This window comes from Nuphar pumila, chromosome 16 (genome assembly GCF_984573655.1).
Source record: "Nuphar pumila chromosome 16, dmNupPumi1.hap1.1, whole genome shotgun sequence".
Classification (NCBI taxonomy): Eukaryota; Viridiplantae; Streptophyta; class Magnoliopsida; order Nymphaeales; family Nymphaeaceae; genus Nuphar; species Nuphar pumila.
In genome coordinates, this window is record NC_143264.1 from 69,134,232 (window position 1) to 69,278,410 (window position 144,179).

The 144,179-nt window shown below is 37.9% G+C and overlaps 2 protein-coding genes across 4 annotated transcripts in view; both read right to left on the reverse strand.

The window, feature by feature from the left end:
* The window catches only part of LOC149813443 (serine carboxypeptidase-like), a 9,338-nt gene extending 2,531 nt beyond the window's left edge, over window positions 1–6,807 (reverse strand). Inside the window, exons 1-5 of the mRNA XM_089991128.1 lie at window positions 6,437–6,807; window positions 5,912–6,080; window positions 5,092–5,211; window positions 2,644–2,787; window positions 2,422–2,572 (exon numbers count right to left, since the gene is read on the reverse strand). Coding sequence (XP_089847254.1) covers window positions 2,422–2,572; window positions 2,644–2,787; window positions 5,092–5,211; window positions 5,912–6,080; window positions 6,437–6,807 — 955 coding nt within the window. The remainder of the gene's footprint in view (window positions 1–2,421; window positions 2,573–2,643; window positions 2,788–5,091; window positions 5,212–5,911; window positions 6,081–6,436) is intronic.
* A 19,083-nt stretch (window positions 6,808–25,890) lies between these two features.
* PDE194 (formyltransferase) lies at window positions 25,891–115,033 on the reverse strand. 3 transcript variants are annotated; one of them, XR_016428197.1, is made up of 11 exons: window positions 114,880–115,033; window positions 114,729–114,791; window positions 114,379–114,513; window positions 104,839–104,941; window positions 77,573–77,643; window positions 77,361–77,465; window positions 70,104–70,137; window positions 28,004–28,104; window positions 26,489–26,548; window positions 26,212–26,405; window positions 25,891–26,124 (listed from the first exon to the last, which is right to left on the reverse strand). XR_016428197.1 is itself a non-coding variant. In XM_089990708.1 (11 exons), the coding sequence occupies exons 1-11, from the start codon at window positions 115,003–115,005 to the stop codon at window positions 26,032–26,034; spliced, it is 1,101 nt and encodes a 366-aa protein (XP_089846834.1). In that variant the 5' UTR covers window positions 115,006–115,033; the 3' UTR covers window positions 25,891–26,031. The 3 variants fall into 3 exon arrangements, 2 of the variants coding, with proteins under 2 accessions (XP_089846834.1, XP_089846835.1); XM_089990708.1 differs by having other exon boundaries at window positions 26,212–26,421; XM_089990709.1 differs by lacking the exon at window positions 77,361–77,465 and having other exon boundaries at window positions 26,212–26,421.
* Between the last annotated feature and the right edge of the window lie 29,146 nt (window positions 115,034–144,179).

Sequence of the window (144,179 nt, forward strand, 5' to 3'; positions counted from 1 at the left end):
ATCTATTCTTCTTATATGTTATCTTACTCAACTTTTCATGTTTTTTATGTGTTTTCTCCAGAGTTGTCAGTTGAGGAAGCGGGAGCGGGAAGCGATACAGGAAGCGGGAGTGGGAAGCGAGGCACTTTCAAAAATGTAGGAAGCGGGGAAGCGTGGGATCACTTAGAAGAAAATTACGAATCGTCTCGGAAGCGACCTAGGAAGTGAACCGGAAGCGAGGGGAAAGCGAAAAAAATGAAAAAATGGGGAAGCGAGGGGGAAGCGCGCTTCCCAAAAAAGGGGGACGCTTCCCCTCATGCTTCGGAAGCGCGATGTTTCGCGCTTCCCCTTTACCCTAGGCGCTTTCGGTAACTCTGGTTTTCTCTCTCTTCTCACTCACGTTCATGTGCTTTCTCTAAATTGGTAGTCATTATTTTTAGATTTTGTTAAAAATTTAATTCTTACACTAAAAAATCATGAAATTAATATTAGTTGAAGGTTGTTTGATATCCATTTTATCTTTAATTCCATCTCGTAGAAACAATGTTACATTTGATTGATGCAGACACTAGCCATATAATAGTAGCAACGGCAATAAAATTTAGACTATACATATATATTTTACTCCTCACTTCCTGCTTCCTATACATTTTAAAATGCATCACTTCTCGCTTCCTATATCGTTTCCCGCTTTTGCTTCTTAGCCTGGCAACCTTGGGTAGAACTAATAAACTCAAATTGCAAAGAAACTTTCAACCCTGTAGTTAAGATTGTTATAGTCTAAATTTTACTGTCGTTCCTACTATTATATGGCTAGTGTCTGCCAAATGTAACATTGTTTCTACGAGATGGAATCAAAGACAAAATGGATAGCAAACAGCCTTCAAATTTCACCAAACTAATCCATGAAAACGTGTGTGATTTGAAGAAATGTGGTTTAAGGCAAGGTTCAAGGACTTGGCTTAAGGTTTTAACAATGAACGGAGAATGAAATTTTTCAAATCAAAGAAGATCATCCTCTTTTCATAAGCAAGGATAATATTAGTGTTATTATCCTATTTCGTGTGAAGCTTTCACATAATTTTCAAATGAAATACTTGCAATGGACAAGATGCACCTTGAGAACTGAGGCAGATGCAACAAGTATATAAAGCTCTCATAACGCGATGATATATTGGAAAAATGTAACACAATAAACACTAGATCGCAGATATTTCATTTGCAAGAAGAAAAATTAATTGGAAAACCAAAGAAATACAGAAGCACAACAGGGTCCTACAGTAGTTAACTCCCACTACGCCAAGAACCAAAAAGGTCAGTTTGTTCATGCCCCAATGATTGCACATAATAGAAGCTTCAGAAAATTTTGAGGTTCTTGATGGGCATACTAGACAATGTTATCATGTACCACAGGAATAGCCTTGAACAGTGCAAATAGAATTGATTATTGGCTTTCTAGATGTGCACTCAGATAGAGACTAAGATTTCCGGATGTTAATTTCAAGTGATTGTGTTTTCTTGAAAAGAAATTTAATCTTATGGAAAAACAAGAAACAGAAAAACCATTGCAAAGTCTATTACCGACACTAAGTGTGAATATGAAGTCTCATGATTATCCTAGGGCTGAAAGTTCATTGTTCAAGAGTATGTTGTGATAACATAAGAGCCCTTCCTTTAGCTGTCAACTCTATCTCTAGTGATAGGCCAAAGCATATGTAGATATCTTACCATTTTGTGCAAATAATAAAGCCAAAGCAAAAGAAAATAGATGTTAGATTCATCAGTATAGAACATCAAACAACAAACATGTTTACAAGGGGGCTGTTAAAGAAGCAGCAGACAAAACTGAAGAACAAGCTCTACATGCTGAAGAACTATGTACAATGTGGGAAGTGTCAGTGTGGCAGGCACTATTGTACGTTAAAGGTATTACTGGATTTAAGTAAAGATCACTTAGCAATAGAATGTATGTTAACGTTGCAAAGATTTAATAATTGGTTGCACTATCACCCTAATAGTTTTACTATTAATTCAATCGTATATGTGGAACCCTACAAAGAGAAGTGTTGATGGATAAGTCCTCGCCAGTTTCTCTCTCACTTCTTGTTTCTTGTCCAAGTTCATCAAGGTTTTCAAAAGGATTGAAACAAGAACACATTATTTTTATTGATAGTGAATTTGTGCATGAGTAGGCTGCAAGAATTATCAAATATGTCCAAGGGAGCATAGAGGTTGGAAGCAAATTCTTCAATAGCGTTCCACAATGAATACTAATATTTATCATCCTAAGCTAAAAACCAGTCAATCTTTCTTCCTTCATCAGTAAAAACCACTTTGCCACATGCAAAGGAAATAAAAATGTAGCAAATGAAAGCGACCAACAGAACCATTGTTTCAGAAATAGATAAAATTTAAGATTAAAGAAAAATGATGAAGAGTTACCACAAAGCTTTATTGCCAATTCACAGGCTGGTAAATATCTGTTGATTCTTTTGTAATCAGACTCCTGAATTATTCCCATTTCTAGTGCATAATCTGTGTATGCCCTGTATTGAATTGCTGGATCTGTAAGTCCATTGCCAATAGCAAAGCCCTGTCATGGAGTTCATAAGGTTAGAAGATGATTAAAAAAGAAAAACACTAGACCATTTGCAGCATACAAACCTTCAAATTTATATGAATGCCTTCTTTTGCATTGTTTCCTTCATGAACACGACTTGCAAATGCAGGAATATAATGTCCAGCATATGATTCTCCAGTAATATAGAAGTCATTTTTTGCAAACTCGGGGTGTTCCTTAAAAAATTCCTGCAAGTAAATTTCAAATCTACTTAGTCCTCATGCTTCCATTAGAAGGTTTTATCTTTACAGGTAAGGCATAGAAAAGCAGAAAATAAAGATTCATTTCAACAGATGGAAAATTCTGAAATAAGCAATACTGAAAAGAAGTTTTTGTTCAAGAAAAAACTTTAAAAAGTTCAGACCATGACCTTGACTTTAAGCTGCCGTGTGTCTTAATTATACAATGAAACTCTAGTGCGAGAAAATCAAGAACCATAAAAACATATAGATAGCGTAGGCTCAGATATACTCCACCGCGGAGGATCTATTCTTTCCACAACCCACAATTTGAATTCACACACCTGTACCTCCAAAATTCCTTGGTTTCTCTTCTCATACACCAAGCACAAACGCCCAGACACAAACCACACAGCCCTTGACTTTGTTCATATTACCCTTGGGGGAATTACTCAGTCCCCTTGTGGTTAAAGAATTTCAATCTATTCTTTACCGTCCACCTGGTTTGTATTCTAAATCTAATCTCCTAGGAACCATGAGCCGAACTAAAGCTTGAATCCATTCTGCCGTACACACACTAGTCACTTCCTTTGGTCTAGTCAAGTATTCACTAGAAACCAAGACTGGAATGGAAACCATGGAACCCGTATTGGGTTTGTTCTATCTCTCTTATCATCATGACAAATCCAACCTTAACCAGCACCCAGCACTCCTCAGTCACTAAGGTCATAGTTGGCAAACTCGTGACTCGGATCCGGATTGCCTGACCCTTGACTCGTGAGTCAGCGGGTTGACTCGGTAACTCAGATGAGTTAGGACATGATTTTTTTAGTGTTAAGACATGGTAAAAATCAAACTCCAAACTGTATAATCATTAAATTTAGCGCATGACATCAATGATTAAGCTATATAAATATTCAACTGTACATAATTGTTGATATTATGATTTAAAAATAGATGATTCTTTATAAAAATTATAATTTTATAAGAATTATGCATTAAAACCACAAAATGCATGACAAAAGACATATAAGTAGCATGTGGGGTCTGATTCAGATCGACTCGGGCGATTCCCGAGTCAACTCGCCGGGTTTGCCAACTATGACTAAGGTTATAATGATGTTAACCTTCAGTCCATTGACTATGATAATCTCCTGGAAAAACAACCATGACCGCACTTGACTCATCCATGTCAACTTAAATTGAGATATTTGGCAATATCAAAAGTACTGGAAATTTAAACTTTCAAATTGCTAGCTGAGTTCCAAGTCTCATTGTTGGGACTTCAAAACATTGTTCAAAAATGAAATTATTCAATGTGCATATATGCATGTTCACATGCACATATATGGAAACGATGTGCCTTTGCATGTGTGAAATATTCAGATGGATCCAGATAAGCATGTCTGCATGCCTAACACAAGACTGATGATAGAACTAAGAACATCAGCAAAAAACAAACCAAAATAATCAATGATGTAAATAGAAACCATAATGTTTAGAAGTTTCCTTGTAAACTTCATAAAGGAAGCCTCACACTGAAGTTACCTAGTGAAAAGTGAAAACAATAGGTAATGTGAGCAAAGGTTGTTCTCCCAAGACTCAATGTTACACTTAGGCAGGTCCTTACAGATGTTCATGATCCCTTCATTTCTTAGGAAGATTATCCCATTTAAATTACTACAGCATAAAATTGGAGCAACCTTGGATAGCTCATTTTGTGTGATCGTCAGGATGCCTGGTCCCACCTTTGAGAGGCTCAATTAGCATGCAGAGTGATATTTAAAGGTGAAAAAGCTATAAATAATTTGACTGTAACAAAGGCTTTTATTAAGATCAACTTTTAGTACAAAAAGCCATTTTGTTTTTACTATGACATTGATATATTGATCCATTCTCTATGATCTCACATTTTTGAATTTTCCTACCATGAACGAAAGCCTACTGGTTAGGAGATACCACAAAATTATTATCTGGTACTCTGCGTTACATACCTACTCCACCTTTCCTTCTCTACATATAAAAAATGTACTATCGTTAAAGTATGCAGAAACAGTCATATCGAATATTCCATAGTCAATATAATGTATGCTTTAATACAAAACTATACAAAAATAACCATGTCCATTATCATATGCTTTAACCTATGCAACATAGCTTACCAACCTAACATTTATCCATTAAAAAAGCTCAAAAAATTGTACCATTAAAACTCAGAATGTTTTATACCCCTACAATGTCCCATAGAATCACCTAATAACTATTCGTGTCAAGTGCATAAAAATAGATTAAAAAAAAGAACAGATTTTCCACCTGCAAGAAGTCGTAAAGATCATCGCTGACACCTTTCTCATTGTGACGAATGTCCCTTTTGTCTGTAGTGTAGCTAAAACCGGTTCCCGTAGGCTGGTCAACATATATAAGGTTGGATACCTGCAACAGTACATTAGTAAACCATGATAAGATATTTAACGTAGTAAAAGATTATATGTTCCCGTTGTGCATGGTGAGCATTATCGCTTGAAATTAAAGCCTGAACAGTTGCGTAAGCACACCAAGTAGGAACGAGAATTTTAGTGGAAACAAACCCATATATTCTAAACTAGTAGAAACCCAAGTAGGAATTTGAGCAAAAATCAGGGAGAGAATCATTTATTCTCACTATGCATTGTGCAGAAATTGGAGTTGGGTCAAAATCCTTTAGCAACGGTCGTTTCGGACAAAGGCATTGAGGAGGGATTTGTGGAGTTGAGAAGGTAGCTAAGCATTTACTCCTTTGTATTTGCACAAAGCAAAATTGGCAAATACCAGCGACCAATTCCAAATGCTAGAGGGCTTTCCCCAATGCCTAGTTCAGCTCCTCTTGCATTTGATCGGCAAGAAAGAACTAGCAGAAACTAGATGGATTGTGACAAATAAACCAAAGAGCTGGAAAGGAAGATATCTCGCAGACAGACAGACCGACGGGAATTCTTTTCTTTAAGCAGGAGAAGATGCAGCTACTCGAGTTTGAAAGTTTGCACCCAAGCTATTGAATTAAAATAGTACAAATACATGGCAGCAATCAAGGGTAACCACCATGCGTGGGGAAAGGGCATTCAAATGGCTTAAGAGGTAGAACCAAAAGCTTTACCTTATCCCAGCCGTACTCATTCCACACCAGCGATATGTTATCGGCTATGGTAAACGGTCCATTCTCATAAAAAAGCGCCAATTCACTGCTGCAGCCAGGGCCTCCCGTCAACCAGATGACAACTGGGTCGTCCTTGCTCCCACGAGATTCAAAGAAGAAATAGAACATTCTACACGAAAAAAGCAATTCGAGGCGATCAAAAGCAACTTCTCGAATGAATTGAATGAAAAACAATCAGAATTTTCTCTAACATAGTATCCGGCTCTGCACAAACATGATCTAAATACATTTAGATATGTACGTCAAGAACGAAGAGAATGCGAATATCGCTGAATGGTAAAATTTCTCTTTGCGAAGGAGATGTTGCGGATTCTATTCCGACCATCCGGCCAATGGTGGAGCAACGTAATACGATATACGATCCGGTATAGTTGATATAAACCAAACGAAAACCTCTCATCTTAATCCCTGATTCGACGTTCGTTTACGGGAAACAGAGAAAGGAATGAAACAGAGGGAGCTAACCTGGCGCCATGAGTATGCGGCAAACTGTAGTATCCAGCGTGGTGACCCAAATCCTCCGCGGAGGGGTCGGAGCCGGCAATGTTGGGGAACCTGAACCTCCTCTCGACGAGAAGCGTATGTTTGAGGTCGCCCTCGCCCTCCGGCTCCCGCTGCTGCTGCTGCTTCAGATGGGTACCCGGGAAAAGGTTGAGTTGGCGGATGAGGTTCTCCGCCTGCCCGTAGGGAAATCCCGATCTCAGAGAAAGATGGTCACCACCATCAACATCACCGCGAGAAAACGGCGACGACGAAGAAGAAGCAGAGACAATAAGCAAGCACGAACACAATAAGATGAACGATGAGGAGAAAGGGAAGAGGCCTGCACCGGCCATTTTCTTGTTCTGCTTTCTGTTCTTCCTCCTCACAGAGAAAGAGAAGGATGCTTTTCACCACCGAGGAAGAGGGCTGGGTTTGTTCTATATAAGCGTCGCGAGGAACTTGACTGTCAAGGCGGAGAAAAGAAGGCGGTTGAGTGCGGTTCGGAACGGTTTTTTGTCAACTGAAACTGATGCGTCCAAGCTACCCACCTCAGCCCTCCATCTCATTTGCCCTGTACACGTTTCAACCATACACGCATGGCATCGAGAGAGACCGCCTGGCACGTTTGGAAGAGAAACCTCTTTACTAAGAGACGAGGGAGGTGGAAGAATGTTTCTTATCAAAAGAAAATTTAATTTTACACTTTCCATCACTTATTTCATCATCAGATCATCATTTATCTCATCACCATTCACCATCTAGGGGTGGTAGTGGACCTGGGGAAAGCTGGGCCCCGCCTCGCACCGTTTGGACCGGGGATGAAGGGTATGAAACGGGGATGGAGGCGGGGACGAAGGTTAAAATCCATCCCCGTCCGGGGGTGGAGGCGGGAATGGACGTGCACTTTTCCCCGCCCTGCCACGATCCCCGCCCCGACCACTTTTCCCCGCAATATCCCCGCCTCATCCCCGTTTGAATCGGGAATGGAGGATAAAATTCATTCCCCGCCGGGGATGGAGGCAGGGGTGGAGGATAAAATCTTGAGGTGGGGCGGGGGTGGAGACCTTGTCCCCCACCCCGCCCCACTGCCATCCCTATCACCATCTCACCGTCACCAACCACCAAAATAGTTCAAAAACTTTCTTTTGGAAAAACTTCTCGTTTCAAAAATTCTCATAGACAAAACTTTTTTTTTCTACTAATTTTATTCCAAACATGGTTCCTTTCCCTTTTTTTCTTTGATTTAAGAAAAAAAAAAAACAGGACTGGTTGGTGATAGAGCAGATAAACCAGCCCAACAAATCTAACAGGGGTGTTAAAGCTTGACTCATTCTTGTGACGAGTTCAGCAGTGCTCGAACTTGCCCTTAAAGTTAAATGAGCTAAAATCGGTTCGTTGATTATAAAAAATTAGTAACTTTTAAAAATACAAATAATAAAAATGGCCATTGACAGATGAGATGACAATAATTTTTGGCACAATACTATATGCGCAGTAAACCAGAAAATATAGCCGATTTTTTTAGACTATGACACTTTTTCTCTTTACAGTTTTGTCTTTGTTAAGGTGTTTTGATTTTTTTCAGGCGCCAACTTACATGGTGCCTGAATTTTTCAGGTCACAACTTAGAAATTAAGCGCCTAAATTTTCAAACGATAAAAAGAAAACTGTTCAAGAAAAAATTTCAATTGTCCAGATTTGATATATTATTTAATTCTCAGGCAATCTCGGCATTATGAAACGCTGGGTGAGATTTGTAATTTCATCCAGCTTTTACAACCACAAAACCCGCCCCCACTGTGGGACCCACATAAATTGCTAATCTCACCTAGCATTTTACAGGATATGCTCTGGCCCAGAAACTAGTGCCATGCCATCTACCTTTGTCAGTAATAAAAATTGAAATCTACGCCCATTACATCAAGCTCAAACCGGTTCATTTGCGAAATGTACACATTGTTTCAAAAGTGTAAGCAGTAGTGTTTGAAATTTAAACTGTTGCTTGCAAGCCAAACACTTCAACCATTTACACTATGATATATTCTATTACATCAAGCTCAAACCGGTTCATTTGCAAAATGTATACATTGTTTCAAAAGTGTAAGCAGCAGTGTTTGAAATTTAAATTTGTTGCTTGCAAGCCAAAACACTTCAACCATTTACAATCTATGATATACTATATACTGAAATTTGAATTTGTTTCTTGCAAGCCAAAACACTTCAATCATTTACAATCTATGTTATAATATATCCTAAAGCATAAAGTTTAAATCTAAATCAGATTTATTTATACATTGCTTCAAAGTTGTAAGCAATATCATTTGATATCTAAATTTGTACTGCAAGCCAAACACTTCAACCATCTGCCTTGCATGATATCCTATGCATATGTAATATATACCTATTACTAGTTAACAATATGGACCGAGCTGAGCTGAAGATTCATCGTTCATATTTGACTTCCAAGCCTATTTCATGATGTTAAACCTTTATGAGCCTCACGAGAGCAGATGGTCTCATTTTTTAGCCCTAATTGATAGTATTGACATAAACAGGTTAGATTCCATGCCAATATGACCGTTCTATATGAAAAAAAAAATTGGTGTTTTCTTAAAAACTCTATAATTTGCTAAAATCCACCCGATGACCAAAATCACAAATAGTCAACTTCGTTAGGATCTTTTTACCCTTCTCATGTGTGAAACTTACAAAGTTCACATGATATATCCTTTTGCTCGTCAGATATTCCAAACCCCCACTGAAAAAGAGTTTCATATTTTTCTTTTTTTTTGGACCTCATGAAGTGCGCAAAAAATTGTTATTTATGTAGACTTCTCTGGTAATTGTAAAATCACAAAATTCTTAATAAAATCATATATTTTATGCCAAAGACGTGAGAAACTATGTGAACCTCCTTTTCTTTTCTTTAACCCTCACCTAAATGTATATTCATACATTTTTTTGTGGTATTCACCAAGCATTCATAAACAAGCTTTTTGAACCTTCTTATGATAGTAACGTCGCAAAAATCTTAGAAAAATTATATATATTTGGTAAGTCATTAGTATATTTGTGAATCGCTTGTGCACTATTTGTGAAGTTCACAAATAATGAGTTTTTCGGTAAACTATAACAGTAATAGAGGCATTGCAAATTTTCTTTTTCTTCTCTCTTATGTTTCTTAGTGTTGTGTATAATGTTGAGTTTGCAGAGTTTGACACAATATGGCGACTGAGAAGTCTGTGTCTAAAGGGCCAACACCCACATCGTCTACTAGTGTTAGAGCACAGGAAGAAATGCCAAAGAAGAAAAACTATATATTGGGTCATCCTATCCACTGTGATGTATTTAATAAGCTTGGCACATAGATAGAGAGGGAGTATGCTCTATGGCCAAAATATTGGTTGTTCGACATTTACCACAAAAAATGCACTCAAATATGAATCACCCTTAAAAGAGCAGTACAAAACACCTAAAATATTTGTCAAATTGCAGTTAACAACTTTTGAGTGGCGCAAAACTAAAATAGACTATGCAAAAAAGAATGAAGAGTTTGCAAACATAATCATGTTTCCCATCTTGAAAGTATCTAAGAAGGGAGAGGTGGAGGGGAATTCAGTGAACAAGAAATTTGACTCATGCACTCACTCTAAGGTTATTGCTAATCTCATTAACCGAATAGATAAAATTGGAGACACAATCACGAAGAATGTGGATGATAGAGGGATAAAAGCGGCACCTCATTAAGAGAAATGGGAGAAGGCACCTCGGCAAGGGGAGGAGGCATCTCAGCAAGGAGAGGTGAAACTCTACAAAAAAGGGAACGAGGCACCTCAGAAAAAGAAGGATGTGAAGAAGAAAGTGTAAGCTTAGATGAAGACATTGAATGGGGGAAGAAGGTCTGGTACTCCTGGACAAGTACTTTGGTCATTTGTTATTTTATATATAAATGTTTATAAGATATTTGCAATCATTTTTCATCTTATATATAATCATTTATTTATTAAATTGTTATATATAGTGTAGGAGTCACAAGGCAGAGAGAGTAATCATGCATGCCACATGCACCAATTCTACTGGTTCCAAGCATACCAATGGTTCTTATCTTTATCAGAGGATGCGAAGGACAGACTTGATCGTATGCATTTCTGAAAATTCTTGGAGATCACACCATGAAGCATCAATCACTCACTTATTGGGGTCATTGTGCAGTTCTGGAATATGGCAACCAATACATTTCAGTTCAAAGATATTGAGATGACCATTATGTTGAAGGATGTGACACGAATCACCAAATTTAAGTATCATGGGATCCAATTAATCAACATAGGTGGAGAGATTTGAAACACATGTGCGATATTTATTTAAAAGCCAAGGATGATGCATTTCTAGAAGAAAGGCTAAAGTTATCATGGTTGAGGAGTCACTTTGACCCTAGCAGAGCGAGGAGAATGAAGGAAAAGCTATCGTGTGTTAGAGTAAAAGTCGGTACCAGTAATATATTAGATAAGGAACTAAGAGCATTCTTTTTCTACTTCTTTAACACATGTGTATTCATCGACCGTGGGGGAAAGTTGATCCATAGTTCATATATTGAACTAGTAATAGACTTTATCGCATCAAACAATACGCATGGGGAGCTGCCACACTTGTACACCTTTATGCAAGTATAAGTAACGTGAGAATTGCAAGAATGAACATCACTAGCATGTTGGTGTTGTTTGAGGTAGTTATTTTTTTATTTGTACCTAAATTATTGATTTAAATTAAAGTATTATTTAATATTTTTTATATAATATTCTGTGTATTAATATGTGTTAGTCCTTGTATAAATCTTTATAGGTTTGGATATGAGAGCACATATCCATTGAAAAGCCTCTGAGATGTCACATTCTCTCTAAATTTTCATGTGTTGCATGCAATGTGGATCCGATCAAATAATGAAGAGGAGACCGATCCAAGAGTGTATGGTCATCACATGGATAGAGGCAATTACTTAAAATTATTGTGAACAATGACCAGGAAAAATCTATGTATAATTTATAATATTTATTTATAAGTAATGCAATATAATAGTAACCATGAATGAATGTTCATTATGTATCACATCTAATTATCATTTCTGAAAGCCAAGGTTCATTTGAATCGTATATACATTCATTACTGCAGAATATTGCATGGCATAAAAGAGAAAATATGAAATAACAACTTTAAATGAAATCACAATATAATTCAAAATAACTATAATACTAACCAGAGTAAATAACTCAAACCACAAGGATAAATTTAAGTTTCTCTTTTTAGCTCGCTTTGTGGGTATGCACAGGCTTAGACATCGTAGCAGACTAAGACCACACGAGGGTTTGTTATTAATATCCTATGTGACTAGTTGTACGGGTACCCAAAGGGGACGGTGTGCAACTGAGAGAGCACTCCCCAATGGCATAAACTAGAAATATGATGCATTCTTAAAACTTTTGTAGAAGACGTGGATCTAATACCTAGGATACATTACTAGTCCTAGCCTTCTAACTTTGAAGATTGTGGACCTGGTGCGACACCTCGCTCTTACAAAAACATATATGTCTCACAAACTTTGTACCATCTACCCTCTCCAAGGTAGACCATAGGTTTGATAACATACATCGTCTTTCATGTATACCCAAAACCCCAAAAAAATGGTAACATATACCATCTTTCAAGTATGCCTAGAATCCCACAACTTAAGGTAGTCCGGTAACACATACCATCTTTTAGGTATACCCAGTGCCCTGTATCTTAGGTTATGAGTGTGATTATTAATTTGTTTCTTAGTGCAATTCATAGTACCTCAAAGGTTAAATCATAAAACCCAACCCGCATTCGGGTGATCGAGTAATGTGCACTATCTCAAACTGATGCGCATAAAGAACCTTTGTGCTTTGCTTGTATGATAACTGAATAGTTAATGGTTGAATTGTAGTTGTATTAGCAAGGGTAAGAAGCTCATTCCAGTATCTATTTGTTGAAACTCTTAAAATGGAAATATATGAAAGTTGTAACAAATTGCACTTGATCTTTAATCAAACTTTAGCTTCTAGTACAAGGCTCTCAACTAACTTTAACATAATGCCAACCTTTTTATCTCCCCCAAAGAAAAGAAACTAGAAAAAACTAGTGACCAACCAATATGGCCTTTCTCGTGGGCTCTATCACTCAATATTGGAAAAGAACAAGTTAACAAGAACTTATGTCACACGAACACTCCATTTTGGTCGGTGTAGCATTTCCCTTTTTATACTAATCATATTTAAAACTTCATAAAAATGGTTGCATCCATGTATCCACTATTATATTCATGTGACATGAAAAAGAACATATTCTACATATCTCACAGATGACTGCTATGGTAAGTGCATTCCTTGAAACCTACATCATCTATAGGGTCTCCCACATGTGGAAAAAGACAAGGACCATATTCATACTCACCACTTTGCTCACCAGAGAGCAATTCACATGGTGGTGGTGTTACATCGCTTGATAAACCTTGGATGTCAGTGTAGTTCCATGGTGCATGTTGTGTCTTTGTATAAGCCATGGTGATTGTGACATTAGAAATGCATATTCCAGTGAGTGGCGCATCCTAGATTTCAAATAATTTTTTGACAGCGGTGACATTGTCGGCGACGATGTTGCTGTAATTGATCCCATGCACAACAGGAAGAGCATTCAAATCAAAGTTTGAATTAGGGTGTTGTCCATAAGCTCCTGTCATCCCAAACACCCACTTCATAGTTTGCATGGCCATTCCTCTGACATAGATTCTCTTGATGAATCTGCCTCGGCCCATTGTAGTTTTGATCCTGACCCCTGTTTCTGAATTGATAGCTACTATATCTTCAGAACGCAGAGCAGGAGAAGGAGAGTCAGGATATAGTTGTGTAATCAAAGACCATCGCAAGGATGAAAATTTTGTAACGACCCCAACTTATAACCAAGAAAAAGTGCAAAATTTTTTTATTTTTTTTAAACCATTATGGAAATCTTCCCAGAGACTTGGGGTCTTTAATGTTCCAACACAACTAGAAAACTTAAAGAACTACAACGGATCTTACACTCATCTTTCAAACCAAAGCAAACCAACTTTATTAATTAAAAAATAATATAGTCATGAGACAATTATAAAATATCACAATACATAAAAATCAAATGAAAAGAAAAGAGTCATGTTGTCCAAAGGATCTGTCAAGCAGTTATGTAATTCTCTCATAACTCCTCTCATGAACAAGTCACCTCACTGGGCATCTGATGTAACGCCCCGAAATTTTTACCCAAATTTAAGAGGAAAAAAAAATTATTTTTTTTTAACAGCAGAAACAAGAAAGAATATAGGGTTAAGTATTTCGAGACATTACGGTGGAGAGAAAACCCAACACATTTATTTCATTTCAATATCAATGAAAATAATCAGAGTTCAAATCATAAAAGGAACCAAAGCGATCTCTGGAACAATAAATCCAAAAATCTCGATCCGATGCCTCATCCCGCAGCCGCTCATAAACCCTATTCTTTACCTGAAAAATAGTAAATTGATTGGAATTAGACTACCACGTCTAAGTAGAGAAACTGTATTCTTAATGCAGGTAAACCATGAGTCCAGTATGAGATGTGGGTGTCATGGGTGATTTTCAACATATATATAAGCAAGTAAGCAATAACAGAAATCAACAATCATATACAAACTGAGCAGGTAAACAATTACGCAATAACAATAACTGAGCAGGTAAGGCATAATATGCAACATTAATAAGCAAGTGAGGTAGGCGATGCAACAGCAATAACAATAACATGCATAACTTTCACGTAATAGTTCAATCACCTCGTATTTACCCATTTTAGGATTTCAGATCATTACAATTTCACAATATAAAGCATGCTAAAAAAAAGTATGCAAATGTCTCTCTAATGATTCCACTCACTGTGATACCTGACTGTTCTAAAAAAAATGATTATTTTATCTTATCTTATCCCGTGGGTACACACGGGCCAAGGCAACCATCACAGAAGAGAACGTTCGGGGGTATATTATTCCGAGTTGTTTTATTAACCCAAACATTCTAACTGTGACTGAAATCCCAAGGGAGCGGCCAGTGACCGAGAGAACCTCCCAAAGGCCAAAACCAAAACAGGATGCATCCCTAACTTCTGCAGAAGAACAAAGAGCTACCACCTAGGACATATTGGTAGTCCGGGTCCCCTCAACTCCGAGGACTGGGGACCATCGAGTCACTTTAGCTCGAAACAGTAAAACACATGCCCCCGGAGTTTTGTACCACCTACCCTCTCCAAGGTAAGCCCGAATCTGAGTGGGTTAATCTTTTCATTTAGTTATTTTCCCGAAGTATGGGGCATTTCCCCAACTTCCTTCTGCTATCATAGCAGTAGAATTCCCAACCTTAATCATTTTACCAAGGTGTATAAACCATCCAAATCCTTTTTCCATATTGATTGCTTAAACCCACTCAAAGTGCTCCGGTGCCTTTAAACCAGTCAAGCACGAATTACATTTAAGTTTCTTATCAGTATTATGATCATTATTCTAAATGCCTTGGTACTTTTAAACCAATCAGACACAAATGCCTCGGGATCTTTCACCCAGTCAGGCCCTCAGAAATTAACCTTTAATTTTTCTCACCAATGTTGTTAACATTAAGTACATGCTCATTAACCAAAGTACCTACATCAGGTACCCAATCCATATTGCCCAATTAGGCAAGGTTTTCCAAGCAACCCCCTTGCGGGAAGGCACATATCCATATGTCACTACGTGCACCATCATATATTTGAACTGAATGTAACAACCGTAAGCATATGCAGACTTCTATATACGTTCAACAATGGTATATGTGGTCAGTTATCACAATTCATCTTGAAATTTTGCCATAAAGCAGAAAATTGGGAAAAAGTAAAACGATGCATAGATATCAATTTCATAGGCAGCTGGATAGTAACCCGAACGTCCTCATAATAGGCAAAAAAAAGAAAAACATTAAGTATCAGTTGATGTGTAGCTTTCTATGAAACTGAATGTCATCGTAATGGGCAGCTAACTATGTAGTGAGCATCAGATTAGTGTGAATTGAATGAAGTAGAGTATCCTCATAACAGGCACCATTTTGCTAACATAATCTAAAGTACGCATGTCATATTTCACAGACTTGGTTAAAATACACAGACAATAATAGTAACATAATTAGGTACCCTATGCCTAAAAGAAATACATGAATTTCCATTTCAGTTCGGCCGCCACACAGCCTACATTAAGCATGCTCTGTTTCACAAAAATAACAGGCACTATTCAGCAACCATAATTTCAAATAAGTATGTTGTATTTCTCAGACTCATGCCAAAATACACAGTCAAAAATAAAACATGATCAGATACACCATGCCTAAAAGAATTAAATGTATTTCAATTGCAGTTCGGCTACCACACGTCCTACATTAAGCAGGCTCTGTTTCACAAATTACACATACGCAGGCCAGAATAACTCACAAGAAAGGGACTACTGAACAAATGCAATCAAGGAATGGGACCCTTCCCCAGCTTATTCAGCTAAATAAAAGAAAACAAAAACTAAATGCAATCACATAATTAAAAAATGGATCTGCTGGCAATTTAAATTTTCATTGAACCCGACTCAAGCAATGTATCATGAATCGTGCAAAAAAAATGATACAGATTCTCCCCTCCCTTTTATCCTAATTTTGTCCCTAAGCACACACTGAACCGACCTAAATCTCTTTCGATTTGGCCAGTGGCATCGAATCTGATCACATCAGTGAAGCAGTGATCAAAGATTCTTATAAATAATCAAACTGTTCTTTAAAAACCTATAGTTTTTCCCATGCTTTCTTCTTTCTTATGTTCTAACCTAATCTTCCAATTGAATAAACCTAACTATTAAGAACCCATATCCTTAATCAGCACAAGCAATCCACGGTCTACTAATCTCGTTAAGAGCCACTGTCCTTACTCTGCAAAAATGGAAATTGAGGTACTAAATGTGAAGGGTCATACTGTACACCCTCCCCTAACAAGACTCGGCAAGAATTCTGTCACATTCAAAGTCCCATCATTTTATTTCACGAACCCCCCCCCCCTTTTTGAGGTAGGTGTTCCCGTGTGATTTCGGGGCTGCATAACAGCCGACATCACCCCCACATTGCAGAGCTCGAAGGGGAAACCCCCAAATTGCAGAGCTCGAAGGGAAAACCCCTTGCCAATCGACCGATTTGGGTTTTTGGAAAACCCACACCCCACCAAGCCCATGACTGACCTGAAAAAAAAATTACAGACCCTACCATTTTCCGGCGAAGGAGTTGCGGCAGCCACGCAAGGTCGGTCGGCGTCACCCGGCAAAGCTTCGAGCAGCAGTCCTAAAACTCGGAGGGCGATCCGAAAGTTAGAGAGAGATAGAGAGAGAGAGAAAGAAGGGGATAGCGAGAGAAAGGAGAAAGGGGTTCGGGGGTCCCTCTTTGTAGGAGGGAGGCCACCCGAAAAGAAAGGAAAACCTACCTTCCCGGCGGCTGCGTGTGCTCCCCCACCTCCCCATCTCCTTATGTGTTAGGGTTCGGTTGAACCCTAACACCCGATGTCTCGGGGGAGAGGGTTTCCCCCTTTCAAAAATCTTTTATCGGGCAACCCATATCGGGTTGCCCTTTTTAACCCCTCTTTTCTTTTAACAGGGTGTGGGTCGAGTCCGGGTCCGAACCACGACCCGTGATGCCGGATCCAATTGCGGTTTGGATCCGGGTCGCATGGATAGCAGTGGATCCAGGAGTTGGATCCACTTGGGTCCAACAGTGGTTTTAAAAAAAATTTATTATTACTTATTTATTTATATAGTATTACTAAAATACTCAAATATGCACATTTTTCTTTTGGATCCAATAACGGATCCCAGGCCCAAATCCACATAATTCTTTAAGTTTTAGTGTAAAATTTGTGGTTGTTACATCCTTTCCTCCTAAAAAAAAATTCGTCCTCGAAATTTACCTGTGGTGTTTACTCGAACAGCTTGGGGTATTTTTCTCGCATTTTAGCCTCCGGTTCCCACGTGCTTTCATCGATGCCATGGTGTTGCCATCTCACCTTAACGAGAGGAATGGTCTTTGATCTCAAGACTCGCTCACTTCGTTCCAATATCTCCACTGGTTTTTCTTCCATTGTTAGGTCTTCCCTTATATCTACGTCCTCATATTGGATGACATGCGACGGATCTTGAAGATATTTTCTTAACATAGATACATGGAATACGTTATGTATCTGAGCATACTGAGGAGGTAGGGCTATACGATAGGCTGTTTCTCCAACCCGTTCCAAAATCTCAAAAGGTCCGACATATCTGGGACTCAATTTTCCTTTCTTACTAAAACGAAACACACTTTTGGTGGGTGATACTTTCACAAAAACCCTATCCCCCACATCAAAAGTGAGTTCTTTGCGCCTTTAATCTGCATAACTCTTTTGTCGACTCTGGACTGTGAGCAGTCTATCTCTTATCATCTTGATCTGTCGGGTGTAATGTTCTAACACGATTGGTGATTCTATCGATCGTTCTCCAATTTCGTCCCAATACACCGGCGATCTACAGGGTCTTCCGTACAGAGCTTCGAAAGGAGCCATGCCGATACTCGCATGGTAACTATTATTGTAGGCATATTCGGCTAAAACAACATGTTTGTCCCACTCACCTTTCCAATCCAGCATACATGCTCGCAGCATATCTTCTAGTGTCTGGATAGTCCTCTCTGATTGTCCGTCAGTCTGGGGATGAAAAGCGGTACTCAGCTTCAGTTTCGTACCCAAGGCCTGTTGCAACTGGCCCCAAAACCGAGAAGTAAATCGAGGATCTCGATATGATATAATAGAGACGGGTACTCCATGCAGTCGAACAACCTCTCTGATGTATAAGTCTGCTAAGCTCTCGAGGGATTGATTTATTCGTATGGGTAGAAAATGAGCCGATTTAGTCAGTCGATCCACTATTACCCATATCGCGTCATGTTGTTTCCGTGTTTTCGGCAAACCCACCACGAAGTCCATGGTGATTTCTTCTCATTTCCACTGTGGAATTTCCATTTGCTGCATCATTCCACCAGGCTTCTGATGTTCCACCTTGACTTGCTGACAAGTCAAACACTTCGAGACATAACTTGTGACCTCACGCTTCATTCCATTCCACCAATACCCTCGTTGTAAATCTTTAAACATTTTTGTGCCTCCTGGGTGTATGGTGTATTTGGACCTATGTGCTTCACCCAATAGTTCTTCCTTCAACTTGGGATCACTAGGGACCCAAAGTCGCTTTTTCATCCAAATACTGTCATCTTCTTTGAGTGAAAAGTGTGAATTTTCTTGTTGGGCTAATGACTTCAGTTTCTCATACTGGGGATCATCTTTCTGACCTTTAATAATCCTTGTAAGGATCTCCGAATGGGCAGATAAATTAGATAACCTGATTCTTCCCATGATATCTAAAAACGGTTTCCAATCAATGAATTCCTCCACCAAATTCCACCCTTTTGTCAAAAGACTAGACAATGCTGCGAAAAACACAAAAGTAGGGGTGTCAGAAATTCAAAGAATTTTGTGTACGAATCACTCTAATTAAACAAATAAGCATAAGAATAATAGATAAGATTTATGCAATAATTTAGATGGAAACTGCTAGAACAATTTTCAGAATTTCATTTAAGCAGTAAAGATATTTAGCATGCAACAGGACACAATATTATAATATCAAGTGTATCATAAGGAAACAAGTAAATATGTATGATCTAATGCATAACAGAAAAATGCATGATGTCAGTGCACATACATGGATAAATTATTATTTTTATCAAGTCCTCTTATTATATGCATGTCTCTATTATGATGCACATATTTAAGTTTCTCTTTTTATTATTGTTGATCGCGGATACACCAAACGCGTAAGAATTCTCGAGGTCAAGTAGGGTTCGCAAGGTAACTTAGCACACAAGTTATATTTTATTACTAGATTTCAAATTTAGTCTTCGATCGAATCAACCTTTGAAACATTAGACCTCCACATTTAATGTCAGGACACTAAGGACCTTCACATCCAATAGTGGCACTTTCTTGGTATACTAAAACAACAGTTGTTTCTACACACCAAACCCAGGTAAAGTGGTGGATTCTCCCTAAAACTGTAGCCAGTAGAAAGAACCTCAATATCGGGTTCAAGAGTAACAATAATGCACACAAAGTTTTTGTATTCTCACGGTTTCCCAAAAACCGCAAATCTAAGAGTCACATTCTAACGACGGGATATCTCAGAACGTATATTATATTGTTCTCTTTCTTTTTCTTATTATTAATGGCGCATTTATTAATTTATAATTCAGCATGCAAGATCAATAACATCATTTCGCATATCCCTATACGAGACTCATCATTAGACCACAACCCACAAAAAATATAAAACAGTGCAATACAATGAAACAATATCAATGTAACTTGTAAAGAAGAAGCAATCCAACTCAAGGCTCACTAGGCCTACGATGATCCATTTCGATCATCGATGCATCATATATAAAAATCATAACAACATGCTATATATGCAATGATGTCAACATGCTTTCTAGTGCACATTCGTATATTCTAATCTAAAAATGTGCATGAATTATAATATTCATATGCATGTGTCCACACTATTCATGTGCATGTGTTTGTGTAATCATGCCACACATATGCTTTCATTCAGGAATCATCTCAATTAGAATAAGTGAATATTCATGCATTTATGTGCATATAAACACGCATCAATTTCATGTATGCGCATGCACCTGAAACAACTTTAAAATAACATATTGCTCAAGCAAGTCATATCAAGTCAAAGCATATGAAAAATTCCCTTCATCACTTGTATTAGAATCAAAATGCATGCTCATAACAAAATCTGACATACATATGCATTTCGAATTCCAGATTCAAACAGCACCAAGTGTTAAATACATTTTTTTTAAACCCACCTGCCCAGCTGAGCCCACTCGGTTGAGCCTAAAAGACCTGATAGGCCTGCCAACACCTATTTGGGTGTTGCCCAGGTCTGGCCAGACTACCATCAATTTTTTTTTTAAAGGTACCAGTCGACCTGATCGACTGGGCTCGGCTCCAGCCCAACTGAGTTCAGTCAACTAGGCTTGGCAGCCAACACACAAGCCCATACCAGATCTGTGCATTCAACCAATGATTGGCAGTCAGCCGAGCACCCTCGGTTGGCTGCCAGTCAGCCCTAAAAGTGAAAAAAAATAAAAAGAACCCTCCTTTTTTTTAAAAAGGGATGGCTCAACAGGCCATGCTAGGTCGGCTGGACTCAGTCCAGCCAGACCTGGCAGGCCTATCAAGGTACTGCCAGACCCAACCAGCCGAGCACAATCGGTTCTCCTTTTTTTTCTCTTTCCTTCTTTTTTTTTTAGTTTAAATAGACCAAGAGGTGGGTGACGCATCCCCCTTTCTCTGGCCTTTTCTAGATAGGCAGGAGATTGGGAGTTTCCTCATTTGAGGACTCTCTCTCTCTCACCCTTTCCAAAATTTTAAAAATTTCTTTTTAAGTTGTTTTTTCAAAGTTTTCAATTTTTAAAAGTATTTCCTCAAACCTTCTTAAGTCTCTTTAGGTATGTATAAGGACTCTATTTAAAAGTACTGAACAACCATAAAAATAAAATTTTGAATAAAAAAATAATTAATTAATTATTAGATAATAAATAAATATTCAGAAGCTTTCAAAATTTGTTAAATTAACTTGGAAAGCTTATCAACACTAATTAACTCTAATTTAAAGCTAGAAAATTATTGGGCATGAATTTAGATCTGGATCCGGATCTAAGATCCAAATCTATCTTCAAAAATCCAAAATAGTTTTGGACTAGACCAAATCCAGATTAAATGGGTCTAGGATAGAGTCCAGATCCAAATCAATTTTGATTAAATCCATTGGATCCAATCCGATCCAAATCTGAATCTGAATCGGCAAACTGCTGCTTTTTTGAAAAAATATGATTTTCGGGCCAACCGAAACTCAAATTCTAAAAAGTAACATATTGTTGTGCTCAGCATTCCGAGATGCATCCAACGATATATCACATGATTATAAATTTTAAATTTTGCCTAAAATTAACCAAAAATTTACTCAAATTTTGCTTGAATTTAAATATCAAAAATAAAACTCTTTCTTACATTTTAAGTGGATTGTTTAGACCTAGTTGATGAGACCTGGGCCAAGCTTAGACTCAAAAGCATCGGCCTAATATCAAGGTTCAAACAATTTTCCTTCTATACTTAGCCAATGTTTTGAAAAATCTCAAAACGACCAAGTATGAAAAAAATGTGATATTACATATTTGGTTGCACAATAGGTATGAATTTGTTCATTTTTAAATGAATGAAATGAATAAGCAAGTTTATTTTGAATGAATGAAATAATGAAAATGTTCAATTCGAATGAATGAAATAAATGAATATATGAACTGGTTCATTTTTAAATGAATGAATGAATGCAATGAATGGGCAAATTCATATTTTGAATGAATGGATGGATGCATATAAAAGCATAATGAATGAATAAATGAAATGAATGTAATTAAGATTAGAATGCATGAAATGAAATGAATAAGCAGAATAAATGTATGTAAGAGCATAATAAATAAATAAAATTAATGAGCAAAATAAATGAATTGAAATAAGCAGAATGAATGAACAAAATGAATTAGAAGAATTGCGATTTTTGAAAAATCTGCAATAAATTATTGTGAATAATGACAAATATATGTGATGCAAAAGAAATTTGGGATATTCACAATAAAAATTAGTTTTTCCTCACTCATGACTTTTGAAAATGGTTTTGCGAACTTATAAAAGTGCGATTTTTTGGAAAAATCACAATAAATTATTGCAAACAATGACGAAATATGAGATGTAAAAGAAATTCAAAACATTTGAAACAAACACTAAGCATTTTCCTCATTCACAACTCTTAAAAACAGTTTTGCAAACTTATGGAATTGTGATTTTTGAAAAATTTGTAATAAATTATTGTGAACAATGATGAATATATGTGATGTAAAAGAAATTAAGGACATTCACAACAAAAATAAGTGGTTCTCCTCATTCGCGACTTTCGTAAAAAGGCTTTGTGAACTTATGAAAGTGAGATTTTTGAGAGATCTATAATAAATTATTGGGAACGATAATGAATATATGTGATGTAAAAGAAATTTGGGACATTCGAAACAAAAAAGTAAGTATTTTTTTCTCATTTGTGACTTTCGAAATCAATTTTGCTGACTTATGAAATTATGATTTTTGGGAAATACGTAATAAATTATTATAAACAATGACAAATATATGCAACGTAAAAGAAATTTGGAACATTTGCAACAAAAAATAAGTGTTTTTCCTCATTCGGGACTTTCAAAAAAGGTTTTGTGAACTTATGAAAGTGTGATTTTTGAGAAATCTATAATAAATTATTACGAACAATGACGAGTATATATATGATGCAAAAGAAATTTGGGACATTCACAACAAAAAATAAGTGATTTTCTCACTCATGACTTTCAAAAAAGGTTTTGTGAAATTATGAAATTGTGAATTTTAGGGAAATTCATAATAAATTATTGCAACAATCATGAATATATGCAATGTAAAAGAAATTTGGGAGATTCGCAACAAAAAATAAGTTTTTTTACTCATTCGTGAATTTTAAAAATAGTTTTGCGAACTTATGGAATTGCAATTTTGGGGAAATCTGCATTAATCTATTTCCAACAATGACAAATATATGTTATGTAAGGAAATTCAGGATATTCGCAATAAAAATTAAGTGTTTTTTTCTTATTTGCAATTTTCAAAAACAGTTTTGTGAACTTATGGAATTGTTATTTTTGAGAAATCTGCAATCAATTATTGCAAACAATGACGAATATATGCGATGTAAAGAAAATTTAGGACATTTGCGACAAAACTTAAGTGTTTTTTCCTCATTTGCAACTTTTGAAAACAGTTTTGTGAACTTATGGATTGCGATTTTTGAGAAATCCATAATAAATTATTATGAACAATGACGAATATGTGCGATGTGAAGAAAATTCAGGACATTCACAACAAAAAATAATTATTTTTCCTCATTTATGACTTTTGAAAACAGTTTTGTGAACTTATGGAATTGCAATTTTTGAAAAATTTGCAATAAATTATTGAGAACAATGATGAATGTATGCGATGTAGAGGAAATTCAGGACCTTTGCAACAAAAATAAGGTATTTTTCCTCATTCACAACTTTTGAAAAAGGTTTTGTGAACTTATGAAATTGTAATTTTTGAGAAATCCATAATAAATTAATATGAATAATGATGAATATATATGATGTAAAAGAAATTTGGGACATTCGCAACAAAAAATTAGTGTTTTTCTTTATTCACGACTTTCGAAAACAATTTTGTGAAATTATGATTTTTGAGAAGACCCAGAATGATTTTCTTTTTTGGTTCATATCGCTGACCCCAATTGTTTTGGGATGAAGGCGTAGTTGTTGTTGTTGTTGTTGTTGTTGTTGTTGTTGTTGTTGTTGTTGTTGTTGTTGTATGATTTTTGAGAAATCCATAATAAATTGTTGTGAACAATGACAAATATATGTAAAATATTTAAACAATAAATTTTTGTTCATATAAACATGAAATGAATGCTCAAAATAAAATGAAATAAGCAGAATTATGGTTTTTGAAAAATCGTAATAAATTATTGCAAACAATGACGAATATATGCAATGTAAAAGAAATTCGGGACATTCACAGCAAAAAATAATTTTTTTGTGTGCTTCATGATGTAAAAAAAACATGTGGAACTCCTTTTGAGTGGGAGTTTGGGATACCCGACGAGCAAAAGGAATCACACGAACTTCATGAGTTTCGCACATGCGAAAGGTAAAAAGGTCCTACCGAAGTTGGCTATTTGAGGTTTTGGTCATCAAGCGGATTTTAGCAAATTGTGGGTTTTTTAGGAAAACATGTTATTTTTTCCGTATAGTACGGTCATTTTCCATAATAAGTATTAACGGATCTGATTTAATCGGAGCTAGCCTAAATGTCAGCATGAGCTTAGGCCCCAAATTTTGGTCCACCATACGCACAATCAAGTTTGAGGCTCTCATCACTTTACCAGTGTTGCATAGACAGACATACTATTTTTTTCCCTCATTGCAAAAAGTGCACTTTTATGTATAAAATTTTCGTGCCTCTACTTCAGCTTTTTCCTTAAGCTGTTGTAGCTCTTGCCTTAGTTCTTGGGGGGATAAAAGATTGAGGCTCTCTATGCACATTTTTTGGCCCTGTGTAGGATATGGACTGCATTAGCTATCTGGTTGGCCATGAAAGGCAATCACACTGACCAGCCTGCTTTACCCTTGTGATTGGGTCAGCACCCTTATGGTTGTGTTTGGACTTCGGATAATTCTTGAATAGTGGTAGACCGCAGCATCCTTTTACTAGAGGCGCCAATGATTCAGCTTGTATCAGGTTTGAGCGCTGTGTTCTAAAGCATCATGTTTGAATTTGGACTAAAATTTAGATTCAAACTTGCACCCATATGAATCATATTCGTTTTTTTGTTCTAGATCTAGTTTTCTTAATGTAGATATCAGGTGAATCCTTTAGGGCACGTTCGGAAGCAAGAAAAACTCAGAAAAAAAATCCTGTGAGAACTTTTGATATGAGAATTTTTTTTAAATGAAATTTTTTACTTTGGGTATCATGAGAAAAAATTCACTTAGTGGTGGTGGTGGGGCTTCTTCGATGTTTTTCAGGTGGGTGATGATGGATGGTGGGGATGGCATTTTTCCAGGAGGTGGGTGGTGGTGGGAAGATGAGTGATGGGAAGTGTAAATCATCATTTTATCTTGTTATGAAACATTATCCTCCTCCCCTCATGGAGGAATATTTTAAAAATATAGGTTTTAGAAAAAACTCTCGAAAAAGTCTCTTGTATAGACATACGGTTTTCCCACCTTGTATCACTTTTAATACATCTTTCTCACTTTCAATCGTGCCCTTAATAGGTCTGGTTGGGTTCCATTTGGATGTAGGGTTGGTCTATAATGTGTGGGGTAGAACGGTTTCAAGTTAAATTGGTTCAGGTCTATAAACAATTGTTTGGTGTAATTCAGGTAGAAGAGCAGCGGGTTTTTTCATTTTTTAATAATTATTTTCCTGTTCATCGATGTTTTGTGAAAATGGCTTGACAATTCAAAAATTTCTTTTAAATCACAATTATGCTCAGCACGGTAAAAATTAAACTTTTTAACCAAAAAAAATACCAAATTCTTCAGTGATTCTTTACAAAGACGCAATCAATAAACATGCTAAGAAGATTCAACTTCGTGAGAATAATGAATTTATTAAAAAAAGGAAATATTAGCATGCACCGAACTACAAGTGAATATGATCATATTCATTTCATAATTTGCATTACAAGTGAATATCAAATTCATCGGCCAAGAGATATGATGAAGGCTTCGCTATGGAGACATGAATAGTTTCTGACCCCGTAAACCATTCCAAAAATCCCTTGCAGTCACAATCTTCTTTCCAGGAAGCTGTAGTTCCAAAACCTGGCTCATATACAAAAAAATGAGGGAACATAATCCATCTAATGCCAACTAAAAGACACGGTCATGAACTACAAAATGCAACCTTACCTGCAATAGAGAATCATTTGCACAGGGAAACACCAAGGCTTCCCCATCAAAAAATATGCATGATTCATCATGTTGAGATTTGGTTCTGTCATTATCAGGGATACCAACTCGAGTAGTAATGATCTTGAGATCTATAGTGTTAATTTGTTGATTGTTGTCAAGCACTTGGACTTTGGTTCTTGTACCTGGCCACCCTGCAAATGCTCGGACCTACACTTGTTGTCAAGAGGAATACATGAACAATAATGTCAATAAAAAGTCGAGTTCACAGAAATACCTTGTTATGCAAGACTAAGGCATCCTGTTCGAAGGATAGCCATGATTCCTCTGACTGTACCTGATTAATTTAAAGTTCTTGTGGTTAGCAGGTGCAATGGGTGCAGGTTCAAAACTATCAGGTCCTAATTTGCATTAAGGACATACGATACATAAAGAAAAATAGAAGACATGCCGTTATAAAGTCCTAGACTAAAAGGGTGCAGATAAATATAAAAGAGGACCAAATATCCCAAAGAGTAAAAGAACCTAAAACACCCCTCGAAAAATGCAATGTACAACAAAACATAATACACAGTTGTACTTATTTCAACACTCATCTTCAAACTCAAGACGGATGCTATGTGTAGGATTGATCTTCCAGGAGGACGATTAAGACTGGCAATAAAAGAGGTCAGATCTCTTTTTTGAATCACTTGGACAATAGTGAGTGTAGATACCAATTTTGGTGCAAACGTTTTGATTAATCCTTAAGGTATCAGCAGCTGGACCACCTTTCTACCTCTAGATTACAGCATGTTTTGTCATCTAGTTTGATTAAGGAATCAAGGTTATCTGTTTCTAGTAAAGTCAAATGTCGCAATGACTTGTAAGTTAGCTAAGAATCATGATCTCCTTTTTAGTTGTAGAGAGGTATAATCTTTGTCATTTTGATCTTGTACATTTTGATGTTTGGAGCCCCTCACCTATTTTGTCTAAGGTTCTCATATTTGTCACCTTTATAAATGATTGTAGGAAGATATCCTTGGCTATATGTTATGAAAAATAGAAATGAATTACCGGCATTTTTTCAAGAAAAACATAAATTAATGACCCAAATTTTCAAGAGATTTTATGCTATGGTTGAAACCCAATTGATTGCTAAGATCCAAATTGGGCTATGTCCTAACTTGTGTATAAATTGACATAAAAGGGATACACATAGGATTGTTTCTGTCTTTCTGTGTCTGTCTGAATGCAAGTGTGTTCTATGTTTATGTTGTAATCACTAATGCCAATGTTTTTCCTACAGAAAAATAAAAAAGAAGTGCAATAGAAAAATCTGAGCATTGAAAAATTAAAACTTTGAACTACTTTTGATTAACGTGGTATTTTCAAATTTTTATTCAAAATGGCTTTAAATGCAATAAACTCGAAAATATTGCTAAATTTTATGGTAGACATGTGTCAATAAATGTATGTACGCACACAAGAATGCAAATAAAGATAGAACAAGTTGCATTTTACAATGTAGAAAGAAACAAATAAATTGCTCTTTTACAAGTGTGAGAATGTTTAAAGAGGTTTACATACATTTTGCAAGTTCCATGAGCTGCATTGAATACTTAAATAGGTCTTTTTTGAAGGTTCACAAAAGACTCTCGAGTAAAAAAAAGAAGGTTCACAAATGAAATTCTATTCTAGACTTGGTACAAGAAGATGAATTATGAAGAATTCTATGATAGAGATAATAACCCTACCTCACATACTGAATAAAACTAGTGCTGATTCTAAGTGGCATAGATGTCCACAGTACCTTAGGTGCTGGAGTAGCTAGTGAGTCATCTTGCTTTTGAGCTTTCTCCATCGCCGATCCATCCAATATAGAAGGTAATTCATGTAATAATAATTTAGATCCTGCACTAGTAAACTTTGCAATAAAATTTAATTATCATAGAAAAATAGAATCAACATGAGAAGAAATAAAATATATTTCCAGCTAATCATATTAATCACATTATCATTGTTATTATCAAACTCGTTTTCCTATCTATAAGGAACTAGTTTTATGATTCCCAAAAATCCATTCATTAATATTTAAACCCAAACAAGAGTCATGCCCAGAATAAGAAACAGTCTCAGCTAACAGATAAAAATATTTTTCAGATATATAAAGATAACAGAGGTTCATGAAAATCTGATAACATAAAAAAAAAGTAGCCAGAAAGCACGATATAAGCAAGGAAATTTTCAAAACCACCAAACTTCTAGTCATAATGAATATAAACACCATAGTGTTCACACTTTCCACGTCTTCTGAACTTTTGCCACACCTCAAAAAAAATATCTAACGACCATACCAAGTTAACCCCATAGTTACGTATATGAGATTTTTTCCCTTATTCCCAATAGAACAATATTTTTCTAAACTTGAAACACACCAAGGTTTCTGTATTGCCAAGTCTCGAAAGCTGACATAGCGAAATTGCTTCTATATGTTCAAGATAGTTTTTTTCTTTTTCTGAGGGAAAAGAGAAGTGCATATTGTTCAAAAGCAAAAGGAACAACTAACAAATTATAAAACAAAAATCATATACCAACAAAAAATTTGACATGAATAAATACACAAAGAAACACAATTACAAATAGTTAAAACAAAATATTACATAATTATAAGGTCATATCACAGTTAGGGGTGGGCATCGGGCCGGCCCGGCCCACTAATGGACCAGGCCATTTCCTAATGGGCTGGGTTTTGGCCCAGTTTTTAACAGGCTCGGGTTATCCAAGTTACTATATAATAGTTAATTTTTAAAAATTGTATAATATTAAAAAATAATAATAAATAACTCAGGCCCATTGGGCTGGCCCTGTAGCTCGCGGGCCGGCCCGAACCCGGCCCACACATATAACGGGCCGGGTTTCGGCCCGGGCCTAAAATCAGGGCCCAAACCTGGCACATGGCGGGCCGGTTGCCCATACCTAATCACAGTACATGATTACGTAAATTTTTTTAATAAAACACATTAGGTTTACAGCAGCTAGACTACTTCCAAAATATTGGCATGCAATCTTCAACATTTCATTTCTAATTCTCTTTATTGCTTCCTCATAAGGTCGGGAACTTTGGTGGTGAAAATGAGTCATCTTAATCGAGCATTTCATCTTCAAATTTTGGGATAACCTTTGGCAGTGGATTCACCCTTCTTCTATCAATTTCTCCTAAGCTAACAACAATATCAACATGAACATTGATCGAAATATGAGTAGAGGTACATCATCATGCATAATTGTTTTGGCCTACAACATGGCATTTAAATACACAATCCACCATGAATAACAAGCCCACAAAAAAGACAAAACAGTAATAATCTCTTTTTAGACTCAAGCTCAAGCAATTTGCAATATTGTCTCACTGGTTCATTTTTATATTGATCTCTTTCTCCACCCATCAGTCAACCTAACTCAAAAGTCCCAAAATAATGAATAATTTATATGAGCATGTAAAAATTTTGAGAAATAAACCATTAACATTGGTGAAAGAAGAAGAATAAAGGATAGAGATTAGAGAGAGGTGGTAAACAGTATGGGTTTGAGTCAGTTATCCAACAACACTGAACCAGTCTAGTTGTCTCATTGTCTAGTTGTGTTTGGTAGCCGATGCCGATATTTGTGACTACGCTTATATCCAAACCAAATTTGATTCTTTTACATCTCTATTTAGGAAAAAAGAAAAATAAAAATGAAATAAGGAAAGAAAGAGATTTATAAGAAAAAAGACTTAAAATACTGTAAATCGAACCTCTTACCTCACAACTTTGAGCCTTAGGGTTATCTTCTACCTTCGACCTTCAACAACAAAGACTTGACCTCTAATTGCATCAATCTAACATTCCTTAGGTTGAAGGAGGCACTTAAAGGTTAGTTTAGGGATATCCTTGTACAAAAATAGCACTACCTCAATTTATGTGCCAACACCAGGGCCTTTAGAGAATAATGATTAAGATTTATTAGGATTTATTCTGAATTTTCTGTAATTTTTTATGTTTTCTGTGTAATTTTATTTTAGTCAAATCCAATCTTAGTTGGATCCAGCCTTGGCGGGTCTAGACCAAACTAATATTGGATCCCGTTAGGGTTGTCTTAAATGCCAAGGAGAGGGTAGACGTTGGGAGCTCTCCTCCTCCCCAACGTCTTCCCTTGTTTTAAATGCTAGCAGGTAGGTGTTCCTTAAAATAAGGTAGTAGGTAAGTAGGCATTTGTATTTAAATGCAAGTAGGTAGGTTTTGTCTTGTGTAGGTTTTTTTAAATAGTATTTAATACTAAGTAGTTAGTTTAAATTTTGTTATTTAATAGTATAGTTGTTAGATAGGTTGGAAGACGTTGGGAGCTTCCAACGTCTTCCTATTTAAACCCTATGTAACAAAGCAAAAGACGAGTTATGAAATGAAATTTTTGAAAACTATCTTTTCTTTGTGTGCTTCTTTGAGAGAGAGACAAGAGAGAAAGAGAGTGAGTGATACACAATGAACAGCGGGCTAAACCAGTCCGGTTCGACCTCACAGCCGTGTGCTACTCGTTTGCGCATTCTTTGGTCGGTCGATGCTGGAGCTGATGAGTGTGAAACCCTTGGCTGGTTCCTTCCATCCTAACCGTGTGTTAGTAGGGTGTTGCTACACCTATTGACCGGAAATGCTGATGGAGGTTTGTTTTTTGTGTCGATCATGTTACAGCCAATGCTTGTTCTTGCACGCACTAACGCTGTCCACCATGGAACCCGACCGTCTGCATCAAGATGTCTCACAAAAACAACTTCTAGGGCATTATTTCAAGCAAATCCCCAACTTTATATAATAATTTGATGCAAATTGATAGAGAAGGTTTTTTTTTAGGTTTGGGTGTGAAAATGAGGGCTAAAATGACACCTTTTGGACAAAAAAAAAACCCTCAAAAGTTGTCATATGCTACTTTTCAGTTGATGCATAGTGTACCATATGATTCAACACAATATAGACTTTTATTGCATACAAGTTGATACAACCCGATAATGATGATTAGACAATATGCCCGCTGCACAATTGACTTTAGGGCCTGATAGATTGTATCAAATTATACAATACAATTTCTACAACATTGCTAATAGCATTAACTGCATGGAGGCCCCCTCTTCTTTTTTCATCAGCAAAACCATGACCCATGCTTCCTGCACTAGAGTGACTTTAGAAGTTACATATAAGCATTATAAGATCTCCTTTTCCAATTGTCGAGATTGCTTCTTCCTCATCCTTAACCTCCTCAACAGGATGTACACTAGTGGGAAAACAAAACATATTTGTTGTCATTTGAGTTGCATCCCATGTTCTTTTTACTAGAAAACAAAAAGTCAGTCATGTTGCTAAAGGAGAGGATGGATTTCCTTGAAGGAATAAAACTGGAATAATTGCCATAGCATTTATCAAACACCTCCTAAACTATGCCACATAGGTATGGGTGCGGCGATATGGCATTTTCAAAAAACTTGGGTACAAATATATATATATATATTGGACAGACCAGGGTCTACTTTGATCTAGGTTTAAATCTTAAGTCAAAAGACTCAAAACAAACCTACACTGATTCAAACTTGGGTTTGCTTTGACCCAGGTCTGAATCAGACTGAGTCAAGGCAGACCCAATAGACCCAGGTCTAATTCAGACTTGGTTCTAGATATAGATATATATTGGACAGACCAGGGTCTACTTTGATCTAGGTTTAAATCTTAAGTCAAAAGACTCAAAACAGACCTACACTGATTCAAACTTGGGTTTGCTTTGACCCAGGTCTGAATCAGACTGAGTCAAGGCAGACCCAATAGACCCAGGTCTAATTCAGACTTGGTTCTGCTTTGATGCAGGACTGAGTCTGATTGGGTCAGAATAGGTCCAGGATTCAGATCTGGGTTACTTTGACCCAAGTCTGAATCGGACTTGGGTCTAAAACAGTCCAGGTCAATCAGACCTGGATGAGGACAGAGTCTGACCCAGTTAACACCTGGATGCTTGCAAAAAATAAAATAAAATAAAGGGGACGAAGGGGAGAGGAAAAGGAGAGAGAGTCTCGGTGTAGACACTGTCATGAAGAGTAACGGAATCCAAGGTACAACAAAAATAAAAAATAGCATTCTATTAGACAAATGAAATCCAAATGTCATAACATAATGCAATTTGATATAAACAACAAACATATCATAGATAAGAGAAAGACCCAAGAAGTAAAAAAAATAATAATTTTATTAAAAAACATATATACACAAAAATTACATGTTATCCTCACTACAAAACACTCATACACACACCTAATCTACCCATCACTCTCTCACTTAAACACACACAGACACTCTCTTTATATAAGAGAGTGAGAAGGAGAAAAAGAGAGGGGACTAGCCTAACGGTTAGTTGGACCTCCTCCAACTAGCCATTAGGCATAGTCTTAACGGTTAGCTGGTCAAAACAGTTTGACCAAAAGAAAAAGAAAAATAAAATACAAAAAAAATAAATATTAGTCATTCAATAATAACTAAAAAAAAAAATCTATTATAGCCCTACAAGTATACTTTGAGTATACTTAGTCTAAAGACTAAATACCTAATAGATATACCTAAAATACAAAAAGAATACAAAAGAAGTACCGATAAGCATACCTCGGTAAATACATCACAAATACATTTATCTTAACAAACACAACAGAGGAAGTGATGGAGGACGAGGTGGCGAATAAAAATAAGCAGGAGGGAGCAGAAGAGGAGGAAGAACGAGAGAGAGAGAGGTACCTCGATAGTGGGGCTTGCCCTCGTCACCGAAAGGGAACGTAGAAGGGGGTCAATCCTTTGCCCCTCTTTTCTTCTTCTTCTTCTTCTTCTTCTTCTTCTTCTTCTTCTTCTTCTTCTTCTTCTTCTTCTTCTTCTTCTTCTTATTATTATTATTATTATTATTATTATTATTATTATTATTATTATTATTATTATTATTATTATTATTATTATTATTACTTGAAGAAAGACCAAAACTAGACTTGGTTAATGTTGACCAAGTCTAATTTTTGTCATTTTTGAGTTTGGGTGAGGCTGACTTTGCCCAGTGCGGCGAGGCCCGTGTCTCGCTGGACCAGATGTCGCACCTGAACCCGCATTGCGTCGCTTAGCATCGCCGAGTCTATGTGACATAGTTCCTAGGTAAGATAATGCCTACTGCATTACTAACTGGCCGAATCATACCAAATTGTCACAAAACTCTTGGTCTTAGCAAGATATTCTGATATAGATTTGTCCTCTCTTTGTGTAATATCGCATATTTTCACACTTAATCATTTTGTGAGTTTTCAAAAATTTGACTAAGTATAGAAGAAAAATCGGTAGATTCTCGATTTTAGGTCGATGCTTTTGAGTCTAGGCTTGGCCCAGGTCTCATTGCTAAGGCCTAAACGAGCCACTTAAAACGTGAAGAAGAGCTTTATTTTTTACCTTTAAATTAGAGTGAAATTCGGGTTATTTTCAGGCTAATTTCGGAAGCGAAATTCGAGTTATATATCGTTGGATGCGTCTCAAAATTTTGAGTGTAACGATATTTTACTTAAATTGATTCGGGCTACGGTTGGCCCGAAAATCATATTTTTTCAAAAATTGAGCGGTTTGTCGGTTCGAATCCGGATTTGGATCGGACCGGATCCGATGAATTTGATCCAAACTAATATGGATTTGGACTCTATCCGAGACCCATATTAATCTGGATTGGATTCAGCTCAAGACCCATTTGGATTTTTTAGATGGATTTGGATCTTGAATCTGGATCCAAGATCCATGCCAATGATTTTTTCCAACTTTAAATTCATTAGAAACCTTTAAATTGGAATTAATTAATGTTAAGAAGCCTCCCAAGTTAATTTGATAATTTTTGGAAGCTTCTAAAAATTTATTTATTATTTAATATTAATTAATTAATTTAATGTAATTCCGGAAATTTAATTTGACAATTGTTTAGGACTCTTAGTAGAGCCCTTAAACACACCTAGAAGCATCTAAGAAGGTTTTAGAAAGCCTACTAAAATGAAACTTCAAAAAAGTCAACACTTGGAGAGTTTCAAAATTTTCGGAACTCTAAAAGAGAAGAGAGTTCCATCTGGGGCTGCACTCTCTTCTCCAGCCCATCTAGAGCTCTATAAATAGATCAAAAAAATAAGAAAGAGAAAGAGAAGGAAAAAAAAAGAGAAAAAGAGAGAAGCGAGAAGAGAGGAAGAGGAAGAAGGAGGCTCCTTCTTCGATCGTCCGGCGTTTTTCACCATCGTTCTTGTTTTCTTTTCGATTCACGGTCAAGGTACAGGTTTCTCTCTTGTTTAAGATAAGGAAAGGAGCATGCATTCGTATTCTATGCAATATTTTAGTAAAAAACAGAGTTACCGGAAGTGCCTAGGTAAAAAGGGAAGCGTGCTTCGAAAGCGCGAAACGTCGCGCTTCTGAAGCGTGAGGGGAAGCGTCCTCCTTTTTTGGGAAGCGCACTTCCCTTTTATGGGAAGCGCGCTTCCCCATTTTTTCTATTTTTTCCGCTTCCCCCTCGCTTTCGGTTCGCTTCCTAGGTCGCTTCCGAGACGGTTCGGAATTTTCTTCTAAGTAGTCCCACGCTTCCCTGCTTCCTAAATTTATGAAAGTGCCTCGCTTCCCGCTCTCGCTTCCCGTATCACTTCTCGCTTCCCGTATCGCTTCCCGCTCCCGCTTCCTCGACTGGTAACTCTGGTAAAAATACATGAGAGAGGAGTAAATCTAGGTATTTACTCCAATAGGGATTTAATAATCCCTCTTTTTTGAAGTTTATTTTGGGGATAGCTACATGTATTGATGCTTGTTGCAAGTGAACTCTTATGTAAGAATGGTTAGATCCGTTTCACTGTTAGTGTTTAAGCATGTCTAGAGTCGTATGTGACTGCTCACCTTACTGAGCTGTCACATGAGAGTTTCGTGTGTTTTAAGCCTTTGCTATAAGGTTGATATATTTGCATTCCATTTGTGCTTTTAAGCCTCCGTAATACGACTTATATATAGGCATTGCATTGGTGCTTTTAAGCCTCTGCAACTAGATTTTCAAATATGGGTTTGTGGGTTGGGTTTCATACCCAAGGGCTATCAAGTGTGGGTCCTATTCCTACGATCATGGACCCCTATTCATTGATTGCTTGACCCATGAGGAACTCTTATACGTGAGTGGCATGGAGTTGTTTAACACTTTTGCAATAATAGTTAATTGAGTTATGAATTTGTTATAATTGCATCTCTCTAAAATATTGCGCGAATCTTATTTGTGTTCTTTTTACTTATTTGTTTCACTAGAAAAATTCGTACACAGAAATCTTTAGATTCTGACACCCCTACTTATATATTTTTTGCAGTTTCAGATGCCAAGTGAGGCGACTTGTTTTTTAGAAGAGTCACGAGAAAACTACACGACTGCTTGACAAATACCTTCGGACAACGTGGCTCTTCTTTTTGCTTTATTTACATTTTATTTGCTTATGTCTCAGACTCTATGCATTTCAATAAATAAAGTTTGGGTTTGGTATGGTTTGAAAGATGAGTACAAGATCTCTTGTGGTGGTGGTGGTTGTGTTTGAACTGTAAGACCCCGGATTTCAGGGAATGTTTCCGTACTAAAAAAAATTGCTACTTTTTTATGGGTACGAGTTGGGGTCGTTACTTAACTCATCTTTCAACATCATCATGTTAGCTTGAGACACCTATGCATATGAATAATGCAATTTCATCCTCAATTTTGCAGCACTAGTAAGCTTTACAACCTGATGTTTTGTTGTCGCAGTCGTCCAATCGTCATAAGTGGGATTAGGTATCACAATGGTGCCCTCACTTCTATTTGTTCCCTGTTAGGAATAAATTGAAAGGAAGCACTAATATTAGTGCTAATCAAGTCAAATAATGACTTGATAATAATATTCTCTCACAAACAATGCACCAAGGCAAACAATATCATAGAATGCACTTAAGTGAAAAGTAGAATCTTTATTAAAAGAATTCTTCACTAAAAGTTCACATTACAAAGGGGCCAAAAGCCCAATATATATATATATATGCCGAAGGACTGTACCTGTTGGGCATCTCCCAACGGCTCTAAATAGAGTCGTTGGGAGCCAGCCCAACGGCTATTCAGTTCAAACATTCAATAAAAAAGAGAAAATAACAAAAAATAAAAGGAAAGAAAGAAAATAAATATACAAAAATAATTAAAAGAGGGCACCACCTATATATATATATATATATATATATATATATATATAACTCCGCCTGTGTAGTTATACACTGCCGGTCCCAAGCCCGGATAAAGGAGGAGGGTTGCGGTAGGCCTGTGACAGCCAGCATAAAAACTTTGTCATATCCTATAAAAATGAACCAATATGAGAATTTCGTTGGGGCGTTCCCTACTGAGCGACGCGCTGTACTCTCTAGGCCCGGAGGCAGTGATAAATGTGCAAGGGTTGCTAGGTCGTCGCCCAGAAGCGACGCGTCACACCGGCGCCCGGGTGTGGTGTCAAATAGGCAAGGGTTCCCTCACTTTGTTGGACGGGTGGGGGTAAAGAAGTTAGTCCAAGACCATAAAATTAGGTTAGCCACTTGGAACATAGGGTCTTTAACTGGTAAGTTGGTAGAGTTAGTAGATGTTATGTGTAGGAGAAAGATTGATATTTTATGTCTTCAAGAGACCAAATGGGTAGGTGAGAAAGCTAAAGTGATAGAACCTTGGGGATATAAGATTTGGTATACAGGAATAAATAGGAATAGGAATGGAGTAGGGATTGTTATGAGTCGTCAGTTTATAGATAGTGTAGTTGAGGTCCGTAGGAAGGGTGATAGAATTTTACTTATTAAATTAGTATTAGGTACGGATATTATTAATATTATTAGTGTTTATGCACCTCAAGTAGGTTTAGATGATTCCATTAAGCATCAATTTTGGGAAGATTTAGATGGAGTAGTACAAGAGACATCTTATGGAGAAAAGCTTTTCATCGGCGGTGACCTTAATGGACATGTAGGCATTAGTAGGGATGGATTTGAGAATATCCATGGAGGCTATGGTATAGGAGAAAGAAATGAAAGTGGAGAAAGGATTTTAGATTTTTGTTTGTCCTATGATATGATCTTAGCAAACACTTGGTTTAGGAAGAGGGAGTCTCACCTAGTAACATTTAAAAGTGGGGTTAATACGAGTCAGATAGATTTTTTCCTACTTAGAAAGAGAGATAGGGGTTGTTGCATCGATTGTAAGGTTATACCAGGAGAAAGTGTAGCTACACAACATAGAGTCTTAATTTTAGATCTTAGAATTAGACAATGCCGCAAAAGGGATAGACATAGGATAGATCCTAGAATTAAGTGGTGGGCACTGAAAGGAGCTAAACAAGGAATGTTTGTAGAGCAGGTAGTTAAGCAAGTTGATTGGTGTCTCGAGGAGGATTCAGAATCAATGTGGAATAAGATAGCGGGTGGTATGAGAAAAGTAGCTAAGGAGGTATTGGGTGAGTCTAAAGGCGGTGCACCACTAGGTAAGGATACATCATGGTGGAACGAGGATGTCAAATTAGCTATTAAGGTTAAAAGAGAGTGTTATAGAAATCTAAGTAAGAGTCGTGATAATGAGAATTTGGAGAAGTATATGATAGCAAAGAAGGAAGCTAAAAAAGTTGTTCGAAACGCGAGGGCTAAGGTATATAAGGAGGTTTATGACAAGTTGGATACCAAAGAAGGCGAGAAGGATATTTATAGGCTTGCAAAGATGAGAGATAGGTAATCGAAGGATTTGGGTATGGTTAGATGTATCAAAGATGAAACGCAAAGGGTTTTAGTCAAAGATGAGGAGATTAAGGAGAGATGGAAAGATTATTTTGATAAGCTATTTAATGATAGTCATGCTCAAGATCTTGGAGACTTCTCCATTCCTTTTCATGAGATAAATCGTGACTTCATGCGCAAGATTCAAAAGAAAGAAATTGCAGAGGCTTTGAAGAAAATGAAATCAAGAAGGGCAGTTGGCCCAGATGGTATACCTATCGAGGCTTGGAAATGCTTGGGAGAGAAAGGTTTAGAATGGTTGACAAATCTTTTTAACTTGATTTGACGAACAAATAAGATGCCTAATGAGTGGAGGAAGAGTACTTTGGTGCCTTTATATAAGAATAAGGGTGATATACAAGATTGCACAAACTATCGTGGTATAAAACTCATGAGTCATACTATGAAACTTTGGGAGAGGGTGATTGAGTCTAGGTTGAGGAAGGTTGTCATGATATCGGAGAATCAATTTGGTTTTATGCCTGGAAGATCAACTATGGAAGCTATACATCTTCTTAGACAACTTATTGAAAGATATAGAGAGAGGAACAAAGATTTGCATATGGTTTTTATTGATTTAGAGAAGGCATACGATAGAGTACCTAGGGACGTTCTCTGGTGGACAATGATGAAAAAAGGTGTTTCTCTCAAGTACATTAGTATAATTAAAGATATGTATGAAGGAGTAGTAACCAATGTCCGCACTTGTGGAGGGGTGACAACCAATTTTCCGATAACGGTTGGGTTACATCAAGGATCTGCTTTAAGCCCTTTCCTATTTGCGATAGTGATGGATGTGCTTACGAGATCAATTCAAGAAAATGTACCGTGGTGTATGTTGTTTGCTGATGATATTGTTTTGATTGATGAGTCTAGAGCTGGGGTTAATGCTAAGTTAGAATTATGGAGACAGACATTGGAAGCTAGAGGTTTTAAGTTGAGTAAGAGTAAGACTGAATATATGGAATGTCGGTTTAGTAAGCAACGGAGTAGTGATGGGAGTGTAGTGAAGCTTGGTGAGCAAGATATACCGGTGAATGATTATTTCAAATATTTGGGATCCATCATTCAAAAGTATGGAGAAATTGATGGAGATGTAAATCATAGGATAAAGGTTGGGTGGATGAAATGGAAAAGTGCTACTGGAGTGCTGTGCGATCGTAGAATGCCATTGCGGTTGAAGGGAAAGTTTTATAGGACGACTATTAGACCCGCTTTACTATATGGTACGGAATGTTGGGCTGCCAAGAGACATCATATTCAAAAAATGAGTGTAGCTGAGATGCGGATGCTTAGATGGATGTGTGGAAATACAATAAAAGATAAGATTCGGAACGAAGAGATACGTAAGAAGGTAGGTGTTGCACCCATTGAAAATAAGATGCGAGAGAATCGTTTACGGTGGTTTGGACATATTCGGCGAAGGCCTAATGATGCTCCAGTTAGAAGGTTGGAGAAATGGGAAAATATATTAGTTAAAAGAGGTCGGGGTAGGCCTAGGAAGACTTGGATGGAGATGATAGGAAAGGATATGAATGCTTTGAACCTCACCGAGGACATGGCGTTGGATAGAAATGATTGGAGGAAAAGGATTCATGTGGAAGACCCAAAATGAATTTCTTTTTTGGTTCATATCGCTGACCCCAATTGTTTTGGGATGAAGGCGTAGTTGTTGTTGTTGTTGTTGTTGTTGTATATATATATATATATATATATATATATATATATATATATATATATATATATATATATATATATATATATATATATATATACTCTTACATAAGTAGATTATGAAGAGTATGTATATATATGCACATATATATATATACATATATATATTTAAGTATATACATATGTACAACATTAATTTCTAACAGTCCCCCTCAAACATACAGAGGAATCACTGAAAGTTTGTCAAGAAGAAAATTAAATCTTGGTGAACAAAGAGCCTTGGTGAAGAAATCAGCAAGTTGATATTTTGATGTCACATACGGGAGGTCAATCGTCTTCTTTAAGTACTCTTCACGAACAAAGTGGCAGTCCATTTTTATATGCTTAGTTCATTCATGAAATGTGTGATTGCGAGCAATGTATATAGAACTCTTGTTGTCGCAACATAATCTCGTAGGATTCTGAAGATGAACTCCCATATTTGTAATTAGTTGTTTGAGCCACACAATCTCCATGGTGGTGGTGGCCATTGCTCTATACTCAGCTTTTGTGGATGATGACACTTTTGGTCTCTACAATCTTCTAGCGTGGAAGTTTGGAGTTGTTGAGCTATTCTTCTAAGCTCTTCTCTATTTTTCGATCTTGTATTTGGCGCCACTCGTGAAGTGTGTGCTTGTGATTGAGCTTTACTATACCACTACAATATTACAAGTCTAGAAAGGGTTTTGTCTAGCCCGTGGCTAGGATACAAGTTCTTTAAAAAAAACAAAGTAAAGTGGAATCGCCTCACACACGCGATTTACAAGGGAGGTTGTTGCCTAGTTAGACTACACTCAGCCTTTGGCTCAAACTTTTGTCTCACATAGGTAGTTCACATAAAGCATTCAGACAAGGGAGGTTCACAGTTGCAAAGCACTGTGATCAGGCTGCAGGTGGAAGTGCTGCAGCAACGGCAGGATAAAGTCTCTCACTGAAGTTGCACACGTTGGATGTGGCGCGGCAAGGGCGTGAAGCAAGAGACTGCGCAGGTGAGACGCGGCACGAAGGCGAGTTGCAGAAGGCATTGCGCACGCAGTCGGTCGCGGTGCATGATAGTGCGCTGCAGGGGTGATGCACGCATGGGAGAGGAGGTTGCGCGTGCTGCGGTGAGCGAATATTGTGGCGCGTGCGGTGAGTGAATGCTGCGGCGCGTGCGGTGAGCGAATGCTGCGGTGCATGTGGTGAGCGAATGTTGTGGCGCACTAAGCGTTGTGTGTTCGTTGTAGCTGAAGGTGACGCTCTGTTGTTGCGCAGAGAGCGTAGCCCTAGAACGTATGGTGATTGAGCGTTGCTCAGCGAAGAAGCGGCAGCTGATGTCGTGTGAGCAAGGCTGAAGTGCGGTGTTGCGGCTAGGCGGCTCAGCAGAGGCTGCAGCTACTGTTGCAGCACAAATGCTCTGACGAACAGGTAGATTGTGTCAACAAGCAAAGGATCATGTCGATCCTGAGCCGGTGGAAGCCTCCACAGCTATTGCACATATTCAAAGGCGATCAGCCTTCACTGCTCCTGGCGGTAGGCGGTCTCTAACCGAGAAGCCTCCCTTCGCCTGGAATCAATTATGAAAGGCCTCCTGCTGCAGCAGAAGTTCTCCTCAAGTGCGGTAGTTGAAGTCGATCATTTTGGAAGGTGCGGCACCAAAAGAATAGCGAGTAGTGAACGCTCATGCCGAATCAAAATGGAATTGAGCTGTGAGAAGTCAAGCACTCATCGATTGTTCGGAATGAGAGTTAGGCTCTTAACATCTTCACTGCAACGTTTAGTAGAAGACAATCTTCAAACTCACCGGATGTGTGATGGCCCGTTCTAGGCTCGAAGCACTGGATCAAGGCTGAATTCCAACTCATCTAGAATTGGCCCAAGGAAGGACGCAATGCGTCAGTGCCAAATTTTCCTGGTTGAGGGAACCGAATGCACAAAGGCACCAAGAGATTTCTCTCTTCCAAAGACCGAAGTCCAATTTTCATTCAATATTTCAAAAGATACAATTTGTTGGACATGAGCCTTATTTATAGGCTGAACAAAACCAGAAACCAGACAAAGAAACCACAGGTAGTCCCAACAACTCAAGGTGCACATACATTGAACCCGACCTGCTGAAATGTCGCTCAAAGGCTCACATACAATGAATCTAGACATTCTGATGTGGCGCACTCCCAACCGCACAACCGACTGACCGAGTATCACTGCTAAAGTGGCAAGCTTTGTTGGCAGTGTATTCTATCCAAGCATCGATACCCCACGCTGGCAAGTGCGGCCTTCTGCTGTTGTTGCGCTTGCGTGGCAGCGCTGACCGATACAACCGACTACTCCATGCTTGCATGCATTCACTACGGGTCACATCAGTCTACCATGATCTGCCTATCTTTTGTCCTCAAAGGTAAATCGTGGATATTGTTTAAAGAACTCTTCTTCTTCCATCCATGACACTGATTTTTTCTCATCTTTTTCCCATTCAATTTGGAGCCTTCTTACCCGTTGATTACCTTTCTTTCTTAGCATACTTCTTATAATTCTTAGAGGTTGTAACCCCTCCTCTAAAGTTAGAATCTCTTGAGGAAATTCCCAATAATGTGGCTTCAACTGTGAGACATGAAAAAATGGATGGATTTTTTAGCCTGAGGGTAGTTTTAGTCGGTATGCCGACTTCGCAATGCAAGCTTCTATTTGAAAAGGCCCATAGTATCTTGGCACTAACTTTGCATTTTTTTGTGAATGCATGCTTCTTTGCTTATGTTCCCATGTCGTTTTTAACCATACCACTCATGAACTTCAAACACTCGATCCTTTCTCCCTTTATTGTGTTGAGTCTTCATTCTTTCTTGTGTTCTTGCAATATTGTTTTTCAACACTCTAAGGATTTCATCTCGGTTTCGTAGTGTATGATCAACCTCTAATACTTGAGAACTTTCATGTTCATATGTAATGGGACTAGGAGGTGGATATCCATACAAAGCTTCGAATGGAGACATTTCAATAGTAGAATGATAATTGGTGTTGTAGGAGTACTCGGGCCCAAGACAAATAGTTGACTCAACTTGTAGGCTTGGAACTAGCAAAACACCTTAGGTAAGTTTCGATGGATCTATTGACTACCTCGGTTTGTCCATCGGTTTGGGGATGGTATGCGGAGCTATAAAGGATTTTGGTTTCACTTAAAAGAAAATACTCTTTCCAAAATGTACTTAGGAAGATTGAATCCCGATCACACACAATGGTTTTTGGTAGGCCATGTAATTTTCCTACATAATCTTGCAAAGTTTGGACAACATGTTTAGTGGTATAATTTTTGGGCAAAGGCATGAAGTGAGCATATTTTGAGAGTATATTGACTACCACAAAAATGGTTTCCATTCCTTGGGAGGGTGGCATGGATTCAATGAAGTTCATGCTAATGTCTTGCCATACACCTTCGGGTATAGGTAAAGGGCTTAGGTGAGTCGGAGTTTTCATTCCTTCATATTTGTCTTTTTGGCAAGTTTGGCATTTTCCCACATACTCTCCCACATTCTTCATTCCTTTCCAATAGAAATTCTTCTTCAACCTTTAAAAACTTTTTGAAACACCCATATGTCCCGCTTCCAAACTGTCATGATTTTCTTCTAAAAGTTCTTGAATAATAGGACTTCCATTTGGAACCACTAACCTTCCATTGAAATATAAAACCCCTCCATTTTCTTGATAGTTGGGATGATTGCTCAAGTCTTGGAGAAGTTCTTGAATTTTCACGGTTGCCTTTGTTAAAACATATGTAATAATACCATAATACCCGATAGGGGTATTATGGTCATTTCACAAAGTACCCCATAGGGGTACTTATTTTGTTTCTCTTATTTTACTGTTTTTTATTTTTCTTTTTATTTTTTAAAATGTATTTTTTGGATACCGAAAAGAGGCCCCACAATGGAGTCGTTGGGGGCTCCCAACGACTCTATTGGGAGCCCCTTTGGTCTCCTTTTCTTATAAATAGGGGGAACCCCCCATGTATGTTGCATTGCTCTTGAGAGCTCCTTTTCAATAATAGTGATATTATTTTTCATGTGTGTAGCCTTTTTATAAGGCCCTTTGTATATCCCTTAGTGGATTTCCTCTCTTGTGCTTGTTGCACTTGTCCGTGTGGCACATTGTGAATGCTTTAGCATTCTTGGTTTCTTCCGCTTATTTCATTACATGGTATCAGAGCCATACGATCTTCTAAAGGTAAAATCTTGTCTCTCTCTACTTCCTTTCTTTCTCACATCTTCATTGTGTAGCAATGGAAGTCAAGATCGATCTATCATTCAAACTCAATGGAAAAAATTACATGATGTGGGCATCCGCAATGGAGAATAATCTCAAAGGCAAGAAGCTTTGGGGTTATGTAATGGGAACCGTTCCGGAACCCCAACTTAAGCTCACAAAGATGGAAGGAGATCAAGAGAAAGCACTTGAAGGCGATGCTCGTCTCAAGGCCATTGAAGACTATAATCATCAAATGGAAGATTGGGAGAGCAACCATGCAAAAATCCTAGCATGGTTTATGAATAATGTCGAACTCAAGGTATGTGCAAATATTGCAAAATTCCGCCGGGCAAATGAAGCTTGGTTTTTTATGAAGGGTATGTTTACCCAAAAGGATCTTGCAAGAGCCTATTTCTTGCAAGAAAAAGTTAGAACCACAAAACAAGGTGACATGAGCATACAAGATTACTATAGTGCTCTAAATCCTTTGTGGGATGAATTGGCTCTTTTAGAGCCTAAATGGGTATCTATGGAGGATGTGGTTCTAAGACAAAAACAAATGGAACAAGATAGATTGTTTCAATTTTTATTTGGGCTTCGTCCCGAATTTGAACAAGTGAGATCCTCACTTCTCCATAGATCCACGTTTCCTCCCTTAGAAGAGGCTATTACCGAGATTACTCAAGAAGAGACTAGACATAGCATGGGTAAAAGCATAGAGGAAGTTCTTGCCATATCTAAACCCGGCAATCATGTTAAAACATACAAACCACCTCATTTTGGTAAGCAAGGGAGTGGTGGAAGAAAAATGATTATATGTCACCATTGTTATGAGCCGGGACATATTAAACCCGTTTGCCCAAAGCTAAATGGGGCATTCAAGCCAAAGGTGGCTTCCGTTGAAGAATCCACCACCAAAGAAGATGACGGCAAGAACGGGGATCTCAAAGATACTCTTGGACAAATCTCCTTGGCTCTTCAACAAATTCTAAAGGTTACTTCTTCCACCTCCGGTGCCGCCATTGCCTCATCATCACCTCCCGGTACGTACTCTTGGATTTTAGATTCCGGAGCCTCTTTTCACATGACTCCTCATGAAAATGCATTAACCAATGTGCACGCCAATTCAAAATTATCTTGTGTCTCTACGGCCGATGGAACTTTTCTCAAAATAAATGGTATTGGAACTCTTGATTCTAAAAATATTCAAAATTTTCTTGTTCCAAAAGTTAGAATAGTTCCTAAATTAAATCTTAACCTCTTTTCTGTTTCTCAAATAGCCGACCATGGATGTGAAATATCTTTCTCATCCCAAGGGTGCTTTGTGCAGGATCTCCGGTCCGGGAAGCGGATTGGGCAAGGCCATAGGAAGGGAGACCTTTATTTTATGGATGACTTAACACTTCCAAATATCTCATTTTGTACTTATGTCCAAGACAAAAATATTGAAACTTGGCATAAAAAACTTCATCCAAGTTACTCTAAAATGTATCTTTTTCCTTTTGGAAACAAGTTTTGTAAAGAAAAAGATATCAATTGCAAAGATTGCATTTTTGGAAAAATGAAGTCTACTCCTTTTCCTATTAGAACCTTTGTGACAACAAGACCTTTTGAATTGGTGCATTCCGATGTATGGGGACCATCTCCGGTTTTATCCAAAGGTGGTTATTCGTATTATGTTACGTTTATTGATGATTATACTAGATACGTATGGATTTATTTTCTTAAATGCTAAATCGGAAGTTTTTAACTTCTTCAAAGAATTTCATGCAAAAGTTCAAAATCAATTTCAAAGTCAAATATCCATTCTTAGATCCGATTCGGGTGGAGAGTATTTATCAAATGATTTTCAATCATATCTAAAACAACATGGCATTTGTCATCAAAAATCTTGCCCAAGGACTCCTCAACAAAACGGTCTAGCGGAGAGAAAACATAGACATATTTTAGAAACCACTAGATCCTTACTCATTTCTAAAAATATTCCTAAAAATTTTTGGGCCGAAGCCGTGTTGACCTCCACCTATTTAATCAATAGGATGCCATCTTCAAAATTGCATAACATCTCCCCTTATGAAAAACTTTTCAATATGACACCCGACTACAATCGTCTTCGTATTTTCGGATGTAAATGCTTTGTTCTTTTGCATAAAAGAGATAAATTGTCACCTAAAGCAATAGAATGCGTATTTTTAGGATATGGTGAAAATCAAAAGGGCTATAGATGCTTTGACTATAAGAACAATAAATTATTTGTTTCCAAAGATGTGACGTTTTTAGAAGAGGAAAATGGATTTGAAATTTTGGAAAAACCAAATGAAATTGATTATATGTTTATCAATGATCTTTTAGAAGACTCAAATGATGATCTTTTGAGTCATCCGGAATCTTTAGAAAATACTCATGATAATGATGTATCACCAACTAATGGTGACAATCTCCAAGTATACACTCGGCGTGAGGAAGCACAACCTATTATTGCTTTAGAAAAATTCTTGCGGCTTAATGAACCCTTAGAAGAAACCACTCTTAGGCGTTCTTCTAGAGAATCCATTCCACCAAATAGGTTTGTCTCATATGAAACTCTCTCACCTAAATATAGAGCTTGTCTAATTGCCTTGCATTCTTACTATGAACCTTCCCACTATAATCAAGCAAAAAATATTCCTCATTGGGTTGACGCAATGAAAGTTGAACTAGATGCTTTAAATAAGGCTAAAACTTGGGAAATAGTTCATCTTCCTGCAAATAAAAAAGCTATAGGATGTCGATGGGTCTACAAAGTCAAAACAAAAAGTGATGGTTCCCTAGAACGTTATAAAGTTAGATTAGTTGCTAAGGGATATTCACAAGAATATGGCATCGATTATGAGGAAACTTTTGCCCCCGTGGCTTGCATGACAAGTGTTAGAACTCTAATAGCAGTAGCATCATCTAAGAAATGGCCTATATTTCAATTAGATGTTAAAAATGCCTTTCTTAATGGTCAGTTGAATGAAGAAGTATATATGGACCCTCCGCCGGGAATTAATGTTAACCAAGGTCAAACGCTTCGGTTATTAAAAGCTTTATATGGTCTTAAACAAGCCCCTAAGGCTTGGTATGATAGATTTAGTGCTATCATGTTAAAATTGAGATTTCGTTCATGTTATACTGACACTGCTATCTTTGTTAAACGTGCAGGTAATAGTATCATCATCCTTCTGCTTTATGTTGATGATATGATCATCACTGGCAATGATGAAAGTGGTATTCTTAATGTTAAAAATATGTTAAAACATAATTTTGATATGTCTGATCTGGGTTTTCTCAGGTACTTTCTTGGTATAGAAGTAGCATACTCTCCTCGAGGGTATATACTGTCACAGATGAAGCTTGCTGCAGACATATGTTCCAAATCTGGGATTTCAGATGACAAAAAGGTGGAGACTCCCGAGGTTATCAATGCTAAACTACGACTGGAGGATGGAGTTCTGCTGGATGATCCTACGCCCTACAGGCAACTCATAGGCTCCCTCACCTATCTGACTATCACCAGGCCGGATATTGCTCATGTTGTGCACTCTGCAAGTCAATTTCAGCATGCTCCTACATCTGTGCATATGAGTGTTGTGCTCCGGATCATTCAATACATCAAAAATACTTTGACTAAAGGGCTATTCCTATCCTCAATCTCTTCCTTAGACTTACCGGCTTATACTGATGCTGACTGGGGAGGAAACCCAAATGATCGAATCTCAACTACTGGCTTTTGTGTTTTTCTAGGAGATTCGCTAATTGCTTGGAGGTGTAAGAAACAACAAAAAGTCTCGTTGTCTTCTACTGAAGCAGAATACAGGGCTATGGCAACCACTACAAGGGAGCTTGTGTGGCTTCGAAGTCTTCTTCAAGATATGGGAGTCGAAATTACCGGTGCTTCGAAGCTTTGTTGCGACAACAAAAGTGCCATCTATATTGTCAGCAACCACACCTTTCATGAAAGGACTAAACATATTGAGATGGACTGTCATTATGTACGTGATGAATATCTTCGTGGGACAGTCACACTGCCATATGTCACTTCAGAATATCAACTTGCAGATTTCTTTACCAAAGCCCTGCCTCCTCCTCGCTTCTTGTTCCTTCTTGGCAAACTTTCGGTCATTCCCCTGTAAAGTTTGAGGGGGGGTGTTAAAACATATGTAATAATACCATAATACCCGATAGGGGTATTATGGTCATTTCACAAAGTACCCCATAGGGGTACTTATTTTGTTTCTCTTATTTTACTGTTTTTTATTTTTATTTTTATTTTTTAAAATGTATTTTTTGGATACCGAAAAGGGGCCCCACAATGGAGTCGTTGGGGCCCCCAACGGTCACATATGTGACCGTTGGGGGCTCCCAACGACTCTATTGGGAGCCCCTTTGGTCTCCTTTTCTTATAAATAGGGGGAACCCCCCATGTATGTTGCATTGCTCTTGAGAGCTCCTTTTCAATAATAGTGATATTATTTTTCATGTGTGTAGCCTTTTTATAAGGCCCTTTGTATATCCCTTAGTGGATTTCCTCTCTTGTGCTTGTTGCACTTGTCCGTGTGGCACATTGTGAATGCTTTAGCATTCTTGGTTTCTTCCGCTTATTTCATTACAGCCTTTTGTTCTTCATAAATTTTGTTCCCAATTACAAGTGATGGTCATCATAACCCTTAACTTCGCTTCTTCCTTGTTTGTTGGCGTGTTAGGTGTTTGTCCCCCTTTTAGCACAATGCAATGTTGTTCATCTTTGAAGAACATGCACATTCTTTGGAAATCCCATGTTATGGTTTCAAGTGATTTCAACCAATCTACGCCTAATACAAGATCGGCTCCTTTTATGTCAAGCCAATGCAAGTCTACTATAAACTCATGCCCTTGAACTTGTAAGTATTAAGCCTTGCTCTTTTGATTACAATCGAGCATTGCACCATTTCCAACTAGCACCATGAATTTATGAAATTTGAAAGTTTCCAATTCAAGTGTCTTAGCTACTTTTCTTTTAATGAAGCTATGAGTTGCCCTGGTGTCGACGAGTATGCTTGCTTACCTTTCAATTTTCCTTCTAGCTTCATTGAATGAGGACCCGTAATCCCGGATAATGCATGGTATCCTTCACTTTCTTCTAGTGTTTCCTCTTCGGATTCATCACTCTCCTCCTCTTGGATTTGGAGAATTTTTAAACTTTTACACTTGTGGCTTGGATTCCACAATTCACCATATCGAAAACACTCCCCTTTTTTTCTTTTTTCCTCGAGTTATGCTTGGGTCACATACTCGGTTTTAGGCTTTGGCAAGCCTCCTTTTCTTCCTTCTTCTCTTGGATTTGATTTGAAAACTTTGGAATTGTCTTTGCCCTTCCATTTATGAATTGAAGTACTCAACTTCATTTTCTCTTCAAAGAGCTTGGCTACTTTGTAAGCTTCACGTGTGGTGTGCACATTTGTCGCGAGTACTTCTATCCTTAACTCATCTTTCATTCCTCCTACATAGGAACCGAACAAAGTTCCTTGGTCCATTGGTGGAAGCATCGGACATACTTCTTCAAATTCACTTTGATACTCATCTAGTGTTCTCTTTTGTTTGAGTTGTTTAAGGGTTACACTATGATTGGCCATAAGTGTAGGGCCGAATCTCTCTATGATTGCTTGTTGAAAGGTTTTTCAATCCGGCTTTTCGTACAAAATCTCATACCAAAAGTAGCATCGCAATGCATTCTCCTCTAACCTTGATATAACTTCATCTACCTTTTGGTCATTAGGAGTTTGATGGCATGTGAAATAGTAAATGGCTTTAAACAACCATTCTCTAGGGTTTTCTCCCTTGAAAGTAGGTAGCTTTACTTTAATCTTTGCTTTTTTAACACAATTCCAAGTAGGAATTTCATTACCCCTTTCTTCACCTCTAAACCGTGTCTCATGTTCTTGCATTGGAGTCATTTGTTCCTTTCCTCTCACCATGGCATTGATGTTTTGAGTGAGTTGAAGCATGAGTAATTCAAGCTTCTTCATACGTGAACTTGACTCCTCATCCCTTTGAGTGAGCTTTCTCATGAACTCGGTTTGAGTTTCAACATAGAATATTCTATTCAATTCTTCACCCCCAAAACGAGAGCTAGAACCTTCATCCATTCTATGGCCTTCATTGGCTTTGATACCACTTGGTGGGTCCTTAGTTTTAGGATCCATATTTGAAGGCAAAGGACCTTGCTCGAGGTCTCTACAATCTTCTAGCGCGAAAGTTTGGAGTTGAGTTATTCTTCTAAGCTCTTCTCTCTTTTTCGAACTTGTATTTGGCGCCACTTGTGAAGTGTGTGCTTGTGATTGAGCTTCACTATATCACTATACTATTACAAGTCTAGAAGGGGTTTTGTCTAGCCCGTGGCTAGGATACAAGTTCTTTAAAAAAAAATAAAGCGGAATTGCCTCACACACGCGATTTACAAGGGAGGTTGTTGCCTAATTAGGCTACACTCAGCCTTAGCTCAAACTTCTATCTCACACAAACAGTTCACATAAACCATTCAGCCAAGGGAGGTTCATAGTTGGAAAGCACTGTGATCAGGCTGCAGGTGGAAGTGCTGCAGCAGCGGCAGGATGTAGTCACTCACTGAAGATCTCCTCCCCAATCAACATCTGAGTAAGCAATGAGATCAAATGCATGAGCTATATCAGGTCTAGTAATACTTAGGTACATGAGAGATTCAACCAGTTGTCTGAATGGAGTTAGATTGTCCAAAGGAACCCCATCATCAACTCGCATCTTCATTACAACAATCTCTGGAGTGGAAACAACTTTGTCGTCTGATAGTCATGACTTGTCAATGATATCTAAAGCAAATTTTGTTTGTGACAATATATATCCCATGTTAGAGTATAAGACCTTGATTCTAAGAAAATATGTTAAAAATCCAAGATCAACCATTTCAAAAGTGTTTTTCAAAAACTGCTTTATTTTTTTAATTCCTTCTTTGTCACTCCCTGTAATCAGCATATCATTAACATTGTTGAAGGAATGATTAGATACACCGAACCCTAGGTAGAGAGAGAGAGAGAAGGGAGAGAGAGATAGAGTGAGAGAGACGGTTGCACAAGAAAACTCGTTAACTCTCATTAGGGCAGCAACTATCTTTGCTAAATAAAGAGAAGCCATAAAGAATAAATTACATCTAAGTCCATAATTAAATAAAATTTCAAATACCCTCTAATCTAAGAAGGCTTAAACTTAAAACCACCTATTCTCAACACTCCCCCTCAAGCTGGAGCATAGATATCAATCATGCTCAGCTTGTCACAACAATGGGAGAAACTATGCCTCGCAAGGGCCTTGGTAAAGACATCAGCAACTTGATCTTCGGAAGATACATGATCTGTGCAAATATAACCAGCCTGAATCAAGTCACGTACATAGTGACAGTCAACTTCAATATGTTTAGTCCTTTCATGAAAAAACTAGGTTGTTGGCAATATATGTAGCAGCCCTATTGTCACACACCATCACCATAGGTAGGGATACTTTCACCTGAAGTTCAGTCAAAACTGATTTTACCCACATGATCTCAGCTGCGGTCTGAGCCATAGCTCTGTATTCTGATTCAGCACTCGACCTGGCTACAACAGTTTGTTTCTTACTCCTCCAGGTAATAAGATTTCCTCTCATAAAAACACAGAATCCAGTTGTTGACTTTCTATCTTCGATAGACCCCGCATAATCTGCGTCAGTGTAAGCAACAACGTCCAAGGAAGGATTTTGTTTAAACAACAGTCCTTTACTAGGAGATGACTTTAAGTACCTGAGAACCATCATAGTTGCATCCCAGTGAGCTTTGGTAGGTTTATCCATGAATTGTCTAATTTTACTCACGACTAATGAAATGTCAGGTCTAGTAACGGTCACATATAACAACTTACCCACCAAGGATCTAAAACCGGTACTATCCACATATTCAGATTTCTCATCAAACATAAGAGTTTTGGGATCCATAGGAATGTTAGTTGGCTTCGCTCCTAGCATTTCAGTCTCTTTTAATAGGTCCATCACATACTTTCTTTGTGACAAAACTAAGCCCTCTTTGTTTCTTGCAGCCTCAATACCCAAAAAATATTGAAGGAAACCAAGATCTTTAGTAACAAAGTGTTTCTGAAGATGATCCTTTGTTGCAGAAATATCTTGGGCAATGCTTCCTGTTAATATGATGTCATCGACATATACCACCATAACAACAATTCCAAAACCAGTTTTCTTGATAAACAAGGAGTGGTCTGAGGCTGACCTGACAAATCCAAAATCCGACATTACCTCAAATAATTTTTGAAACCATGCCCGAGGACTCTGTTTCAGGCCATAAATAGCCTTCTTCAACTTGCACACTTTCTGACACTCCCCCTGAACCTCAAAGCCTGGGGGTTGTTGCATATAGACTGTTTCATGTAAATCTCCTTACCAAAAGGCATTCTTGACATCCAACTGAGACAAGGGCCATCCATAGTGCACTGCAACAGAGAGAACAAGACAAATAGTTCCAAGACGAGCGACTGGGGAAAAAGTTTCAAAAAAGTCAACACCATAAGTCTGAGTATAGCCTTTTGCAACCAACCGGGCTTTGTACCGTTCAATTGACCCATCCGAGTTATATTTAATGGTATATACCCATTTGCAGCCAACAATATTGGCATCAGTTGGAGGATCAACCAAGTCCCAAGTGCCCCTAGAGCATAGGGCATCCATCTCATCCTGCATAGCATGCATCCATTTGGGATCAAATAGAGCCTGACTGTGATGAAGCGGAACAGAGGAGGCCGACAAAGCCGAGATAAAATTCTTCATAGATGCCCCAAGATTAACTTCAGAAACAAACTGAGAAATGGGATGAAGGGTGCACTGTCTATTCCCTTTTCGCAGAGCAATAGGAAGATCCTCATCAAGAGCAGAAACTTCAGTATGTTCAGATATACTTGCCTCAGGAGAAGGAGATAATGGGAGCATGGAGGTAGGTGGTAACCTGTGAGTATACACTATAGGAGGGTTTCTGTATCGAGACTCCTCAGAGGATGGAGCCACAAGCTGTGGAGTGAACGACTCTAAAGGAAAAGGAAGAATTGGCAAAAGAAAGACATTACTCTGACTCTCCTGTAACCTTGGAGTAGTACTCGTGAAATATGGAGTAGACTCAAAGAAGGTAACATCAGCACTGACATATGTTAAAATATGTGTATTATCGACATTTGTAATCTCGTATATATTTATATTCATATATATATAGATATATATACATATATATATATGTATGTATATATATATCTATATATATATATATATGAATATAAATATATATACTTTATTTCACCCAAAAGGGTATTTCTGTAAATTCCTGTTTTACGCATATTCCATTTTGGAATAATGCTTGTAATTTTTATTTTTATTTTTCTTCTTTATTTTTCTTCTTTATTTTTCTTCTTTTTCCCTTTTTATTTTTTGGCTTTTGCGCCACATAGGGAGGCTCCCCAAAGAGTCGTTGGGGAGCCTCCAACGGTCACATATGTGACCGTTGGGGGCTCCCAACGACTCTCTTGGGAGCCCCCTTTGTGGCTCCTTCTTATGCTTATAAATAGGGGCTCTCCCCTTTGTATTTTGGTATCCTAGAGGGAGCTTATGCTCCATTGTAATGGGGTTTTTACCCCTTCTCCATTATTCTTCAATGATATGCAACTTATGACTTTATGTCATATTTTTCCCTTTTTATGGGTTTTATGTGTTAGCACATTATGTGCTTATGTTGTTTCCCTTTAATGGGTATATTTGCACTTCACGTGCATAAGTATGGGTTCATTATTGAACCCAATGTATTCCAAGTCACTTTCTAACATGGTATCAGAGCGAGGTCACGATGGGGTTGTCCTTTGGTGCAACGGAAAGCGTGTCGCTCAAGAAATGGTGAAGTATTCATTGCTCTTCCTTTTTGCTTTGAAGTTATTCGGTATGTATCCCTTTTCTTAAAATATTATGCATTTGAAAATATGTTTCTTTCATATAGTTTGTTCGTTTAATGGTTATGATAGTTGAATTATGTCTTTTCACATTTCGTGTGCTCGTATATTTTAAAATTATCTCCCTCAAATTTGGTGAACTCGTTTGTTGTTCAAATATATAATTTGTGTTTATCGAACTACTCATCGCATATAATAGCAATTTATGTTTTTTTTTTAAAATTACCTTCAATTATGTGAGATTTATAATTCCTACATAACTATCTCATGATTGACCTATAAGTTAATTTTTAAAATTATATATATGATTTCTTGCTAAAGTAATGATCTTTGCTTAAAATTTCTTAACTCTCATATGAACCCATATTTGATTTGAGTTCCTCTTTTGATTATAAATTTTAGTGCATTTTTTGAAAAATTTGATATAATCCTTATATGAAAATCTCTCACATCTAAAAATCTTTGTTGAATCCTAAAAGTAGTTCTTGTTAATGATAACTTATAAGAACTCCTAAAAGTTTTTCAATGTTTCTTTTTTTTTGAAAAATTGTTTATGATAAACCATTAGGAAAGATTTTTTAAAAAGGAATTTCTCACACTACATAGAGTGCATAGTTCATCTTTTGCATCCTTTTGGTATAAATGATTTCATTTTTCATCTTTATAAACTTGTTGGTTTGTATTTTTCATAAGGTTTCGAAACCTCTTAATAATATCTTTTAAAAATGCCTACATTGACCATAATATGGTTTTTCTTTGTCCTCAATTGCAATTGTTAAATTTTGAGAATTTCAAGCATTGCTCTTTTTATAAAGTGCATACTTGCTCACTTTTGTGTATTTTTGTGTTTTGTGCACATTTGTTTCTCAAATATTTGCGCTTGTATGCATTCCCTCTTTTTTATGAAATACATGCCTTAGTGCATGTTTGTTTACACCTTGGTGTGTATTTGTTCAAGTATTGTATGAGTGCCTTCGTGCACATCTTTCATAAAGCCTTTTGTGCTCACATGTGTATTGTCTCTTCGTAGACATTTTTACATTATGGAGCCTTTATGCACATTTATTTTTGTGAAAAATATAATGAATTTAGATATTGAGTCCTTTTTAAATCATTGTAAGTGCTTTTAGCACTTTGAATGTTTCTGCATATCTCATCACAATCAAAGGTTTTTTAAAATTGTTGTATGGGATTTAATCCCAAATTTATAAATTTTCAAGTGCTTGAAATATTCATTCCTTGAGTATTGTGTTAAAACCTTCTTTGTGAACCATTACGGTTCTTATGATTTCTTTGATTAAAAGCTTGATTGTCTTGATGAATTCTTTATGTTGTGTTTATTGCTTAATAAGTCCTTTTTGGTATAAATGACTTGTTTGAAGATTAAGCATAATTTGTGTTTATGCAAAATTGTTGTTATAAAGCACATTATTGATTATTGGACCTTTTGATTCAATTTTTTAATCGGTCCTCTTTTCTTTATTCCTTAAGTGTTTATTGCCTTTTTGTGGCATTTTTATTTGTCCATCACATGTTATTTAATGCATCTTCTATTTGGCCATATTATTATATTAGAGATGTTTGTTGAGGTGAGTTATGGGCACCTCGTGTTATATCTTTTTTGTTTGTCCACCTTCCATATTATAGATGGTTGTTGAGGTGAGTTATGGGCACCTTGGGACTCTAAAATGATTTGTTGTATGATCTCTAATTATGAGTGTGTCACTCATTTTTTCTCTTGTGGACATTGATATTATGGATGCTTCTATGTAAATATGATGGACATATGATGTTTTAAAACCTTAAAAGTTTTAAGGTATATTAAATCAAGGGTTTTGGGATTATTGCCCAACCTTTTCTTGTTTATGAATCTTATGAGTGCATTTGCACATTTATGATTTTGTGTTCTTGTGTTTTTGCACAAGTATTCTAAGTGTTCTTGGTGTGTGTATGTTCACACATTTGCTCTCAAGAATTTTATTTTATCGATTATAGTATCTTGTTGAAGATATTTTTTACATGCATGTTATTGTTATAAGAATTCATTTTAAAAGGAGTATTGTTTTATTCGAGGTTTATTTTCATTACAAGTTTATTGCCTCAAAAGTCTTTTCCTTTTATGCCCATTATCTAAGTGTCATCATATGTAGACAAGAATTTTATTACACCTTCGTGTGTTTTTTGCCCTTTGTTGGCTTTTGCTCTCTTGGTCTAGTAGCTGAACACACTTGTCTTGAGTGTTTTTATATGTAGACAAGGCACGTTAATTCACACCATGGTGTGTGATTTTTAGCCTATGTCGGCATTTGTGTCCTTGTTCTAGTCGCTTTAGATGTATGCCCATGGTTGGCTTATTTCACTCATTTCAAGTGCTATCATATGTAGACAAGAGATGTATTATGTTTTAGCCCATGGTTGGCTTATTACTCTTGTTCTAGTAGCTGAACATACTTGGTTTTAAGTGTATTTTTTACGTAGACAAGAGATACTTTTTAGTCCATGTTGACATGTATTCTCTTGTTCTTGTCGTAGATGCACTTATTTCAAGTATTATTATATGTAGACAAGATGTTCTTTTACACACCTTTGTGTGTGTCTTTGGCCTTTAATGGCTTTATATTCTTGATCTAGTAGCTTATACACTTGATTTATGGGTTTTGGAGGACTAATGAGGAAGATGTTTGTAATGGATAAACTATTGTTGAAATTTGCAAAATTTCATTCATGACTTGTGTTTTTCAAGCAAATCATATTTTTGATAAGCATATCAAGTTGATTTCTTAGCATTTAATCTATATATTAAGTGCTTATGGTTTTTGCCACCCTTATATGCAAAATGTGTATTAAGTATGTCTTTCATAAGTGATTTTAAAACCTTGTGAACTCTTGGGTTTATTTTGCCTAAAGTATGCTTGGAGACTTTGTTTCTCTTGTTTGACACTTCATTAAATGTTTGAAGCATGTTCATTAATGAGTTCTTTGAGTATTAATTCATTTCATGATAAGTATATGCATATGCTCTTTATGACCTTTTTGGGCCCTCATTCAATAATGTTTATGTATATCATGCCTCTTCGTAGGCTTATTGTGGTGTCCCTTAGTGGCCCATTTTGTTATTCCCCATTATGGGGTTATATTTATCCAATATTGGACCTTATGAATGCATTATGCATTCTTGCAATTTATTTCTGCATAATTTGCTTCCGCTCATTTTGTTTTAACATGATGTATGATTTTGAATCTTTGGTGTTATTTCTGCATAATTTGCATAACTTCTAACATGTGTCATCCATAATTATGCTAGTTAGAAATGTTCCATTTGAGTAAAAGTGCAAAGATATGTTTTACTTGTTTCTTTGTTGTTTTTCTACAGGATCGCTAAGATGTGGAACGTTAGGTACATCATGGATTCGATCGATGGTGAATTGGATTTGAAGACCTAGCTCAACTGTCATGAAGATGGAGCTTTTTCCTTAAAGATTTTTTGAAGAATTGGACTTTGTTTCAAGACTTCCCTCTGTTTTGAAGAAATGTTTTTCCAAACTTTCGGGTTTTTCCCCGCAAAGTTTGAGGGGGGATGTTAAAATATGTGTATTATCGACATTTGTAATCTCGTATATATTTATATTCATATATATATAGATATATATACATATATATATATATGTATGTATATATATATCTATATATATATATGAATATAAATATATATACTTTATTTCACCCAAAAGGGTATTTCTGTAAATTCCTGTTTTACGCATATTCCATTTTGGAATAATGCTTGTAATTTTTATTTTTCTTCTTTATTTTTCTTCTTTATTTTTCTTCTTTTTCCCTTTTTATTTTTTGGCTTTTGCGCCACATAGGGAGGCTCCCCAAAGAGTCGTTGGGGAGCCTCCAACGGTCACATATGTGACCGTTGGGGGCTCCCAACGACTCTCTTGGGAGCCCCCTTTGTGGCTCCTTCTTATGCTTATAAATAGGGGCTCTCCCCTTTGTATTTTGGTATCCTAGAGGGAGCTTATGCTCCATTGTAATGGGGTTTTTACCCCTTCTCCATTATTCTTCAATGATATGCAACTTATGACTTTATGTCATATTTTTCCCTTTTTATGGGTTTTATGTGTTAGCACATTATGTGCTTATGTTGTTTCCCTTTAATGGGTATATTTGCACTTCACGTGCATAAGTATGGGTTCATTATTGAACCCAATGTATTCCAAGTCACTTTCTAACAACATACTCTTTATGGGATATAGGGTCATAGCAACGATATCATTTTTTATTCTTAGGATACCCAAGAATGTACAGCAGCAATAGCATAGTTCAAGCCTACTCCCACGATCCACTAGATAATCAGATCTGAATAGCAGGTTTTATAAACCCAGCAGCCACACCAGAGATAAAAATTTTGACAGGCTTCTAGCAGCACATAAAATAGCGTGTATGACAATCACGCATCAGCTATAACCGACGACCAGCATCTATACTCAACACAGAATCCCACGACAATAAAAAACTTTCACATAAACAAGATATTTTTCAACCCAGCAGAGAAACACGCTTGCTGTTTCCACGACATGAGCACAACTGAAACTCTTTCACAGCAAAGAAAACAAATCACGACAGCATGGAAAAAAAAATTTCATGACCCAGCAGGGAATCACGGCAGATGCTGAAATCACAACAAAAGCTGAAATTTGATACCAGCTGAAATCACGACAGATGCTGAAATCACAACAGCTGTAAATCACGACAGCTGCTGCTGAAACCATATTGACAAATGTTGTAAATCATGACAGCTAACAAGGGACACGATAAAAAATCACGGCAGCAGCACATCTCGATCACAAATAGCAGCACCAAAAATCTGTTATCAGCTGCCAAACCCAAAAATCACGGCAGGTGGAACTCACTGGCTCAAGGGTTTTTCACAGCAGGAATTTACAGTAGGAAAACTCGGCAGCAGAAAAATCACGGCAGGAAATCCAGGAAATCACGGCAAGGCTTCTCCCAAACAACAGAAAATCACGAGAGGAACAAAACATCTGCTCCCTTAGATCTGATGACAGACCTGGGTCATCAATCCCAGATCTTACACAAAATAAGAACAGCTGACCTGATTTGAAGATATAAAAAATTTTCGTTGGTGTAGATCATTCGAAGATTGATCACGATCGACGATCACGCTCCCACGATCGGCTGCTCTGATACCATGTTGAAGGAATGATTAGATGCATCGAACCCTAGGTAGAGAGAGAGAGAAGGGAGAGAGAGATAGAGTGAGAGAGACGTTTGCACAAGAAAACTCGTTAACTCTCATTAGGGCAGCAACTCTCTTTGTTAAATAAAGAGAAGCCATAAAGAATAAATTACATCTAAGTCCATAATTAAATAAAATTTCAAATACCCTCTAATCTAAGAAGGCTTAAACTTAAAACCACCTATTCTCAACAAACATATAGAAGAAGAATTATAATACCTATAGAAGAATTCTTGACAAACAAAGTTGTGTCAATAATAACAACGTTTAAAACCATACTTTGTAATAACTTTATTAAATGTGTCAAACCATGATTTAGGTGCTTGTTTAAGTCCATACAGGGCTTTGCTTAATCTAAGTACTTTGTCTTTAGGGACTAACAACCCAGGTGGAGCATCCATATATACTTTCTCATTAAGATTGTCGTTTAAAAAGACATTCTTAACATCAATTTGAAATATATTTCAATTTTTAACAGAAGCAATAGCCACAAGAATTCTAACGGTTGTCATTCTGGCAACAGGAGCAAAGGTTTCTTCATAATCTACTCAATACTCTTGAGAATATCCTTTTGCAACTAACTTGGCTTTATGTCTCTCCAGGGATCCATCTCTTTTTGTCTTGATTTTGAAGACCCATCTACAACCTATGGTTTTCTTTCTAGGAGGTAAATTTAGGATTTCTCAAGTATTGGCATCTTTCAATGCAACTAGTTTAATACGCATTGCTTTTTCCCATTCAGGAAGATTTTTGGCTTCATTGTAACAAGAAGGTTCGAAGTATGAATGAATAGCTAAAAGGCATGCCCTATGTTTAGGAGAGAATGAGTCATAAGAGACAAAACTATTAGGAATTTTTGGAGTTCTCTCATATCTACGAATGATAGTTTGTTCAGAGGGAGCTGCTAATGATTCATGAGTATTTAGGTTTTTTGTGGGTATGTTTCTATTCCTTCTAGTGTATACTATTGGTTCAAATATTGTTTCTCTTTCAATAGAAGGCTCTATAGAAGTAACTTGGCTATCATCATTCTCATAATTAGAAAGTAGTTTAAACAAGAAAGAGTAATCAACATTTAGATTTTGTGACATACATTCTTCAAATCCATTTTCATTTTCAACGAAATTAACATTCCTTGAGACGAGAAGTTTATCATTTTTAATATCATAGCATTTAAACCCTTTTTGTGATTCAGAATACCCAATGAAAGCACAAGGAATAGCCTTGGAGGATAATTTGTCTACTTTATCATTTAAAACATAACACTTGCAACCAAAGATTCTAAGTCTTTGATAATCAGGTTTATACTTAAATAGTTTTTCAAAGAGAATTTCATTTGATAGAGATTTTGATGGCATCCTATTGATAAGATATACTGAAGTTAGGGCAGCTTTAGCCCAAAAAAAATTGGAAACATTTCTAGCAATAAGTAATGTCCTTGTAGTTTCTATAATATGTCTATGATTTCTTTCTGAAATTTTGTTTTGTTGAAGTGTTATAGAACACGATCTTTGGTACAAAATTCCTTTATTTTCTAAAAATTATTTTAAATCATTTGATAAATATTCTCCCCCAAAGTTTGTTCTTAGGATTTTAATCTTGCTTTCAAATTGAGTTTTGAACATGTTATGAAAACTTTTGAAGGATGCAAACACATCAGACTTAAATTTAAGAAAATAAATCCAACAATATCTAGTATAATCATCAATGAGCACAACATAGTAGGAGAATCCTCCTTTAGACACTACAGGAGCAGGACCCCACACGTCTGAATGAACCAACTCAAAAGGCATAGAGGAATAAAAAGTCCTTTATCCAAAAGGCAAGGATATCATTTTTCCAAGTATGCATTCCTTACATTCAAAATTGTCTTTACAAAGATCTTTAGTTACATGTACAAAATTTAATTTTCTTACATTTGGATGACCAAGTCTATGATGCCAAACTTTGATATCTTTTGTTTGGGCAACATTACAAAAAGATTTTTTTGGAATACAAAGTGAATTCATGTAATAAAGGTTTCATAGACTAGAACCTTCCCCAATCAATTTCTCAAACCGGCGATCCTGCACCCAACATTTGTTTGATGAGAATACAATATCACAACCATGATCTGAAATTTGAGAGACGGAAAGTAAGTTAAGGTATAGTTTTGGTATAAATCTAATTTTTGGAATGTAAAACGTGTTTTGTTTAGTCAAATTACTTTTAAAATTTTCAATACCCTTTATTTCTAAAGATGTTCCATCGACAGTAGAAACAAAAGATGCATTTGAATTAGGTTGACGTTCGAATAAAATAGACTTATGTGGGGTTATATAAAATGAAGCTTCAGAGTCAAGAAGCCAAGAACACATACCGAGAGTTGGAGAAGATGCAATACCCGCCCATGATGTAGATCTTTTAAATAGTGGTTGTAGTGCCTCCGTTAATTATGCCAATGACTTAGAGAGATCTTTGAGACTTATGGTGTCTTCTTGTTTTGATGAAGCTGCCGCAACCCTTTTTTCATGTGGTCTATAGTCCTTTTTTAATCTAGGACATTGGGGTTTCATGTGACCGGGCTCATGACAATTATGACAAATTACTTTGTATTCTCCTCTATTTTGATTTTTATTGAAATGAGGAGGCCTATACGACTTGATATGATTTCCCGGTTTGGAGGCGGCGAGAGCACAATCATCTTCTTGAGTAATACTAAGTGTAGCAAGAACATTATCATTCTTGCTCATATTAAGTCTAGTCGCTTCTCCACTAAGTTTAGTGAGAATTTCATGAATAGGAGGAGGTGATGAAGAAGATAATAAAGAGGCCCTAGTTTGTTTAAACTCGGGTCTCAAGCAAAAAGTCTATCTTCTTCAACTTGAGCCCTCCGCATCTCAATACATTTTCTTTCCCATTTTAGTTCAAATTGAGCGAGTTGAGTCCAAATGGAAGACAACTCCATAAAGTAGTCTCTAATATTCTTATCTCCTTGTTTGATGTTTCTAGTTTTTTGTTGGAGATAATATTTATGAGCTGTATCTTTCTCGGTAAACATACCTTTAAGGTATTCCCATGCTTCACTTGCATTCTGGTAGCATAAAAGATTTGAGGCAATTTTGGTTTCAACCCCACTTAGCATCCAAGATAAAAAATTTGCATCTTTCATGTCCCAATTATCTAATTTTTTTATAATATTCTTCCATTACTTTTTCTCTTTATTTTCCTTAAAGACTTGTCTCAACATTATTTTCACATATAGAAAGTTTAAGAGTAGGTTCCGAGATAGTACCTCTAATGCATCCCCATAATCCTTGACCGAATGTTTCCAAATGTCCCACCCAAATGATGTAGTTGCTACCGTCAAGCTTGAATAGTGGGACGAAATTGGAGTTGCTTGAGTTATGAGACAAGAATTCAGCCATTTTGAAGGAGGAATCACTGGCACGCTTTACAATGCAGCCACCAACACGCTTTTAGGAGACAGCCTTCACAAGAGAAAAGTGAGCGAAAGTAGCCAACCCGGCTCTGATACCATGAAAGGAAGCACTAATATTAGTGCTAATCAAGTCAAATAATGACTTGATAATAATATTCTCTCACAAACAATGCACTAAGGCAAACAATATCATAGAATGCACAAGGTATAAGTGAAAAGTAGAAGAATAGTAGAATATTTATTAAAAGAATTCTTCACTAAAAGTTCACATTACAAAGGGGCCAAAAGCCTAATATATATACATGTTGAAGAAGGACTGTAGCCGCTGGGCATCTCCCAACGGCTCTAAATGGACCCAGCCCAACGGCTATTCAGTTCAAACAGTCAATAAAAAAGAGAAAATAACAAAAAGAAAAAGAATAAAAATAAAAGGAAAGAAAGAAAATAAATATACAAAAATAATTAAAAGAAGGCACCACCTATATATATATATAGACATACTCTTACATAAGTAGATTATGAAGAGTATGTATATATATATATATGCACATATATATACATACATATACATTTAAGTATATATGTACCTACAACATTAATTTCTAACATAAATTCAGGTGGTACAGCAAGTCCATTGACAGAATTAGACAGTTTTAAGTATCAGTGAGAGACAAAATAGTACCTTTATATACCACAAAGTTAGGAGTCAATTATTACTTTATGTAATTGAATACTGATTGAAGATGCTGAATAAGTTGAAAATGAACAAGAAATCATACTTATTCAGTTTATAAAGCAAACTGGAAAAATCAAGATAAGGTACAAGGGACAAGCTAGCATTAGTACCAACTGGCTGACATCAGCAATCAGCAGGTTGATGAGAGTAGAAAAGAGAGAACAATGAAGGAGTACTAAAAAAAGATAAACTAATAAAAGAAAAGAAACAAAAATCACTGGTAGATAAGGAAAGAAGAACAAAGAACAGAGACAATATAACAGGGAAAATAAGAAAGAAGCAAGAAACAAGACAAAGAAAGTAAGAAAATAATAAGGAATTAGGACCAGTCACAAATTTCAATTATTGAGATTTTCATGGTTTAAAACTTTAAAGCATTGCTACCATGAAAATCTTCAAGAATAAACCTGCAGTGAAAAAGAGAAAGGAGAACAGACGGATAAAGAAGCAGTTGTAACCCATACCACCTTTGTTGTGAGGGGACAAGCACCTAAAGTGACATTCATATTAGGACTCTAATTAGGATACTTGAAAACGATGACTGAAGACATTATAGATTTACAGCAAAAGAGAATGGCCAACTCAAAAACATAATAATACAATATTTAACAGTCTGCCACAAATTAATTATTCACCTAAATGAATACCTAGAATACCTCTGGCAGCAGACCAGGCCAGATGTTAAACATTGATGCTTGAAGAAACACAAATGCAATTGTCTGCCATTGATGAATATTTGATGATGCTAGATCAGACCAATGAATATTCTGTTGCAAATGTGCCCGCACTGAAATCAATGCCATTTGGCACCAGATGTCCCAGAGATGTCCTTGATATTGGATAAAATTTCCACTTCATTTAACTGTAAGTAAAGAAATGGCATTCTCAAAACTTTTCCATGGAGTTAAAAGGTTGTATACACTTTATGTGGATTGCAGATGAAATGGGATGGTGTTTGTTGGAAGGATGAGCCTCTTCTTCTGGAGACATCTTGACAATATTACCATTCTACATCATTTTGTGTTAATAAAATTACAGCATCCAAAAGAAATTAGATTCAAAAGCATACGATTCCAGGAAAATTTTCTTGACAGAGTTTCTAAAGTTGAAGTTAACATGTATAAGCCTTAGCATAAGAACTTAACACTGACAGAATTCTTGGTGAAATCAAAAGCAATATAACATTAAATAAAGATGTAAAACAGAACAGATCCGATGATCAAGATTTAGAGCAAAGTAATGAAAACAAATTTACAAGTTATCTACTTAAGGAATTTCAAACAGATGCCCACCTGAAGTAAATATGGGACTCCAGTGCTAGAACATCTGGTCTAAAAATGGAAAAACACACTTTCAAGTTTTTATGCATTAAAAAAAGTTAAACTCAAGACGATTCAAGTTAAAAATCACTTGTATATTTTTAAAGTAAATATGCATCCATATCAAACAAACTGTCCCTTCAAAATCCACATGGACCCCCTTTCTCAGTTGGACCACAGACTGGGGGTTCAAAACTAGCAAAAGCTGTAATATTGTGTGCTTTTATACTATGTTAAATTCTGAGATTTTAAAAAATTGGCTAATTGTTGTAGAAATATCGGTAAAATACTTGATATTAGGTAATGACATTTGAATTTGGGCTTGGCCCAGGTCTCATCGGCAAGACCTAAACGAGCCAATTGAAAGGTGATAAAAACTTTTATTTTCGACCTTTAAAATCAAGCAAAATTCAAGGGTGAAATTTATTTTATTTTTCTGAATTCGGGTTACAGTTGGCCCGAAAATCATTTTTTTCAAAAAAGGCCTGCCTCGTTGGAGCCAGGTCTGAGTTGGATCGGACCGAACCCGATCCGTATGATCTAAGTCAATATGGATATGGACTCAGACCAAGACCCATACTAATTAGGATCTGGTCCAGTTCAAGATACATATGGATATGAAGTTGAATCCTGAATTCAGATTCAGATCCAATGAAATAAAAGCTTTAAATTCAATATAAAGGTCTAATTTAAGGACATTTGAAACTCCCAAAGTGATAAGACACCTTTTGAAACTTTTTGGATATTTATTATTAATTAATTAATTATTTATTTATTAAATAATAAATAATTCCGAAATTTTATTTTTGATATCGCAGAGTTCTACGTTTTTGGAACTCTACCAAGAATTAGGGATTTTAGAAGAGCCCACATGTAGTAAAAAGTAAAAACAATAAAGTAATACATTTGTTAAAAAGTGAAAAAGAGGTTAGAGATAGAGTTAGTAGAACTCTATCTCGAAGCCAAATGGGTGAGAATTTCGAGAAGGACATCACTCTCTCTCAAGAAGACCAAAAATAAATTAAATTAAATTAAATTAAATTAAAAAATAAAATTATAAATGAGTCTAACTCACCGCTCTCTTTAGATTTCGTTTTCTAGAGAGAGAGAGAGAAGGAAGAAGGAAAAAGAAAGAAAAGAAAGAGAAGAGAGAAAAAAGAAATGAAGGAAAAGGGAGAAGGATCTCCTTCCGTTTCGGGCATCCGACGTATATTTTCGGTCTTTCTCCATCTCTGAAAGAAGGTACAAATTTTTCTCTTGATTCGAATTGAGGGAAATAGCCTAAATTAAGTTTATGTAATGTTTTTGGTGGAAAGAAAGGAAAAAAATTTGATTTAGAATATAAGAATATACATATATATAACATTACGATGATTATGTATATATATCTATATACATATGTATGAGATGATTTCCTTTCTTTTCAGTCGATATATATACATCTAATGCTAAATCAGCCATTTATTTTCCGTCATGGCATGTATTCGATTTTCTGACTTTATGCCTATAGCTAAACTAGTCTTACTGTCCATATGGACAGATCTGGACAAATATGTCCCACTTGCGCATGGACAGATCTGCAGATTTTTTGCTACGTAGATCTAGTTCAGATCTATCGATTTCTTTTTGTGTGCACGCAATCAAGCCAGGCCTGCCGCAAGGCCTGATATATATATATATATATATATATATATATATATATATATATATATATATATATATATATATATATATATATGTGGTGGGGGGGGGGGGGGGGGGGGAAACTGGACATGGATGCATTCAACGCCTTGAAGTCTGATTTTGGGATCAGACCTGTGGTAGGTCCAGATCTGCTGATTTATTTTTAAATCATTATCAAACTTGTCGCAGTTTCCAGCATAATTGAATATGTTCTTTATTTTTTTTATGTTGTCATAATTAGATGGGTGTTAAGCTGATAACATATTTATTTCTAGTAACTATGCTGACCTGAATACAGCTTGTATCGGGTGCTGATTAGACCCGATAAATTGTTGTTTTCTAGTAGCAGATACTAGTTGTATCGGGTGCTGACCAGACCCGATAGCATGTTCTTTTCGGGTGACTGTTCAGACCCGAATATAGCTTGTATCGGGTGCTAACCAGACCCAAGAAATTGTGGATTTCCGGTGGGTGGTCAAACCCAGATACTAGTTGTATCGGGTGCTGACCAGACCCGATAATATGTTCTTTTCGGATGACTTCAGACCAGGGTTACCGGAAGCGCCTAGCTAAAAGGGGAAGCGCGCTTCCCCGAAGCGTGGGGGGAAGCGTCCCCCTTTTTTGGGAAGCGTGTTTCCCTTTAATGGGGGATGCGTTTCCCTTTAATGGGGGACGCGCTTCCCTTTAATGGGAAGCGCGCTTCCCATCACGCTTCCCCCTCGCTTCCCCTGTTTTTTCAATTTTTTTGTATTTTTTATTTTTTATTTTTATTTTTTTTCGCTTCCCCCTCGCTTCCAAGACGCTTCCTATGTCGCTTCCGAGACGCTTCCTAGGTCGCTTCCGAGACACTTCCCGAATCGCTCCTAAGTGGTCCCACGCTTCCCCGCTTCCTAAAATTTTGAAAGTGCCTCGCTTCCCGCTTCCCGTATCGCTTCCCGCTCCCGCTTCCTCAACTGGCAACCATGCTTCAGACCCGAATATAGCTTGTATCGGGTGCTAACCAGACCCAATAAATTGTGGATTTCTGATGGCTTGTCAAACCCAGATACTAGTTGTATCGGGTGCTGACCATACCCGATAACATGTTTTTTTCAGGTGACTGTTCAGACCCGAATATAGCTTGTATCGGGTGCTGACAAGGCCCAATAAATTGTGGATTTCTGGTGGCTAGTCAAACCCAGATACTAGTTGTATCGGATGCTGACCAGACCTAATAACATGTTCTTTTCGGGTGACTATTTAGACCCAAATACAGCTTGTATTAGGTGCTAACCAGACCCGATAAATTGGTGCTTTCGAGTGGTTGGTAAGACCCAGATACGAGCTATATCGGGTGCTGACCAAACCCGATAACATAGTGATTTTGGTTGGCTGGTCAGACCCAGATACGAGCTGTATCGGGTGCTGACCAGACCCGATAACATGGTGATTTCGGGTGGCTGGTCAAACCCAGATACGAGCTGTATCGGGTGTTGACCAGACCTGATAAATTATTGTTTTCGAGTGGCTGGTGAGTCCCGAATACATGTATTAGGTGCGAACCAGACCCGAATATATATTGATCAGATTGTTCACACAATGATGTTGACTTTAGTAACTATGTTTGTATAGTTGTATGCATACATGTTATTTTCTTGCTTAAATATGCATCAAGAGAGTAATTCTAGCATGTTACGTTTTTGTATATGTAGATGCATTAAACACGTGATCGGTTCGGCTTTTGGTGGGCTGTTATCGAGAAGATGTGCAACCTTGTCCGTTGTCCACTGCTTTGGTTGCATGCTGTTATCGAGTGGCTGGTGAGTCCCGAATACATGCTGCCAATAGCATGCTAGTGTTGTCCAGTGTGTGGGAGGAGCATAGCTTTGGGCTCGATAATTATGTTATGTATCCTGAGCATGCCCGAATTGGCAAAAATGTTTATTGTTTGCATATGCTCATGAAATTGAATATTATGTTGGCATAAATATGCATATCATGAGCACGTAAATTTCTGAAGTTATATTATTATTGCATTAACATGATCATGTGCATGTTTGGATGTTATGAATGAGATGAATCATGAAAGAAAAATGTATGCTGCAAGTATATATTCAAATGCATATGTAAGTTGTTTTATATGTGCATTCTTGTTGTGTATGAATGAATGTGCATTGTAGACATGTTTGAATGCATCGAATAACATGTTCACTGAGGATTTTTGCATAAGATGCATCGGCAGTCAGATGTGAACTACCGTAGGCCATGTGGGCCAGGAGCATGTGTTGCTCCGAGTTTTGTTTTATGCATTGCAAAATCCATTCTGAAATTATTCGTTTTTTAAATTAATTGTATTGTTAAATATTGTAACGGGCCAAGGTCTCGTATTGTGTTTTGCATGTTGATTTGCAAAACAATTCTTTTGTAAAGAATTTGACTTTTGATAAAAAGATAAAAGAGAGAAACACTGTAATTAATGTTTTTCTTCCTGTATGTCACTTCCACAGTGTGAGAATCCTGGATGGCGGTTTTGAAAAAAACGTGAGGATACTAAAACTCTATGTGCGATTATGCCCTTAAACCCGATATAGTGGTTCGCCTCCCGGCCACGGTTTTAGGGAGTTTTCAGTTACTTTGCCTAGAGGTGGTGTTGTAGAAACAGTTGTTGTTATTGGTATACCAAGAAAGTGGCATCAGTGGACGTTGATTTCCCTGGTATCCCTACATTAGATGTTGATCTTTGATATCAGTCGAGGGTCAAGTGTGGAACCCAGTAATAAAATACAAATTGTGTATTAAGCTACAACTGGGAACCTATCTTAGACTTCGAGAATTTATGGTGCTTGTTTTGAGTATCCGCAGGTTTTAATGAAAAGTGGGATTAAACTTGTAGGAATTTAATAGGGACATGCATGCAAAAGAAAACTCTAATAATAATTCAATAAGTTACCCATGCAATAACATTGATATTATACATATTTATTGTTCTGCAATTAGTTCATGCATCCTTACCTGTTTCCTTTCCACGTGAGATATTGTTGTTGCATGATAATTGTTATTAAATCCATGAATGGTTAGTTGAATTATGAGATAGTTGTAGTTTATGTTTCTCTAAAAATATTGCATGGATTTGATTTATGTTTTTCTTGCCTATTTGAATCTTTAGAGGAATCCATATGCAGGATCATTGATTCTGACCCTGTGCCCTTTATGTTTTTCACAAGATCCGAAGCCCAATTATGAGATCGACTGTCATTGGGAGCTTACGAGACTGTGTGACTGTTTTGACATTTTCTTTGGGATAGTGTGGCTCCATAATTTTAGACATTTATTTGATTATGTTCTTAAACTTTAATTATTGATGAATAAAGTTAATTAGTTGATTTTTTTGGTTAATATAAAATCCCTTGAGGCTTAGATTGTGTTATGTCTGTAAGGCTCCGAATCTCTGGGTATGGTTTTCGCAATTGTTTAAAAAAAATCACTTTTCAACGGGGATGAGTTAGGGTCGTTACAAAAGTTGATTAGGATCAAGTGGTTACTTAGCCACTATCCAATTGACATGAAGCCTAAGAACGCACATTGTACTCATTGGAAATGCACCTGCCAACAGAAAAGAATAAAGATGCAGACAAAAGAAGCAACAAGAAGAACAATATGCATTTTGCTCACAAATGAAGAGTTCCTAAATAATGAGGAAATTATAAGTTGAATACCTTGATCAAATAGTATGGAACGCAACTCTGGTGCCTACAATGCAAGATTGAAATTGCTTAATACTGCATGCAACTAATGGCTCACTTATGTTAAAATGTGTATTGAAAGATAAATGCTTATAGAAGTTCAGGTAATGCATGTCAAAGAATAGCATTGATAGTTTTCATTGGTAAAATTACTGTTTATGATCATAGAATGAGATGCTAGTGCTCAAGTGTGTGTTAGAGAGTTTTACTTTTGTCCTTTTTCTGCAGGTTAGGGCTAATTTCTATGGTCATGCCCATTGGTGGTGCATATCTAATATGCATCGGGCATCTTTTGGTGAAAGTTCATATTATTCACGTTAAGGGATTACCCTCATCCCCTTTTAATAGAATGCATAGTTCCACAATTTCATTAGCTACGTTAGCTAGTTTCTTGCTGCATTGTAAAAGAGATGCACAGGATTTCCCCCTTGCCTACAAGAGAATCAGGGTTATGTCTGGTTATTTTTTCTCTAGCCTAGGGTTAGATACCAAATTTACAATCGGTCCCAATTGTTAGTAGTTGAACAGTTGGAAAGCAGTTCATGAATATGAAAGAGATGGTGCAAGGTTATTGAGGAATTTAATGTAAGAACAGCTATCAAAACTGCAACAACTTGTGGCACATATTTCTAGAAAAACAGCCATCAGAATTCGAAATGACTTGTAAGTCCTATTTCTAGAAAATCCTAGCTGAAAGATGGAGCAATAATCAAGCTGAAATATGAGCGCTTATTTGATCTGGCTAAAGACAAAGATAGTCTAGTTACAGCCTGTAGTTTGGGACACAGCTTTCAGTGGGATCTATAGCTAGCTCTGGCTGCTGCTTAACAGTCAGCTTTTAGAATATCTTTTTACCAACTTTAATGAGAGCATCAGGAAGTGTTCTGAACCAAGTGATTTCACCATCAAGAAGTGTTAAGCTTCCCTTTTAGAACCGCTGATTGCCCGGTTTCCTCAAAAAAAGGTCACCTGAGATCTTCTTGCACCTATAGCTTTCCAAGATGGTGAAAGTAGAGTCAAGCTAACTATTTTTGTGTCATATAGGTGCAATTCCAAGTGAAAAGGTGACTATAAATCCATCAACAGATCAACAAACAAAGAGTGGATGTGTCTAGGAACATGCAAGCTGTTGAGAAATGTATATATTGTATCACTAGTGTTCTTGTGGCCCCTCTTGTACATTACATTATTTTTAAGGGGTATTTCTGTACATAATATAATTCAGTTGTAGGAGCCAAAAAGTAATATGGTCTTTTATGTCCTTTTCCATAGTGTAGTTGTAAAGGAGGTCCTCTCTTCATAAGGGTTGTAACAAATTGTTTCTTTATGAAATGAACTCTCGAGTATTCTTCTCTCTTCATGCTTGCTTCTTCTCTCATGGCTGCAGGCTTAATATTTGAGCTCAATTGTGGTATCCAAGTCATATTTAGCGCCAGAAAAAGCATCTGATAGTGCTGGAGAAGAATCTGGACTGAACCCTCTCATCGAAATTGTGCTTTGCTGATGTCAGCCAAAGAAGAACGACTGTACGCCGTACGGTCAGTTAAGGTTTTACATTTCTGAGTTGGAGGTTTTGAAGAGTTTGATCATTCATTTTGGCCCGTTAGTATCCGATTTTATATGAATTTTTCTGTCCGATTTTATATGAATTTTTCTGTGATTTTCATGAAGTGGCGTGACATCTGGACAGAGGTTAGAAATCTCTAAATCTGATCAGATTTACTGGTTTTTGAGGGCATAGATCATTCCTATTTGGGTCATTTTTTGTGTAGGAAGCTAGTGTGGCAGTTTTCTTGGTGTGTTGAGAGGATTATTGTTAGTTCTCGTGTTTTTTTAAGCATCCAATAGAAGTAGTGACTTGATTGTGAAGGCATAAATACATATGGGATGCTTGTTTTGGTGAGTATATCTCTGTTATACAGAGGAATATACCTTGTTAACTTTCTAGCATGTCTATGCATTGTGGTGGCAAGTGTTGGTAAATCAGTTGTTGATTTTCATGCTATTTTGTTGTTGTTGGTATGAATAACAGTTTTATTTCTTGGATTGATAGACCGGTTCTTGTTTGTGACTGTGACCAGTTATGTTCTTCTTGGCCTATCTTGCTGAATTGTTTGATTATACCGTATATTTGGTGTTGCTAGTGTGGTTTCTTTGTGATTTGTGCAGCTAGTCTTGCAGTTTGGGGTTTGATGTGTGATGGAGAAGGAACTGGTTCAGCTGATTCCAGTTAAGTTGGATGGGACCAACCATGCTTATTGGTCTGAATATATGAGGACTGTTATTAAGGGCTTCGGTTATGGAGGATATTTGGATGGATCAAAAAGGAAGCCAAAGGATGAGGAGGACTATGCCATTGCTTTTCCTGAATGGGACAAGGAAAACTCAAAAGTAAACCATGGATTTTAAGGTCAGTGGAGCACAAAATATTGCCCTAAACATAGAGAAGCATGAGGAACCAAAAGACGTGTGGAATTATTTGAAACAAGTTTATGAGAAATCCAACTGGGCTCATAGGTACCAGTTTGGTCAAGACTTAAAAGGCCTTAAGGCAAGGAGATGAATCTATTCAAGTCTTTTTCGCTAAGTTTCAGCAGTTATATGATAGTCTCATGACTATGTTGCCTAATGTGAAGTGTGCTAAGTGCAAGGGATGTGCTGAATGTAAGAGACTTGAAGAAGAGGCAAGGGATCAACAACAGGTGATTGATCCGTTGATGGCCTTACATGCAGAGTTTGATAGTATACGAAGTGGTATTCTTCATCGCTCCACATTGCCCATTCTAGTGCAGACTCTCGCAGAGTTCATCGCTGAAGAGACCAAGAATAGGTCTCTCAGTAGTCAACCCATTGAGAAGACCGTGCTTGGTGTGACCAGGCAGACAAGGAATAGAGGAGGAGGTAGATTTGGGAGACACAGAGGTGATATGAGCTCTATTTGATGTCATTATTGCAAAATGCAAAGAGATGGGTCACATTAAAAACACTTGTCCTGCTCTAAAAAAGAAAGAGGCTTATGTAGCATCACCTTTAGGAGAGGTTGTGAAGCCTAAAGACTCCACAAGGGCAGTGAGTATTGTTCAACATCCCTCTTCTACTTCAGGAGGCCCTTCAGATCCTATGTTTGTAGCTCGCCATGATGTCTTGGAGCATATTCAGCCGTTTCTAGCTCAGTTAGCTATTTCCTCCACTTCCTCGTCTCCCCTACTTTTGGTACTGCCTTCGCAGGTACACCTGATGTTGCCTCAGGTTGGTTAACAGATTCAGGTGACTCGTCATATGACGGCTCATGAATCTATACTAACCAATTGTCATCCCTTTAGTGGTTTGTTTTTTATGTCACACAAGTGTGGGTGCAGATGTGGGTGAGAGTGCGGGTGCAAAGGGTGTGACGACAATTTCAAAAAACTTGGGTGCAGATATATATACACACACAAGTATTTATGTATATACTATAGATAAAACTGAAGTTGGTTAGGGTTAATTGAATCCAGTTTTGGATAAAAATGGACCCTAGTGCAGTTGCTGCACCCAACACTGTGAAAGTCATGTTCAAGTGTCACACCCGTATGAATGCGGGTGCAACATGGGTGCGTTGGCCTTTTAGAAGAATTTGTGTTACATAGTTCCTTTTGATTTGTTGATGGCTCCTCTATGCTTGTATTAAAAGATGGTTCAATCACTCCTAATTCTTCACCTGGAAGAAATTTGCATATCTCTCAAGTATATTATGTACCTTCATTAGCTATGAATCTTATATTTGTTTGTCAAAATCACTAAGCAAAGTTGTAATGTTAATGAATTGTATTGTAGAGGATCAGCTATCAGGGAGGAAGATGGAGACTGGCTATAGGAGAGGAGACCTATACTATTTGGATTGGCTTGACTTGAGATCTCAGAGGAGGATGGGAGACAAGAGATAGACTTAGTGCAACAGTTTTGGATGAGTCTGAGTTATGGCATCAGTGGCTTGGCCATATTAGTAGTTCTAGACTTTAACATCTTATATCCAGTGATAGTTTTAGAGAGTCTAAAGTGCTTGTGCCTGATCATGTAAGAGAATATCATGAGAATATCAGAGTTGCATGCTAGCTAAGAGTCACGCTTTACCTTTTGTGTCTAGAGAGGTTGAGTCTAAGGGAGCTTTTGATCTTGTACACTCAGATGTGTGGGTCCACCACTTGTAGTGTCAAAAGGGGGATCCTCATATTTTGTTACGTTCATTGATGTGTACGAAATTCACATGGATCTTCTTTATGAGGAATAGAAATGAACTTTTTGAAATTTTCAAGAAATTTTGTGCCATGATTAAGACTCAATTCTCTGATCGAATTAAAGTTTTGTGCTTAGATTCTGTGGGAGAATACGTTAACAATGTGTTTCAAAACTTTTTAAAGGAAAAAGGAATTGTGCATCAAAAATCTTGTCCATACACACATGAGAAAAATGGAGTTGCAGAGAAAAAAATAGGCACATTTTGGAGACTACTAGAGCACTTTTGTTTGCCAGTTATGTACCTAAGGAGTATTGGGCTGATGTTGTTATTATGCCAGTGTACTGGATTAATTGTATGACTTCAGGAGTTCTTAAAAGTAGCTCTCCATATTAGAAGCTATATGGAACATATCCCAATTACAAAATGATGAAGGCGTTTGGATGTACATGTTTTGTGCTCAAGCTTGAACGATTCAGAGATGAACTTTCTCCTCCTGCAGTCAAATATTGATATTTGGGATTACCTAATGGTCAAAAATGTTATAAATTCTATGATCATGTTGAGAAAAAAGTGTGGATTTCTCGACATGTGTTTCTTAAGCATGTACCATACTTTATGCAACATAAGGATGAGAAGGACAGTGCAATGGATTTCTCATTTCTGATGCCATACCTTGTAAAAGAAAGGGAAGATAAGACTCCTGATATTCAGAATGTGCCCCATAATCCTAAAAATAGGTTCGGTCAGACCTATATTAGGAGACAAGAGGGTGTTATATTCATACTTTACTTGAGTCAAATAGATTAGGAAGAATTTGGAACCCTAGAAGCCAATCTTGATATCCTTCCAGTTGATTCTGAGCCAACAATTCAAGTTCAAGAACCTTCACCCTCTTCTCCTTTAACTTCATCTCTTTCTTAGGTATGACGCAGTCCTCGAATTTTTGTTTTACCTACTCAATTTGTGTCATATGAATCTTTTTCTCCAAAACACCGAGCATACCTAGCATTGATTTATTATTATCTTGAGCCTAAGTCTTATTCAAAAGTTGCTTCCAAGGAAGAATGGCAGTAGGCAATGATGCTTTGGAGAGGATATAAACTTGGGACTTGGTGAAGCTTCCTATAGGCAAAACTGTAGTGGGTTGCAAGTGGGTGTACAAGATAAAAACCAATGCAGATGGTTTTATCGAAAGGTATAAAGCTAGATTGGCGGCAAAGGAATACAATCAACAGTTTTGGATTGATTATGTTGAGACATTTGCACTTGTGCATATGACAACCATTAGGACCTTATTAGTTGTGCCAACAATAAGGCAATAGAAGTTGCGGCAGTTAGATGTGAAAAATGCCTTTTTGAATAAAGACATGAATGAGGAAGTATATATGGAGTTACCACAAGGGTATTGTGTTCCTGAAAGCAGGGTTTGCATAGTGAAAAAAGCATTGTATGGTCTCAAACAAGCTCCACGAGCTTGGTTTGAGAAATTTAGTTTTGTTGTGAAAGCCTTAGGGTTTGAGCAAAGTTATCATGATCCAACTCTATTTGTCTCATCTTTATATCAAGGGAAGTGCATACTTCTTTTGTATGTAGATGATATGATCATCACTGGTGAGGATCTACAGAAGATTGAAAACACTAAGAAGAAGCTAGCTAGTATATTCGAAATAAAAGATTTGGGATACTTAAAGTACTTTCTTGGACTTGAAGTTGCATACTCAGAAAGAGGATTATACTTGTATCAGTATAAGTATGCAACTGACCTTGTAACGAGAGCTAGGTTGGCAAATGACTCAAAGCATCTTGAATCTCCTATGGAGCCAAATATGAAACTAAGGTGTACAGATGAAGAACTAGATGATCCTGTGATTTTTAGGCAGTTAGTTGGGGCTTGATATATCTGACTATTTCTAGACTAGACATTGCCTATGCAGTTTATGCAGTAAGCCAATTCATGAGTTGTTCTAGAATTATTCATCTTGTTGCAGTGTTATGTATCATCCAATATGTGAGGGACATTATGCATTTTGACATGTTCTTTTACTCATCATCCTCCACAGAGTGCAAAGCATATTATGATGTTGATTTTAGAGGATCTACTTGTGATAGATTGTTTGCTACTGGGTTCTGCAGTTTTCTTGGAAGCTTTATGATCTGAAAGAAGAGTAAGAAGCAACAGAGGGTTGCATTGTCCACAATAGAGGCAGAATATAGAACTATGTCTCAAGTCGCAACAGAGATAATCTGAATCAGATGGCTATTAAAGGAATTTGGGATACTTGTTCATGGAAAAACTTCCTTGTATTGTGATAACATGAGTGTTATTTACATAGTAAAGAATCTTGAATTTCATGAATAGACAAAGCATATAGAGATAGAATGTCACTTTACAAGGAGAGCATATGAAGATGGGATTATCACTCTTGAGCATGTATGCTCAGAAGAGCAAATTGCTGATGTATTTATTAAAAGCCTTGTACCTTCACATTTCAACACATTTCTCTTCAAACTTGGAATGATTCCACTTGCGTCATCCCAAGTTTGAGGGGGAATGTTGAGAAATGTAAACATTGTATCACTAGTGTTCTTGTGGCTCCTCTTGTACATTACATTATTTTTAAGGGGTATTTTTGTACATAATATAATTCAGTTGTAGGAGTCAAAAAGTCATATGGTCTTTTATGCCCTTTTTGTTAGTGCAGTTGTAAAGGAGGCCATCCCTTTATAAGGGTTGTAATAAATTGTTTCTTTATGAAATGAACTGTCGAGTATTCTTCTCTCTTTGTGCTTGCTTCTTCTCTCATGGTTGCAAGCTTAATATTTGAGCTCAAATACAAGCCAATAGGAGATGGTCTAGAGTTTAACTTTTACAGCAATAAATGCAAACATTATAAGTATTAATAAGATAATTTGGATAACATTTCATAAGTTTTGGGATCAGGACAAATTTTTCCATATGAATTCACCATCACCAGATCATAAAATAAATCCTGAATCCAGTTGTAAGGAATTACTTTAATATGATTGTCAACTTCTAATTTTTCTTTGGCAATAACTGGTCCAGCATCCAAGGCACAGATTGTGTATGCAAGTGAAACACCTGTTTCCCTAACACCGTCCTGTTGCCAAAATTTTCAAGTACAGCGAATAGATTGAACATTCAATCTGCAAATCCAAAATCCGAAACATCACAAATTCTGTTCATAGTTATAAATGATGATAATACCTGTAATGCTCTTTGAACAGGGGCAGCTCCACGGTATAATGGCAACAAGCTGGGGTGTATGTTTACAGTGCCTATAGAATTCATGTAAACAATAATTACACAAGCAGAATGACAATTAGAAATAACACTAATTAGATATATCCACTAACAAGAAGAAACGTGTACTTTGCACAGAACATTTAAAAAGCTGATGGCTAGAGAAACATCCAAAATGGTTAAACAGTGAGATGAAAGCACTATACATAATGCATCCAGGCCAAATATCGATTCCCCACACAAGGCATGAAAAGCATGTTCTTTAATAATCTTTCCAGAAATTACGACTCTAAAGTGTTCGATGCATGTATTACGAGTACTCCAAGGGACCTCTTAAACAGCTACCAAGGTCAACATTTGAGATATCTTATGAGTGTAGAGAAACTGAAATGATATTACTGTGAAGAATCCTTGCAAACAATCAAGTTTTCAAATAACTTGATAATTCAAATACTCAAGACACAAAATAAATGCACAGTGTTTATAAGCTTTACACCACAAAAGAAATGCAATAAATGCACAGTGTTTATAAACTTTACACCACAAAATAAGTGCAATAAATGCACAGTGTTTATAAGCTTAAGGAGACAACTCCTTATTGAAATTCCCTCTTTACAATGGGCTTACAGCCCTTATTTATAAGCTTTAGCAACTCATAAGAGCTGTTGGGCTGATTCCCAACAGCTCTAATTAGAGCCGTTGGGAGTCAGCCCAACGTCTCTTATTCTTACCTGTGTACAACAGTCAGTGGCTGACTGTTGTACACTGTACACAGTCAGCTACTGATTGTACAAAAATAGTACATAAAAAAAAAAGATAAAGTAAAAAGAAAAAGTTACAAAAATAAGAAAAAATTAAAAAGAAGAATTACAATCATATTCAACAACATGAATATGCGTAAAATGACTAAAATACCCCTACAGCTAATACAAGAAAAAAAATTATATATATATATATATATATATATATATATATATATATATATATATATATATATATATAAGTAGATGGATACATGTACATATACATGTATATGTATCTTCTTTTATATATATAAAATATATATTATAAAATACATTGTCTTATGGATTACAATTTAACAATTGCAACTATTAAAATAGAACAATTAGAGAGCCAAATGTGAAAAGCAAAGTAAAACAATGGCAAAAGGCTGCATAATTATCAGAGTTAAGATTACAATAGCCCAGTTAAATATTTAGAGACTATATCTTTGAAGGTTAGAATGTCCTTTGTGGGAAGACAAAGTAAATTTGTTTGATCTAATCTTGTTTAGCCAATAAACCCATTCCCTGCAACCAGAGCCACCATAATGAAGTTTTCCCCTGCTATTCATATTGTAAAAACACACAAGGTACTTAACCAAATCAATAATAAAGTTCAAAACATTCTTGAAGTTGGTTAAAATAGAGTAAGAGCAGTCATTTTGCTGACGAGAACTTGCTCACACTCCAAGTAATGTGGGAGGGCATGGTTTTCAAGGTTAGGATTCATGGGGTCCTTCTAGCGAAACATGATGAGACAGGTTGTCCTTTGCATTGTCAAACACTTGTGCTGCATCCATCTATCATTTTGATGAGGTTTGATAGTTTAAAAAAGAAAGGAGTCCAATGTCCTATGACCAAGTTAAATGAAGGATATAGTCAAAGAAAGTCAATATACAACTCTTGATAGTTTAAGAAAGGAGTTTAATGTCCTATGACCAACTGCTGTGTGATGATCTCTTAATCTTTGGTCATTTTTTTGGCAAGTGGGTCATCATCATCATATTCAGAATGTAGAACAATGGTTGAAAGTCTTTATTCTTTGCATTTTTTCAAAATTCTTCTTTGAATTTCTTCTAGTTCAGCTGTAACATCAGCACAAAAAGTGGCAGGAATAGATGGATAATCACATGGACGTATATTTTGATGAAGACCTACAATATATTGCTTAAATCTATACAGTCCACATCTAATAATAGCACCACAAATGTAATGCCCCAAAATCGTGGACTTGAAACCTTTTATGAGAAAGGTTGAAAGCTTTGAAATCAATCATTTATCAGAGTTTGAAACAAAAGTTCAGCGGAAGATCAGGTTTAAAACAGCAAATCCCTAGACTTTGGGTGCATTACAACGCAAATGCAATCTTTCCCTTACAAACTGATTTGCAACTCGAATATACATTTTATTGAAATGAAAATAAGAATCACGTTTTGGTAATACAATTTTAGAAATCCAGAGTTCTAATCAGAAGAGATGTTTTCAAAGAAACTTTATACAACATCTATCAAAAGTGTTCCCAAGAGCGCAATGGAAAGGGGCCTTGCCTTGAACGCATTACGTCATCGTGCCATCGCAAACTGTATAACTTGATCACCACCTGCCCATGAAATGGGTCAGTCTCACAACAGACTAGTAGGGGTGCAAAAGACAAAAAAGAACAAATGCTGCAATAAGCAAGATATCTGCTAGATCAAGCAGGGAAAAGCAAGACTAACAGATCGGACAAAACGTGTTGTGAAGTAAGCAAAGCTCTAGTAAAGCAAACAGCTACAATACAAGAGCAGTAAGGATCATAGTGTTAAACAAGCAACTATAGTAATCCAACAGATACTATAGGTGAAGAGTAACTAACTCTATTCAACAATCAAGCAAAGCAATTGCATAAGACAAGCATTCATAACAATACTTGTAACATGTATACAAGTACCATTGGGTGGCTCAATCCATTGGCAAGTAGCTACATTAATTATAAGGCACAAATCATCGCATTACAACAATTCATACGCTACACATGATACGCAATCATACGATAGCAGTTATATCACAAAATGTAATAACTAACATAATGTTAATAGTACAAGTAATTGACTAGTATGAGAAGGTAGTTATTATTTAGCAAAGAACTGCGTAAGCAATTTAACCAACTAGAGTAACGCCTCGACAGGCGTACATAGCTCAACGAGTAGCGTACCGAACTACCGAGCTAACAAGTAAGCAAGCACTCAGACATAAACAACTGGAAATCAAGGGAGAAGGTCTCATAACTTACCCATCGCTGAATAGGATGCTTAATGCGTGACGGCCTTTGAGCCGGATCATTGGCGATGCTTTCCACATTCCTCGGCTCTGTATTTTTATCCCGTCTAATGTATACCTGCCCAGAGAAGCGTTCTACTGGGGGTGGCTCAACTGGGGATGATTCAACACAACACGCATATCGCATAATCATGTGTGTAAGTTATATCTTGTCTTATCCGTCATTGTGGGTACGCACAAGGCAAACGTAGAAACAGTCGGAATCGATTCGGGGGTTCATTATGTTATGTATTTTATTATACCTCGAATGACTGACTGAGTTTGCTCCTAAGGGGACGGCCAGTGACCAAGAGAGTAAATCCCCAAAGGCAAACAAAGGCCCAATGGATGTGCATCCGAACTTCTGCAAAAGTGGCCTGAAGGATTTCTCCTAACCTCCGATAAATGGATAACTGAGGAAGTCGGATCTTTGCCCGAGATTTCCATTAATAATTGTCCATCGGAGTTTTGTACCATCCATCATCTCTCTTGATGGACCATCCAGAATGAGTTTGGAGGCGAAGGTGGGGGATCACCGGAGCTTGGAGGCTGTCGTCAGCTTCGATCGCCGACGTCTTGCAACATAGGGGACGGAGAGGGGGTTCATCGCGTTGTCGAGGGGGGGGGTCTGTCGAACTGAGAGAGGAGGCGGTCGGACGGAGTTGCTCGTCGGCGTCTCCAATCGTCGGCGGCAGCGTGAGAGAGACGAAGCAGAGGAGAGAGAAGGGGCGAGGGTTTTGGACCCTCGCCCGAGACGCCTGCGTCTTTTAAAAGACGCAGGTTCTCGAGGCTTCGAGAACCTGGGTCTGGGTTAGGCTCGGGTCCGGTTCAGACCCGGATCCGGGCCTGACACAACGGACCAAAACCCGACACATGTCTGGCATGTGCAGGGCACGTGTCTGACACGATTTTTTTTTACACGGGTGTTACATCCTACTTCCCTTAAAAGAATTTCGTCCTCGAAATTTCATAGGAAGGTGATATGCCTAGACCGCAGCCTAAGGGAACTAGGTATAGATCAGGATGCATGTGCGCACACGAGTCCCCAGACACATAAGCTTCTGAAGGGATCAGGACAACACATAATGAGTCCCGGAGAAAGGCTCGAAACCAACAACTCGGTCGAACAAAATGTATATGTGAATTCATTAATAACTTGTCTTCGCAAGAGTTCATACAGAGCCACTAACAAGAGTTTAGTGGAAGACTATAAGAATGTTTATTCGTTATCTTCATGAAGAGACACAATGAGTCATCAAAGAAAAGGGATCTAGTAGAAGACCATAGGAAAGGTTTATTCAGTATCTTCTACTTGATCTGATATGGATGAAGAGACAAAGCGAGACATTGCCAATTTACGTTCCTTGAACAAGGTCTCTAAATCATTATCAAGACGTCGTGTGTCGCTCTCACAATTTCTAACAAAACTCTGTGTCCTTAACAACCATAATCTATTCCCATATCTCAAGGCCTTACACGGCCAACTGTCAACTATTACGACTCACTTAAGACGTCATACTTTCTCAGAAAAGCCCACCCTTCCATAGAAGGGCCAAAACATAATGATGATCTAAAATCAATAAAGATTTGATTCACACATCTGAGTTGGGCATATAATCATGCTATAACAGAAATCCAAAACTATAGATTCATAACTAGCTATATCAATCAGTATCAAAAGATCGCCACGGCTCACCATAACCTTTCATGGAAATCAGAATCCATAAGTTCCCTGCCGGACCTCCGGATCTGAAAAACGTACGACCTCACAAGGAAACACCGCTCTAGATGGTATACATGGTCTTGGACAGTACACTTCCTTACAGTTCACCGTCTTCGCGGCTACCCGCTCTTGGACAGTGTATATCCTCACAAAGATTCTACCACTCTAGCCGAGTTACCAGATCATGGTCATACCTACCCTCACAGAGAATCCTTTGGGAACTCAATCCTCAACAAAGGCCATATCCAATGAAAATCATTGTGATACACGCATCAACACAAATGACCGTTCACCGGGTCGATAGCCACTAATATGATTAACAAGATCCATGCCGGATCACCTGGTCTGGGAAAATGTACGACCTCACAAGGAATTACCACCCTAGATGGTATACCTGATCTTGGACCATACACTTCCTCACAGGAGTTCACCGTCTTTGCGGCTACCCGCTCTTGGACAGTGCACATCCTCACAGAAATCTACCACTCTAGTTGGGTCACCTCATCTTGGTCATACACCCCCCTCGCAGATAATCCATTGGAGATCAGATCCTCAACAGATACCGTACACAGTGATACATGCATCAATACAATCGACTGCTCAGGACAATTGACCGCTCTCAGGGTCAGAAGCCACCAAAATGAGCATAAGCATATATACCAGCAATATGCAACGTATCATTTCTCATGGCAGAACAAAACATAAAATCACGAGTTCTTCCAACAAGGTTCCACGAACCATAATCATATATTGAATATAAACATTCACCGCATGCTCTCGATAATTCTATTCAGGTGGCATGACAACAACATCACATAGAAGCTATGTCACATGGGTGCGGGTGCGGGTGCGACACGGGTGCGGCACAATTTTAAAATTTTTGGACACGGGGACTCGACAATATATATATATATATATATATATATAATTTTATTTTATTTTTAAAATGCCACAGCTGACAGCACAGTCTGTGTGTCTGCGCACAGTCACAGACTGTGACTGTGCACTGTGCACAAGCACAGACTGTGCACAAGCACAGACTGTGCACAGGCACAGCACTGTGCACAGGCACAGACTGTGCACTGTGCACTGTGCACAGTCACAGTCACAGTCACAGTCACGCAGCACAGTCACAGTCTGCACAGTGCCTTTTTTTATATATTTTTTTAAATAAAAAATATAAAAAATTGGTTATTTAGGGACATTTTTGGACTCGGTCAAAGTTGACCGAGTCCAAAATGTGGACGGACTAAGCCTGGAATCGTTGACCGAGTCCGACTCGACATTGACCGAGTCCGGGCCGAGTCCGAAGCCGCACCCGAGTCCGCACCCGGGTCGGGGCGTGTCGACTCGGTGCGGCATGTAAAAACCAGTTTAAAAAAAAATTAAAAAGATCGGACCCGAGACGGGTCCAGACCCGACCCGGATCCAACCTGTGCCAGCCCCTCGAAAACCCTTTTCGAGGGGACTGGCAGCCCACGGCAGGGGGCCTCTCCGGCGACACAGGGGGCGGGCCCTGTGTGCGCCCCCTCCCTATTTAAAAGACGAGAGGGGAGGGCCTACGAGCCTCCCCCGACCCCCCCCCCCCCCGACTCTCTCTCTCATCTCTCGTCTCTCTCCCCTCTGCTCTCTCTTCCCCCGACTCCATCTCCCTCTCCCTTTGCCGACGCCGGCCAACCCCTCCCCCCCCCCCCCTTCACGGCGCCACCCTCTCCGGCGAGCTCCCTCCTCGGCAACCACCTCCCCGGCGTCCTCCCTTCTCTCCGGCAGCCGCAGGTGAGCCCCCTCCCTCACTGTCTCCTCTCCTGTTACGGCAGGCAGGGGCCAAAGGGCCCTGCGACTGCCCCCCCCCCTCCTTTTGTTCACCTTCCGGCAGGGGCCATCGGCCCCTGCCCCCCCTTTTTTTTCTCTCCACGAACGACAGGGGCCATTGGCCCCTGCCGCCTCTCAGATAGCCGCAGGGGGGCCTTTGGCCCCTGCGCTCTCTCCCTTCTCTTTTGGCAGGGGCCGATAGGCCCCTGCCCTTCTCTTTTGGTAGGGGCCGATGGCCCCTACTCTTCTCCTTAAAAGAGAAGCAGGAGCCACTTTGGCTCCTGCCTCCCTTCTTTTGGAAAAAAACCCAGCAAGGGCCATTTCGCCCATGCTCCTATTTTAAACCGACAAGGGCCAGAGGCCCTTGTCTCTTTTCTGGCGAGCAAGGGCTCGGCAGGGGCCTTTGGCCCCTGCACTCTCCCCCACCCTATTCATTTCATTGGTAGGGGCCATCGGCCCCTTTCTTTTAAAGAAAGGCTGGCAGGAGCCGAAGGTTCCTGCCCCACCTTCTTTTAACACCCAGCAAGGGCCTCGAAGGCCCTTGCCCTCCTTTAGAAATCCGGCAGGGGACGATGGCCCCTGCACCCATCTCCTTTAACGACATGGGTCATTGGACCCTACCCCGTTCTCTTTCGCAACGGTAGGGGCCAATGACCCCTGCATTGGATTGCAGAGAAACTGAGTTTTCTCCCTATCTATATTTATTTTATGCGTGCTAAACTACGTACTTTTGCAGTGTTACGCAACGGAGCCCGTTCGCACCCCGCGAACTAAACCGACGATCACTTACGTTCGTAAACGGCTTCATTCTCGCAATACTCCAAGGTAGGAGAAGTTGCACAAGGACTTAAATAATTAAAGCAAGCTTAAATAATTGATAATTGAAATGACTTAATGATATATTTATATACTTATATGTATATAAGTACACTTTAAATCAAGGACGCGGTTTCGCGATCCTTGTCCTTTGCTTTCGCATTTCAGTTTGCCGTCGCGCTTTGCGCCCAGGCTTTTACTTTCGTATTTACTGCTTATTGTCTTTTAATTCAAGGACGCGGTTTCGCGGTCCTTGTCCTTTGCTTACGCACTTTCTGTTTTTGTTGCCGTCGCGCTTTGCGCCCAGGCTTTTGCTTTCATAGTTACTACTTACTGTCTTGTAATTCAAGGATGCGGTTTCGCGATCCTTGTCCCTTGCTTTCGCAGTTCCTGTTTGCCGTCGCGCTTCGCGCCCAGGCACTTCCTTTTCGCATTATTATCTTTTGTTTCTTTTCCTTGCCATAGACTCAGTGCATTCGAGAGGAATACCTATTCCTCTTTCCACCCGATATGTTTTGGGAAAACCCTTGATCTGGAGCAAGACCAAGTTGTTGGGTGATAGGTTCCTTTGTGAAACCCATTTGTTCGTTACTTCCTGCTGCATAAATTATGTATGCCTAATTTAGTTCTTTCTGTCTTTGTACTCTCCTGCTAGTTTTTCGCAAAACTAACCCATTTCATGAGCACAGGTGACGATTAGGTGCATCAGGCGATGGCGCGACTGCGAGATGATTTAAGGATCCACTGTTTCTGCTCGTAGTGCTTCTCCTGGACATTTTTGGTTTTTGATACGGTTTTTCCCTTGAGGAAACTCAAATTTTGTACAACTTGATACTCTCTTCAAATAGAATGAATGGTTTCCTAAGTATTATTGCAGATCGTCCATGGTAAATCTTTGTTTTCTCGCTAACGTGCCCAAGGTTGTCAAACCTGTCCTTTTTATTTTAAAAGAAATCGTTTCCGCTGATTTAGAAATAAACTTTGTAAAGAAAAGGAATTTTCCAACTATTTCAAGGAATTTATAAGGTTCAAAATTTTGGGGCGTTACAACTTGGTATCAGAGCAGATCGAAACAGTGATTCTTAGTCATCGAGCATCCGCATCGCGCTGTAAGTAATTTAATTTCTCTTTTTCTATAATATTAGACTAGAGTATACCTTACATGAGTATTTGGGATTTTTCTTGTCTAAAGAAAAAATGAACCCTCCGGATGGTGAAAGATTTGGACGCAGAAGAGGCGCGAGAAGAACGCGTTGTCGTTCTGTGAGGGGTAGAAGCTCTGTGGTAGGAAGACTTGAGCGTTCTTCTATCGGTTCAGATCATTAGACCAGCGGGCCGCCCCCTCCCACTTTTGCGGATTCTTGGGGCTTTACGCTTCTGGATACCTACCAGGCACCGCTAGCCGCGACATGGGCAGCAGTGCACTTTCGGGAAGGAAGTCGTGTGCCAAATCATGTTTTAGTTAATCGACACACTTCTCGGGAATCCTCTGAAGCAGAATCCCCCTGGCAAGCCCAGATGGGATGCAATTTCTGCGGCGAAGAAGGACATGCGATGGATAATTGTCAACTCAGGGAAGCATACGATAGAAGGGCGACTGCAGCACAAGATCTGGAAGACACAGCATCCTCTGTCCAGGGTACTTTTGACACATCATCGTGTGATGGACAAATATTACCCCTAGAGAGTGCTCAGGACATCGCTCCACCCACTCATATGCCTTCCCCCAACTCACCAATTTACACACCATCCCCAGACTCGCCACAATATATATCGGATACTCCGGTAAACACTCTGGCTTCACCGCTATACATATCGGATTCCCCGGTGTACACACCAGCTCCACCGCTGTACATACCGGATTCTCCGGTGTACACTCCGGCTTCGCCGCCCTATGCACCGGATGCCTCGCCACATTACTCCCCCACTACTCCTCTTCACGGGCAAGAAGTCCCGAATGAGGATTTGCATCCTTTTCTCCCTCTGCGCGGGTTAAGGCGCAGGGGTATCGCAAGAGAGTACTTGAGGAAGTACTCTCATCATTATCCCTAAAAGATATAAACTCGTTGGTTTGTGTACCCGTGGACAGTTTTTGTTTTAACTTTTTGTAAGTGCCCTCTTATACCAGCACTGCTGGGCTTTTGTAATCTCTATTACTCGAAAATATGATAAACTTTTTTATATTACTCTTCTCTTTCAAGTATTGACTTATGTATCATCTGGGTATTTTAAGGATGGTTCGAGGGTCGAACGAAGGTTCGTCTGACAAATGGTCAGATCAACGGGGATTCATCATGGAATCTTTGAGCGCATTGGCTAGCGCCATGCGAAATCAAGCACACAACCAAGTACCTACCCCAGAACCAAGCCACCCTGCGACAGTATCATATGAAAAGTTCTTAAAGCTCGATCCTCCAACCTTCGCAGGCAAGCCCGACCCCGATGCAGCTGAAAACTGGATTTTGGAAATAGAACGAGTTTTCCAAGTTTTGACAGTCCCAGAAGACAAGAAGACCCTTTATGGTACTTTCAGACTTTTGGGTGCCGCCCGCCATTGGTGGGACACGACTCGGAACATACAGTTCCCGACAGACTCGTTTATTCCTTGGGAGGCTTTCAAGAAGGCTTTCTTGGAGAACTATTTTCCTCCTCATGCGAGGGAGAGGAAAAAGGTGGAGTTCTTGGAACTTTGCCAAGGCTCGTCAAGTCTGGTGGACTACATCTCCAGGTTCCAGGAATTGGAGCGTCATTGCCCCAACTTATTTGCAGATGATCGGGAGCGGGCGGGTAAATTCATCCGCGGATTAAAGGAAGGACTCCGACCAAGGGTCCTAAACAGCATGCCATCAACTCTCTCCGCAGCTGTTGCTGCAGCCACTCTCCTGACTGAGGATTGGGAACGCTCTAAGAGCACCCAAAGCAAGAAGCCACCCGTTGCGGGTAACGATCAAAAGAGATATCCCTCTGGCGGTCAAGCCAAGCGACCGCCCTCTTTCATAAACAAGAAAGGTGGAAGAAAGCCATATCCTCCTTCCAAACGTCAGCGTCCTCAGGGCAACCCTCCCGCCCGGCAGCAGGCGGGCGATGTCTGCCCCAAATGCGGACGACCTCACCCCGGGCAAGCATGCCCTCTTCTTACAGGCGGATGCCTGTACTGTGGCAAGATGGGTCACTTTGCACGCGAATGCCGCAAGAAGGCGGCTGACGACCTCAGAAGGAATAATAGAGCACCTCTGCTCCCCCGACCACCGCCGCAACCGCAACAACAGCAACATTCTTATCAGGCGCAACAACCACAGTCCAGCGGCCAGAAGAAAGCACCGGGGCGCGTTTACACTGCCACGGTCGAACAACTGACCAAGGGCGAGCTTGTGCAAGGTACCATCTTGATTGCTAACCAAGCAGCTTTCGTACTCTTTGATTGCGGTGCCACTCATTCTTTTATTTCTGTAAAATTTGTTGAACTCTTGCACGTACCTGTAAGTTCGTTAGATAATGCTCTCAACGTCTATAACCCGATTGGGAAGAGCACTATTTGTGCGACCTACGTGCCAGCTTTGGACATAGTCTTGGCAGATCGACATTATCCGGCCTGCACTATCCTTCTAGATATGACCGAATTTGACGTCATCCTAGGCATGGATTGGCTGCACAAGTACCATGCCAAGATCTTTTGCCATGAAAGCAAAATTGTGTTATCTCCACCAGGGATGCCTAAGGTGGAATTCAAGTTCGTGAAGGCGGTCCGTGCAAGCAAGATGATTTCTTCGCTAAAGGCACAACATTACCTGAGAAGGGGATGCACTGCCTTTTTATTCAGTGTCGTCCAGTCCGAACCGACACTAGTTTCGATTAGAGATCTGGAGGTGGTTCGGGATTTTCCAGACATCTTCCCAGAGAAGCTGCCAGGACTTCCCCCACCACGAGAGGTTGAATTCAACATCGAGTTGCTACCAGGTACTGCGCCAATTTCTAAAGCTCCATACCGTATGGCGCCAGCCGAGCTCGAGGAACTCAAGAAGCAGCTACAGGAATTGATGGATCTAGGATTCATTCGCCCCAGTGTCTCGCCTTGGGGAGCTCCTGTTTTATTCGTTAAAAAGAAAGATGGATCATTGCGGTTGTGCATCGACTATCGAATGCTCAACCAGGCCACGATAAAGAATAAATATCCGTTACCGCGTATCGAAGATTTGTTCGATCAACTGCGGAATGCCAAGATTTTCTCAAAGATCGACCTTAGGTCAGGATACCATCAACTCAGAATTAAGGGAGATGACATCTCCAAGACGGCTTTTCGAACCAGGTATGGGCATTTCGAGTTTACTGTCATGCCTTTCGGACTCACCAACGCTCCTGCAGCCTTCATGGACCTCATGAACCGTGTGTTTAAACCCTTTTTAGACACCTTCGTCATCGTGTTCATTGATGACATCTTGGTGTACTCAGAGACCTGGGATCAACATCGCGAACACCTGATCATCATTTTGGAAACCTTGCGGAAGGAGCGTTTGTTTGCTAAATTCTCTAAAAGCGAGTTTTGGCTTAAGGAGGTTATGTTTTTGGGACATGTTATATCCGAGAAAGGCGTATCCGTAGATCCTGCAAAGGTGGAGGCCGTACTAAACTGGCAGCAACCGAGGAATGTTCGTGACATCAGAAGTTTCCTTGGATTAGCTGGATATTATCGAAGATTTATCCAAGACTTTTCCAAAATCTCTCTGCCTATGACAAAGCTGCTAAAGATGGAGGCTAAGTTCGTGTGGGACGATTCGTGCGAAAACAGTTTTCAGTTGCTGAAGGAACGACTTACTACCGCTCCTATCTTAGCCTTGCCTTCGGGACAAGGCGGCTTCGTAATTTATACTGACGCTTCCGGGACAGGCTTGGGCTGCGTCCTAATGCAGAATGGTAAGGTAATCGCCTACGCATCGCGTCAACTTAAGATTCATGAGAAGAATTATCCGACTCATGACTTGGAATTAGCGGTTGTGGTTTTCGCATTAAAGATTTGGCGACACTACTTGTACGGGGAACAATTCGAGGCTTTTACGGATCATAATAGCCTCAAGTACTTGTTTTCACAGAAGGAGCTTAATATGAGGCAACGACGGTGGCTAGAATTTCTCAAGGATTACGATTTCACCCTTTCCTACCATCCAGGAAAGGCGAACGTGGTAGCTGATGCTCTCAGCCGTAAGGCTTCTAGCATTTCCGTCAACCTATTATACGTTGGTTGGAAGTTGATTGAGTATTTGGTTTCCTGGAAACCGTTTGCAGTCTCATCAATTTCTATCAGTCTTTCTAATCTGATAGCTCAACCTGAGCTGTTAGCCAAGATCCTTGCTGGGCAAAAGACTGATGCGCAGTACGAGAAGTTGAAGGCTCGTACACAACAAACCGATACTCCTTTCCGACTTAAGGACGATGGAAGCATTTGGCTCAAAAATCGTCTTTGGGTCCCAAATGATCCCGTTTTGAGAGACGAAATTCTCGTAGAGGCCCATAAATTCAAATATACGATTCACCCGGGAGGCACGAAGATGTTCAAAGACTTGCAGCGCAGATATTGGTGGAGCGGAATAAAGCGAGACGTGGCCGAATACATCTCTAAGTGTTTGACTTGCCAGCAGATTAAGATCGAGCATCAACGACCTGGCGGAGTGATGCAACAAATGGAGATCCCACAATGGAAGTGGGAAGACATCACTATGGACTTTATCGTCGGTTTGCCAAGGACACGAAAAAAGAACGATGTGATTTGGGTGATCGTTGATCGACTCACCAAATCGGCTCATTTCCTTCCTATCCGTATTAGTCAGTCCTTAGACAGTTTGGCGGATCTCTACATTCGTGAGATTGTGAGGTTGCACGGTGTTCCGGTATCTATCATCTTCGATCGTGATCCAAGGTTTACCTCGAGGTTTTGGGGACAACTTCAAATCGCGTTGGGTACGAATTTAAAGTTCAGTACCGCTTTTCACCCTCAGACTGACGGACAGTCTGAACGCACAATTCAGACTTTGGAGGACATGCTGCGTGCGTGCATGATGGACTGGAAGGGAGAATGGGATTCTCATACCAGTCTGGCCGAATTCGCGTACAACAACAGTTACCACGCTAGCATCGGGATGGCCCCTTACGAGGCCTTGTATGGAAAGCCCTGTCGTTCGCCTCTCTACTGGGACGAGGTTGGCGACCAAAGGATGGAATCTCCTGTAGTGCTACAACACTACACTCAGCAGGTGCAGATGATACGAGAGCGACTCCGTACTGCACAGAGTCGGCAGAAAAGTTACGCAGATCGTCGTCGTCGAGAGCTCACCTTCTCGATAGGAGATATGGTTTTTGTTAAGGTATCTCCCACAAAGAGCGTTTTTCGTTTTGGGAAAAAGGGAAAGCTAAGCCCTAGATTTGTCGGACCGTTCGAGATCCTAGAACGGATTGGTGAAGCAGCTTATCGTGTGGCTTTACCTGCTCAGTACGCTCAGATCCATAACGTTTTTCACGTATCCATGCTTCGGAAATACGTTCACGACCCATCACACATCATCCATTATGATGATGTAGACATTCAGAAGGATTTGTCTTTTGAGGAAAGACCAGTCGAGATCGTTGATCGTCGAGATCAAGTGCTTCGATCTAAGACAATATCTCTTGTAAAGGTCCGTTGGAAGCACCATGGAATAGAGGAATGTACTTGGGAGCCTGACTCTGCTATTAGGGAGAAATACCCTGACTTGTACCTTGATCGTTAAGTTCAATTTAATTTCGAGGACGAAATTATTTTAAGGAGGGTTGGATGTAAAAACCACTTAAAAAAAATTTAAAAAGATCGGACCCGGGTCGGGTCCAGACCCGACCCGGATACAACCTGTGCCAGCCCCTCGAAAACCCTTTTCGAGGGGACTGGCAGCCCACGGCAGGGGGCCTCTCCGGCGACACAGGGGGCGGGCCCTGTGTGCGCCCCCTCCCTATTTAAAAGACGAGAGGGGAGAGGGGAGGGCCTACGAGCCTCCCCCGACCCCCCTCCGACTCTCTCTCTCTCATCTCTCGTCTCTCTCCCCTCTGCTCTCTCTTCCCCCGACTCCATCTCCCTCTCCCTTTGCCGACGCCGGCCAACCCCCCCCCCCCCTTCACGGTGCCACCCTCTCCGGCGAGCTCCCTCCTCGGCAACCACCTCCCCGGCGTCCTCCCTTCTCTCCGACAGCCGCAGGTGAGCCCCCTCCCTCACTGTCTCCTCTCCTGTTACGGCAGGCAGGGGCCAAAGGCCCCTGCGACAGCCCCCCCCCCCCTCCTTCTGTTCACCTTCCGGCAGGGGCCATCGGCCCCTGCCCCCTTTTTTTCAGTCCCGCAGGGGCCAATGGCCTCTGCCCCCCCTTTTTTTTCTATCCACGAACGATAGGGGCCATTGGCCCCTGCCGCCTCTTAGATAGCCGCAGGGGGGCCTTTGGCCCCTGCGCTCTCTCCCTTCTCTTTTGGCAGGGGCCGATAGGCCCCTGCCCTTCTCTTTTGGTAGGGGCCGATGGCCCCTACTCTTCTCCTTAAAAGAGAAGCAGGAGCCACTTTGGCTCCTGCCTCCCTTCTTTTGGAAAAAAACCCAGCAGGGGCCATTTGGCCCCTGCTCCTCTTTTAAACCGACAAGGGCCAGAGGCCCTTGTCTCTTTTCTGGCGAGCAAGGGCTCGGCAGGGGCCTTTGGCCCCTGCACTCTCCCCCACCCTATTCATTTCATTGGTAGGGGCCATCGGCCCCTTTCTTTTAAAGAAAGGCTGGCAGGAGCCGAAGGTTCCTGCCCCACCTTCTTTTAACACCCAGCAAGGGCCTCGAAGGCCCTTGCCCTCCTTTAGAAATCCGGCAGGGGACGATGGCCCCTGCACCCATCTCCTTTAACGACATGGGTCATTGGACCCTACCCCGTTCTCTTTCGCAACGGTAGGGGCCAATGACCCCTGCATTGGATTGCAGAGAAACTGAGTTTTCTCCCTATCTATATTTATTTTATGCGTGCTAAACTACGTACTTTTGCAGTGTTACGCAACGGAACCCGTTCGCACCCCGCGAACTAAACCGACGATCACTTACGTTCGTAAACGGCTTCATTCTCGCAATACTCCAAGGTAGGAGAAGTTGCACAAGGACTTAAATAATTAAAGCAAGCTTAAATAATTGATAATCGAAATGACTTAATGATATATTTATATACTTATATGTATATAAGTACAATTTAAATCAAGGACGCGGTTTCGCGATCCTTGTCCTTTGCTTTCGCATTTCAGTTTGCCGTCGCGCTTTGCGCCCAGGCTTTTACTTTCGTATTTACTGCTTATTGTCTTTTAATTCAAGGACGCGGTTTCGCGGTCCTTGTCCTTTGCTTACGCACTTTCTGTTTTTGTTGCCGTCGCGCTTTGCGCCCAGGCTTTTGCTTTCATAGTTACTACTTACTGTCTTGTAATTCAAGGATGCGGTTTCGCGATCCTTGTCCCTTGCTTTCGCAGTTCCTGTTTGCCGTCGCGCTTCGCGCCCAGGCACTTCCTTTTCGCATTATTATCTTTTGTTTCTTTTCCTTGCCATAGACTCATTGCATTCGAGAGGAATACCTATTCCTCTTTCCACCCGATATGTTTTGGGAAAACCCTTGATCTGGAGCAAGACCAAGTTGTTGGGTGATAGGTTCCTTTGTGAAACCCATTTACCAAAACCAGTGTCGTGACTTACATAGCACCCAGACACTACGTCATCGGATGTCAGATTCGAGAAAATCACATGCCTTATGTTGGCAAGATTGTGTGTGGTTTCGAAAGATTTGATATGTTAAAATAGTTTTTAAAAACCTTATATCTTTGCGAAACACACTCCTGAGGCTCCTATTAAGGACCTGTATCCCTTTTCTCGTAAGTGTACTTCTTAAACATGCGAGACATGTTAGTACTACGACGATTGGATGAGAGAGTCTTATGACCTCGATTAATGCTTAGTGCAGGTTGTTGAAAACACATATAAGAGTGGGATCGCCTTCATAGGCAAGATGCTCGTTTCGGTCTAATGGACCAGAGCATGAAGAATGAGGCAACGGCTAAGAAACCCCGTCGCGCTTACTTCAACCTTGCTTCGTCAAGAGAGAGGACGAAGGGTACCAACTCCGATTGACAGTCCATTTACGGCTTTCAAAAAAGGGCATAAGACCCGTTTTTCCCCAGTCATCGGAGGTTAGGGGGAAGGATAGGGGCTACATAAGTTAGCCTAACACTTCTGCAGAAGTTGGATGCATCTCTATCAGGCCTTGGGGACTTACTCTCTCGACCATCGGTCGTCTCCATAGGAATAGGATTCAGTCAGACAACCGAGGTATATTAAAATACTTAACATAATGAACACTCGGCTTGGACTCGACTGTTTCGACTCACGTGCCATGTATGTACCCGCATGGTCGGTTATCAAGTAATAACTAAATTGAGCATGCACACCCTTTTCAGTTTGTTGTACTTAGCTTATTCCTCCAGTCTATCTGCTTAGTTTGTTCGTTACTTCCTGCTGCATAAATTATCTATGCCTAATTTAGTTCTTTCTGTCTTTGTACTCTCCTGCTAGTTTTTCGCAAAACTAACCCATTTCATGAGCACAGGTGACGATTAGGTGCATCAGGCGATGGCGCGACTGCGAGATGATTTAAGGATCCACTGTTTCTGCTCGTAGTGCTTCTCCTGGACATTTTTGGTTTTTGATACGGTTTTCCCTTGAGGAAACCCAAATTTTGTACAACTTGATACTCTCTTCAAATAGAATGAATGGTTTCCTAAGTATTATTGCAGATCGTCCATGGTAAATCTTTGTTTTCTCGCTAACGTGCCCAAGGTTGTCAAACCTGTCCTTTTTCTTTTAAAAGAAATCGTTTCCGCTGATTTAGAAATAAACTCTGTAAAGAAAAGGAATTTTCCAACTATTTCAAGGAATTTATAAGGTTCGAAATTTTGGGGCGTTACACGGCACCTCCTTAGCCGAGTCTGTGTGACATAGCATAGAAGCTTTTACACTACACAATGTATCATTGCCACTAGAAACATTACATCCTCAAATAGGACCTCAAAGCATGCGCAATCAAAGCATGAATTCTATACACAGAAATACGCAGATAATATATTATGAATCAACTTAACTTCAGCTTACAAAACTCTAACGTAGTTCAATAAATTTGCAGTATTCAAGTTATATGTGCAAATATTCAGATCATTGCATCAACATATGTATTCACAATTCTTACCTCAAAGCACATCGCATTCGACCACTTCAACGTGAAACACACGCACATATCTACAAGACATTTTAGTCCAATATTCATGATACTCATCAATCAGGCTATACAAGGATGATATAATCACACAACCAATCATAATGTGAAACCCCTGCAACACAGTTATGTAGGCGTGATGTATCATCAAAAACTAATTGTTTGTAGTCGTGAGGTGTCATTCCTCTAAATGATCTAAACTAATGATTTTGTAGGCGTATAAGTCAAACACCTAAAAGTCAAAACTGATCATTTGTAGGCGTAACAAGTCAACTACCCAAAAACTAATCAGTTGTAGGTGTGACATGCCATTCACCTAGTAAGCATCATAATCATTAAGATCCCAAAGACACCAAAGTCATACGTAATTTCATCGATAAGCTTTTACTTAACAAAAATACGTAACAAAACATACAAAAAGTCTTAAACCAAGACTCTCAAAGTGTCTACTTGATGTTTTCTATGTGTTTTTGTCATAGGAGAGTAGACATAGGTCACTACTTAGGATATTCTTGTTGCTATTGTTGTGGAGGTTGGGGTGTATCGTCCACTCACTGGAGGTCATCGACCTTCTTCTTGCGACAATCACGGATAAAGTGGACCATTTTGCCACAATAAAAACAGTCACCAGAGTCTCGGGGACATGACTGTCCATGAAGAACACGATCACATCTCAAACACTTTGGGTTTAACGGTCGTTGAGGCTCATTTCCTCCACCTTGCTCCTGTCTTTTAGCAGGTCGACGCTTGTTGTCAACACTATCTTCAGCAGACTTTTTATCGCGACGTTGTTTAAAGTGACATACTTCAGCAGAATGACCCACCTTTCCGCAAAAATTACAACCATCAGGGTCCCGAAGGCATATCGGACCGGACAAAACATAAGAGCTGACACTCTGCCCTAGGTTGGTGATCTCGCAACCCAACCCATCAACCTTATGATTTAAGTTCTGGACCATCGCTTGGAGCTGCTCAACCGCTCTAGTTAATGCATCTATAGATTTGATCAGTTCATAAAACGACATCTAAGCAAAAACACATTCTTTAATTAAAATAAATGCAGAATAATTTAAAAAAGATAATACTTACAGTGCGATGTAGATCGCGGATGATCAAGGATTACCACTTTCCCTGTTGCTCTGATACCAAAAGTTGTAACGCCCCAAAATCGTGGACTTGAAACCTTTTATGAGAAAGGTTGAAAGCTTTGAAATCAATCATTTATCAAAGTTTGAAACAGAAGTTCAACGGAAGATCAGGTTTAAAACAGCAAATCCATAGACTTTGGGCGCATTACAACGCAAATGCAATCTTCCCGTTACAAACTGATTTGCAACTCGAATATACATTTTATTGAAATGAAAAGAAGAACCACGTTTTGGTAATACAATTTTAGAAATCCAGAGTTCTAATCAGAAGAGATGCTTTGAAAGAAACTTTATACCACATCTATCAAAAGTGTTCTCAGAAGCGCAACGTCAGGAAAGAGGCCTTGCCTTGAACGCATCACGTCATCGTGCCATCGCAAGTTGTATAACCTGATCACCACCTGCCCATGAAATGGGTCAGTCTCATAACAGACTAGTAGGGGTGCAAAAGACAAGAAAGAACAAATGCTGCAATAAGCAAGATATCTGCTAGATCAAGCAGGGAAAAGCAAGACTCAAATCGGACAAAACGTAATGTGGAGTAAGCAAAGCTCTAGTAAAGCAAACCGCTACAATACAAGAGTAGTAAGGATCATAGTGTTAAACAAGCAACTATAGCAATCCAACAGATACTATAGGTGAAGAGTAACTAACTTTATTCAAGAGTCAAGCAAAGCAATTGCATAAGACAAGCATTCATAACAATGCTCGTAATATGTATACAAGTACCTTTGGGTGGCTCAATCCATCGGCAAGTAGCTACATTAATTGTAAGGCACAAACCATCGCATTACAACAATTCATACGCTACACATGATACGCAATAATACGATAGCAGTTATATCACAAAATGTAATAACTAGCATAATGTTAATAGTATAAGTCATTGACTAGTATAAAAAGGTAGTTATTATTTAGTAAAGAACTGCGTAAGCAATTTAACCAACTAGAGTAACGCCTTGACAGGCGTAAATAGCTCAACGAGTAGCGTACCGAACTACCGAGCTAACAAGCAAGCAATGTACGTCACAACACGCATATCTCATAATCGTGTGTGTAAGTTATATCTTGTCTTATCTGCCGTTGTGGGTACGCACAAAGCAAACGTAGAAACAGTCGGAATCGATTCGGGGGTTCATTATATTATGTATTTTATTATACCCCGAATGACTGACTGAGTCCGCTCCTAAGAAGACGGCGTATTTTAGCCAAGTGTGTGAGGCCTAACAGCATACAATGTATATTAAATAAATTACACAGGACATGCTCATGATACAAAGACAATTACTGTAACAGAATTATAAATCTCATTCAATCAAAGTTACAGACTAAAATATACATGTAACATACAACCACTACCAACTTACAGGTTTACATTCGAGCCTACACAAAATTTGATGTATTGAGGTGAGACACCCGGCAATATGTGTGTGCCAGTGTGAACTTTCAAGAGAACAAACAAAATACAGATTCAGACTTTTAGCAATTCTGGTGTAACGAGACAGTAGAAGAATGTAACGTGTACAATCGAGGTTTCTTAGTAAAGTGTGACTGATTACGAGTTGAAATCTAAAAGCATTCACGTATATGAAATTCTTTTATTTTCCTAATATATAGATATATGTATATATATACATATATCGTGGTAGTCGTGAATCTGAAACACAACCCCTTACGAAACCCCCAAATCAACGATTTGGGGTTTCGGTTTGGGGTTTCACCGTGAAATCCCGAGTCCAAGGACTTGGGATTTCTGGCACTGGCACCCTATACTCGATCCACTGAGTATTTTTTTTTTTAAACAGAAACAACCAACAGACATTTGCATAGCCGAAATCAACCCTCCCCATGCTATTCGAGTTAGGGCTTCCCTGTGACCAACCTCAATATGCTCGAACACCGTCAATACCCAAAAGAAAATACAGAGATCCTACCTGTTCCGGCAAAGAGGAGGAGAGATTGTCGCGGTTAGGGAGGTCACCGGTTGCTCCTGCTGTCGCATGCGAAAACGAGAGAGAGAGAGAGATGGGTTAGTTACACGGGGCACTGCTCGGGTCCGGATCTGAGACCCGCGATCCTACCGCGATCTGGATCAGCGGATCCTTTGCTTATTAGGGTCCGCGATTTGGATCCATAGGTCTCCAGCGGTGTGGACCCGCGACAGCTTTGCGGAGTGGATCCGAAGGCCGGATCCAAATGGATCCAACTCTGGATCCATGTGTTAGGTTTATTTTATGTTATATATATATATATATATATATATATATATATATATATATATATATATATATATATTTCTGTATAGTATATATATACATAATATTATACGTATATATATGGTTCCTTTGTGGATCTTGGATCCAAAACATGGATCCCAGTTCCAATTCATAAAAATACATATTATTTTAAGATAAATTTAAGTAATTAATAAAAAAATCAAGGTTATTACATCTATCCTTGTTCAGGTCATATAGTTAAAAGAACAAAGAGATTTATGCAGGAACACAGTATCGACCCATGCTAAATCAAATCTGTACACGATCCTTAAAAATTTTATTTCTGGGTTATGTCCAAAACAAATCTGATTTGAACCCATAGAAACAAATTTTTTTTCCTCCTTTCTCTTCACTTTACTAATCCAAACCCAACGTGAATCTGGTTTTGGACAGATTCTTGGGTTCAATAAAAAATCCAACAAAAATCAAATCACACACCATAAAAAAAATCAAAGCATGATGATCAGGGTCTGTACATGGACAGTACTCAGCCAAAAAAAACAAATTGTAGATGCTATTAAAATCAAGAAAAAAAAGAGGAAAATGCGTATCAGACCTAGACCCTTTTTTTTTCTTAAATCCTAAGCCAAATTTGATCCATGCTAGTCTCCTCTATCGAATAAGGAGAGAGGTCCGTACCTTGATGATGATGATTCACGAAAAAGAATAAGATGAAGGAGGCGTTGAAGAAGGAGGAGAATCGTTGGAGGAGAAGAGGCGATGATGCCTGCAGTCGGCTCCCCTTCACGCGATGCTCTCTCTCTCACACACACGGTTCAGTCCCTTTTTTCTCGTTTTCCTCCCTTTTTTTTAACCTATCTCTCAAAACATGTTGATGTGTTTTGAGAAAGAGCTTGTAATATTGCGTATTTTTTCACACTTAGTTAAATTTGAGATTTTCGAAAATTTGGCCAAGTATAGAAGAAAAATCGGTAGATTCTCGATTTTAGGCTGATGCTTTTTAGTCTGGGCTTGACCCAAGTCTCACTGTCAAGGCCTAAACGCACCTTTTAAAATGTGAGAAAAAGTTTTATTTTCGACCTTTAAATTCAAGCGAAAATCGAGTTATTTTCAGGCGAAATTCGAGTTATTTTCAAGCAAATTTCAGAAGCGAAATTTGAGTTATATATCGTTGGATGCGTCTCAAAATTCTGAGTGTAACGATATTTTATTTTCCTTGATTCGGGCTACGGTTGGCCCGAAAATTGCATTTTTCCGAAAAAAAAATGAACAGTTTTTTGGTTCGGATCCGGATTGGGATCGGACTGGATCTGATGGATTTGATCCACATTAATATGGATTTGAACTCTATCCAAGACTCATATTAATTTGGTATTGATCCAGCTCCGAATCCAAATCCATACCCAACGATTTTTCCAACTTTAAATTCATTAAAAACCTTTAAATTGAAGTTAATTAATGTTAAGAAGCCTTCCAAGTTAATTTGGTAATTTTTGGAAGCTTCTAAAATTTTATTTATTATTTAATATTAATTAATTAATTTAATGTAATTCCGAAAATTAAATTTATTAGAGTCCTTAAATACACCTAGAAGGATCTAAAGAAGGTTTGAGAGACTTAGAGTCCATTTAAAATAAAATTTTGAAAAGTTAACTTAAGAGTCCAAAATTTTTGGAAAACCCGAGAGAAGAGAGTTCCATATGGGACTACACTCTCTTCTCCAGCCCTTCTAAAAGGGGCTGGAGAGGGGGGGGCATCCCCTCTAGAGCCCTATAAATAGACCAAAAAAAAAAGAGAGAGAAAGAGAGAGAGAAGGAGAGAAAAAGAGAGGAAGAAGAAGAAGGTACGGGTCTTTCATTTGAATCGAATGAGAAAAAGAGCATGAATTTGTATTTCATACAAGATTTTAGCAAGAACCTATGAGAAAAGAGTAAATCTGAATATTTACTTTAGATTCATGGTTGAGATTAATGTTTTTCTCCTTTTTGAAATCTATACCTATATATATATATATTTTCAATGTGCCGTAAAGCTATGGAGCTGGACCGATCTGCCATATATTTAACATGTGCAGATCTGGTCCAGATCTTGTGTCTAAAGTTTTGAAAACAAAAAAAAAAGATTCAATGAAATCTGCATAGTTAGAAAAAAATCTTTGTTTATGCTTATTGTCAGGTGAACCAAAAAGTTTGTTTTGATTATTGTTCGTTGATTGGAATAGCATGTATTGGTGCATATTGGCATTATGTGATATTTGAACGTTAGAATAAGAATATGCACGTATGCTTGTAAATAATATGTTTGCAAATATATATCTAAATGAAAGGGCTGCATATGCATGTTTCTTGATTTATGAAACTGTGTATAACTGAATGTAAACATGCTTATGACTGCACGTTTGAGATACAAATCTGTATGTGCCTACATAACTGAATCATTTGCAAGCATACCCAGACTGTCATATTAAATTTTTTTTTTCATATCGTTATACTGGTTTTTTTTCTGGTTTCTGCTAGGCTGACTGGCAGCCCAGCCGAATCAGATTCGGCTGGCCTGCCAGTGCCTGACATACCTGACAGGCCTAGCCAAATAGGCTGGCTGACAGGAGGTAAAAAAAAAACGTCTCAGCAGGGAGCCGCTTGTTTGGTCAGGTTGGCAGACCAACCGACCTTGGCTTGGCTGGCCAACCCCGACCAGACCTGCTTCACGTGCTGGCCGACCTGTCAGGCCTAGCTGAACTGAGTTCAGATGGCCTGGCTTGCCAAGCCAGCTGAGTGGGGCTCGGCTGGGCAGTTTTTGACAAAAAAAAAGTGCACAATTATTTATGTTGAGTACGCATCACCATTCAGTTTTTCTTACAAGACTTACATGTTTACCTATGCTTAAGTTCTAAATGTCAAGTGGATGCATGTGTCGTGTGTTGGTGGTATAAGTGCTTCAAACATTATATGTTTTGTCATGAGTATTGACATATGACCAGCATGCATGTATTTACAAGTTAGGCATACATATTCTGGCTTGCATAATTCTGTATCATAAATTGCTACATGACTTGGGGTCACACACGACACCACATATGGACAAAATGTTTATGGTATAAACATGGGCATGTGTAGGTTTGAATGAAATGCATGAAACAAACATGCGCATACAAGATGTGTGTTTCTAAGCCTATGTTCACATGCATATGGGATTTTTCACGTGCTTTGACTTGATGTGACATGCTTGAGCAGTAGGTTATTATAAAGTTGTTTCAAGTGCATGCGCATACATGAAATTGTTATGTGTTTCGCATATACGTAAATACATGAATGTTCACATGTTTTAATTGAGATGAATATAAGTATTGAATGAAAGCATGCATTTGAAATGAATATGTGAGTTGAATGAAAACATGCACTTGGTATGGTTGTATAAACCCATGCACATGCATATGAATATTATTGTTTCATGCACATCTCTAACTTTGCATATATGATTGTGCATTGATAGGCATGTGGAATGAATGCATAATAGCATGTGATTCGTGATTTTTGCATAAGAATGCATTGATGATCAAAGTGGATCATCATAAGCCGTGTGAGCCTTGAGCCGGTGTTGCTTCTTGTTTAATTGTTTTAATGCATCGCAAAAATCAAAGTTAATATTATTGTTCCTATTGCATTGTCCTATGTCGCCACGGGTTGTGGTCTCGTGAAGAGCTTCGTATGTTGATCGGCGAGTTTGTGTTATTAATTTTGCATGTTGAATTGCAAATTAAAGAAGATGAATTAATAACAAGACAAAACAATTTAAAGAACAGAGTAATTTACGTTTCCTTGATGTCCCTTTTATAGTATAGGAATCTTGAACATTGCAGTTTTGGAGAACCGTGAGGATACTAAAACTCTATGTGCGTTGTTGTTGCCCCTGAACCCGATATTGAGGTTCTTCTCCTCGCTACGGTTTTAGAGAGAGTCTGTCACTTTGCCTTGGGGTGGTGTGTAGACACAGCTGTTGTTTTGATATATCAAGAAAGTGGCATTATAGTTGTTGATTTTCATAGTATCCCGACATTGGTTGTTGATTTTCAATGTTCCGATGGATGGTGTTGATTCTTGATATCGGTCGAGGGCTAAGTTTGGAACCTAGTAATAAAATACAACTTGTGTGCTAAGTTATCCTAGGAACCCTACTTTGACCTCGAGAATTCTTACCCATTTTGAGTATCCACGGGCAACGATAATTAAAAAAAAGAACTTAAATTGTGTGCATTTAATAGTGACATGCATATGAAAAGAAAACTCTGATAAAAGATAATAATTTATTCATGCATACTCATGTTATGTATTAGATAATGCATATTTACTTATTCCCTTAATTGTGACATATTGGTGAATGCATGATGTTTGTTCTCTAATGCTTGTAAAATAGATTTATTGCTTAAATTGTGATCTTTGTTGTTTATTAAATTATTCTCTCATGCTTAATAATTGTTCTCTATTGCATGAATAATTAATTGAGTTATAAATTTGTCATAATTGCATCCTTCTAAAATATTTCATGAATCTTATTTATGTTATTTTTACTTATTTGTTTCATTAGAGAGATTCGTACACATAATTCATTGGATTCTGACACCCTTACTTTTGTGTTTTTCGCAGCCTCTGATGCCCAGTGAGGCAACCTGCTTTTGAGAGGAGTCACGAGGGGACCACACGATTTCTTGGCAGATTCTTTTGGACAACTTGACTCTTCTTTCTACTTTGCTTATACTTCATTTTGCTTATGTCACTGACTATATGCACATTAATTAAATAAAGTTTGGCTTGGTTTGAAAGATGAGTATAAGATCCCTTGTAGTTGTAGATGTATTGTAACTGTAAAGGCCTCGAGTCTCTGAGAATGTTTCCGCACTTGAAAAAAAATTCACTTTTTCACGGGTATGAGTTGGGGTCATTACAGAGCCTCACGCCTATAAATAAATAAACTAGGAGTCTAGGACTCCTCTCTAAAGGGGACGTCCTTTTTAGAAATAGGACTTTTATTTCCTTAAGGAAATAGAGACTCTTTCTATTTCAATGTATATCTAATATCTATAAATATATATATATATATATATATTTTCTATTATTATCATAATGATAACTTATTATTTTTAATACTTATTTATCCTAACTCATATGGATCTTGGATCTCGGCCCAATGGGTCCAAGATCCATATTAAATGGGTCTTGGATCCTGGCCTAAAGAGTCCAAGATCCATATTTGGATCCATTTACTCATTACATGGATCTTGGATCATATGGTCTAAGATCCATATTAGAGTCCATTTCAAGCCAGCCATTATTTTGATTAAATTTATTTATTTAATAAAATTTCTTTTATTAAATTATTAAAATTAGGCAAATTAGCGAGATATTGCATATCCCCCTTGTAAAAGGATGCTTCTTGCATACTTATTCTTCAATAAAAGATTTTACTTTTTTTATCTTTTGTGTATGCCCTTAGTGATACTTGTGATTGTGCTCTTAGTAGCACTTGTGATTGTGTCCTTGTTGACACTTGCGCTTGTGTATTGCACATGGTGGTGAATGATTTGTTGGTGCTTGAAGGTGTCCAGCCCCTCTTTACAATTTCATTCCCTTTTAAAATTGTTTTTCTATCCAAATTCTTAAATTTCATGCTATCAATCTTAAGATGAACAGTTATTTTCTTGTAACAATTTATATAAAAAGATGCAGCTATAGCAGGATACATTTAAAAAAAAAGATGCTGAAGAACTTTTGTTTCAGATACTACGAGAGTGCATCCAGTCATATAACATGATTGATATTGTACAATACTATACAACCTCGTATACCCCTTGCCACAAAAGTTATCAATTCATAGAGACAAACCAGCCTATTTAACCAATGATGTGTTTAAATAAAGTATAAAGACATTCTGCAATCTATAAAGGCACTGACTACAAATGTGCAAGAATTCTAAATCACTGAGCAAGTTTGTGAAAAGGCATCTATTGAAATTTGTAGTTCTTTTTAATCTTATAATGGTCCTTCAAAATTATTCCCATCTAATGTACTTCATGTGCTAAGACCACGAGCAAAAGAACATATTATCAACAGCAAACTCAATAATCAACTAACCACATTGCGGTATCTTAAGGAATCTGCTAGGCAAAATATTGCCATAAGCTGCTGTGACACAAAGATCAGGTCTTAGAGCCCTTAAATCAGCTAAGAATGATTCCTGCACAATGATAGAACATTTAATAGTTATGCAATTAAGTTTGTTATTGTGAAAGTTGCACAAGCAACAGAACGTTTGTTATTTTCAAGAAAATCATCTGCAAGTACAATATAGGGAAAAAACAAAAATAGTTATCATAATTGTGTTTAAACATAAATATGTAAGAAAAAAAAACGTGTTTTTGCAGAAAAAAGAGCAATGGCATTCATATCAAAAAAACACAAATAGAAACAAATATCTAGTAAGAGAACTGACCATAACATCCAAAAAGAGAAGATACACAAATTAAGAGTGCAAGCAGTGGCAGACTGTTCAAGTATAGGAAAGATCAACCACCTATGAAGCATCATAAAAGTTTGTAGAAAAAACTATAATAAAATATAAATCTGAACCAAAGCTAGAAGCTTGGTGGGGCCTGATTTTGCCCAAAAACGGATCCACCTTTTGGTGTTTCCTATGTTTGTTGAAGGCAAAATTATTATATCATTTGCTGGATTAATTGTGATGGTTGGATAAAGTTGCAGCATTGCAGGACAGCTCAAGGGTACGAACCCCAGTGAAAGGCCATCCCACACTGTGCAAACAGATATCCTTCAAACAATTATTATCACCACCATCAATCAGTAAGCCTTATCCCAACTACATGAGGTCAGCTTCGCAAGGCCTATTTCTCTGTCTTTTAGTCCAAAGTTACAACTTCAGTTACCTTATAGTTTTGCATATTTCTCTCGCTGCCTCCTTCCAAGTCTTCCTGAATGGCAATTTGGGGAAAACCATGAGGATACCAAAACTTTGTGTGCATTTGTGTCGCTGAACCTGATATAGTGGTTCGCCTCCCGGCCACGGTTTTAGAAAGTGGTGTTGTGACACAACTGTGACTTGCTTCTGTTTTGTTGGACGGTGCGGCTCTGAGATTTTATGCTTTAATTTAATTTTGTTCTCAGACTTTGGTTTATTAATTAATAAAGTTAGTTATTTGATTTGTTAGTTCAATGTAAAGATCTCGTATGGCCGGATCCTTAGGTTTTGGTTTCCACAATTGTTTTAAAAAAAAATCACTTTTCAATGGGGAAGATATCCCATAAAATATGGTCAAACTTATGAAAGCCTGGTAGGTGAATAAATATTAAAAAACAGAGCTAGACTAACAAATGTGTTATTTTTTAGAGAATTTTTGTTCGGTCATAGGTCGTCCCCTTAGGAGCGGACTCAGCTAGTTGTTCAGAATATTAAAATACATAGAATAACAAACCCCCAAACAGTCTTAGTTATTTCTACGTTTATCTTGTGCATACCCTCAGGTCAGTTAATTATCGAAATAAGATTATCATACTCATTTTTACTTATTATCAAACTGTGCATGGATGCATCTGAACTTTTGTATAAGTCAATGAGATCTACCACCTAGGATAATATTTGGTAGCCCAGTCCCCTAACTCCGATGGTCGGAGACATAGAGTCATTGTTACTCGAAGAGCGTAGTTGTTAACAACATGTTCATCGAAGTTTTTGTATCAGCTCGTCATCTTTCTTGACGGAACCAAAGAGACGAATGGGTATGTCAGGTCTTATTTTAACACACTACTCATTATACATTCTTCGGTCTTTTAAACCAAATTGAGCATCTTGCTTGTGAAGGCGATCATTTTCATTTATGTGATTTTCTTTTAATCATGGTGCATTGTTTCACTACGAGGTTACCATAAACCTCCAGTCCAATTATCGTAGTACTAGCATGTCGTGCATGTCTAATAGTACCACTATGATAAGAAAGATATTGGACATTATTCAAAAATTTCAATATCTCGTACTTTAGGCTAAAAAATATCTGAGTCATTCTGGATACTAAAAATAAGAACCTGACATACGTACTACCAAAGGCTACGTAGTCAAGGCCTTTTTATTATGTTGGTTCAAGGATAAACTAAGTTGCGAATATGCAAACGCAAAACACTTGTTTTGCTTTTCGAGACATCGGACAATATGAGCTTGAAATCTTGCATGTGAAATCTTTTAAAAATCGAGATTCGACGAGAATGTGCAAATATGCGTCCTTAAATAAATACTAGTGTAATCTAAAGTAAGCAGGAGTATGCAAAATTACGTAATTTATAAAATTATATATGCATATAGAATACATATATAGTAACGCATAAGCATGTGCACATTACAGCTCGGGGGCAAAGTAAATGACATAAAGCAAGACCCAATATATGAAACCACAGATCGAGCAAAATAAATTGCGTAAGCGATACCTAGTGTACGAAACCGTACATTGGGCTAAATAAATTGCGTAAGAAAGAGTCTTTGCACATTATAACATGGCAGCAAAGTAAATGACATAAAGAAGGGCTCGATATGTGAAAATACACATCAAGCTAAATAAATTACAGAAAGTTGAAGCCTGTGCACATTACAGCGCGACGTCAAAGTAAATGACATAATTTAAAATAAACAAGAATACGCAAAATTGCATCCTTGAGTTAAAAGTTAGAAGTACTCTGACATTATTCAAATATGCAACTTTCTCCTACCTCGAAGATGGTCTGAATTTCTAACAATTCTGAGTGTAGGTTGTAAGATCGCGTATTTTTTGTCCTTAGTCAATTTATGAGATTTTCAAATTTTGGCTAAGCTTGGTAGAAAAATCGTTTGGGGCTCGATTTTTAGACCATTGTCTTTGAGTCTGGGCTTGACCCAGGTTTCGTCGACAAGGTCGAGGCGAGCCAATCAAAATGTAGTAAAGAGTTTTAAATTCGACTTTTAAATACAAGCAAAATTCGAGCGAAATTCGAGATAATTTCAAATGAAATTCAGAATTTTATATGTTTGTCGTATGTCGTTGGATGCATCTCAAAATTTTGAGCGCAAGGATACTTTATTTTTCACGTTTCGGGCTACGGTTGGCCCGAAAATAGCATTTTTTGCAAAAAAGGAGCAGCTTGGATCTCGGATCCGAATTTTTTTTTTTTTGGGGGGGGGGGGGCACCCCCTCTCCGTCATCTATTAAGAGAAAAAAAAAAGAGGAAAGAGAAATAAAGGAAAAGAGAAAGAGAGAGAGAGAAGGAGAAGGAAGGAGGAAGAAGAGGGTTTAGAGGTCATTGTTGCTCAGCCAAAGCTCCTTCCACCGTTCTCTTCGTGCTTTTCATCAAAGGTACGGGTACTTCTTTGTGAACCGGTTGAGAAATAGGGTGGAGATGGATTCCATGCATGTTTTTTTTATGGAAATCCATGGCGGAATAGTGGATCCATGATTCTACTATTTCATAGATGTATTTTTTTGTGTTTTCCATTGTTTTTCAAAAAAAAAATATGTATGATAACCGATGGCATGAAGGTGCCGGCTGACAGGCTAGCCTGTCAGTCCGTGGCCCTTGGCTGTAGGCCCAGCCGAGTGATCGGCTGGGAATGATTTTGTTTTCAAAAGAATAAGTATTATATATTACAAAAAAAAATTTGGTTGTGATCTGCTGTTGGCTGGCTGGTAGAACTCAGCAGGTCCAGCACCCAGTCGGCTGGGTGCTGGCCAGTGTTGCAGGTAATACAAAAAAAAATTAAAATAAATAATTTTTTTCTATGTAATTCGGTCGTGACAGCATACACAGGCCCGGATCGTGCCTGTGCATATGCTGTCAGACCCAGCCGACAGGGTCAGCTGGGTAGGGATTGAAACAAAAAAAAACAATATGAAAAGTTTTTGGTAGGTGTGGCTGGCAGGCAGCCGAGTGGATCTCGGCTGACTGCCAGTCCTCGATAGGCCTGAGACAGGTGGTGTCCAGGCCCAACCCAGGTCGTGTGACACCCTGTCGATTTTGCAAAATATATATATATATATATATACAAGTACAAGGTTATATTAAAAAAAAATACACATATAACAAATGTGTATATATGCGCATATGGGTTGGGCTGGCTGTCAAACCAGCCGAGCCTGGCTCGGTTGAACTGACAGGCCAAGCCTGGGTGTAGGTGAGCCCAGCCGAGTGACGGCTGGGCATGGGCTGAGTTGTATGACGAAATATATATATATAGAGATATATATATATATATATATATGAGTCTAATACCGACCCATGACTTAAAAAAATTGTATTGGAACCATGTATGCACATATAATCTGGACCGTTTGGGCTAGCCGGCCAGCAGGCTATCCGGTTCCGGGTTGACCTTTGACAGGAGGAAAAGTGAATTTCAATATATGTAGACTTTTATTGTAATGAGCATTGTTGTGGTTATGCAATTAAACATGTAAAATGCGCTCTCATGCATCTGCCAGATCATTGATGTTTTATTTAACATAAGCATGCGCAATTGATGGGCTTATGTATAGTCACGTGCACACATAGTCAAGGGAGTATTCTTTGGCACGAATACATGTATGTTGATGCAAGATTACACATAGCAAAGATGCATATACATTTAGAAATCACATGGTTACGAGTAGTATATTTGCATGCTAGATAAAGTATCGCATGTGTCCATGTGCATATGAAATATGAGACTTTTGTTACTGCTTTGGTTTTTGGCATGTGATGCATCGATGGCCTAAACGAACCATCACCGGCCTGAAGAGTCGTGGGCTTTGTTGCTTTTCATATATATTTAATTGCATCGCTTAAACCACACTGGTAGGTCCTGCACACTACTGCATTGTTCTTGTCGTCCTCACGGGCTGGAGTCCCGTAAGGGTTCTCACAGGGGTGGATGCGAGCTTTTGCCTTTGTTTTTACATGCTGAATTACAAAACTCAATAATTGGATTTTAATAAAAGATAATAAATAAGAACAGTGTAATATATGTTCTGAGATCTTTCATCGAAAGAATGGGAATCTTAGTGTTTCGGTTTTGGGGGACCATGAGGATACAAAAACTCTATGTGATTTACTTATTACCCCTGAACCCGATATTGAAGTTTCTTCTCCTGACCACGGTTTTAGGGAGTATCCGCCACTTGACCTGGGGGTGGTGTGTTTGACACAGTTGTTGTTTTGATACCAATGAAGTGGCACTTGTGGGCGTGGGGTGTCCTTTATGTCCCCGACATTAGATGTGGAGGTCTAATATTCCGAAAGTAATTCAGTCAAGGGCTAAATTTGGGACCCAGTAAATAAATTACAACTTGTGTGCTAAGCTACCCTGAGAACCTAACTTGACCTCGGGGATTTTACCAGTTTGGTATATCTGCGGGCAACGGTAATTAAAAAGAGGAACTTAAAGTTGTATGCAGTTAATACGACATGCATATGAAAATGGAAAACTTAAATGAAAAATAATAAAAGGGTTGATGCATTGCACATAAATCATGCATTTTACCTGTTATGCATTAGAACATGCATATTTTAATTGTTCTCTTAGTCATTACATGATGATGAGTATATGTTATTTACTTCTTAGTGCATGTTGAAAGTCTTGCTTACTTATTTCGTGCTACTTGCTACTACTTTAATGTTTTTTCATCCTTAGCATATGTAACATGTTATATGGATGATTACTTAAATGTTGTAAATTGTAATATTTACATTTTCCTCAAATTATTGCATAAAATCTTGTTTGTACTCTTTATCTCACATGTTTCACTAAGAAGTAGTTGTGCTCAGAATTTCGGTTCTAACACTCTCCTTTATTGGTTTTTCGCATATACTGGTGATCAGTGAAGTCGGCTAGCTCCTGGGAGGGCACGAGGGTCAAGCTTGATTTTAGACTACTTCACCTATGGACAGAGTGGCTCTTCTTTTTGTTTCTTTCAGTTTTTTTGTTTCAGTTAATTGTTACTTTACTTTCAGTTGAGTGTGAGACTAGTATTGATTCATGAATAAAAAAGTTTGGGTTGGTTCTTTGTGGATGATAAATGTAAGTCACTTTGTGGTGTTTGGCTATCCAAATGAAAGTGGAATTGTGAGGACCCCGGGTCTCTGGGAAGTTTTCTACATTACAACAACAACAACAACTACGCCTTCATCCCAAAACAATTGGGGTCGGTGATATGAACCAACAAAGAAAATCATTCTGGGTCTTCCACATGAATCCTTCTCCTCCATTCATTTCTATCCAATGCCATGTCCTCGGTGAGGTTCAAAGCATTCATATCCTTTCCTATCACCTCCATCCATGTCTTCCTAGGCCTACCCCGACCTCTTTTAACTAATATATTTTCCCATTTCTCCATCCTTCTAACTGGAGCATCATTAGGCCTTCGTCGAATATGTCCAAACCACCGTAAACGATTCTCTCTCATCTTATTTTCAATGGGTGCAACGCCTACCTTCTTACGTATCTCCCCGTTCCGAATCTTATCTTTTATTGTATTTCCACACATCCATCTCACCATACGCATCTCAGCTACACTCATTTTTTGAATATGATGTCTATTGGCAGCCCAACATTCCGTACCATATAGTAAAGCGGGCCTAATAGTCGTCCTATAAAACTTTCCCTTCAACCGCAATGGCATTCTACGATCGCACAACACTCCAGTTGCATTCTTCCATTTCATCCACCCAACCTTTATCCTATGATTTACATCTCCATCAATTTCTCCATACTTTTGAATGATAGATCCCAAATATTTGAAAGAATCATCCACCGGTATTTCTTGCTCACCAAGCTTCACTACACTCCCATCTCTATTTCGTTGCTTACTAAATCGACATTCCATGTATTCTGTCTTACTCTTACTCAACTTAAAACCTCTTGCTTCCAATGTCTGTCTCCATAATTCTAACTTAGCATTAACCCCAGCTCTAGACTCATCAATCAAAACAATATCATCAGCAAACAACATACACCATGGCACATTTTCTTGAATTGATCTCGTAAGCTCATCCATCACTATAACAAATAGGAAAGGGCTTAAAGCAGATCCTTGATGTAACCCAACCGTTATAGGAAAATTGGTTGTCACCCCTCCACAAGTGCGGACATTGGTTACTACTCCTTCATACATATCTTTAATTATACTAATGTACTTGAGAGAAACACATTTTTTCATCATTGTCCACCAGAGAACGTCCCTAGGTACTCTATCGTAAGCCTTCTCCAAATCAATAAAAACTATATGCAAATCTTTGTTCCTCTCTCTATTTCTCTCAATAAGTTGTATAGCTTCCATAGTAGATCTTCCAGGCATAAAACCAAATTGAATTCTCTGATATCATGACAACCTTCCTCAACCTAGACTCAATCACCCTCTCCCAAAGTTTCATAGTATGACTCATGAGTTTTATACCACGATAGTTTGTGCAATCTTGTATATCACCCTTATTCTTATATAGAGGCACCAAAGTACTCTTCATTCACTCATTAGGCATCTTATTTGTCCGCCAAATCTTGTTAAAAAGATTTGTCAACCATTCTAAACCTTTCTCTCCCAAGCATTTCCAAGCCTCGATAGGTATACCATATGGGCCAACTGCCCTTCTTGATTTCATTTTCTTCAAAGCTTCTGCAATTTCTTTCTTTTGAATCTTGCGCATAAAGTCACGATTCATCTCATGAAAAGGAATGGAAAAGTCTCCAAGATCTTGAGCATGCCTTTCATTAAATAGCTTTTCTGCATTGATTTTAAAAAAAATAATCCATATTTTCAAGGCGTATGAGTTGGGGTTGTTACATAGGTTCTTAAAGGCTCATGCCTTGGTAAGCGTGTTTTGTCTGTTGTGTCGGTGTGTAGCGCTAAAAAAAATATATTGTGTTGCATAAAAAATGATATTAAAACCTTATTTTAGCAGACGAGGCGACGATTGTGTCGCAGGGGTCAAACCCAAACCTAGTTCAAGCCGACCGGACCGAGCTGGGCTCGATACAAGAAATCAATTCGGCTCTGCTAGCAAGACGAGCCGAGCATAATAAGTTGGTTCGATAGGGAACCGAGTTGACTAGGTTTGACCGAGCCGAACTCGGTTTGACCTAATTGGACTGGATACTGAAAAAGATGGATTGAGCTGAGTTCAGCCCTTGTCGAACTCAGCTTGGTTGCGCCAAGTAAGAGGTTGCCTCTTGATCGCGCCAGGCTTGGGCCAAGGGGGGTCAAGACACGACCGAGCCAGACTCAGTTTACTAACTGAGCCAACTCGATTTAAAAGCATGGACCGAGGTGAGCTCGGTTTGAGGCGAGCTCGGCTCGATAGGGTTAAGCACACAGAGGGAGGGGGGTGGGCTCGATGGTCAGGCCAAGCCCGACCTGGTCCCAACCCGTGACAGGACTAAGACTTGCTTGGTCCTCCAACAGAGGGGGGGGGGGGGGGGGGCGAGCAACTGCTAGGCCAGCCAAACAAGGAGAATGGACGGAGGAGAGTTGTGTGATCTGCCTCCGCCTGAACAGAACAAGGAGAAGAGGCACCGTCTCTCCCTTCAGGAACACTAAGAAAAAGCGAAAAGGATGGCACCTGAGTGGTGTCGTCCCCTCAGGCAGAGTGGCAGCATCAAGTGATGCTGCCACCTTTGGAAAAAAAAGGGGAAGAGCGGCACCCGAGTTGTGTCGCTGCTTTCGACAGGGTGGTGACATCGAGCGATGTTGCCACCATTGAGAAAAATAAGGGAATGGCGGCACCTGAGTGATGCCGCCACTTCTGGCAGGGTGGCAGCATCGAGCGATGTTGACACCACTAAGAAAAAGAGGAAGGGGAGGATATGAGAGAGAGAGAGAGCTCCGGCGAGAGGGGGGTACGAAGAGGGGGGGGGAGAGAGAGAGAGAGTCGAGGGGAAGACTCCGGCATGAGAGAGAGGGAGTGACAAGGGGGCTCCGGCGTGAGAGAGAGAGAGACGAGGGAAAGAGAGAGGCGGGGGTCGAGGGCTGGGGTTGTGTCGGGTTTAGTTAAAAAGAAAACCCCTTGTGGGGGGGGGTTAAATAGACCACGGGGTCCACTCGAATCTAGGTTGGATCCGGTCGGATCTAAAACTTTTTTTTTTAAAGAACCATGTAGGATTTTACACCCATCATACATGTTTTGAATGATTTCAATATATTTATATTGGATTCCTTTTGTCTTCTACCAATTTTCCTCAAACTCTATCCTAAACTTTCTCTAAATGAATAAAGACCATTAGCAAATCTCGTCTCTTCTCACTAAATTTTTTCATGAATTGCCTTAACAAGAAAATAGCCTCTATAGTTGATCTTCCCCACATAAAACCAAATTGGTTCTTTGAAACATGTGATTCTCTTCTTAGACGTTGTATTCTTGCCTAATCGATAGGTTATTGCATAGTAGGTTCATCAAACAAGACAATGGCTGAAGGACTCGTCGTATATATGCGATAGCATTCATCTATATAGACCAGAAGATGACAAACTGCTGCCAGACAAGTTTAATAAGCTAAAAATTCAGAAATACATTCAACAACTGTATCCAATTAGAATTCTATATATGCAGAAGATTTTCCAAGGAAAACCTTTCAGACAAATATGTTGCCTACAAGGTGCAGTAATAAAGATTTACCTCTCCAGCTTTTTCAGGTGTGAAAATGAGATGATGGGGAAAACCATTGTCCAGAGAATGCGCCGCAACCGGAGACGGAAGCAGCTTTCTCCCTCTAAGCCTTGCAGAAGGTGGTCGAGTAACAATTGCTGCCAGCTAAAAAAAATATGAACGATTACTTCCTTAACATCATGCACTACCACATCGTTCAAGAGACAAAGATGTGATTATAAGTATAACCTCAGGAATTAATTGGCAAGAACATTACAAATCTATAAAATCTAATAAATCATCGTTGCCGAATTCAGGATAAATTTGAGCGAGGGGATTACAAGGAAGGCGGAAAAAAAAAAGAGGGATTCGAATCCTACCTCGAAGAGGGAATCGGCAGTTTGGGAAGCGTCCATGATCTTTTCCAAAACAGATACAGACACCTGCGCATGAAAGGGAACGTGTGACGAAGCGAGAAGCGGGAGCGTGGGAATCATGATGGAATGAGAGAGAGAGGATTGGGAAGCTCGCCTGAGGTGAACCGAGGAAGACCAGCCGCTTCTTGATGCGCGCATTGTCTTCCAAACCGTTCTTCCCCTTTGGACCTATCGAACAACAGAAGCGTCGACCAACCAGCAGAGACGAAGGAAGCGGCATCCCGAAACGCGCTTTCTTGCTGCCGCTGCTGCTGGGATGAGTAGAAAAGGCGGGTGTGAAGGTGCCGCTTCAGGTGATACATGGGTCGGATTCGGATAAACCCGGATTTCAATCGTATCGGGTTTGTCGTGTATCCAAATATCAAATCCATACCCACAAACCTAATTCATGCCCACAACAACAGGGCTCCACCTTCCTTATTAGGGTGTCAGTCAACTTATGACTCTCGCTGCAAGATTGAAGTAGGGTGTAGTCTCACGCGAGCAATGAGTTCCCTTTTTTTTTAATGACCGAAGTTTTTGCCGAAGGGGCCTATCTCAGTGTAGGGTCACCGGGACCCAAGCTTTTGTTGAGCCCACCGGTACAAAGCACCCACACCCAATCAGTGGCGGAACCATAAATCTAAATTAGGGTGGGCATAGGTGTGTGACTGTGTTTGTGTGTCCGAGCACGCACGTATGTGTGTGGCAGTGGACCGTTGGCACGGAGAGAAAGAGAGAGAAGGCAATGCATTTAGGGATGGCAGTGGACCGGGGGAAAGCGGGGCCCTGCCCCACCTCGCCCCGTTTGGACCGGGGATGAAGGGTATGAAATGGGGATGGAGGCGGGGACGAAGGTTAAAATCCATCCATGTCCGAGGATGGAGGCGGGGATGGACGTGCACTTTTCCCCGCCCCGCCTTATCCCCGTTTGAACCGGGGATGGAGGACATGAAACGGGGATGAAGGCGGGGGTGGAGGATAAAATCCATCCCCGCCGGGGATGGAGGTGGGGGTGGAGGATAAAATCTTGAGGTGGGGCGGGGGTGGAGACCTTGTCCCCCGCCCCGCCCCTAAATGCATTTATGTTGGGGTTGGCATTGCACACGAGCACTTGCCCACCTTGACCCATATGTAGCTCTGCCCCTGGGCCAGAAAGGAGGACATTGAACAAGGGTTTTGCCAACCGGATGACTGCCAACAACCGATCACAAATGGAGGATTTTTCCTTGGCCTAGCCCTAAAAAAGAAAAATTTTCCCATTCATAATCGAAGATGAAGAGTCTGGTGGCGTTATGACATATATATTATTTTAGATAATATCGATGTATATAAAATACACTATATATATAAAATTATGTAAGATATGAATAATAAAAAATCCCCAAAGAGTGTCTTGGTTGCATTAATATCATGATAAACCATGATCTTCTCAAAAAAACAAGTGATATTTTGTCAAATGACATGTTTTTAGTAGAATTTAAGCCTTTTGAAAATTCATGAAAAGATCCTATATTTTATCTATCTTGTTTGTGACAGCTCCATTCAGACTAGAGCACGGCTATGGTTGGCATTGCTTGGGATGAGTTCGTGTTTGGGTCAAGCTGTATATAATAGGTACCTAAAAATCCTATTTGCTGACACCCAAAACCCCAATAAGAACCGTACTTTGAGGATTTGAAGTCATATACCCTCCAAACATTCATGGATTTCATGCTTCTTAGATCGGCCTTTACACAATTTTCCATAGCCATCCATGCTTTAGCAAAGCAGGTTATATGTTCCCCCCCGAACAGGGCAGTTAGCTACATCTCATGATCGGGGGTCCCAAAGAGCACCACGTATGTAAGCATGTGCGTCTCGTATCCCCATGTTTGTCAGCATTAATTAGCGTTGGAGTTTGATAAGATTGCAAAGACTTAAGTACCCTCTCCTCCATTGGTGCAAAAAAAAATGACGGTTCTTGAAAAGGAGTGGTTGTAAAGACTTAAGTGCCCCGAAGATAATTATTTAAGACCCAGTCTCTGCACTGCAGGATTATCCGAGAAAGAAATCTCCCCTGGTGGAGGCCATGAACATCAGCCCTCTCACTCTCTCTCTCCCTTCTATTTCTGCTTCTGTGCACATCCATTAAAAGATCATACATTGCTCCATCAAGCACCGACTGACCTATACATTGACTCTTGTGAAGCCTGATTCAGAGTTTTTACCCTTACAGGATGAGGGTTTGGGGGCTCCTCTCAGCGTGGGTATCATCATTCAACTAAATGAGTTGTAGATCCTGATTTAGAGTTTTTACCCTTACAAGAGAGGGGTAAAACCTCATCTCACTCTCTCTCCCTTCTCTCTTTACTTCTGTGCATATCCAACAAACGATCCAACATTTCTCCATCAAACACCGACTGACCTGCACACTAACTGTAGCATCATTCAACTAAATGAGTTGTAGATCCTGATTCAGAGTTTTTACCCTTATAGGAGAGGGTTATGGGGGCTCCTCCCAACGTGGGTAGCATCATTCAACTTGAAAAGTTATGGAGTCTGATTCAAAGTTTTTACCCATTCACATTTTAAGGCATTAGATCTCATGTTTGAACATCCACGCATGTGCAGTTTGCTTTCATCATGTTCAGTTGCTTTCTAGATTATACTTTGAATTCTTGTGCATTTTAGATCTATCGATTTGTATGTAACCAGAGTTTATTTTAATCTGAAATTTTTACTGCAACTTCATGCATATGTCTTCATGCTCTCCACAAAAAATCAGATCATTTTGAGTTTGTTTGACTCACTTTAAAAATCGAGATTCAAAACCTGTTATTTTGCACCGTCAGGATTTTAGCAGAATCAGGACCAACTTGCGGAAGTGATTTCTCCCTAACCAGAGATGATCTTTCCAATCCGTAAAAAGTGTTGTTTTCTAAATTGAATCTAGTTTGTTGATACCAAATTTCAGCGATTTCTATGGTGTTTTCGTACCAGTTTCGGGTAAAAATCCATAACCCTGTCACCCTGTGTCATTTTAACGACTCAGATTTTGATCCATTTTGTTTGAATTTTATTTTCCTAATGGAAGATCATTTTTAAATTCTGTAAAATGGGTTTTCTTCGTTTATGTGTCTGGTTCATTCTTGTAAATTTTCAGAATTTTCTATGGTCAATTACTATTTTATTTTGATTAAATACCAGAACCTTATATCCAGATTTTATAAATGTTCTGATTTTGGCCCCCATATCATGACTGTTGTAGCACTTCTTCAACAAATCGTTATTTGATTGGCAATATTCTTCAGCAAATTATTGTTATAATTTTTTTGAGTCTATAATGAGTCTATACTATGATTTGTAGTATTTTTGGGTCTCCAACGAGCCTCACAATGATTTATAGTGTTGTTCGATCTTTTAACTATGATTTATAGTATTTTGGGGTCTCCAATGAGCCCCACAACAATTTGTGGTGTTTTTCGGTCTTTTAACTATGATTTATAGTGTTTTCGGGTCTCTAACGAGACCCACAGCGATTTATAGTGTTGTTTGACCTCGCTATAGCGATTTGTAATGTTTCTCGCTAAACACTACAGCGATTTGTGATACAAATTACTATCTGAATCAGGACCAACTTGTCAGGGTCATATCTCCCTAACTAGAGATCATATTTCAAATCCGTAAAAAGTGGTGTTTTAGTTATGAAGTCTAGTTTATTCCTATAAATTTTCAGCGATTTCTATGGTCATTTGATACCTTATTTGGATCTAAAACCAGACCCCTATCAGTCTGTCTTATTTGAGTGACATAGGTTTTTATTTCATTTTGTAAGAGTCATATCTCCCCAACGGAAGATCATTTTCTAAATCCGTAAAAAGGGTTTTCTTACTCCATATTTCTAGTTTATATCTGGAAAGTTTTATAACTTTTTATGCTCATTTGATATTTCGAACCTGTTAAAAATTGAGACACATAGAGGAAGTTTCAAACTTTTTAAGTTTTATAACATTTTATAACATGTCTCGGTTTTTAATAGATTCGAAATATCAAATGAGCATAAAAAGTTATAAAACTTTCCATATATAAACTAGACACATAAAGAAAGAAAACCTTTTTTACGGATTTAAAAAATGATCTTCCGTTGGGGAGATATGACTCTTACAAAATGAAATAAAAACCTATGTCACTCAAATAAGGCAGACTGATAGAGGTCTGGTTTTAGATCCAAATGGGGTATCAAATGACCATATAAATCGCTGAAAATTTACAGGAATAAACTAGACTTCATAACGAAGACACCATTTTTTACGGATTTGAAATCCGATCTCTGGTTAGAGAGATATGACCCTGACAAGTTGGTCCAGATTCGGAAAGCGATTTGTATCACAAATCGCTATAGTGTTTAGCGAGAAACACTACAAATCGCTAAACACTACAGCGATTTGTGATACAAATCGCTATCCCAATCAGAACCAACTTGTCAGGGCCATATCTCCCTAACCAGAGATCGGATTTTAAATCCGTAAAAAGTGGTATCTTTGTTATGAAGTTTAGTTTATTCCTGTAAATTTTCAGCGATTTCTATGGTCATTTGATACCCCATTTGGATCTAAAACCAAACCCCTATCAGTCTATCTTATTTGAGTGACATAGGTTTTTATTTTATTTTGTAAGAGTCATATCTCTCCAACGGAAGATCTTTTTCCAAATCCGTAAAAAGAGTTTTCTTCCTCTATGTGTCTAGTTTATATCTTGAAAGTTTTATAACTTTTTATGCTCATTCGATATTTCAAACCTGCTAATAATTGAGACACATAGAGGAAGTTTCAAACTTTTTAAGTTTTATAACATTTTATAATATGTCTCGGGTTTTTACAGGTTCGAAATATCAAATAAGCATAAAAAGTTATAAAACTTTCCAGACATAAACTAGACACATAGAGAAAGAAAACCCTTTTTACGGATTTGAAAAATGATCTTCTGTTGGGGAGATATGACTCTTACAAAATGAAATAAAAACCTGTCACTCAAATAAGACAGACTGATAGGGGTCTGGTTTTAGATCCAAATAGGGTATCAAATGACCATAGAAATTGCTCGAAATTTACAGGAATAAACTAGAATTCATAACGAAGACACCATTTTTTACGGATTTGAAATGTTATAAAACTTAAAAAGTTTGAAACTTCCTCTATGTGTCTCAATTATTAGCAGGTTTGAAATATCGAATGAGCATAAAAAGTTATAAAACTTTCAAGATATAAACTAGACACATAGAGGAAGAAAACTCTTTTTACGGATTTGGAAATTGATCTTCTGTTGGGGAGATATGACTCTTACAAAATGAAATAAAAACCTGTCACTCAAATAAGACAGACTGATAGGGGTCTGGTTTTAGATCCAAATAGGGTATCAAATGACCATAGAAATTGCTCGAAATTTACAGGAATAAACTAGAATTCATAACGAAGACACCATTTTTTACGGATTTGAAATTTGATCTCTGGTTAGTGAGATATGACCCTGACCAGTTGGTCCTGATTCGGATAGCGATTTGTATCACAAATCGCTGTAGTGTTTAGCGAGAAACGCTACAAATCGCTATAGCGAGGTCCAACAACACTATAAATCGCTGTGGGTCTCGTTAGAGACCCGAAAACACTATAAATCATAGTTAAAAGACCGAAAAACACTACAAATCATTATTGGGCTCATTGGAGACCCCAAAATACTATAAATCATAGTTAAAAGATCGAACAACACTATAAATCATTGTGAGGCTCGTTGGAGACCCAAAAATACTACAAATCATAGTAGAGACTCATTATAGACTAAAAAAAATCATAACAATAATTTGCTGAAGAATATTGCCAATCAAATAACGATTTGTTGAAGAAGTGCTACAACAGTCATGATATGGGGGCCAAAATCAGAACATTTATAAAATCTGGATACAAGGTTCTGGTATTTAATCAAAATAAAATAATAATTGACCATAGAAAATTCTGAAAATTTACAAGGATGAACTAGACACATAAAAAAAGAGATCCCGTTTTACAGAATTTAAAAATGATCTTCCATTAGAAAAATAAAATTCAAACAAAATGGATCAAAATCTGAGTCGTTAAAATGACACAGGGTGACAGGGTTATGGTTTTTTACCCGAAACTGGTACGAAAGTACTATAGAAATCGCTGAAATTTGTTATGAACAAACTAGATTCAATTTAGAAAACAACCCTTTTTACGGATCGGAAAGATCATCTCTGGTTAGGGAGAAATCACTTCCGCAAGTTGGTCCTGATTCTGCTAAAATCCTGACGGTGCAAAATAACAGGTTTTGAATCTCGATTTTTAAAGTGAGTCAAACAAACTCAGAATGATCTGATTTTTGGTGGAGAGCATGAATACATATGCATGAAGTTACAGTAAAAATTTTAGATTAAAATGAGCTCTGGTTTCATACAAATCGATAGATCTAAAATGCACAAGAATTCAAAGTATAATCTAGAAAGCAACTGAACATGATGAAAGCAAACTGCACATGCGTGGATGTTCAAACATGAGATCTAATGCCTTAAAATGTGAATGGGTAAAAACTTTGAATCAGACTCCATAACTTTTCAAGTTGAATGATGCTACCCACGTTGGGAGGAGCCCCCAGACCCCTGTCCTATAAGGGTAAAAACTCTGAATCAGGATCTACAACTCATTTAGTTGAATGATGCTACCCACGCTGGGATGAACCCCCGGACCCCCCTCCTATAAGGGCAAAAACTCTAAATCAGGCACATAAGTAGAGAGAGAAGGGAGAGAGAGTGAGAGGGTTGGTGTTCATGGCCTTCTCCAGGAGGAACCCTTTACCTCCCTTGATTTCTTCTCTAGAGAGAGAGAGGGTTTTACAGTGTTTTACGAAGAAGGAAGAAGAAGAAGATGACGATGGAGCAATGTAGGATCGTCTGTTGGATGTGCACAGAAGTAGAGAGAGAAGAGAGAGAGGGTTGATGTTCATGGCCTTCTCCAGGAAGAACTCTTTGTTTCCCTTGATTTCTTCTCTAGAGAGATAGAGGGTTTTACAGTGTTTTACGGAGAAAGAAGAAGAAGACATGTTTGTCCTTTTTTTGAACAGAAAAAGAAGAAGACTTTGAAGAGTCAACATCATCCTCGACTTTCTGGATGGAGGACATGTTTGTCCTTTTTTTGAACTATTTGTTTTTTCTTTTTTGAATGAAAGGCATTTTTGTCATTTTCTCAAACCATCACTTTATGAGAAGAATAGCAATAAAGGGTACTTAAGTCTTTGCAACAACACCAGAGTCCGATGCAACGTTATGTCAACATACACGGGAATACGAGCCCCATGTGCTTGTATACGTGGTGCTCATTCAAAGCCCCGATCACAGACGTGGGATTCAGTGAATCATCGGGGGCGAACATACACCACCCTCTCTCCTTTAGAGGAATGGCATATAAAGGTTGTATATCCCCTGATCTTCTTGTAAAGCTAGGTGTCAATACTTCATCCCCCTAAGCTAGTATTACTTATCTTTAAATAAAATTAAATTTCCTTCTTCCTAAAAAAAACTGATTGATTGTATAGCCACCGGCAGGGCTTGTCTACTGGAGTTTATCTATGTGGCGGATTTGATCAAAACAACTTGTATTTGTGTGTGACAACAGAGGATGAGGACCTGATGGCAGTTGGGTTAAAATTGGTTGAACTTGATGCAGCTGGATAGTACTCGAGCCAAGCTACTAGGTTTGGACGTGTCTTGCCCTAAGAGGTATCATGATGGGCCAGCCAAATGCCCACCTTTTATCATTTGGGTTAGGTTGCTGTAACTTGTAAGGTCAAGGGATCAAGAAGTGGGTGCAAGAAGCAATGTGAGAAATGCGAAAACAAGTGTTTGAAAAGTAATGTACGAACGGAAAGGCATTCAAGAAGTGCAATAGTATATTGGTAATAGCCGATGATAAAGCATCTACAAAGTAACCAAAGAGAAACAGATAAAAACCTATATTTACAATTAATTTCATGTTCAATATTAAGCCCCAAAATACAACATATGCTATCTCACAAAGATATCTTGCATTTAAAATATATATATATATATATATATATATATATATATATATATATATATATATATATATATATATATATATATATATATATATATATATATATATATATATATATATATAGGCACAGCCCACAAGGGTGGAGCTCGTCCGGTAGAAGTGACTTGTGAATACCACCAAGTTGACGGGACATCACAAGTTTAAAATTCACGGATGGTATCTCTTGTTGCAAGGTCAAAGTTGAGTCTACTCCTTATTGGGCAGGTAGCGAGAGCTTAAGGGTTTTTCCAACCTGAGGTCGGTCAGTGATGGACGGACGGAGAGGGTTCTCCTTGGATTATCCAAAAGAAACAACGAAGATATAGGCATGACCGACATGTGACTCGAGTTCAAAATTGATTTTATAACATGTTTTTTTTTGTTTTTTTTAATGAAACAATTGCTCATTGACACTTTAATATATAAAAATACACTTTCTCTCAAAATGTTATTAAAAAGTATTAAATGATATTAAATAATAATAATATGGTTTTTATGTGAAAAGATACGTGTCAGTGTGTCATTGTATGTCGGCTTTGTGTGCTCTCTAAATTGCATGTGAGAGGGTGTTGTGTGTTCTCCCCCGAAGACGCATGGTTTTCTACAGTGCATGTTCGGTGGTCTGAATGAGTGTGACATATATAATCACGTGGGGCTTGTATCCTCGTATGTGTCAGCAACACTTAGCGTCGGAGTCTAGTGTGGTTGCAAAGACTTGAGTACCCTTTTTCGCCATGAAACACCAATTCGAGAAAAGGACAAAAATGTCTTCCATCCAAAAAAGAAAGTTCTAATCTTAACTCTTTAAAGAATCCAAACATTTTGTTTTCGCCCTAAGCAGTAAACTTCTATGCTGCAAGTGAATCACCCTTTGACAACACACCGTTTGTTGTAAGAGGAGCTCCCTTTGACGATGCACTCTTTAACGTCGTATGTTGTCGTCGGAGCACCCATTGCCATCATCTGCTGTCGGCGGAGCACCATTTGTCATTGTCTTGAGTCTAGGTTCCCGCCTTGGTTTTTAGCTTGTGTTATAACACATTGCCACATTCTCGTTTGTGCCTTGTGTTAAAAACTATTTTTGTGTTCGTTCCCACCTCATGGAGATAACTATAAATCAATCGACTGGTTCGATCATTGGAGGACGTCATAGGGGCATTTGTCGATTATCTCTTTTTACAGTCTTCTCTTCTTCATTTTCGTTAGGCAGTATGAAAAAAAGCAATGACACATAAACATTCCAACAATTGTCATTAAGGCGTCGTGAGTACATTCCCATGTCATCATGCTATTGTTGAAGAGCGCATGTCATCGTGAGTGCCATTAAGGTGTTGTTTTGTTATTGCAGGTAGATGTTGTCTTTTTGACAGCTGGAAAAATAAATATATATATATATATATAAGACGTTGGGACCTGTTGACAAGAATGCTTGTTTATAAATGCGAATAAGGGCCTCTACCCCATCCGGTATAGTCCATTCACTTGGTATATGCAATGTAACGCAAATCACGATTGTAGTAACTTAATACAGATTTGTGAGATATTGTATTGTTTGTTAATATCGTTTTGTAAGCTATTATGCTGAATTTTTTTCATCAACTTATAATATATTATGCAACATGTATATTGATTTGTAAGATATTATGTGTTTTATAGTGTCAATTTTTAAGCTATTATGCTGAATTGGCGTATCGATTTGTAATATATTATACAATATTTATATCGATTTATAAGATATTATGTGTTTTCTATTATCAATTTGTAAGATATTTATAGTATGATTTTAAAATATGTGCATGCATAAATACATTATTTCGCGCTTGCAGTGGCAATTTGCGTATTCAAATTGTTGCTAATTTAGCAATTTTTATTAAGATCGCTTCATAGCATCGTAAATAAAATTAAATCGTTGTCACGTGAATCGCTATTGTTAGCACACATATAAGATAAATCGTTTATGTTATTGACATGGTAAATAACAACTCAATGTATAGTAAAAGCAAATAACAAATCATTGTTGCTTTTATATTGTGATTCATTCAATCGTTTCTTTGACTTGCTTAACTAATTGGTATCCATTGTTATATGCATCTTAAGTAAGTCGTAGTAAATGTATGTGCTGGCTAACGCAAATTGTCATCTTGTTTATGACAGTGGTGAGCTTAATTATTATCGGGTTGCAATGAAGATAATGTATCTAAATCATTAAAAGGTTATAGAGAAGTGAACATATGTACTAATGACACACCTAAAGAAGTGAACGTATGCCCTAATGGTTCACATGATAAAAAGGGTGCAAGCATTGGATTCACTCTTGACTTGAATGTTCCAACAGAAGAAATGTAGCTCGATAATGAGGTAGACGTTTATGACAGCACACTTGATAATGCTGCAGGCACTGAGAATATAAATGATAGTACAATTGAATTTGTTCCCGTATAAGGAATATAATTTAATAAAGAGGAGATTGCATATAAATTTTATAATGATTATGCCTCAAAACTTGGCTTCTGTGTTATAAGGTATTCTTGGTCAAAAAATACACTGGGTGTCGTAGTGATAAAGACATATGTTTGTTCTAAGTAAGGTTAAAAGAAGTCAAGTGGAAATCCAACAAAGAGCAAGCCAGATTCAAGATGGGGTTGTCCAGTGAGAATGGTGTTAAGAAGACTTCTGAATGAAAAATATATAGTTTGTACTTTAATCAGTGATCATAACTATGAATTAACAAGTTCATTTATGACTCTTATGTTAAGGTCACATCGTAAAGTAACTGAAGTGCACACTGCAATTGCTAAAATAGTTAATAGCGTTGGCATTGCACCAAGGAAGACATATAATTTGTGTGCGCATATAAATGGTAGTCGCAAAAATGTGTCATTCACACCTATGGATCTCATAAATCACTTGAGAAGGAAGATGACAGATAACATGAAGAATGGAGGAATATGTTGTTTGGTTGATTACTTATATAAGAATTCAAGCAATGACCATGGTTTCTTTAGTGCAATGCAGCTGGATATGCTGTGAATACATTTTAGGCAGATTCAAAGTCAAGAGTAGATTATGAATGCTTCAATGATGTGATTGTTTTTTTATACGACATTGAAGATTAATGCTAAACTGTGGTTATTTGCGCAGTTTGTCGAAGTGAACCATCACTCACAGAGTTGCATATTAGGCAACATTTTTTGTATGACCAGACCAAGGAAAACTTTAAGTGTTTTTTTAGAGTATTTACACAGTCAATGAATGGTAACACCCTGAAGTTGTACTTATAGATAGTGATCACCCAATTGCGGCTGCAGTGTCTCATGTACGACCAGATGCACATCATTGTCAGTGTTTGTGGCATATCTTTCAAAACAAAGCAAAGAACATATAACACATATTTAACCAGAAGACAAGGTTTAATGAAAACTTTACAAGGTGTGTACTTGACAATGTAGACGATGTCACCTTTATGTTTGATTGGGAGGAAATAATTCAAATATACGACCTTGAAGACTGTGTGTGGTTAGAAAAATTATATGCAAACAAAGAGAAGTAGGTATTGGCATATAGAAGACAATACTTTTGTGCATATACAATCAGCACACAAAGAGCTGAATCTATGCATGTCACACTGAAGAAAACCTTGTATTCATATTTAACAATGTTTCGCTTCATGAAACAATATGAATTATTTGTAGACGGTCATAGACAGAATGAGCTTGAACAAGATGTAAAATGCTTCAATACACACCCTGTAACTTTGGGCATGAAAATATTGATGTGACCTGCAGATATGTATACACTAACTGTATTTGAATGGATTAAGAAGGAGACTGTATAGGTCATGAACTACAACATAAAAGGATGTATGCAAACCGAGAATATGCACAAATACCATATTATATGAGAAGACGAAGAACATCCAAAAATGCAAGAAGCACATGTTACGTATAATATTGACAACAGAACAATTAAATATATAAGCAAAATGTATGGATTCTAAGGTATTTTATGTCGTCATGCATTAAAGGCACTTAATCAATAAAAGATAAAAGAAATACCTGAATCATATTTAACGCAAAGATGAATAAGACAAACAAAGATTGAACTGCTGGATACAAATAATGTCAATCCATCTGGTGTTGATGAGAAGTACTACATAGCCTCCCGTTACCCACAACTATGTAGGTCACTTATGCATGTTGCATATTTGGCATCGAAAAGTGAAGAAACATATGTATGTATCAGAAAAGTGTCAAAGGAGTTGCTTGAAAATGTGCAGTTAATTAACCATCAGTCCGTTGTAACTAATGAATATCAGTTCAAGAAAATGAGAGTAAACAACGAATGTAAAAATCATGCTTTTTTGACCCATATGAGAAGTTGCGCTTAAGCGTAAATATCATTTTCAACAAGTCAGGAGTCAACGTAGAAGATTATGATAGAAAAATTCACCTAGTAAAGGGTATGAAAATGAAACCTGCCTTTTATCGCAGTCGTTGGAGTACAAATTGTGCACTAGAATTGGTTGGCAAGAAAAGGTCTAAGAAACAACTAATCCCTAAGCAAAAACAACCAAGTCCTTCGCATGAATAGGTATGCAATACATTATATTGCTTCTCATGTAAAATGCATTACTTGAAGCTTGTCAATATCTAACTTGTGTAATTTTCAACATGAGTAATACCCTACAACCGTGCACTACAACATTGGAACCATCAATCCTCCTAACCAGATTGAGTGGAATGATGGCATCAGTTTCAAGAGTCTTTTGGTATATAATCAATGTTAGGAGAATATTTGCATTTCTTGTCAAACTTAATGTAGTGTTTTATATTGTTTTGTTTCATGGTTGGCTCAATTCAATTCAAAAGTGAGCAATGGAACACAGGAATCACGTATGAATTCTTCAGCTACATAATTGTATCTGATTGTATTAACATGTTCGCTCATTGTATTATGTATCCTTCATATGTATAAATTGTTGTCTCGTTTAACCTACAAAGCTACAGTTTTGATACCATTAGTAAATCATCGTTGTTCAGTGCTTATACCATCAGTAAAAATCATTGTCTCATGTTCATGTAGCCTTCACATATACAAATCGTTGTAGATACAGAATAATTTTTTCCTTTCAGTGCAAATTTTATTTATCAATGTTAAACGTGTGATGATGATTTATAATAACGGGTTCTTACTAATATAGCATTTACCGACTTCCCCCAGTTGGTAAATTGCTAGTATTAAATTGTTAACGCTGACACGTTTATGGTTTTAACTACGTTGGTGAGTTAAATTTAATACATGTGCATGATTGCTTTTAAACTATTGTAGCTTAATTTTTATATCATTAGTAAATCGCCTATATAGAGATTTATTTGGTATATAAATTATGGAATCATGTATTGTTGAAGTTACCTCGATTTGTACTTTACTAAGTCTAAATGGGACATCGATTTGTATCATTGAATAAGTCATGGTGTAAATCATGATAGGATATATATTTCACATAGACAATGCTCGTAAAAGCAAATCGTGATAGAAAAAATCTTTTTCGCTTTATGTCTACGGCGGTACATATCGTGATTAGACACTTCCTCTATAAAAAATAATTTGGTTCGCTTTTAGAAAGAACTCTATAATTATTGAATGTTACGTTATAAATAAGAATTATTACTGGTTGCAAGTCAATCAGTATCAAGCAAATCGTGATACCACATAGCCTTTATACATACAAATTGTTTCAACCGTTTATCAATCAATATTTAAATCGCGATAGGAACTTCGTAAAAGCAAATCAAATTTTTTACTATACACAATGCTAATCACTTTTACGATTTTCATTTATGAAGGGTGAACATTACAATGATTTGTTCACATAGACAAAGCTCATAAAAGCAAATCGTGATAGGACAAATACTGTTATTTTATAAAACTTAAATAATTTTGGTTGTAAGTCGATTTGTATTTATCAAGTTACCTAGATTTTTAGATCACCAATAAACATTGTGTCGTTTTTTTTTTATCTTTTTCGCTTTTTATCAGTCATTTTGTAAATCGCGACAAGATAAATCATTGTACATATACTATATTTGAATCGTTATACCAGACAATGTCCTATAGCAATTTACACAATGACGTTTATGTCAGAGACAATGATTTGCCTTTGCTACAAATAATAGTCCAACTTATTGGCGTGTTTAGTAAAATTGAATTTGTATTTCAATCTAAAGAGATTTACATAATTTGTATACACACTCTTAAAAAAATTTATATACATAGTCTACAAAATTTGTTAGAAATCTCTGTACATCATATTACTCCTTGGGGTTTGCGTCGTTCATTGTCTTTATGTATTCTTGTCGGTTGAGTTTTCTTTTCTTTCGCAATTAGAAATTCCGTCATTTTTTTGCATAGTTTTGTGCAGAATCCAGGTATATCATTCTGCAAAAAAAAAAAGACAATGTGACACCAATATATAAATTTAATCCCCAATAATAGAGAATAATAAAACATGTTTAAGTATAGAACATACAATATCGAAATCAGGTTTTTGTCCATTGTATATTGCTTTAATATACTTTTTTAAAAATACGCTGCAATCAACGCCATTATTTTGTAAAGGAGCATCGTGTGCATAGCAAAACCTCCACTCACCAATGTCGATACCCAAAACGTCTTTGACGAATCCCTCATGTGGTTAATGTAGGAGCAACTAAATTCTATGTCACCGTACAAGATACAATACACTTATAGATAGAAAGTTACCAAATGCATAAGGTCATGTTGTATACGAGTGTGGAAGTCCAATGAGTTGTAGCACCATACTTGTTTTTTTCTTAAATTCATCACTTATAAGACCCAATGCTGAGAAGATTGTCATAGCGTAGGAATCAATATCTACAAATGTATAATAAAATATATTACAAATGGATATGAAAAATTCATATTGATAGCTTAGATTCAGCATACAAATCAATATTAAGAATCAAAACAAAGTCTTAAATCGATATAATATCTTACAAACCAATAGTACAAACCGTATTAGAACTATTATGCCCAAACCTTGGACAAGAGGTTTCTTCACTTACCTTTTCACTTGATAAAAAATCTCTGCAGTGATCATCGTTACCCCAGCATTGTAGTCCATCTTGAAATCCAATGGCGTATGACAGTCAACGAACGAAACTTTGTTGAATGAAACAATGATAATAGTAAGGTTAAAACACGAAGCAACATGAGTAAATCAAAAAAGAAAATAAACATATTAGAGAACCGATACACCATGAGATAAGTGGTGACGATGCGTCTAGTATTGGTTATTGTGTTGCTTTGAATATACATGACGAAATCATATATAGTCTATTTGCAACAATTATGCACATGTTAACACACATACCCATGACATACGTAAATATATAACTGATAGTGATTTCATATGTACAAAATTACTGATAGTGTTTTCTTCTGCAAATTCATCTTGCAGTCGGTTCATGTTATCTTTGAGCTCTTTGTTGAGTTTTTGGGCAACACTTTTTGTGGATGTTCCACTTACATTAGCAGAATATTCAATAAACGATATTATATTTTTTTTATATTACACAACACGAATTGAATATACGTCACAAAATAGACAAATTTTGAAGAAACTCATCACAAGGTTTAAAAAATATGTGCTTGATTCGCCATCGTTGGTCATGTAGCTATCGTTGTCTCCTTCCTCACATTGCTACCCTTTTTGTGATGAAGCAGGTTATATGTTTGACCCCCGAATACGTCGTTTATAAAGAAAATGTCAGTTCAGTTGTTCCTTACACACAAAGCAAAGTGAAACGACACCCTCCAGAACTTGTGCAACATGTCATTCATTTATAAAGGAAATGTTGTTTCACATACCGCTCATTTTCAAAATTTGTGCATAAATAAATTATATTGCATATTAAATAAACTAAAAAACATCATTTCATCTCCCTTTTACAAAACTCGTCAACGATATATGACATATCGTTACTGTAAAATCAATTTGCAACTAAGTCTTGACTTTTAGTTTGCTAAGTCTAAACATCGTGTCAATTTGTTTATTATTTTTCTTTCCCACCTTTTATGAATAAGTTGTTGTGTAAACCATGATGGGACATATCGTTTACTCGTAAAAGCAAATCGCGATAGAAAAAATATCATTATACTATAAAACTTGAAGAATTGTGGTTCTAAGTCAATTTGTATTTATCAAGTTACCTAGATTTGTACTTTACCAATAAACATTGTGTCAATTTATTTCTTCTTTATCTTTTTTGTATTTTATCAGTCATTGTGTAAATCGTGACAAGACAAATCATTATACATATATTATACTTGAATCGTTATACGAGATAGTGTCTCAGAGCGATTTACACAATGACGTTTGTGTCAGAGACAACAATTTGCTTTTGCTACAAATAACAGCCCAACTTATTGATGTGTTTAGTAAAATTCAATTTTTTTTCAACCGAGAGAGATTTGCATAATTTGCCTGTTATATGTTCGACCCACGAATACGTCATTTATAAAAGAAACGTTGGTTCATCTGTTACTTACTGACAAAGCAAAGAGAAGCGACACCCTCCTAAACTTGTGCGACATGTCATTCACTTATGAATCATTATTGTGTAAATCGCGATAGGACATATTGTTCACATTGACAAAGCTCGTAACAACAAATCGCAATAGAACAAATATTGTGATATTATGAAACTTAAAGAATTTTGGTTGTCATTCGATTTGTTTTTATGAAGTTACCTAGATTTGTAGTTTACCAATAAACATCATGTCAATTTGTTTTTCCTTTTTCTTTTTCATCTTTTATCAACATTATGTAAATCGCGGTAGGACATATCATTCACATAGACAAAGCTCATCAACGGAAATCATGATAGGACAAATTTTGTTCGCTCTATGTCGATGGTTGTACAAATCATTATTGTGAAATCAATTTGCAATTATTACTTAAATGAGTATCAAGTTGTAAATCGATTTGTGTTTATGAAGTTACCTCAATTTTTACTTTATCGAGCATAAACATCATCTTGATTTGTTTATTGTTTTTCTGTATTGCCTTTTATGAATGAGTCATTGTGTAAATCGCGATAGCATCTGTCGTTCACTTAGACAAAGCTCGTAACGGTAAATTGCAATAGGATATTCAAACAACTTTGGTGGAATGGGATGTATTCGATTGTTGGATGGGTTTAGGTGGGGGAGTGATTGGATGGGGTTGGTTGGGAGACCCATTTAGCTATCATCAAATCCAAACTCCATCTAAACTATTATATATAGAGAGAGAGATACATATCTACATATATATTTTAATTAAATTTATTTGATTATCAAATGAACCCAAATTCTATTTATTTAAGAGAAATTTAGATAGATCCAAAACTTAAAACCTAAGCCTCAAACCCTAAAACCCTATATCCTAAACCCTAAATCCTACACCATAAAACCCTAAACCCGTAAAACCCTAAACTCTAAACACCAAAAGCTAGACCCTAAACCCTAAATTCTAAAACCGTAAACTCTAAACCCGTAAAACCCAAAAACCTAAACCTAAAACACCAAAACCTACACCCTAGACTCTAAATTCTAAAACCCTAAACCTGTAAAACCCAAAAAACTAAACCTAACTCCCTAAACCCTAAACACCCAAACCTACATCCTAGATCCTAAACCCATAAAACCCAAAAACTTAAAACCCAAACCCTAAACCCTACACCTTAAAACCCTAAACACCAAAACCTAAACCCTTGACCCTAAACCCTAAATTCTAAATCCCTAAACTTGTAAAACCCAAAAACCTAAACCCTAAACACTAAACACTAAACCCTAAACCTTAAACCCTAAACCCTAAATCCTAAATTCTAAAAACCTAAACCTTAAACTCAAAAACCTAAAACTCGACTTGTATCGTTGAAGTTACCTCGATTTGTACTTTACTAAGTCTGTGGCTGTACAAATACCTCGATAGATCAAACTGATTTATAATAAAGAATTATAACTGGTTGCAAGTAAATCACGATAGCATAAAGCCTTTATACATATAAATTGTTTCAGCCTTTTATCAATGTTTGTGTAAATCGTTTCAGCTTTTTTTATCAATTATTGTGTAAATCGTGATAGAAAGACAACTTGTAAAAGAAAAACATAATTTTTTACAGTACACAACACTAAATGCTTGTTCGATTTTTATTGAAGAAGGCCGTTCATTACAATGATTTGTTCAATGGCAATTGTGCGTTGTACTTGTTAAAATAGATTTATACACTTATAGAATATCATATTATAGAAAAAATTTATATAATTACAATAAAGAATTATAGAATTCCAACAAATAATTATCAGGATGTCGATTTATATTTATGAAGTTACTGCAACAATGATATGACCTTGTTTATCATTGTGAATGATATCGATATGTTTGTAAAACCCTAATATAGATCTGTGTAAAATCCTATTTTATGTAAAACCCTACCCGACCCTACCTGACCCGTTGTCCAGGTCTAAAACCTTACTCTTGCGACAACACAACTTCTTTTTTCTCCTCTCCTTCATCATTTTCTTCTTCTTCCTTGTAATTTCCTTTTTTCTTTGTTATTCTGTGTTCCTTCTACATGTGCTTGATAGATGGGGTTTGATGCTGATAACATAGTTCTTTCATGCTGTGAGGAAAGATTTGTATAATCTTCGATGATGATTGTGGTTGTTATCTTCTGTGTATACATCGATATATTCATGATACATACGACTGTAGCATATTTGTCGTGAAGTATATCGAAGCTTATGCAGAATATAATGACCATAATCATCCTCAATTGTTGCCGTCATACTAGAGCAAGCATAGATATCTCACATAATGGACAGGGGTTGATGCTGATGACCATTAATTTGATCTATTCATACAGTTGAACCCTCCATCATTTTCAAACCATACTTCGCAGTTGGAAAAATATTTGTCTAATCTTTGATATACTTCACGACAAATATGCTACAGTTGTGCGTGCTTCATCTTTTCCACGTGTTGGGATCCCATACATTCTACTGTTGCGTCAGCTCTGCCTCAAAGCTTTCTGCACTAGCCTGCAGGCATAAGGAGACCACGACTGTGGCGTATTTGTCGTGAAGTATATCAAAGTTTACACAGAATACAACAATTATAAATATGCTTCAACTGTGTGGTTCCATCTTCTCTGTCTGTAGAAATATATCGATGATGATGGTCTCCCATACATTTTGCAGCTTCCTCAGCTCTGCATCGAAGCTTTTTGCACTTCTCTATAAAGTACTGCACAATAGTTTTTGATATACTTCATTGTTCGCAAACCATACTTCGCAATTGGAAAAATATTTGTCTAATCTTCGATATACTTCATGACAAATATACTACAGCCGTGCGAGCTTCATCTTCTCCACGCATTGGTATCTCATACATTCTGCAACTTTGTCAGCTGTGCCTCGAAGCTTTCTACACTAGCAAGCTAAATTTCATGCGCACCTGGATTGCATTCGAAGCACATAACTATTTAAAAATGGGGGTGATGTTGATGATGATGTATGTTTTCTTTGATGATGATGGTCATGTATTGTATCTAAGTCAAACCATTGGTCATGATGTATTGTAACTAAATACTCATATTTTTTTAAAATGAATATGGTTGTAAATCACGTCGATTTGTAGTTATGAAGTTACCGCAACAACGATATGTCTTTGTGAATGAAATCGATTTGTATTTATGAAGTTACCTCGATTTATATCGTTAAAGTAGCATCTATTAGTACTTAACTAAGTGTAAACACCGTATCGATTTGTTTATTCTTTTTATATTTTGCTTTTTATGAATTAGTCATTGTGTAAATCGTGAAAGGATATATCGTTCACATAGACAGAGTTCGTAAAAGCAAATCACGATAGAACAAATATTGTTATTCTATTAAACTTAAAGAATTTTGGTTATAAGTCGATTTGTATTTATCAAGTTACCTAGATTTGTAGCTCACCGATAAACATCATGTCGATTTATTTTTTCTTTATCTATTTTGCCTTTTATCAGTCATTGTGTAATTCACGATAAGACAAATCATTATACATATATTGTATTTAAATTGTTATACCAGACAATGTTCTATAATGATTTACACAATGACGTCTATGTCAGAGACAACGATTTGCCTTTGCTATAAATAATAGTTCAACTTATTGACGTGTATAGTAAAATTAAATTTTTATTTCAACCCAAAGAGATTTACATAATTTTCCTGTTATATGTTCAATCCACCAACACGTCATTTATAAAGGAAACGTTGGTTCGTCAATAACTTATTGACGAAGCAAAGCGAAGCGACACCCTCCTGAACTTGTGTGATGTGTCATTCATTCATGAATCAACATTGTGTAAATCGCGATAAGACATATCATTCATATAGACAAAGTTCGTAAAAGTAAATTGCAATAGGACAAATATTGTTATACTATGAAACTTAAAGAATTGTAGTTATAAGTCGATTTGTATTTATCAAGTTACCTAGATTTGTACTTTACCAATAAACATTGTGTCAATTTTTTTTATTATCTTTTTTTCCTTTTATTAGTCATTGTGTAAATCGCGATAAGACAAATCGTTGCATATATATTGTATTTGAATCATTATACCAGACAGGGTCCTATAACGATTTACACAATGACGTTTGTATCATTGAAGTTAACTCGATTTATACTTTACTAAGTCTAAACATCGTCTCGATTTGTTTATTGTCTTTCTTTTTTGCCTTTTATGTTTCAGTCATTGTGTATGTTGAGACGTGTTTATAGGGGTCTTGTGGGCTTTTATATTAATTTCTATTTGATATAGGTCTTTCTGTAATTTCGTGCTCATGGTTAATCTCTATTTAAGAAGAGATTTACCCTAATATGAAATAATGAATTTTCCCTCTCTCTCTCTCTCTCTCTCTCTCTATATATATATATATATATATATATATATATATATATATATTACTAAAAAACATAGCCGGCTTGTACATGGTATCAGAGCTTTTCTCGATTCCGAAGGCTCGAGTCTCCTGCGTCTTCATTTGCATTCCAAGAATTGATCCTTAATCTGTTTTGTCACCATGAAAAGGATATGATCTGAAGATGAAATAGATCTCTGAAGCTCGATTTTGTTGTTGCTCATCATGGAGTCGAAAACCCTAAAATCTGTGGAAGATGGTGTGTCGTGATTTGGCAAGTTGGAGGCAGCATGCTGATATCGTGGCATTGATGCGTACTTTGTTGTTGCATTTGTCAATTTAGTGTCTATCACATGGTGTTGATCAGATATATCTTTGGAACAGATCGGTTAATGTAGTGGATCAGATCTGATTCGTTATGGACGTGAAGGGTCGTTTGTGTTTTCGGTGAGCAACAGTCTCCATGATGTGGTGGATTGTTATACAGATCAGATCTGGCAAGTCGTGGGTCTCCCTTCTGTTGTTGGTGCTCGAGGATTCTGCTAGTCGAGAAAGGTGAAGTAGGAGATCTAAAACACACAGCGTCAGATCACTTGTCAGATCGTGGATCATGATTTGCCTGGTTCAAATCATCACGCTCATGGATTTTGTTATAGATTTAAAAGGGTTGTTTGGTGTCGTGACCATGACTGTGGTGCGGTGAGCGTGGATTCCGCTGTGGCAGACTGTGGAAAGTTACTGCAAGTATCGTGAAAACGTGGATGGAAGCAATCAGATCAGGTGGAGATATGATTCTTTGGTTTATGTTGTTGACACAAATCTGGAGTCAGATCTCACAGAAGTCGCAGGGATCTGTCAAGCGTTAAAAATCCAGATATGAAATTAGATTTTACATGAGAAGATTTGTTCGCTGTCGATGATCTGATTTAGTAGAAATATGATCAGTGTAGGTCAAAATCAAATGGCCGCGGATACAGGTATGAGTTTTGTGTTGAAGTTGTGAAGTTGGTAAGAGGTTAAATGCAGTCTATTGTCGATTTTTTTCCCATGTGATCCAGGTAGTTCAGATATGATCATAAATCTGAGAGTAGAAAAGATTAAATACATATTTTAGTCAAGGACATGCATAATTTTGGTTTGGGTCATTCAAATCTAGATGTCTTGAAGAAATATTTATATCAAATAGTCGTGGATCTGCAATTTTTTTTAGGAGATCTGCTCACAGATCCGAGTGTGGTGAATATTAGATTTTTTTGTGAACTTGCATACTACCTTTTCGGTCTGCTCATATCTGGTTGTTGTGAAAGATTGTTTATATTAAATAGTCGTGGTAATGGTTGATTCATGAAAAGGAGAGCAGAAAGCAGAAGGGTCGTCAGATTATAAAGCATTCGCTAATCCCTTAGCTCAAGTGGCTAAACTAGATGTAGATTATTCTAATGATATTGTTACTCTTAGCAGAGCTGAATATGATGAGCTTATAGCCTTACACCTGTCTGCTTTGAACTCTTATGTGACCAAGGTTGCGTACTCGGCAGATGATGACCTATTTGGCCAAGGTGGTAGGTGGATCATTGATTCAAGAGCATCTAGACACTTGTGTGGAAATTCATGTAACTTTTTAAGTTTAAAACCTGTGCCTAATCATAAAGGCGCAATTCTTGTTGATGGGAGTTTTTCGCCAATTGTAGGGCAGGAAAACATGCCAATTTTCCCTACTATTTAATTGTCAAATGTTCTTCATGCTCCTTTTCCACAAAATATATTGTTTGTCAGTCGAATGACAAAAGAGCTGAATTGTAGGGTGGTTTTTTATCCGAGGGGTTGCACTTTTCAGGACTTGTTGACGGGGAAGAACATTAGTGGCGGCTATGAGGAAGGTGGTGTGTATTATCTACATCAACCAGTGGGTTCGGTCTATTCTGTTGTTACATCATCTTTAAGTCCTCTATTATGGCATCATCGTCTGGGTCACCTTCGAGTGCCAAAACTTCATCGTGTCATTCCTCATATACCTTTTTCAGTTTCTTTTCAGTGTGAAACATGTCAATTGAGAAAACATTGCCAAAAGCTCTTTTCCCTCTAGTCAGAGTTCGTCGAGTCAAATATTGTTTGATCTTCTTTATATCCATGTATGGGGTCCGAGTAGGATTTCTAGTAGGACTCAGTGTCGTTATTATTTGGTTATTGTTTAGGACTTCTCAAGGTTATCGTGGGTGTTCCTGTTAAAAGAACGGTCTCAAGGCCCTATCATTCTTAAATCTTTGACTGTTGAAATAAAGACTCAAATTGACATGTGTGTTAAAATTATTCGCACTGATAATGCTCTTGAGTTCAAATCCAAAGACTTGCTTCAGTTCTATTCTGCTAATGGGATTCAACCTCAGTTTACATGTCCTTATATATCCCAGCAAAATGGTGTGGCAGAGAGGAAACATAGACAAATTCTTAATGTCGCTCGGTGCCTAATGATTCAATCCAATATGCCTGCATCATACTGGGGTGATTCGATTTTGGCTGGTGCCTTTCTTATAAATTGCATGCCTTCAAGTTCTGTAGAAGACCAAATCCCAATTCAAATTCTCCATCCAAACGTTCATCTCTTTCCTATCCCCCCTAAAGTTTTTGGATGTGCGTGTTTTGTGCATAAGCTGGGTCCTGATCGAGATAAACTTGCTTCACAATCTATTAAATGTGTTTTCCTTGGGTATCCTAAGAATAAAAAAGGATATCATTGCTATGACCCTATATCCCATAAAGGGTATGTCAGTGCGGACGTTACCTTCTTTGAGTCTATTCCATATTTTTTGAGTACTACTCCAAGGTTACATGAGAGTCATGCGATGTCCTTCCTTTGTCGATTCTTCCTTTTTCGTTAGAGTCATTTTCTCCACAGTCTTTGGCTCCATCCTTTGTTGAGTCTCGCTTCTGAAACCCTCCTATAGTATACACTCACATGTTACCACCTACCTCCATGCCCTCATTATCTTTTTCTCCTGAGGTAAGCATCTCTCAGCATCCAGAAGTTTCTGCTCTTGATGATGATCTTCCTATTGCTCTGCGAAAGGGAAAAAGACAGTGCACCCTTCATCCCATCTCTTAGTTTGTTTCAAGAGTTAATCTTGGGGCATCTATGAAGAATTTTATTTTGGCTATGTCTGCCTCCTTTGTTCTGCTTCATCACAGTCAAGCTCTATTTGACCCCAAATGGATGCAGGCTATGCGAGATGAGATGGATGCCCTATGCTCTCGGAGTACTTGGGACTTGGTTGATCCTCCTACTGATGCAGATATTTTTTGCTACAAATGGGTATATACCATTAAATATAACTTGGATGGTTCAATTGAATGGTACAAAGCCTGATTGGTTGCAAAAGTCTATACTCAGACTTATGGTGTTGACTTTTTTGAAACTTTTTCCCTAGTTGCTCATCTTGGCACTATTTGCCTCATTCTTTATATTGGTGTGCACTATGGATGGCCCTTGTTTCAGTTGGATGTCAAAAATGCATTTTTGTATGGGGATTTGCATGAAATAGTCTACATGAAACAACCCCCAGGCTTTGAGGTTCAAGGGGGGTCTCAGAAGGTGTGCAAGTTGAAGAAGGTTATTTATGGTCTAAAGCAGAGCCCTCAAGTATGGTTTCACAAATTATTTAAGGTAATGTCGGGTTTTTGGATTTGTCAGGTCAACTTCAGACCATTCCTTGTTTATCAAGAAAACTAGTGCTAGAATTGTTGTTATGGTGGTATATGTTAATGACATCATATTGGCAAGGAGCAGTGCTCAAGATATTTCCGCAACAAAGGATCATCTTCAGAAACATTTTGTTACTAAAGATCTTGGTTCCCTTCGATATTTTATGGGTATCGAGGTTGCAGGAAACAAAGAGGGCTTAGTTTTGTCACAAAGAAAGTATGTGTTGGATTTATAAAAGAGGCTGGAATGATATGAGTGAAGCCAACTAACATTATGATGGATCCTAAAACTCATATGTTCGATAAGAAGTCTGAATATGTGGATAGTGCCCGTTTTAGATCCTTGGTGGGTAAGTTGTTATATGTGACTGTTACTAGACATGATATTTCACTAAACATGAGTAAAATCAGTCAATTCCTGGATAAGCCTACCAAAGTTCATTGGGATGCATCTATGATGGTTCTCAGGTATTTAAAGTCATCTCTTGGTAAATGACTGTTATTTAAACAAAATTCCTCCTTGGACATTGTTGCTTACACTGACGCAAATTATGTGGGGTCAATTGAAGATAGAAAGTCAACAACTAGATTATGTGTTTTTATGGGAGGAAATCTCGTTGCCTGGAGCAGTAAGAAACAAACTGTTGTAGCTAGGTCAAGTGTTGAATCGGAATACCGGGCTATGGCTCAGACCGCAACTGAGATTATGTGGGTAAAATCAGTTTTGACCGACCTTCATGTGAAAGTATCCCTACCTATGTTGATGGTGTGTGACAATGGGGTTGCTATATATATTGCCAACAACCCAATTTTTCACAAAAGAACTAAACATATTGAAGTTGACTGTCATTACATACGTGACTTGGTTCAGACTGGTTATATTTGCACAGATCATGTATCTTTCGAAGATCAAGTTGATGATGTCTTCACCAAGGCTGTCGCGAGGCCTAATTTCTCTCATTGTTGTGACAAGCTGAGCATGATTGATATCTATGCTCCAACTTGAGGGGGAGTGTTGCGACGTGTTTGTAAGGGTCTTGTGGCTTTTCGTATTAATTTCTATTTGGTATGGGTCTTTCTGTAATTTGGTGCTCATGGTTAATCTCTATTTAAGAAGAGATTAACCCTAATATGAAATAACGATTTCTCTCTCTCTAAGTATTGCTAGGAAACATAGCTGACTTCAACAGTGTAAATCACGATGACACGTATTGTTCACTTAGACAAAGCTCGTAAAGGCAAACCATAATAAGATATTCAAACAGATTTGGTTCCATTGTTGAATGAGTTTAGGTGGGATGACTGTACAGATCGTGATAGAACACCTTATATACAAAACAAATTGTGATCTCTTATAAAACTGGTTGCAAGCCAATCAGTATCAAGCAAATTGCGATAGCATGTAGTCTTTATATGTACAAATTGTTTCAGCCTTTTATCATTTTTTGTGTAAATCGTGATAGGAAGACAATTCGTAAAAGCAAATAATAATTTGCGCAGTACCAAATGCTAAACGCTTCTTTAAATTTTTTTTATGAAGACCAAACATTACAACGATTTGTTCATTGGCATTTATGTGTTACACTTATTTAAAAAAGAATTATACATTTATAGAATGTCACGTTACAACAAAGAATTATAGAATTACAATAAATAATTATCGGGATAAAAAAATCACATAATGTATATTCAGTGGCACTTGACGACTCAGATGGACTATAACATACAAATCGTCTATTTCTTTTCCTCGATGGCCTCTTAGTTGCCTCGATCTTATTAAAACTAGTAGTAATCATCTCTATCAATGTACCATATTGTCACCGTATTTGTCTATTCAAATTCCTCATCTGCTTCTGTAGCTCCTTATTCTTTCTCTCCAACATCTCTAACCTTGTGGCAGAGCCTACCTTTTTTTTTTTGAGCTATGTTCGCTCCTCATCGTGTACTAAAACTAAGAGAATCGTTGTTGTAATAGGAGGAACACAATGGACATTTTTTCTATGTTGAGAGACGACATGATGGGGGATAGGAGAGACACATGGGTCCCGAACATTTCCACGTTGCTTCTTCTCAATCACTAGATTTTGACGCATGGGTTCCCAATATTTTTTGAAATAGTTGGGTCATATTATCATTCTTTATAATTATATGATATGGCATGAATATCTCATTTGTACTAGCTATTCAATTGTTCCCTGAAGCGCTCGTGCCAATTCACGTTCATGGCCTCACCACTATTCATTTTCCTTCTCACTTCCACAAGCTGCTTTTGGGTAGACTGTCTCAAGCCAACTTGAAGGAGAACTCGACTACCATGCTACAACTCGCCTTCACATTTGCTAAACAACCAAAATATCGCAGCCAGACAGTCTCGCAGCCTCAGCAACAACCTCTTGGTCCTCGTACTCCTCATCTCCATACAGTCTCCACACAACTTGTACATTGAAAAATATGGTTTAGGTATAAGCATAATTATTCGTGCTAATGAATGCTAAATATTAAAATAATTTATAATAACAAGTGCTAAATATATTACAACGATTGTTACTAATGAGAGATTTGTATTAAAATGATTTATACTAATGAATGCTATATATTACAACGATTTACAATAACGAATGCTAAATGCTAAAATGACAATACTTTGTACTAACGAATACAAAATCTCGTAACGACCATTACTTAAGAATGCTAATGATTACAATAATTTATACTAATAAAAGTTAAATGCTAAGGCATTAACGATTTGTACTAAGGAATACAAAATCCTGCAATGATCATTACTTAAGAATGTTAAACATTAAAACAATTTGTATTAACAAAGACAAAATCCTACGATGATGATTACTTAAGAATGCTAAACATTTCAATGATTTATACTAATGAATGATAAATGACGAAATGATTGAAAATGATTTAAACCATTTACCACATTTAATTGCAAACCATCTAAAATGAACTTAGCATTATTCTCGACATTTATTCTAGCCCACCGGTCGATCTTTGAAAAAACATAAATCGTAGTGCCACACTGAGGACGCAAGGTGACAATATGCTCCCACAACCAGGCTTGCAAAATCAATGTATTAGTAAGACTATAACCTTCAATGATCTTAGTCTACAACTTCCAAATATGTAATAAACAATTACCTAGATAAATAGCCAAAACTCTGCGACGGTTTTTGTAACCTTATTCTCACGATAAAGTTGATTGTACAAGTGTGCGAGTATAGCATCACCCCATGCATAGTTGTCCACTTCATATGAGTCTTTCAAGAACTGCAGCCACAGGTAACTTAACCTCGAACCAGAGAAATCAGAAAATAAAGTAAGTTTAAAAAAATAAAAAGTCGCGCAACTCTTGGTCAGCTCTTTCATATGCACATATAGCGGACCGACCTTCTCATTTATTACGAAAAGAATAAACTTTCATCGATGTGGAATTGCTTCTGCCAGAAATACATTGACCCTAGTCTTCCATCGACATTCCTAGAAGGGTCGTGCACTTGTCCCTTGCGTTATAGTTTGAATCTCGCAATAGGATAACACTTTCATGACACTTAAGACCCATAATCTGTGTCACATCTTCTAAGGTCATGGTGATCTCAAAAGAATCAAACCAAAACGTGTTCGTCTTAGGATTTCACTTATTTACCAGGTGGGTCATGGTATTTCAGTACGTTTCAAAATAATGCTGGTCTAGAAGGCCATCGAAGTGCATATTTCATAATTGATCCTTCTGATATTCACTCAGTTGTCCATACCATGACAGAATTACATGCCACTGACGCCGCCCTCTGAGCTTTTTACCTGGTGCTCTACTTCTATTTTGACCTCACTGTAACACAAAATAACATATTATTCTTATCAAATCAAAATTAGTTTTATTTATACTTTTACATATCATTGTGCACAGTAATCACTGTATATAATAATCGTTGCACATTTGCTATCACAGTAATCGCTATACATAGTAATCGCTATTACAATAATCGCTATACATAATAATACCTATAACAGTAAATCGTTCACATTAATCACTACACATAATAATCGTTATCACAATAATTACTATATATAATAATATCTGTCATAGTAAATCGTTCACCGTAATCACTATCACAGTAATCACCACACATAGTAATCACTATACAGAATAATACCTATCACAGTAAATCGTGACAAACATGAGCGATTTATGTACCTTGGTCACACTTTTATCCTCTTCGTCCCCTCCCTCCATCCTCTGCCTTTCTTGTTGCTCCATCATTCACTCATTCTCCTCCTTCCTCTGCCTTTCTTATTCCCCGTTCATTTTATCACCCTCCTCTCCTCCTCTGCCTTTCTCGTTGCTCCTTCACTCTGCCGCCTCCCTCCTCTGCTTTTCTACTTCTTTCTTCCTTCCTTCGGCTCCCTCCTCTGCTTTTCAATTTCTTCCTTCATTTCTCTTTTCTTCTCTTTCTCCTCCTGTTTTTCCTTCCTCTTTTTTCCACTTCCTCCTCCTGCTTCTTCCTTTCTCTTTCTTTATATTTCTCGTCCTCTTTCTCATTCATTTGCCTTTCCTTTTATTCCTCGTCCTCCTTCCCCTTCATTTGCCTTTCATTCTCTTCCTCATCCTCCTTCTCTTTCCTTTGCC

Coding starts and splice junctions, on each gene's coding strand:
- PDE194 (XM_089990708.1), bottom strand. CDS start 115,005: ATGCCGCTTCCTTCGTCTCTGCTGGTTGGTCGACGCTTCTGTTGTTCG. Junction 104,942..114,378: donor CACCTGAAAAAGCTGGAGAG/GTAAATCTTTAT, acceptor ATCATTGTGCAG/GAATCATTCTTAGCTGATTT. Junction 77,466..77,572: donor CTGTTCAAAGAGCATTACAG/GTATTATCATCA, acceptor TTTTGGCAACAG/GACGGTGTTAGGGAAACAGG.